This window comes from Bufo bufo, chromosome 6 (genome assembly GCF_905171765.1).
Source record: "Bufo bufo chromosome 6, aBufBuf1.1, whole genome shotgun sequence".
Taxonomy (NCBI): domain Eukaryota; kingdom Metazoa; phylum Chordata; class Amphibia; order Anura; family Bufonidae; genus Bufo; species Bufo bufo.
Genome location: NC_053394.1, coordinates 218,821,824 through 218,966,002, shown reverse-complemented (window position 1 = coordinate 218,966,002; position 144,179 = coordinate 218,821,824). Strand labels below are relative to the sequence as shown.

The 144,179-nt window shown below is 44.3% G+C and overlaps 1 protein-coding gene and 1 pseudogene across 2 annotated transcripts; both read right to left on the bottom strand.

Moving 5' to 3' along the window:
• Positions 1–31,678: 31,678 nt before the first annotated feature.
• CSGALNACT2 (chondroitin sulfate N-acetylgalactosaminyltransferase 2) lies at positions 31,679–131,093 on the bottom strand. 2 transcript variants are annotated; one of them, XM_040436036.1, is made up of 9 exons: positions 130,975–131,093; positions 80,298–80,440; positions 66,566–67,496; positions 64,576–64,792; positions 42,860–42,961; positions 41,876–42,054; positions 37,296–37,390; positions 36,053–36,134; positions 31,679–32,154 (listed from the first exon to the last, which is right to left on the bottom strand). In XM_040436036.1, the coding sequence occupies exons 3-9, from the start codon at positions 67,215–67,217 to the stop codon at positions 31,862–31,864; spliced, it is 1,620 nt and encodes a 539-aa protein (XP_040291970.1). In that variant the 5' UTR covers positions 67,218–67,496; positions 80,298–80,440; positions 130,975–131,093; the 3' UTR covers positions 31,679–31,861. The 2 variants fall into 2 exon arrangements, with proteins under 2 accessions (XP_040291970.1, XP_040291971.1); XM_040436037.1 differs by lacking the exon at positions 80,298–80,440 and having other exon boundaries at positions 130,975–131,080.
• Positions 56,277–56,405, bottom strand: LOC121006578 (annotated as a pseudogene).
• Positions 131,094–144,179: the final 13,086 nt, after the last annotated feature.

The following is a 144,179-nucleotide window of genomic DNA, read 5'->3' as shown; positions in this document are numbered from 1 at the left end:
TTTAGTATGCCGGGGCCAGAATGACGTCATATTCCGGCATCACAGAGGGCGCACAAGGGAGGAGTGGGGAGCTGCTAGAACAGCCTGCCTTGCCGCTCGCCTCCTCTCCGGTAATTTACTGCCATATTTCAGAAGGACCTCCACCTCCTGGCCCCCCTGTAATGGCGCTGGGGGCGGCTCAAGAGCCGCTCGCCCAGGGCTGCAGCTCCAGTCAGGGGGAGCCCACCAGGGCGCCCCCAGCAGGCCAGCGCCCTAGGCGAACACCTAGTTCGCCTATATGGTTGCACAGGCCCTGTGAACACCTAATGTACCTCCATCCACAGAATCCAAAGTTCTTTGCTGTCAGGTGAATGCCTATTGGCTAATTTTTGGGGCCTGTACTGACCTACAGTTACATATTTATCCTGTGACCGCCTAATGTACCTCCAGCCACAGAATCCAAAGTTCTTTGCTGTCAGGTGAATGCCTATAGCATTATTTTTGGGGCCTGTACTGGCCAACAGTTACATTTTTATCCTGTGAACGCCTAATGCACCTCCAGCCACAGAATACAAAGTTCTTTGCTGTCAGGTAAATGCAAATTAGCTAATTTTTGGGGCCTGCACTGGCCGACAGTTAAATTTTTATCCTGTGACCGCCTAATGTACCTCCAGCCACAGAATCCAAAGTTATTTGCTGTCAGGTGAATGCCTATTGCCTAATTTTTGGGGCCTGTACTGGCTGACAGTTACATATTTAAGCCTCATGCACACGTCCGTGAGATACCGGTCTGGATTCCTGCTGAGTGCAGGAGCGCACGGCGTCATTGGTTGTGTATTACTGTACCGCAGCGGCGGCACGAAGCGCACAGCGTCATAGCAACCAATGACGCTGTGCGCTCCTGAACTCAGCAGGAATCCAGGCCGGTATCTCACGGTCCGTGTTCCACGGACGTGTGCATGAGGCTTTATCCTGTGACCGCCTAATGTACCTCCAGCCACAGAATCCAAAGTTCTTTGCTGTCAGGTGAACGCCTTTTGGCTAATTTTTGGGGCCTGTACTGGCCGACAGTTACATATTTACCTGCAACCACCTAATGTACCTCTAGCCACAGAATCCAAAGTTGTTTGCTTTCAGGTGAATGCCTATTGACTTACTATTGGGGTCTACATAATCACACCCTTCTCTCACTCCTCTGCCTCTCATTATGGTGGCGTATGAACCGCATTCGCCATAAGGACCTTCTAATGTCACAGGCTCATGTGACTGTGCCCTCCATCGCGTACTGTGCTCCTCACCCCATACTGTGCCCCCTTATGCCCTGCATTGTGCCCTCTTACCACATCCTGTGCAGTGCCCCTAGTCATTCCCTGTACTGTGCCCTCTTATACTCTTTTATCCGGTCACGGTATGGCGGTGTTATCCGGTCAATGTATGGCGGTGGTATCCAATATCTGGATGGCCATAACTGTATCCCTTTCCCTGCCCACGCCATCCTTTTTTAGACCTGGCATGAGCAGGAAAAATATGCAGATTGCGGTACTAAGGATCTTTGCGCCACAATCTGAAATAAGCCTAACATAGACGTATTTCTATATAATAAATGACCACCTAATTGCATTATCTTTCGGGGGTAAGGCTTATATCTTTATATTATATAGAGTCTAGTGTATTATACTGTGCCCTGTATTTCCCAGTAGAAAATGATCCTTGGGAAACACAGTCCTCATCCCTGACCACCAGGACCAGTTAGCACTCTGTCAGTACATGGCGACTTCCCCTCTCCGCCACGCTGCTCCGAAAAACATGGAGTGCTGCACATTTGTATACATCAAACCGATAGGAAATAAAAAAATTTCTAGGCTCCAGCAGGGCACATTTTTGAGAGTTTCCCTTTAAGACGCATAAAAATGGCCCCTGATTAAAATACATATTTTTTGTGGGAATTTTTGCCAATGATCCCCTCTGGTATGTCACTGTCCATGTTGTGGGACTATTTGTGTACTTCTAGTAAGTGTTTGCTGGCTGCAAATATCAGCTAAAGGTTTTTCAGGTTTGCCTGCCATTAAAGTAAATGGGGCCCGCCGCGAACTTGCGGTTCACAGACATTTGATCGCGTTCGTGCGATCACGAACCATCCCGGCCGATGTTCGTCCATCACTACCCATAAATGCTCGATTGGTGATAAATCTGGTGATCAGTCAGGCCGGGTAAGTGCGACAATCTGGCGGAGACGATATTCCTGGCAAACTCTTGCTGACAAACTTTGTGGCCTCTTTGAAGAGCTTCAGCACCTGACAGGTGTCTTGGATGAGCTGCAACAATTTATTACTTTTAATGCCTGTTAGGGCTAGATTACACCTATTGATCCTGTACCTACCAATAGCTAAAACATAACTTTTAATTGGTACTGCTGCTAATACTTGAATAAGTGACTAACTAAACTAAATGGTTAAAACTTCCAGCGCCCGCTGGCCTTTCAATATCAGTTTCAAGTGCACTGTCAGGAAGTCACCTGACCAGGGTTGTATGCTACTGTGTGATTCCACACTAGTGTCTAACTGGCTGCGCGCTGCCAGTGTAACTTGTGGACACTGTGTGACTACTGAACACAGTAGTAAGAGGCTTCAGCGGTATGCTGAAGCCTCTAATCTTAACTCAGCATACCGCTGAAGCCTCTTACTACTGTGTTCAGTAGTCACACAGTGTCCACAAGTTACACTGGCAGCGCGCAGCCAGTTAGACACTAGTGTGGAATCACACAGTAGCATACAACCCTGGTCAGGTGACTTCCTGACAGTGCACTTGAAACTGATATTGAAAGGCCAGCGGGCGCTGGAAGTTTTAACCATTTAGTTTAGTTAGTCACTTATTCAAGTATTAGCAGCAGTACCAATTAAAAGTTATGTTTTAGCTATTGGTAGGTACAGGATCAATAGGTGTAATCTAGCCCTAACAGGCATTAAAAGTAATAAATTGTTGCACAATACACCTTATCCTTGTACTTAAAGGGAAAGTTTAGTTATTGGATGAGCTGCCACTTCCTGACCTCGAAGTCGAAGCAACACATGCTCCCTGCTGCTGAGGCTGTCTAGTGCATTACAAAATCATTCACGGCTTTCTGCTGCTCGTACAGACGCTCAATCATGTGCAATATTGAATTCCAGAGACTTGGCATGCTGTGGATTAAGCAGTGTAGTACAGGCCATTCTGTCGCCACAGGTCCATAAGAGTGTTCCTTGCCAAATAAGAGTGGCTGAAGTGCTTGGACTTTGCCAGCACCTTGCGCAAGCCCGTGTACTTATTTAGAATGTGCTGCAACACTAGGTTGATAACATGCGTCATGCAGGGAGCATGTGTTATTTGGCCAAGGTTCAGGGTGGCCAGGCTGTTGCACCCATTGTCGCTGACCACCTTGCCCAGTTGAAGTTGGCGGGTTGATCACCAGCCAGCGGGATGTTTGCTGCTTGAAGTACTTGAGCAACTGCTCGCAGGTGCGGCTACTCTCTACCAGGCCGATCAGCTCTAACACAGCGTGGCAATGCTTGACCTGACAGATGTGATAGGAAGGAGGGGTAGTGCGAGTAACCTGGTGCCCAGCTGCTGTTGAGAGTGGGAACTTGTGCATGGAGAAGGATAATAAGTGCTTGGTGTGAGAGCCAGGCCGACACAATCGTGATGGGGTCAAAAGGACTAGCTGCTGCCGGAAAAAAACATTGACCCAGTGGGCTGTGAAAGACATGTACTGTGCCTGCCCGTAAGAGCTGCTCCAAAAGTGAAAGAATTCTTTGGCGCTACAAGGAGAAGGAACAAGAGGAACGCTTGACCCCTGGCTCAACAGACTCTGAAGTCACCTCCACATGATCCTGTTGCAACTGAGAGGAGGAGTGGCCCATCCTATCCATAATCTCTTTCTCTTCAACTACTGTATAATGATGCTTCTTTCCAAAGCCAGCAGAGACAATTGCGGCCTACTACTACTTCAGGCCGGATAGTTGGTGCTGTTGCTACCCACATTCTGTCTCTGGGTCTTTCATTTGTAACCCTTCCATAGCACATTTTTGGGCCTCTCAGATATTGTGCACTAACTTGGGTATTGGTGTAGTAAACACGTATATATGCTGCTAGTTTGAACATAATCAATGGCTCCTCCCAAAAAATTCATTAAAAACATGTGAATATAAGGAAATAAATTTGGGCATAATTTATATATACAGTACAGACCAAAAGTTTGGACACACCTTCTCATTCAAAGAGTTTTCTTTATTTTCATGACTATGAAAATTGTAGATTCACACTGAAGGCATCAAAACTATGAATGAACACATGTGGAATTATATACATAACAAACAAGTGTGAAACAACTGAAAATTTGTCATATTCTAGGTTCTTCAAAGTAGCCACCTTTTGCTTTGATTACTGCTTTGCACACTCTTGGCATTCTCTTGATGAGCTTTAAGAGGTAGTCCCCTGAAATGGTTTTCACTTCACAGGTGTGCCCTGTCAGGTTTAATAAGTGGGATTTCTTGCCTTATAGATGGGGTTGGGACCATCAGTTGCGTTGAGGAGAAGTCAGGTGGATACACAGCTGAGAGTCCTACTGAATAGACTGTTAGAATTTGTATTATGGCAAGAAAAAAGCAGCTAAGTAAAGAAAAACGAGTGGCCATCATTACTTTAAGAAATGAAGGTCAGTTAGTCAGCCGAAAAATTGGGAAAACTTTGAAAGTAAGGGCTATTTGACCATGAAGGAGAGTGATGGGGTGCAGCGCCAGATAACCTGGCCTCCACAGTCACGGGACCTGAACCCAATCGAGATGGTTTGGGGTGAGCTGGACCGCAGAGTGAAGGCAAAAGGGCCAACAAGTGCTAAGCATCTCTGGGAACTCCTTCAAGACTGTTGGAAGACCATTTCAGGGGACTACCTCTTGAAGCTCATCAAAAGACTGCCAAGAGTGTGCAAAGCAGTAATCAAAGCAAAAGGTGGCTACTTTGAAGAACCTAGAATATGACATATTTTCAGTTGTTTCACACTTGTTTGTTATGTATATAATTCCACATGTGTTAATTCATAGTTTTGATGCCTTCATAGTCATGAAAATAAAGAAAACTCTTTGAATGAGAAGGTGTGTCCAAACTTTTGGTCTGTACTGTGTATATATATATATATATATATATATATATATTGGACACAGAGAGAAGGACCTCAAATTCAGGGTCATAGACCATATTCCCCCTCTTAAAAGAGGAGGCAATAGGGAATTATTATTGAAGCGGCGGGAAATAGTGTGTATCCATAGATTATGTACACTGAAACCGGATGGCCTGAATAGTGAATGCAGATGAGATTTATGTGGATAGGAAGTGCAGTCGACTTGATGAGCATGGGGGATCTTACTCGTTTAGTCTGATGTGGGTAATGTACAACAGTGCTTGCTCTGACGTTACTGATTTGAATTTTTCTATCTTTTATAGAACCTTTGGATATATCTTCGGCCTTTTGTCTTCTATTAGTAGATAGTGTCGGAAGTGGCCCTGGAAGTCCGCGAGTGCGGTTGAATCCATCGTACGAAGAAGAGATGGACAACAGTGGGCACATCTGAGAGAGTGGTGTACATTGTATGATATCTATTTGGATGAACACAAGTGATTCTGACACTTACAGTCGTGGCAATTATAGTGCTGTGTGACTGGTCATAGCAATTGCTGTGATGGTCAGCGTGAACACTACAGAGGCAGGAGGAGCCTTATGACTCCACCCGTGTTGATACCATGACAGGTTCTGATATGGAAGAAAGGGTTAACCCCCACCCGTAACCACCAACTAAGTGTGTGAGTAAAAGTGGGGATTGTGGGGGAGCGGTACTGGCCCTCTGACTGTCCACTGGTGACGCGGAGGACAGCTGTTTGGTCCGAGTGTTGAGCAGGGTGACCATGGTGGTTGTCCCTGACAGCACAGTACGCACCCACACGTATCCCTGGAGCGCATGGCGGTATCCGAGAAGACAATGTATAGATCCGCTTTTGCGATCTCTTAGATAAGCCCACTGATGTTATACTTGGAATGTGTGTTTACATTCCCTGTTGCTATGACGAATAGTACGCCCCCTCCGCTGCTGGTTGTATGGGACCGAGTCACATGGCCCGCCCCCTCCTTGCCTGGTGATACGTGCGCTGCGTTCCATGTCACTACGCTGCGTTCCAGGGAGCGTGTGAACGAGGTGACACAGCACGAGCCGGGAGGACGGGGCGGACTGTCGGATTCGGCTCATGCGCACATGGGGACGCCAGACACTCGTGGCTACACTGAGCCACCAATGGTACGCACTACTATTTTAATACACTAATAGGATACGGCTGTATCCAGTTATCTTACAAATATGGTCTTTTAACCATTTATGTATATGCACTAAGCACTTTTGTAGCACATAATTGTATAGACTCTTGGATCCGCCGCGGTGGACAGGAGAGGATATATGTATACTTATGATGCACCTTATTTGTATTGGATGTAAGGATTTTACATAAATATAGAATTGTACACAGATATGGAATCTTTTGTATGTTCTATTGATCTATTGTAAAGATTGTCATGTGATTGAGCACCATTTTCACATCATGTGTTTTCACTAATTATACCATGTGATCTGATTGCACTGATTTGTTGGTATAAATACCCTGCTATTGCACTGTTGTATAGCTTGACAAAGGCCTCATTGAGAAGGCCGAAACGTTGCTGGGGAATTAAAGTTTGGGGTCTTCACCCTTTCACGTCAATCTGGAAGTGCTGCCTCGTTCTTTGGAAAATACACTGCTCAAAAAAATAAAGGGAACACTTAAACAACACAATGTAACTCCAAGTCAATCACACTTCTGTGAAATCAAATTGTCCACTTAGGAAGCAACACTGAGTGACAATCAATTTCACATGCTGTTGTGCAAATGGGATAGACAACAGGTGGAAATTATAGGCAATTAGCAAGACACCCCCAATAAAGGAGTGGTTCTGCAGGTGGTGACCACAGGCCCCTTCTCAGTTCCTATGCTTCCTGGCTGATGTTTTGGTCACTTTTGAATGCTGCCGATGCTTTCACTCTAGTGGTAGCATGAGACGGAGTCTACAACCCACACAAGTGGCTCAGGTAGTGCAGCTTATCCAGGATGGCACATCAATGCGAGCTGTGGCAAGAAGGTTTGCTGTGTCTGTCAGCGTAGTGTCCAGAGCATGGAGGCGCTACCAGGAGACAGGCCAGTACATCAGGAGACGTGGAGGAGGCCGTAGGAGGGCAACAACCCAGCAGCAGGACCGCTACCTCCTCCTTTGTGCAAGGAGGAACAGGAGGAGCACTGCCAGAGCCCTGCAAAATGACCTCCAGCAGGCCACAAATGTGCATGTGTCTGCTCAAACGGTCAGAAACAGACTCCATGAGGGTGATATGAGGGCCTGACGTCCACAGGTGGGGTTGAGCTTACAGCCCAACACCGTGCAGGACGTTTGGCATTTGCCAGAGAACACCAAGATTGGCAAATTCGCCACTGGCACCCTGTGCTCTTCACAGATGAAAGCAGGTTCACACTGAGCACATGTGACAGACGTGATAGAGTCTGGAGACGCCGTGGAGAACATTCTGCTGCCTGAAACATCCTCCAGCATGACCGGTTTGGCATTAGGTCAGTAATGGTGTGGGGTGGCATTTCTTTGGAGGGCCGCACAGCCCACCATGTGCTCGCCAGAGGTAGCCTGACTGCCATTAGGTACCGAGATGAGATCCTCAGACCCCTTGTGAGACCATATGCTGATGCGGTTGGCCGTGGGTTCCTCCTAATGCAAGACAATGCTAGACCTCATGTGGCTGGAGTGTGTCAGCAGTTCCTGCAAGACGAAGGCATTGATGCTATGGACTGGCCCGCCCGTTCCCCAGACCTGAATCCAATTGAGCACATCTGGGACATCATGTCTCGCTCTATCCACCAACGTCACGTTGCACCCCAGACTGTCCAGGAGTTGGCAGATGCTTTAGTCCAGTCCAGGTATAGGGGGGAGATCCCTCAGGAGACCGTCCGCCACCTCATCAGGAGCATGCACAGGCGTTGTAGGGAGGTCATACAGGCACGTGGAGGCCACACACACTACTGAGCCTCATTTTGACTTGTTTTAAGGACATTACATCAAAGTTGGATCAGCCTGTAGTGTGTTTTTCCACTTAAATTTTGAGTGTGACTCCAAATCCAAACCTCCATGGGTTGAAAAATTAGATTTAGCTTTTTTAATTTTTGTGTGATTTTGTTGTCAGCACATTCAACTATGTAAAGAACAAAGTATTTCAGAAGAATATTTAATTAACTCAGATCTAGGATGTGTTATTTTTGTGTTCCCTTTATTTTTTTGAGCAGTGTATATATACGTTGGAGGAGTAGTCTGTCTCCTGGAGGAGTTGCACCCAGTTCACATCATCTGACTGTGCTGCTGCGGTATTTGCGCGCACACATTATAATTATATATATATATATATATATATATACTGCTAGTTTGAATATAATCAGTCCCCAATAAAAATTTAAAAAATTGGAAACTAGTGATGAGCGGAGCGCTGGATATTAGGGTTCGACCGAACTGAGTTTTGAAGTTCGGTTTGGATCCTGAACTTGACCCGAACACCGAACCCCATTGAAGTTAATAGGGACCCGAACTTTGGGGCACTAAAATGGCTGTAAAAAAGTCATAGAAAGGGCTAAAAGGCTGCAAAAGGATCCAAAATTGGGGTAAGAGCAGTACAATTGCTCTGCAAACACATGTGGATAGGAAAATGACTTAAAATAACACCTAATACATAAAAAAAATATAATAATACTCTTGAACCAGGAGGTGGCAGAGGTCCAAGTGGAGTAAGAATTTGAGGAGTCTGTGGACGTGGTGGTGTAGGTGTTTTTTTTTTTTTAGGTGTGAATTCTCTGTGTGACTTTTAGCAATTTTTTGGGTGCGGCAGGTATACTTCTCTACTCTGCCAATATAAGACATAATAATCTTGAGCCAGGGCGCAGAGGTCCGCGTGGTGGAAGAGGCGAACATGGCGGTTCAGGCGGAGGAGGCAGATGTGGTGCAGGCGAAAGAGGTGGAGGAGGTGGAGTCTTGTAGGCGGAGAAGGTCAGCAACCTTTTTTTTAAAATTATTAGTATTATTATTTTTATGCACTGGAGTAAAACAATGGCTGGGTGCGGCTGGTATACTGCTCTACTCTGCCAATATAAGACATAATATTCTTCCTCCATCTCCGCCTCGTGTTTTCACTGAGCCCCCGCTGTCAGGTAGGAACTCCATCAGTAGCACATCTTCCGATCATGCTCCAGTGACAGAAGTAAGGATGGCACGCGGACCTTGTAGCGGGGATCCAGTAGGGTGGCCACCCAGTAATCATCACTGGTGAGAATGAGGGCAACTCGGCGGTCATTGCTGAGGCACTGCAGCATGCAGTCGCTCATGTGTGCCAGGCTGCCCAGAGGCAACAACAAACTGTCCTCGGTGGGAGGTGTATCGTCTGTGTCCTCTATATCCCCCAGCCATGTTCCAGTGATGCCTGTGAGCTTATTTGGGTGCCACCCTGCTGTGAACAAGGATCCTCCTCCTCCAAAACTGTTCCCTGGCTGGACAGTTGTGTAGCTGGTCGGTGTTGGTGGAGGAACCCAACCTCTGAGCAACCTGTGGACGACTGGCCTGATAACCGTGGAAATGATCCCTGTTCCTCCTCCTCTTCCTCCTGTCCCACATCTTCATCCATCAGCACCCGAACTGTTTTATCAAGGAGACATAGAAGTAGGATAGTAACACTATGATGGCGTCATCACCACTAGCCATGTTGGTGGAGTACTCAAAATAGCGCAACACAACATATATGTCCCGCATAGAGGCCCACTCGTTGGTGGTGAAGTGGTGCTGTTCCACAGAGAGACTTATCTGTGCGTGCTGCAGCTGAAAATTCCATTGTGGGTACGTCCCATATGAGGCAAAGAGCGGGAAGGCAGAAGTTACGCTGCAGCGCAGACAGGCGAGCAGCAGCAGGGTGAGAATGCTGAAAGAACGCACAGCCGGCCTTCACTTTATGCAGCAGCTCTGACATATCGGGATAGTTTTTCAGGAAACTCTGCACCACCAAGTTCAGCACATGCGCCAGACAAGGGATGTGTGAAAAAACTGGCTAGGCCCAGAGGTTTTTTACGAGATTTCGCCCGCTGCTGCACACCACCAGGCCGGGCTTGAAGCTCAGCGGCACCAACCATGGTCTGTTCTTCCATGCCCGCCCACAGCTCCTGCGCTGTGTGGGGTTTTTCCCCCAAACATATGAGTTTCAGAATAGCATGCTGTCGTTTTCCTCTGGCTGTGCTGAAGTTGGTGGTGTTGCGCCGACGTGATAAGAACTCAAGGAGGCAGTACAGGAGGAGGAAGTGGAGTAGGAGGCACTGAGAAACGTCCAGCAATCCTCGGTGGGGGACGGGGCGGTAGGACATGCGCCAAACCGCATTCCGCCTCAGGCCCAACCACCACTACATTTACCCAGTGGGCAGTTAGGGAGATATAACATTCCTGCCCATGCTTACTGATCCACGTATTGGTGGACCTTGCCACTGATTGTGTTGCGCAGCACACAACTGATTTTTTCCACCACTTCTTCATGCGGGGCAGGGATAGTCTGCCTTGAAAAGTAGTGGCGGCTAGGAACCACGTACGATGGGACAGCTGCCGCCATTACATTTTTAAAACTGTCCGTCTCTACTAGACGGAATGGCAGCATTTCAAAGGCCAGCAATTTTGAAATGCTGGCATTTAGGGCCGAGGCTCGCCGGTGGGTACTTCCTCTTTATCTTCAGTGTTTGGGGGAAGGACAGCTGAACACTTCGATTGGACAGTGTAGAGAAGCTCGATGACGGTGGTGTTGCTGTGACATCCACTCTTTGAATGGTGGAAGGTGCCCCTATCGCTCCAGAGGGGGAGGCAGAGGCTGAGACAACAGCCAAAGAGGATGCAGGAGGAGACTCAGATATTTTGTGGTTCTTCATGTGTCTACTCCACTACACCTCGTGTTTTGCAGTTAGATGCCGGGTCATTGACGTGGTGCTCAAGTTTAGAACATTTATGTCTTGCTTCAGGCTCTGATTGCATAGCGTGCAAACCACCCATGTCCTGCCATCAGCACACTGCCTGAATAACTGCCACGCCAGGGAACTCCATTGCGCTGCCTTTGCTGTGCTATGTCTCTTGGCGCTTTGGGCAGTAGCAGGCGTACTGGATGGGGGCCAGCCGCTCTGCTTTTGCACCCTGCTCCCTCTTTTGCTGTGCGTCTGGCAATTCGTGACCCTCACCTCTTCCTCCGAACTGCCCATGTCACTGGCACGACCTGGATGCCATGTGCGGTCTAGAACCTCTTCATCCTCCACATCATCTTCTACTCACTCCTCACCCCTGCCCTCCTGGCCGACATAGAAAGCCGCAGCAGTTGACACCTGTGTTTCGTCATCGTCGTGAAAGACTGATGCCCGTGGGCTGCTGGTTCCAACTCTGTGCTTTCTGCAGTGGACCGAGTGGAAGACAAGGAAGGAACTGGAGGCCATCCAATCTACTACCGCCTCCCCATTCTTAGAGTGGTATTCCGGCTTATAAAATGACGCAGAACGTCCTGTCGTCTGCGTGCACTAGAGGAAGGTGTTTCAGTTGGGCGCGTAGCTGGCACAGATCAACACCGTCCTCTCCCTGCAGCAGGAGCTCCACCACAACCAACACCACCATGACCACATACCTTGCTCTCCTTATTTTGTTACGGTCACCCACAAAACTGGCTGACAGACGAACAATTGTACACTGCTCAAAAAAATAAAGGGAACACAAAAATAACACATCCTAGATCTGAATTAATTAAATATTCTTCTGAAATACTTTGTTCTTTACATAGTTGAATGTGCTGACAACAAAATCACACAAAAATAATAATATGGAAATCAAATTTTTTAACCCATGGAGGTCTGGATTTGTAGTCACCCTCAAAATTAAAGTGGAAAAACACACTACAGGCTGATCCAACTTTGATGTAATGTCCTTAAAACAAGTCAAAATGAGGCTCAGTAGTGTGTGTGGCCTCCACGTGCCTGTATGACCTCCCTACAACGCCTGTGCATGCTCCTGATGAGGTGGCGGACGGTCTCCTGAGGGATCTCCTCCCAGACCTGGACTAAAGCATCTGCCAACTCCTGGACAGTCTGTGGTGCAACGTGACGTTGGTGGATAGAGCGAGATGTGATGTCCCAGATTTGCTCAATTGGATTCAGGTCTGGGGAAAGGGCGGGCCAGTCCATAGCATCAATGCCTTCGTCTTGCAGGAACTGCTGACACACTCCAGCCACATGAGGTCTAGCATTGTCTTGCATTAGGAGGAACCCAGGGCCAACCGCACCAGCATCTGGTCTCACAAGGGGTCTGAGGATCTCATCTCGGTACCTAATGGCTGTCAGGCTACCTCTGGCGAGCACATGGTGGGCTGTGCGGCCCTCCAAAGAAATGCCATCCCACACCATTACTGACCCAATGCCAAACCGGTCATGCTGGAGGATGTTGCAGGCAGCAGAACGTTCTCCATGGCGTCTCCAGACTCTGTCACGTCTGTCACATGTGCTCAGTGTGAACCTGCTTTCATCTGTGAAGAGCACAGGGCGCCAGTGGCGAATTTGCCAATCTTGGTTTTCTGGCAAATGCCAAATGTCCTGCACGGTGTTGGGCTGTAAGCACAACCCCCACCTGTGGACGTCGGGCCCTCATATCACCCTCATGGAGTCTGTTTCTGACCATTTGAGCAGACACATGCACATTTGTGGCCTGCTGGAGGTCATTTTGCAGGGCTCTGGCAGTGCTCCTCCTGTTCCTCCTTGCACAAAGGCAGAGGTAGCGGTCCCACTGCTGGGTTGTTGGCCTCCTCCACGTCTCCTGATGTACTGGCCTGTCTCCTGGTAGCGCCTCCATGCTCTGGACACTACGCTGACAGACACAGCAAACCTTCTTGCCACAGCTTGCATTGATGTGCCATCCTGCATAATCTGCACTACCTGAGCCACTTGTGTGGGTTGTAGACTCCATCTCATGCTACCACTAGAGTGAAAGCACCGCCAGCATTCAAAAGTGACCAAAACATCAGCCAGGAAGCATAGTAACTGAGAAGTGGTCAGGTCACCACCTGCAGAACCACTCCTTTATTGGGGGTGCCTTGCTAATTGCCTATAATTTCCACCTGTTGTCTATCCCATTTGCACAACAGCATGTGAAATTGATTGTCACTCAGTGTTGCTTCCTAAGTGGACAGTTTGATTTCACAGAAGTGTGATTGACTTGGAGTTACATTGTGTTGTTTAAGTGTTCCCTTTATTTTTTTGAGCAGTGTATATCTGTGTCACAAATGCAACCGAGGTATTTAGCATAAAAAACTAAATTGTTATTTCTCGCCGTGATTAACTATTATATTTCCCTGTGAGGGTGGCAAGTATATATTTTTTTCACTACAAAAAATAGGTAGGTCTTACCGACCCCATTACCAGGTTGATTACTATATTTCCCTCTGACAGTGGCAAGTAAAGTTTTTTTTCCACAACAAAAAATAACTTTAGGTCGTGAGACCTACCTATTTTTTTTTCCCAAGTATTAAAACACAAGAAAAACAATATAAATGTGGTATTGCTGTAATCCTACTGACCCGGAGAATGAAGCTGACATGTCAGTTTTACCACAAAGGGACAGCTTTTAAAAGGCAGAATTGCCTTTTTTTTTTTTTTTTCAATTCCACCCAATGGGGGTTATCCAGTATCTACAACAGCCCCTACCATGGGAGTATACTTGCGCCGTTCCTGGTCCCGTGCTGCTACTCCCTATACACGGATGAAAACATCTGGTGTCGGGGGAAGAAGCAGCCAATGACCACATACCTTGCTCTCCTTATTTTGTTACGGTCACCTGGGACTGAAGGGGTTTTCCTGTTTGCATCACATCTTTTAAAATAAATATTCATGAAGGTAGCTGTAATGTATTTATTTTACCTTTATTATTCCTAACTTCTGTTCTGGTCTGTATCCACATTACCATGACGCTCTTTCTTATTTCTTGTGATGTTATGTCCATGGGCGTGTCAGTGATAGGGGAGTGTCTGTGTAACTAGCTGGTGGGAGGAGCAACTAACTGGATGTTGTTAGGGCAGTGCTGTAGTTTGATTAGATAAATCCATAGGAAGTGCCACATACAGGATGGACACAAACCAGAGGGATTTGTTAGAAGGTCTGAACTGAAAAAGAAAAGGCATGCGGAATATGTATGTGAGGTAAGAACTATATGAGCATCTCTTTAAAAACTATAGTAATCCCAACAAACCACTTTAGGGTAACCATACACATAGTGTGCAATTAGTGAGATCAGAGTAAAACTGCACTAAAATCCGCAAGAATCACATGCGGATTTGGGTGTGGAAATTCTTTTTGGTAACAGACACCCATGTGCAGGTAGCCCTAAAGGGGTTGCTTGAGAAAGACTCTTTGAAGTCGAAATGTTGCTTATTTGGTGAAAAAAATCTCCATACTATTGAAGACACTAATTGCTGCGGTCATCAATCTAAGCCTAATAGGCACCACTTCTTGGTCTGTACAGATCAATTTATCGCAGTTATATATATTCTAAACCTGCTTGTAATATTAATAGAGTTGTGCTCAAAATAATAGCAGTCAGACATCACTAACCTGATCAAATCACAGTTTTTGGTAGAAATGATATTTCTACATGGCAAATAATTTACTAGCAGGTGTAGTAGAGTAATAGAAACCCAACAGTCATGACATGCATGCTGCTGATTCTCTGTAATTCAATCACTTATTGAAAGGGGCATGTTCAAAATAATAGCAGTGTGGAGTTCCATGAGTGAGGTCATTCATTCTTTGAAAAACAGGTGGCAATTATTGCCCTTATTTAAGGAAGGAAGGCAGCAAATGTTGTTCATGCTGGTTACAGTGCATTTCTCTGAAATTCTGAGGAAAATAGGTAGTTCCAGACATTGTTCAGAAGAACAGCGTACCTTGATTAAAAAGTTGATTGGAGAGGGGAAAACATATAATGAAGTGCAGAAAATGATAGGCTGCTCAACTAAAATGATCACAAATGTTTTAAAATGGCAATCAAAACGTGAAAGATGTGGAAGAAAGAGAAAAACTACCATTCGAATGGATAGAAGAATAGCCAAAATGGCAAGGACTCAGCCAACAATCAGCTCCCGGAAGATCAAAGAATGTCTAAAGTTACCTGTGAGTACTGTTACAATTAGAAGACGCCTATGTGAAGCCAAGCTATCTGCAAGAAGCCCCCGCAAAGTCCCACTGTTGAAAAAAAGACATGTGCTGAAGAGGTTACAATTTGCCAAAGAGAATATTGACTGGCTAAAGAGACATTTTGTGGACTGATGAAAGTAAGATTGTTCTTTTTGGGTCTAGTGCCCGGAGACAGTTTGTCAGATGACTCCCAAACACTGAATTCAAGCCACAGAACACTGTGAAGACAGTGAAGCATGGTGGCGCAAGCAATCATGATATGGGGATGTTTCTCATACTAAGGTGTTGGGCCTATTTATCGCATACCAGGGATCATGGATCAGTTTGAATACTTCAGAATACTTGAAGAGGTCATGCTGCCTTAGGCCGAGTTCACACGAGCGTGTCCGGATAAGGTCCGGATGCGTTGCGGCAAACCCGCGCGAGTAGGTACCCAGATGCAGTCAGTTTTGACTGCGATTGCGTTCCGTTGTTCAGTTTTTATTGCGCGGGTGCAATGCGTTTTGCACGCGCGTGATAAAAAACTGACTATGGTACCCAGACCCGAGCTTCTTCACAGAAGTTCAGGTTTGGGTTCGGTGTTGTTGTAGATGTTATTATTTTCCCATATAACATGGTTATAAAGGGAAAATAATAGCATTCTTTAATACAGAATGCTTAGTAGGTGGTTAATTGAGGGTTAAAAAATAATTAACTCACCTTCTCCTCTTGATCGCGTAGCTGCCGGTCTCTTCTTACTTCTTTAATCATGAACTGCCGGCTAAAGGACCTGTGGTGACATCAGATCACATGGTCCATCACCACGGTGATGGATCATGTGATTGGACCATGTGATCTGACGTCACCACAGGTCCTTTAGCCGGCAGCTCATGATTAAAGAAGTAAGAAGAGACCGGCAGCTATGCGATCAAGAGGAGAAGGTGAGTTAATTATTTTTTAACCCTCAATTGACCACCTACTAAGCATTCTGAAATAAAGAATGCTATTATTTTCCCTTATAACCATGTTATAAGGGAAAATAATACAGTGAATAGACTGTCATCTTAGCAACCATGCGTGAAAATCGCACACGCATCCGCACTTCCTTGCGGATGCTTGCGATTTTCACTCAGCCCCAGTCACTTCTGTGGGGCCTGCGTTGCGTGATAAACGCACAATATAGAGCATGCTGCGATTTTCACGCAACGCATAAGTGATGCGTGAAAATCACAGCTCACGTGCACAGCCCCATAGAAATGAATGGGTCCAGATTCAGTGCGGGTGCAATGCGTTCACCTCCCGCATTGCACCCCCACGGAAATTTCGCCCGTGTGAACTCAGCCTTATGCTGAAGAGGAAATGCCCTTGAAATGGATGTTCCAACAAGACAACGAACCCAAACACACCAGTAAATGTGCAACATCTTTGTTCCAGACCAACAAGATTGATGTTATGTAGTGGCCAGCCCAATCCTTAGATCTTAATCCAATAGAAAACCTGCGGTGTGACATCAAAAATGCAGTTTCTGAGGCAAAACCAAGAAATAGAGAACTGTGGAATGTAGTCCAATCATCCTGGGCTGGAATACCTGTTCACAGGTGCCAGAAGTTGGTTGACTCCATGCAACACAGATGTACAGCAGTTCTCAGAAACAACGGTTATACAACTAAAATATTAGTTACGGGATTCACAGGAAAGCAAAATCTTCAAACATTTTTCAGTTTATATAGTGAATGTTTGAGTTTGTAAAGAAGAATACAAACACTGCTATTTTTTTTTGAACAGTCTAATTTTCACTTATCTTCAATTTTTTTTTAGAGGAACAACACAAATTTTAGATATTTTTCTTCATGTTTTGATTTACATAGTAACATAGTACAGTCGTGGCCAAAAGTTTTGAGAATTAGATAAATATTGGAAATTGGAAAAGTTGCTGCTTAAGTTATTATAATAGCAATTTGCATATACTCCAGAATGTTATGAAGAGTGATCAGATGAATTGCATAGTCCTTTGCCATAAAAAATTAACTTAATCCCAAAAAAAAACTTTCCACTGCATTTCATTGCTGTCATTAACCACCTCAGCCCCCAGTGCTTAAACACCCTGAAAGACCAGGCCACTTTTTACACTTCTGACCTACACTACTTTCACCATTTATTGCTCGGTCATGCAACTTACCACCCAAATGAATTTTACCTCCTTTTCTTCTCACTAATAGAGCTTTCATTTGGTGGTATTTCATTGCTGCTGACATTTTTACTTTTTTTGTTATTAATCGAAATTTAACGATTTTTTTGCAAAAAAATGACATTTTTCACTTTCAGTTGTAAAATTTTGCAAAAAAAACGACATCCATATAGAAATTTTGCTCTAAATTTATAGTTCTACATGTCTTTGATAAAAAAAAAAATGTTTGGGTAGAAAAAAAATGGTTTGGGTAAAAGTTATAGCGTTTACAAACTATGGTACAAAAATGTGAATTTCCGCTTTTTGCAGCAGCTCTGACTTTCTGAGCACCTGTCATGTTTCCTGAGGTTCTACAATGCCCAGACAGTACAAACACCCCACAAATGACCCCATTTCTGAAAGTACACACCCTAAGGTATTCGCTGATGGGCATAGTGAGTTCATAGAACTTTTTATTTTTTGTCACAAGTTAGCGGAAAATGATGATTTTTTTTTTTTTTTTTTTTTTCTTACAAAGTCTCATATTCCACTAACTTGTGACAAAAAATAAAAAGTTCTATGAACTCACTATGCCCATCAGCGAATACCTTGGGGTCTCTTCTTTCCAAAATGGGGTCACTTGTGGGGTAGTTATACTGCCCTGGCATTCTAGGGGCCCAAATGTGTGGTAAGGAGTTTGAAATCAAATTCAGTAAAAAATGACAAGTGAAATCCGAAAGGTGCTCTTTGGAATATGGGCCCCTTTGCCCACCTAGGCTGCAAAAAAGTGTCACACATCTGGTATCCCCGTACTCAGGAGAAGTTGAGGAATGTGTTTTGGGGTGTCTTTTTACATATACCCATGCTGGGTGAGATAAATATCTTGGTCAAATGACAACTTTGTATAAAAAAATGGGAAAAGTTGTCTTTTGCCAAGATATTTCTCTCACCCAGCATGGGTATATATAAAATGACACCCCAAAACACATTCCCCACCTTCTCCTGAGTACGGAGATACCAGATGTGTGACACTTTTTTGCAGCCTAGGTGGGCAAAGGGGCCCACATTCCAAAGAGCACCTTTCGGATTTCACAGGTCATTTTTTACTGAATTTGATTTCAAACTCCTTACCACACATTTGGGCCCCTAGAATGCCAGGGCAGTATAACTACCCCACAAGTGACCCCATTTTGGAAAGAAGACACCCCAAGGTATTCCGTGAGGGGCATGGCGAGTTCCTAGAATTTTTTATTTTTTGTCACAAGTTAGTGGAAAATGATTATTTTTTTTTTTTTTTTTCATACAAAGTCTCATATTCCACTAACTTGTGACAAAAAATAAAAACTTCCATGAACTCACTATGCCCATCAGCGAATACCTTGGGGTCTCTTCTTTCCAAAATGGGGTCACTTGTGGGGTAGTTATACTGCCCTGGCATTCTAGGGGCCCAAATGTGTGGTAAGGAGTTTGAAATCAAATTCTGTAAAAATTGACCTGTGAAATCCGAAAGGTGCTCTTTGGCATATGGGCCCCTTTGCCCACCTAGGCTGCAAAAAAGTGTCACACATCTGGTATCTCTGTATTCAGGAGAAGTTGAGGAATGTGTTTTGGGGTGTCTTTTTACATATACCCATGCTGGGTGAGATAAATATCTTGGTCAAATGCCAACTTTGTATAAAAAAATGGGAAAAGTTGTCGTTTGCCAAGATATTTCTCTCACCCAGCATGGGTATATATAAAATGACACCCCAAAACACATTCCCCACCTTCTCCTGAGTACGGAGATACCAGATGTGTGACACTTTTTTGCAGCCTAGGTGGGCAAAGGGGCCCATATTCCAAAGAGCACCTTTCGGATTTCACTTGTCATTTTTTACAGAATTTGATTTCAAACTCCTTACCACACATTTGGGCCCCTAGAATGCCAGGGCAGTATAACTACCCCACAAGTGACCCCATTTTGGAAAGAAGAGACCCCAAGGTATTCGCTGATGGGCATAGTGAGTTCATGGAAGTTTTTATTTTTTGTCACAAGTTAGTGGAATATGAGACTTTGTATAAAAAAAAAAAAAAAAAAAAAAAATCAGCATTTTCCACTAACTTGTGACAAAAAATAAAAAATTCTAGGAACTCGCCATGCCCCTCACGGAATACCTTGGGGTGTCTTCTTTCCAAAATGGGGTCACTTGTGTGGTAGTTATACTGCCCTGGCATTTTCCAGGGGCCCTAATGTGTGTTAGGTAGGTAAATGACCTGTGAAATCCTAAAGGTGCTCTTTGGAATATGGGCCCCTTTGCCCACCTAGGCTGCAAAAAAGTGTCACACATGTGGTATCGCCGTATTCAGGAGAAGTTGGGGAATGTGTTTTGGGGTGTCATTTTACATATACCCTTGCTGGGTGAGAGAAATATCTTGGCAAAAGACAACTTTTCCCATTTTTTTATACAAAGTTGGCATTTGACCAAGATATTTCTCTCACCCAGCATGGGTATATGTAAAATGACACCCCAAAACACATTCCCCAACTTCTCCTGAGTACGGCGATACCACATGTGTGACACTTTTTTGCAGCCTAGATGCGCAAAGGGGCCCACATTCATTTTATGAGGGCATTTTTAGACATTTGGATACCAGACTTCTTCTCACGCTTTGGGGCCCCTAGAATGCCAGGGCAGTATAAATACCCCACATGTGACCCCATTTTGGAAAGAAGACACCCCAAGGTATTCAATGAGGGGCATGGCGAGTTCATAGAAATTTTTTTTTTTTGGCACAAGTTAGCGGAAATTGATATTTTTTATTTTTTTCTCACAAAGTCTCCCGTTCCGCTAACTTGGGACAAAAATTTCAATCTTTCATGGACTCAATATGCCCCTCACGGAATACCTGGGGGTGTCTTCTTTCCGAAATGGGGTCACATGTGGCGTATTTATACTGCCCTGGCATTCTAGGGGCCCTAAAGCGTGAGAAGAAGTCTGGAATATACATGTCTAAAAAATTTTACGCATTTGGATTCCGTGAGGGGTATGGTGAGTTCATGTGAGATTTTATTTTTTGACACAAGTTAGTGGAATATGAGACTTTGTAAGAAAAATAAATAAAAATTCCGCTAACTTGGGCCAAAAAAATGTCTGAATGGAGCCTTACAGAGGGGTGATCAATGACAGGGGGGTGATCAATGACAGGGGGGGGTGATCAATGACAGGGGGTTGATCAATGACAGGGGGGTGATCAATGACAGGGGGGGGTGATCAATGACAGGGGGTTGATCAATGACAGGGGGGTGATCAGGGAGTCTATATGGGGTGATAACCACAGTCATTGATCATGCCCCTGTAAGGCTTCATTCAGACGTCCGTATGCGTTTTGCGGATCCGATCCATCTATCAGTGCATCCGTAAAAATCATGCGGACATCTGAATGGAGCTTTACAGGGGGGTAATCAATGACAGGGGGGTGATCAGGGAGTCTATATGGGGTGATCACCACAGTCATTGATCATGCCCCTGTAAGGCTTCATTCAGACGTCCGGATGCGTTTTGCGGATCCGATCCATCTATCAGTGGATCCGTAAAAATCATGCGGACGTCTGAATGGAGCTTTACAGGGGGGTGATCAATGACAGGGGTGTAATCAATGACAGGGGGGTGATCAGGGAGTCTATATGGGGTGATCACCACAGTCATTGATCACGCCCCTGTAAGGCTTCATTCAGACGTCCGGATGCGTTTTGCGGATCCGATCCATCTATCAGTGCATCCGTAAAAATCATGCGGACATCTGAATGGAGCTTTACAGGGGGGTGATCAATGACAGGGGGGTGATCAGGGAGTCTATATGGGGTGATCACCACAGTCATTGATCACGCCCCTGTAAGGCTTCATTCAGACGTCCGGATGCGTTTTGCGGATCCGATCCATCTATCAGTGCATCCGTAAAAATCATGCGGACATCTGAATGGAGCTTTACAGGGGGGTGATCAATGACAGGGGTGTAATCAATGACAGGGGGGTGATCAGGGAGTCTATATGGGGTGATCACCACAGTCATTGATCACGCCCCTGTAAGGCTTCATTCAGACGTCCGGATGCGTTTTGCGGATCCGATCCATCTATCAGTGCATCCGTAAAAATCATGCGGACATCTGAATGGAGCTTTACAGGGGGGTGATCAATGACAGGGGGGTGATCAGGGAGTCTATATGGGGTGATAACCACAGTCATTGATCATGCCCCTGTAAGGCTTCATTCAGACGTCCGGATGCATTTTGCGGATCCGATCCATCTATCAGTGCATCCGTAAAAATCATGCGGACATCTGAATGGAGCTTTACAGGGGGGTAATCAATGACAGGGGGGTGATCAGGGAGTCTATATGGGGTGATCACCACAGTCATTGATCACGCCCCTGTAAGGCTTCATTCAGACGTCCGGATGCGTTTTGCGGATCCGATCCATCTATCAGTGCATCCGTAAAAATCATGCGGACATCTGAATGGAGCTTTACAGGGGGGTGATCAATGACAGGGGTGTAATCAATGACAGGGGGGTGATCAGGGAGTCTATATGGGGTGATCACCACAGTCATTGATCACGCCCCTGTAAGGCTTCATTCAGACGTCCGGATGCGTTTTGCGGATCCGATCCATCTATCAGTGCATCCGTAAAAATCATGCGGACATCTGAATGGAGCTTTACAGGGGGGTGATCAATGACAGGGGGGTGATCAGGGAGTCTATATGGGGTGATAACCACAGTCATTGATCATGCCCCTGTAAGGCTTCATTCAGACGTCCGGATGCATTTTGCGGATCCGATCCATCTATCAGTGCATCCGTAAAAATCATGCGGACATCTGAATGGAGCTTTACAGGGGGGTAATCAATGACAGGGGGGTAATCAATGACAGGGGGGTGATCAGGGAGTCTATATGGGGTGATCACCACAGTCATTGATCACGCCCCTGTAAGGCTTCATTCAGACGCCCGTATGCGTTTTGCAGATCCGATCCATCCATCAGTGGATCCGTAAAAATCATGCGGACATCTGAATGGAGCTTTACAGGGGGTTGATCAATGACAGGGGTGTAATCAATGACAGGGGGGTGATCAGGGAGTCTATATGGGGTGATCAGGGGCTAATAAGGGGTTAATAAGTGACGGGGGGGGGGTGTAGTGTAGTGTAGTGGTGCTTGGTGGGACTTTACTGAGCTACCTGTGTCCTCTGGTGGTCGATCCAAACAAAGGGGACCACCAGAGGACCAGGTAGCAGGTATATTAGACGCTGTTATCAAAACAGCGTCTAATATACCTGTTAGGGGTTAAAAAAAAACACATCTCCAGCCTGCCAGCGAACGATCGCCGCTGGCAGGCTGGAGATCAACTCTCTTACCTTCCGTTCCTGTGAGCGCGCGCGCCTGTGTGCGCGCGTTCACAGGAAATCTCGCGTCTCGCGAGAGGACGCACCGGCGCGTCCACCCAGAAGAGCAGGGCCGCCGCAAAGACGCAATCCTGCGTACGGCGGTCCTGAGGTGGTTAAAGGACCTGCTGAGATCATTTCAGTAATCGTCTTGTTAACTCAGGTGAGAATGTTGACGAGTACAAGGCTGGAGATCATTATGTCAGGCTGATTGGGTTAAAATGGCAGACTTGACATGTTAAAAGGAGGGTGATGCTTGAAATCATTGTTCTTCCATTGTTAACCATGGTGACCTGCAAAGAAACGCGTGCAGCCATCATTGCGTTGCATAAAAATGGCTTCACAGGCAAGGATATTGTGGCTACTAAGATTGCACCTCAATCAACAATTTATAGGATCATCAAGAACTTCAAGGAAAGAGGTTCAATTCTTGTTTAGAAGGCTTCAGGGCGTCCAAGAAAGTCCAGCAAGCGCCAGGATCGTCTCCTAAAGAGGATTCAGCTGCGGGATCGGAGTGCCACCAGTGCAGAGCTTGCTCAGGAATGGCAGCAGGCAGGTGTGAGCGCATCTGCACGCACTGTGAGGCAAAGACTTTTGGAAGATGGCCTGGTGTCAAGAAGGGCAGCAAAGAAGCCACTTCTCTCCAAAAAAAACCATCAGGGACAGATTGATCTTCTGCAGAAAGTATGGTGAATGGACTGCTGAGGACTGGGGCAAAGTCATATTCTCCATTGAAGCCTCTTTCCGATTGTTTGGGGCATCTGGAAAAAGGCTTGTCCGGAGAAGAAAAGGTGAGCGCTACCATCAGTCCTGTGTCATACCAACAGTAAAGCATCCTGAGACCATTCATGTGTGGGGTTGCTTCTCATCCAAGGGAGTGGGCTCACTCACAATTTTGCCCAAAAACACAGCCATGAATAAAGAATGGTACCAAAACACCCTCCAACAGCAACTTCTTCCAACAATCCAACAACAGTTTGGTGAAGAACAATGCATTTTCCAGCACGATGGAGCACCGTGCCATAAGGCAAAAGTGATAACTAAGTGGCTCAGGGACCAAAACGTTGACATTTTGGGTCCATGGCCTGGAAACTTCCCAGATCTTAATCCCATTGAGAACTTGTGGTCAATCCTCAAGAGGCGGGTGGACAAACAAAAACCCACTAATTCTGACAAACTCCAAGAAGTGATTATGAAAGAATGGGTTGCTATCAGTCAGGAATTGGCCCAGAAGTCTATTGAGAGCATGCCCAGTCGAATTGCAGAGGTCCTGAAAAAGAAGGGCCAACACTGCAAATACTGACTCTTTGCATAAATGTCATGTAATTGTCGATAAAAGCCTTTGAAACGTATGAAGTGCGTGTAATTATATTTCACTACATCACAGAAACAACTGAAACAAAGATCTAAAAGCAGTTTAGCAGCAAACTTTGTGAAAACTAATATTTGTGTCATTCTCAAAACTTTTGGCCACGACTGTACATAAGGCCGAAAAAAGATATTTGTCCATCCAGTTCGGCCTGTCATCCTGCAAGTTGATCCAGAAGAAGGCAAAAAAAAAAAACTGTGAGGTAGAAGCCAATTTTCCTCACTTTAGGGAATAAAAAATTCCTTCCCGACTCCAATCAGGCAATCAGAATAACTCCCTGGATCAACGACCCCTCTCTAGTAGCTATATCCTGTAATATTATTACACTCCAGAAATACATCCAGGCCCCTCTTGAATTCCTTTATTGTACTCACCATCACCACCTCCTCAGGCAGAGCGTTCCATAGTCTCACTGCTCTTACCGTAAAGAATCCTTTTCTATGTTTGTGTACAAACCTTCTTTCCTCCAAACGCAGAGGATGTCCCCTCGTCACAGTCACAGTCCTGGGGATAAATAGATGATGGGATAGATCTCTGTACTGACCCCTGATATATTTATACATAGTAATTAGATCTCCCCTGATAATCTTTCAGGGTACTGTAGTTGCCCCATTCCAGTTATTACTTTAGTTGCCCTCCTCTGGACCCTCTCCAGCTCTGCTATGTCTGCCTTGTTCACTGGAGCCCAGAACTGTACACAGTACTCCATGTGCGGTCTGACTAGGGATTTGTAAAGTGGTAGGACTATGTTCTTATCACGGGCATCTATGCCCCTTTTGATGTAACCCATTATCTTATTGGCCTTGGCAGCAGCTGCCTGACACTGTTTTTTGCAGCTTAGTTTGCTGTTTATTAAAATTCCTAGATCCTTTTCCATATCAGTGTTACCGAGTGTTTTACCATTTAGTATGTACGGGTGACTTGCATTATTCCTTCCCATGTGCATAACTTTACATTTGTCAGTGTTAAACCTCATCTGCCACTTATCTGCCCAAGCCTGCAATCTATCCAGATCCCTCTGTATTAGTATACTGTCCTCTTCAGTGTTAATTACTTTACACAGTTTAGTGTCATCTGCGAAAATTGTTATTTTACTATGCAAGCCTTCTACAAGATCATTAATAAATATATCGAAGAGAATAGGGCCCAATACTGACCCCTGAGGTACTCCACTAGTGACAGTGACACAATCTGAGTATGTACCGTTAATAACCACCCTCTGTTTTCTATCATTGAGCCAGTTACTTACCCACTTACAGACGTTTTCTCCCAGTCCGAGCATTCTCATTTTATATACTAACCTTTTATGTGGTACAGTGTCAAATGCTTTGGAGAAGTCCAGATACACGACATCCATTGATTCGCCACTGTCAAGTCTAGAACTTACCTACTCATAGAAACTGATTAAATTAGTTTGACATGACCGATCCCTCATGAAGCCATGCTGATATGGCGTTATTTGCTTATTTCCGTTAAGATGCTCTAAGATAGCATCTCTCAGAAAACCTTCAAACAGTTTACCCACAACAGATGTTAAACTTACCGGCCTATAGTTTCCAGGCTGTTTTTGGACCCTTTTTGAATATTGGCACCACATTTGCCATGCGCCAATCCTATGGGACATTCCCTGTCAGTATAGAGTCTGCAAATATCAGAAATAAGGGTCTGGCTATGACATTACTCAATTCCCTTATGATACGGGGGTGTATGCCATCCGGTCCTGTCGATTTGTCTATTTTAATCTTTTTAAGTCGCTGTTGTACTTCTTCCTGGGTCAGACAGGACACTTTTAATGGGGAATTTATTTCAACATTCAGCATTTCATCTGACAGTTTATTTTCATTTTCCTCAGAGAATACACTGGAGAAAAAAATATTTAACAGCTTTGCTTTCTCCTCGTCGCTCTCTGCGACTCCCCCCTCATTACTCTTTAAAGGGCCGACACCTTCAGATTTATACTTTTTAACATTTATATAATTGAACATTTTAGGGTTAGTTTTACTCTCTTTGGCAATTAATCTCTCAGTCTCTAGTTTGGCTGCTTTTATTTGTTTTTTACATGTTCTATTTTTTTCCTTATAGTTTTTCAGTACTTCCGTGCTACCCTCCTGTTTTAGTGTTTTATATGCTTTCTTTTTGTCATTTATTGCTTTTTTTACAGTTCTGTTTATCCACATTGGTTTCTTTTTGTTCCTTAACCTTTTATTCCCATACGGTATGTACCTCTCACAATGAGCTTTTAGGATGCTTTTAAAGATATCCCATTTTGTGGCTGTATTTTTATTTGTGAGGACTTTGTCCCAGTTAGTTAGGCCTATGGCCTCTCTTAGTTGGCTAAATTTAGCTTTTTTGAAGTTTGGTATTTTTGTTCCTCCCTGTAGAAACGCTCTTTTGAATGATAATTGGAAGGTTATTACTTTATGGTCACTATTTCCCATGTTTCCCCCAACCTGCACGTCTGTTGTTCTGTCAGGTCTATTGGTTAATACTAAGTCCAGTATGGCCGTCCCTCTAGTCGGGTCCTGAACCAGTTGGGAGAGGTAATTGTCTGGTTATTGCCAAGAACCTGTTTCCTTTATGAGATATACAAGTTTCAGTTTCCCAGTCTATAACTGGGTAGTTGAAGTCCCCCATAATAACCACCTCATTATGATTTGCCGCCTTGTCTATCTCATTTAGTAGTAGATTTTCTGTGGACTCTGGTATATTAGGTGGTTTATAGTAAACTCCTATTAGTAATTTATTGTTGTTTTTAGCTCCATGTATCTCTACCCACAGTGACTCCACATGTTCATGTCCCTCACTTATATCTTCACGGAGTGTGGGCTTTAGACAGTTGATTTGGAATAAAATGTGTAGTGTTCCCAATGCATTTGTGTGTATGGAAATAAAAGCTATTAGAAGGACTTTGAGCTTTATTCACTTTTCTAAACACACTGCTATTATTTTTAACACAACTGTATATCACCTTTATGTATACGTAAAACAGGATCAACCATTCACAATTGGTGATTTTATTCTATAACTCATTGGCTATACTGAGTGTTTAATTACTTGCAACTACAAAAGTATTCAGATCCAGGTGTTGGATTGAAAAAAAAAGTTGAACTTTTTTGTGGGACAATCCATTTAAAAAAGTGTTGTCTTACTTCAGGAAATAGGATTTATCCTGTAGACAACATTAATACAAGACACTTGCTAATGTATTGTTAAAAGTCCATATTGCCTCCTTTGCTGGCTAGATTCATTTTTCCATCCCTTTATACACTGGTTATTTCCATGGTTATGACCACCCATCCAGCAGTGGTGGTGGTCATACTTGCGCACTATAGGAAAAAGCGCCGTCCTCTGTGGTGGCCGGGACCCTGGGCGCACGCATAGGCAGCAGTTCCCGTCATGACCACCTTGCGTCTGCGCTGCAGCAGTAGCTCTAACCCCTGGAAACAAGCAGTGTAGAAAAGATTTGTGAAATAATATGCACTATGACAGTAATACTATATCATGTGTATGGAAAAGGCACAGCTTTGTCCAAGTAAAGCTTTACAGCGTGGCACAGGTGCTTCATTTCACACATTATTACAGGGCACTAACATTGTCGGGCTGGTAATGTACCATTACACAGAACTCGAGTACAACCATGTAGCACATGTAGTCTCATCAAGTCACAAGGAGAAGGTGAAAGTGAAACTCTTAGCAGCAGCTCTCCACCCTGACCAATAGAAGATATATGGCTAATATGCCCAAATACCAAGAGTAACGACACACAGTCAATAGCAAAAAATAATTTTATTTCATGTACTCGTGGCGACACAGAAAAGTCTAGTCTTGTCTGCAGAGATTCTACAACCATCTACTAAAAAGCACAAGCTCTTTGGTAAACGTGAATCTGTCCTGTGGTTACTGAATTCCAGAAAGGGTGTTGAGAACAGTTAGTCCAAGACAATTAAAAATACAAAACAATACTTCAGTCCAGTCCTCATTTCTTACCTTTAACTTAATATTAGAACATAGATACCAGATTCTCCCTTGATAACTGTGCCAGTCTATGTGTAGTAGAAGATTGTAAAAGATCCATCTATAGTAATCTAAGGTGCAGATGGACCTCCTCTTATGTAAAGTGTACCGCTTCTTTACAGCAATTTGCTAGCAAATCACTCCCATGTCTTATTTTGCATAAGTGAACCTGAGAAGTTGGTATAACACTGATGTTTTATCAAAACTACACAGAACATACAGATGTAGCAGAGCTGACGTCTCAGAATGATTCCTCTGATACTTCAGGTAAACCTTGCAAACTTATGATGCAATATAAATGCAGAAAACAGTTGAAAAACCAATTCAGCTCAGCTATATCTGTGTGAACGTAGCCTATAGGAAACTCGCTATAAGCATGCTTTCATTCTGTGCCCTGCAATGCTCACTACAACAGGGCAGGGTAGTTTAGAAAATACAAAGGCTAAACAACAGAAAATACAATGTTATACAATATAGGATCAGTCAGAGTAGCCAGGATTAGCCACCCTTTGTCCACTGATTATCCAGCACTATCAGTTAAACTACTCTTAGACTGGCTGGGACATCTATCCAGCATGTGTGCCTGCCCCCCTCATCCTCATATAGTGGAATAGTGACTACACCCCTGTGTTCAAAATAGTCACCCATAATAGTTGGCACTTTTTTACTTTTTCTCCCCTGGATACTAATGAATGTACCGCAGAGTTATAGCAGAACGCCAAAAGGATTTTGTTTTAAAAATGTAATTTCTCTTTGAACATTTCACAGTTTGATTCAAAAGACATAATAGTAATACATTGCTCCGCTGTTTTTGTACCAGTTTTATTGTTTTGCTGTCATGAGTGCACTCACAATTCAAGCTGCCCTGTCACTAGGATTAACCTTATTAAACCTGACATACTGGCTGCTACGGCTCATCATGCTACTTAAAATACTTTTCTTTTGTCTGTACGATAAACAGCTGCAGAGAAATATGCGTTTTTTAGCCATATACAAATGAGAAGTTTGAGCACCAGGAGGGGGGACTAAATCCTGTGAGCACTGCTTTGCACACTCCCCCTTTCCCTTGACCGACAGGGATAGATATCAGCATGCTGAGGACAGAGCTGTGTCCTAGCAGCTACATATCATATACTCTATGTACTATAGCTTCACCACACTGAGATCTGCTCAGAAAGCCAATATACACATTACTGCTTTATTCACAAGCAGAATATATGATTATGAAGATAACATCATATGTGTCAGCCTATAAGATTAGAAAAAAATCCATCTCTATGTGGTAATCCTATAGCTTTGTGATAAGTGTTTGGTTTTGCATGTAGAGATCCCAAGTCTGAATCCTGGGAAAGACTTCCAGTAATTTTTCTTCAGATATCTTTTTCTTCCACATTTAACCCATAATAAAAGTCTATATCCTCATCATATTGAGAATAATACTGTTTTTAGGCTTTAAAAGCTAATAAAATATTGTTGGTTTCTTTATAATAATATATTGTGTCTGTGAATAAAACAGTAATACTTTTCAGGTTTCTAAGCAAAAATATACAGTAGTAAGGCTTTTTTATTGTTATTATATGGTTATGTATTATTTATTGTAGTACAGCCTTTTATTGTGGGTTAAATGGGAAGAGAAAAAAAATGAAACAGAAAAAAAAAGTCTCTCCTAAGATTCAAACCTGGGATCTCTACGTGCAAAACCATATACTTACCACAAAACTATAACATTACCACATGGAGATGCATGTTTTTTTTCTATGCTTATAAGCGAACACATATTACTGGTGTCTTTATAATCATATATTGTGCTTGTGAATAAAGCAGTAATGTGAACATAGAGTATATGATATGTAGATGCCCTCAGCATGCTGATGTCTAGCCCTGTCAATCAAGGGGAGGGGCAGTGTGCAGAGCAGTGCTCAAAGGATTTACCCCCGCCTCCTGGTGCTCAAACCTCTCATTTGCATATAAATAAAAACACAGATTTCTCTGCAGTTGTTTAGCATTCAGACAAAAGAAAGGTATAATTTTAATCCGCATGATGAGCCCTACCAGCAGGATTTCTGGTTTAATAAGGTTTTTCCTGGTGATAGAGCCGCTTTCAATGCTCTCTGGTGCCCATCAGAATCTTGAATCTAGCTTTACTTGGATAAAGAAGATTCGAAGGCCTCATGCACACAACTTTGTGTCTTGTGGTCCAGAAACCGCACAACTGCAAACTACAGATACTGGCAATGTGAGCCCTGCACTTTCCCGTTCTAAACATTTCTCCTTATTGTATAAATGCCTATTCTTGCCAGCAAAACAAGAATAGGACACGTTCTATATATATTTTTTTGTGTGACAGACACACCACCACACAGATGCGGATAGCATATGGATGAGATCCATATGCTGTCCAAATTTTTTGCGGTCCCATAGAAATTAATGGATCTGCGAGCGTTCCGCAAAAAAGCGGATTGGACACAGACTGAAAATATGATCGTGTGAAAATTTAGATTACACTTACCGGTAATCGGTTTTCTTTGAGCCTATGACAGCACCCCTGGAGAGACTGCCTCCTCCGGACAGGAAACGGGTCAACTCCCACCATCCCCAGTCCTTTTAAAAAAAAACTAAGGAACATAACCTAATAAAACCTTCCAGTCTATCCAACTTTCTTATAATAAATTGACATTTTTATTTATTTTCTCCAGGGCTGCTGTCATAGGCGAAGGGGAAAGAGGCCTTAAGTGCTATAAGTGAAACATCTACAAACTAACGTAATGTTGTGTACATTATACTGTAAAATAATAATAGGGAATAATCTAGCACCTTACTCTGCATTCATTTTCAAGCTTGCACCAAAAACAAACTCAAAACTCATTGGTTTCTGACAAACTTCTTCATTTGATTGCATGGCCATTATTATATTTATAGGATATGAGTCATAGACGCAGCAGTCATCAAGGGCATTTAGACCTTTACTGTGCTTGTTTGTGTGACTTACCAATGTGCACAAGGGTGCAGTTGCCGCACACAGTATCCTGGGTACCTTGTGCTAAGGGTATATGCAGCATGTTACAGCAAAATAATCTAAATAAATAGTTGTGCAGGGCGATATGATGGGTGTCTACAGACACACGTTAAACATACATGCACACATACTGTATATACAGTCCTTGCTAACATTTCATTGTAATGCACGCTCTGAAGTATTAAGGCAAGCGGGAGCTGTATGCTGCCAGGCCTCAAAGTACCTTTTTCTGCTCTGATTTAAGGTTGGCTTATTGTCCATTGCTGATAAAGATGATACGTCTTCATATTCATTTTGACAGTGTTAAATATTAACGATAGTACAGGGCAGACAGAAAGACATAGTAGGTGGGAACTGTATTGCTAAAGATAATCCCTGCTCTGATTGTTATTTATTTCTCCAAAACGGTCTAACTAGTATAGTAATGAATAGTCTTACGCTCAGATGGCACTGCCATGCCTAAATTGATTTAAACTGGTTAAGCCCTGCACGTGTCCCACCTCCATAAACATATGGTCCAATTTTTTATAGCAGCCTGCAATTTAAGCTGAATTGTTGTCATCCATGTAAAATAGAATGGCTCAAGCCTCCGATTCATTATTTGTCCTGAAGGCCTGCTTGTGCAAATGGGCCTCAATTTCCTCCCGGAAAACCAGCATGCCAAGGTGAGGGTGGGATGCCTCATTCATAGCCTTGGACTGAATGCACATACGATATTGTTCCGGGGTCAATTCATCCACGCAATGCTTCTCATGCCACAAATGGAACAGGCCAGGTACTGGAGTTCGGATTACAACCAGATCCCCATGCAGGTACTTCCTGTAAAGGTGAACATCCTCTCCTCCCCATCCTCTGACCTCCAAGTCAAAACCACCTGCAAAAGGACAATATAGATAAATCAGCATAGTTAACATACCTCCCAACAGCAACGGCGCACCCAACAAATGGGTTTCACAATAAGCCACACCTCTCACCCCATCCAATGGCACCCCCATCAGTAGGATGATCTTAGACCCTGCTCACTTTGTAATATGCCCCCAGCATTATGTCTCCTTAGTGCCCAGATGCAGTATGACACACCTCACACTGTATTATTCCCCCTTAGTGCCCCCATAAAGTACTATGCTAAAAATGGTGGATGTGACGCACAGAAGTAACTGCTGACCACAAAGAGGTGCACTCAGTCAAGTGGACTCACCCTGTCCACTCAAACATATAACTGAGTAAAACAAAGATAACTGGGCACTCTCTAGATACTTGAACCATATGTAGTTTATTAGCATATAAAATCAATAGATATAGTGGCAATAAACGGTAGTACTATCAAATGTTATTATAAATGACTAACAAACATAACCTAAATCCACAACATGCAGTAAAAAATACCTAAAATCAATGGGATACGATTCTAAAATTCGAGGAATAAAATTGGAAAAAATAGAAAAATCGATCCACACATAAAATAGTCAGTAGTTGCAAATCGTATAAATAGTTTGTATAATTATTCGTATGGGAAAAGCCTCGAATATGTTGGTGGCGATAAAGCAATGTTCTAAATCTACACCCAATTCGATGCGTTGGCAGTGGTGTCCGAAAATTCTAATGTCTCAATACACCATAAGAAAACAGAACAAAGCGTGAACCAGCGGCGTCCCACTGGGATGTTGGCAATCAAAGTTTGAATAAAGCCGGATTAAAATCGAACGGTCTTACCGTCTCACTTGTTGGTTCGACAAAGTTCCTTTGTATAATGGTCATATGAGTATATAGAACAGTAGTATACCAGCAGTATTCGTCCTAAATTCGCACACTGGTAATTGTTTGGCACGTGTAGTCAGACCTTCACCACGGAATCAGGTCTTACAAATTGCTTGTCGAATATACCATTCGTGTGGCGGACGATCTCTCTTTGCGAAAATCCGGTACAATCCTCCAGCTTCCCAAGTGGTTCCAGAGTTTGGGGTCCTGTCTAGGCTAGACGCGTTTCGGGGTGTCAAACTGAGGATTGTACCGGATTTTCGCAAAGAGATGGTCCGCCACACAATGGTCTATTCGACAAGCAATTTGTAAGACCTGATTCCATGGTGAAGGTCTGACTACACGTGCCAAACAATTACCAGTGTGCGAATTTAGGACAAATACTGCTGGTATACTACTGGTCTATATACTCATATGACCATTATACAAAAGGAACTTTGTCGAACCAACAAGTGAGACGGTAAGACCGTTCGATTTTAATCCGGCTTTATTCAAACTTTGATTGCCAACATTCCAGTGGGACGCCGCTGGTTCACGCAAGTAGCGGGACGCCGCTTTGTTCTATTTTCTTATGGTGTATTGAGACATTAGAATTTTCGGACACCACTGCATCGAATTGGGTGTAGATTTAGGACATTGCTTTATCGCCACCAACATATTCGAGACTTTTCCCATACGAATAATTATACGAACTATTTATACGATTTGCAACTACTGACGATTTTATGTGTGGATCGATTTTTCCATTTTTTCCAATTTTATTCCTCGAATTTTAGAATCGTATCCCATTGATTTTAGGTATTTTTTACTGCATGTTGTGGATTTAGGTTATGTTTGTTAGTCATTTATAATAACATTTGATAGTACTACCGTTTATTGCCACTTTTTGAACTATATCTATTGATTTTATATGCTAATAAACTTCATATGGTTCAAGTATCTAGAGAGTGCCCAGTTATCTTTGTTTTACTCAAAGTACTATGCCCCATAGTCCCTCCAGTTTAATATTCAACTTAGCCCCAGTCCCACATTGAAAATAGCTCACCACTCCGGTCTGTGCTGTAACATCGCCAAGCACCATGCCACTGACAGAAGTGGTCACAGAGTTATGGTGCAGAAGAGAGCTGACACTCTCTGCTTCACCAATGTGTTCAGCTGTATCTGTGTCCTGAGCACCAAGACAAGCATGAGCAGTTACCACAGTTCCATTGACCAGTATCCAGACAAAGGTGGCACCTTCATTACACACTCTTGTCTCTGCCCAGACAGTTGCCAGCTGCTTAGCAGAAATATATTTAGTGCCATGGCACCCATTAAATGTACTGCCATTGACATCCAGCCATCATCTCCGTTTGCGGTGTTGTCGTGATTGAGACACCTGGACTGCTCCGCACTGCAACTGTATCATCTTTAGTGATAATTCCAGGTTCTGTTTAGGATCTGCTGACTGAAGCTTTAGAGTGTGGAGGCCTCATGGTGAGCGCTTCAATCCTGCCTTTGCTGTAGAGCGACACTCTGCCCCAACTGCTGGGGTGATGATCTGAGGAGTCCGCGCATATGACAGTTGTTCACCCGAGGTAGCAATACGAGGGAAACTTACAGCTCAGTGATATGTGCTGCATCCAAAATGTGTTGCCTCTCATGACAGGGCTTCCAACTGGCATTTTCAGCAGGATAATGCTCACCCAGACACAACAAGGACTTCTCAGGAATGTCTCCTCTAGACTACAACCCTTCCTTGGCCTGCCCAGTCACCAGATTTATCGCTAATGGAGCATTTATGGGACCAACTGGGATGCCAGCTTTGACAATCTATGAGTGTAGGATCTACAGGACCATCTGCAATATCTGTGGGCAAATATGCCGCAAGATACCACACAGAATCTGTATAACATGCTCAACCGTGTCTCATCTTATATCCAGACTAGAGGTGGCACAACAGGGTACTAAAAGCTGCTTTCAATAAAACTGTTTACCCAAATAAACTTATCCTTTTGTTCTTATAGTGTAATCTCTTACATATATCATAATTGCATTAAGTTTCACTCAATTCCAACAACTATTTCTTGATGCATTATTTTTTTTGTTTGTCAACTAGTGTATTTTTCATGTCACTTGACAAGGTGCGTTATTTTGTGGGAAAGGGGCACAACGTAGGCCAACCTATAGGTGGTGTAAAGTCTAAAACTGCACCAAATGTATCATGCAGCACCAACTATTGTGATAAATCAAGTTCATCTATAGACCTTTTAGACTAAGTTTATAATGTATTTTATTGCAGCAACTGACAGTGAGGAATCGCCTTTCCACCAGGTAAATTGTTAAAGAGTCACTGTATTTTGAGTAAACTTTTGCTATGTCATAGGAAAAAGTTTTGATTGGTTGGGGTCTGAACACAGAGACCCCTACCATTCTCTAGAACGAGGGAAGAGAAGCGCTTGCTTAGCACATTCTCTCTTTGCTGCAGGACAGGAAGCAAGACTCAATAGAAAGTCTATGGGCCAGTCTAGCTCACATCTCATGCAGTGAGGAAAGAGCACATTATGTGCCTGCTTCACTCCCCTCATTCTAGAGAAATTGGCGGGGGTCTCAGCAATCAGACCCCAACCAATCAAAACTTTTGATATGTCCTTACACAAGGGCCCTTTAACTATTGACCTGGTGGAAAGCCGATAACTCATGCTAGTTGCTGTCTATTGAACCAAATGTGTGCCACGTCAATTTCACCTTTTTCTAATTAACCTGACTGCCCTGGATATCTACACAAGCCATAATGAAAGTGTAACTGCCCCTGCACATTACAAAAAAAACTATGACAGTTGCACTTCAATCATTACAAGATTCTTTTTTATGGTTTAGATCACAATACTGCAAATAAGGATACAGTGAATACAATAAAGGAATAAAGCTAAAACTAATGATCAATAAACAACAAATCTACTTTGCTCACACCACTAAAGGAAGGTGAAATAAGAAATCAAAAATAGAATAAATTACTGGATGTCACCACTCACCAATTGTCAGAAAATCTGATTTGTACTGACAAGTCATTCCAAACCCAAAATCTCTCCAAAATCCAGAGTCTTTCTTATGAACCTTTAAGATAAAAAAAGAAAAGGAGTTTAAAAAAAGAAGAAAAATCTTGAATTTTCACTACAGAACTTTGCAAGACATACCATTTTACGTGGGTTTATCTGCTATTTTTTGAGGACACCACAATGGGGCACATGTACCATTAGCTGTTCTAAGAACAGCTCCTGCCCCACAGAACATTTATTGGTGTATCGGCATAAACCTATTCAAACTGCTTATCTGATAGTGAGGAGTAAGGGTTAATCTAAAAAGTAACTTTTATTTCATGAGATTAAAAATTCAAATGGACGACATAAACCATAAGGGCCAGATTTATCACTTGATTATACCAGTTTTCTGGGATGAAAAAGTCAAACTGCGTTGGTGACTTTTGCAACGACAACATTTTTTTGTGCAGGTGTCATCAGTCTTTCCTGAAAAGGGGGTGTGGTGGGGGCTGGGCGGCATCCTCAATATTTACCATCTTCTACTCCTCTTTTCAGTTCTGGCGCACAGACTACGGATGCTGCGGCTAATTTATGACGAGACATGCTCCTGGTTATAAATCAGGCACAGCATCCTGCCCGCTGTACACCACTGGGCTGTGATAAATCTGGCCCTAAATGTCGGGGGATAGGTACTGTCATATCAACCACATGGGGTTCCTATTACACAATATAGACAACTGGCTAGGGGGTCAATCCGCTGCAAACTATACCCTCCCACCTGCAAAGTGAAGCACCCGCCCTGTGAAGGGCGGCCCCAGTCGGTACTCAAACCTAATCCCTAACCTGACTGTTACACCCTGCACTCATCTCCACTATATTAGCCCCTACTCCCTACTATCAGATAAGCTAGTACAGCTGTGCCCCAGAGCCTCACATTTTTACACAAAATCTGTTGTTAATTTTCAATTATTATTTTTTTAAACAAATCCTCTGCCCAATATATTATACATAATTTATGCTAAAAAACTGGCAATAATTCTGCCATAGACAGCTGGCATAGATTTCAGTTCCTGGTACACTGACAGTACAAGGTGCACCTTTTAATTCTTACTCCAATAGACTTTTTATTACATTTTTATTACTAGCGTTTGAAATAAGTCTTTAGTAAACGTGTCCCAGACTAGCTGCCAGTAAAGTGAATATTCCTTATTGTATGAACAAAAACAATGGCACTTACCAGTTGCTGCTCCACAGGAGGTGGCACCTCTAGATTGGCGTACACAATGGCAGGATTGTAAAGGCTAAACACAACAGGGTAGAACACCTTCTTACCTACAATATTAAGGTAAAAAGAGGCTATCAAATATTAATAGACAAAACAAAGCATCTCTTATGGAATCAGAAGCACTTATAAATGTATGCTAAAGGTCACAGGCTCCAAGAAAGCGTGTACAAAACTTTCAACATTACAGTGCCACCTAAATACTTTAAATGACAGCTTCTAAGGCCATGTGTAGACACAGTGGAATTGCTGCAGATCTGCCCCAGAATCTGCAGCAGACTACAGTGGTGGCCAAAAGTTTTGAGAATTACATAAAATATTGGAAATTGGAAAAGTTGCTGCTTAAGTTTTTATAAATAGCAATTTGCATATACTCCAGAATGTTATGAAGAGTGATCAGATGAATTGCATAGTCCTTCTTTGCCATGAAAATTGACGAGCACAAGGCTGGAGATCATTATGTCAGGCTGATTGGGTTAAAATGGCAGACTTGACATGTTAAAAGGAGGGTGATGCTTGAAATCATTGTTCTTCCATTGTTAACCATGGTGACCTGCAAAGAAACGCGTGCAGCCATCATTGCGTTGCATAAAAATGGCTTCACAGGCAAGGATATTGTGGCTACTAAGATTGCACCTCAATCAACAATTTATAGGATCATCAAGAACTTCAAGGAAAGAGGTTCAATTCTTGTTGAGAAGGCTTCAGGGCGTCCAAGAAAGACCAGCAAGCGCCAGGATCGTCTGCTAAAGAGGATTCAGCTGCGGGATCGGAGTGCCACCAGTGCAGAGCTTGCTCAGGAATGGCAGCAGGCAGGTGTGAGCGCATATGCACGCACAGTGAGGCGAAGACTTTTGGAAGATGGCCTGGTGTCAAGAAGGGCATCAAAGAAGCCACTTCTCTCCAAAAAAAAACATCAGGGACAGATTGATCTTCTGCAGAAAGTATGGTGAATGGACTGCTGAGGACTGGGGCAAAGTCATATTCTCAGATGAAGCCTCTTTCCGATTGTTTGGGGCATCTGGAAAAAGGCTTGTCCGGAGAAGAAAAGGTGAGCGCTACCATCAGTCCTGTGTCATGCCAACAGTAAAGCATCCTGAGACCATTCATGTGTGGGGTTGCTTCTCATCCAAGGGAGTGGGCTCACTCACAATTTTGCCCAAAAACACAGCCATGAATAAAGAATGGTACCAAAACACCCTCCAACAGCAACTTCTTCCAACAATCCAACAACAGTTTGGTGAAGAACAATGCATTTTCCAGCACGATGGAGCACTGTGCCATAAGGCAAAAGTGATAACTAAGTGGCTCGGGGACCAAAACGTTGACATTTTGGGTCCATGGCCTGGAAACTCCCCAGATCTTAATCCCATTGAGAACTTGTGGTCAATCCTCAAGAGGCGGGTGGACAAACAAAAACCCACTGATTCTGACAAACTCCAAGAAGTGATTATGAAAGAATGGGTTGCTATCAGTCAGGAATTGGCCCAGAAGTTGATTGAGAGCATGCCCAGTCGAATTGCAGAGGTCCTCAAAAAGAAGGGCCAACACTGCAAAAACTGACACTTTGCATAAATGTCATGTAATTGTCGATAAAATCCTTTGAAACGTATGAAGTGCGTGTAATTATATTTCACTACATCACAGAAACAACTAAAACAAAGATCTAAAAGCAGTTTAGCAGCAAACTTTGTGAAAACTAATATTTGTGTCATTCTCAAAACTTTTGGCCACGACTGTACGCTGGTGTAAGGCTCCAGCCGGCAGATCTCTTTGCATAATGGCATTGCCGGAAGCTTGAAAGTCTCCATCCGGCCCCATTAACCATAATGGGGACTGGCGGAGATCTAGATGATTCTCAGCATATTTGACGAAAACCGCTGTGAACTAGTTTTAGATGTCAGCGAATGCTGTGGATTTCAGAATTGTCACTATGCTCTATTGTGCCAGGTTTGCTTTTGGGGTTAGAGGGATTTTCCAAGATTCATATTACCTATAACGGCCCCTTCACATACAAATTTGTTCTGGCATGTTTTCCTCAGAAGGTAGTTAAAGGGTTTATTATATCCTGTGTCCAGCAGTTAGTCACCTCCCCAGGCTCTAACACTGTCCCTGCAGACTGTGGCAGTTTTCTGGATCCACAATCTTAGGCTACTTTCACACTAGCGTTCGGGTGTCCGCTCGAGCGCTCCGTTTGAAGGGGCTCACGAGCGGCCCCGAACGCATCCGTCTGGCCCCAATGCATTCTCAGTGGAGGCAGATCCACTGAGAATGCATCCGCCTGCCAGCGCTCAGCCTCCGCTCCGCTCAGTAAGCGGACACCCGAACGCTGCTTGCAGCGTTTGGGTGTCCGCCTGGCCGTGCGGAGGCGAGCGGATCCGTCCAGACTTACAATGTAAGGCTACTTTCACACTAGCGGTCGGGTGTCCGCTCGTGCGCACCGTTTGAAGGGGCTCACGAGCGGCCCCGAACGCATCCGTCTGGCCCCAATGCATTCTCAGTGGAGGCGGATCCACTGAGAATGCATCCGCCTGCCAGCGTTCAGCCTCCGCTCCGCTCAGTGAGCGGACACCTGAACGCTGCTTGCAGCGTTCGGGTGTCCGCCTGGCCGTGCGGAGGCGAGAGGATCCGTCCAGACTTATAATGGAAGTCAATGGGGACGGATCCGCTTGAAGATGACACTATATGGCTCAATCTTCAAGCGGATCCGTTCCCCATTGACTTTCAATGTAAAGTCTGAACGGATCCGCTCAGACAACTTTCACACTTAGAAAATTTTCTAAGTTTTAATGCAGACGCATCCGTTCTGAACGGATGCAAACGTCTGCATTATCGGAGCAGATCCGTCTGATGAAACATCAGACAGATCCGCTCCGAACGCTAGTGTGAAAGTAGCCTTATCCAATATCAGATCGTGGGGTTCTGACTCTCTGCACCCGGCGATCAGCTGTTTGAAGAAGCTACAGCGCTTGTGCAAATGCCACGACCTCTTCCTTGTTTACACTGCATGCCGTCTACTTCGTAGAGGCTGTGCAGAGTATCGCAGCTTTTCCCATTCACATGAATGGGATGAAACTGCAGACCACTGCACAGCAGAAAGAGGCCATCAATACTGTGAACCTGAAAAACTGTTTCAACTAAATGTTATTAGCGGTTATGAACTGATCAGACTTTTAGTGAAGGGCAAGGATATCATAAGCACCGCCACACAGTTATCTTTAAGGTCAAGCATGAGAACCCAATGGTTCAACTGATCTGTCTAATGGAATGGTAATGCATGTCTCTATATACACACTGCAGAAGTGGATTGGGTTCATGTGGTCCAGTTTCAGGTAGAGGTCGGAAGATTGTCAAGCACTGGATATTTTATAGAATCCATGATATATCTTCGTTCCTTTCCATGACAAAGGTAAAGAGGACAGATCACATAATCTAGGTGGACATCTTGCCATTTTAGGAAATGTTGCAAAATGGTACTGTCAGATTACATAATGGTCTCAGTTATTTGGAGAACTGCATTACCACTATGATCTTGGTGCTCCTGAAAGGATTGCATGTAGAAATTTAAAAATATAATATTTAACTTTTTACATGTACAACTAGCTTTGTACTTCACTTTTTCCTGAGTAACTCCCATCACGATTGATGACTAATGGGCCACTGGGTTGTCCAAGTTATTTTTATGTTCCTAACTAAGCAAATGTAAGTGGTTTTAAATTCACTTTCATCTACAGTGGCCCTGTTCTCCTAGTTGACCTGTGATGTCAGCTTCTTTCCCTGCTCTGATGATGTTCCGTGCACAAGCCTGAGGGAATAGATCTGCCTCTGTGCACGTAACATCACTGTGAACCCTGTGCTTGTTGGAGTGACAAGCCAAGCCCCATGTACTGCCCAATCTGCTGACTGAGCTGTCTGCCCTGTGTTTCCCCTCCCACTGGATTTAACCCCTTCTACCATCAGCAGCACAGACTCAGGGTTGAAGGCTCTGCCTCAGGAACTGAGCAGCTGCAGGGTTTCCTCTTCTCCAGGCACTGAGGAGATAAATGCTGTGCACAGGATCTTCCCTCCCTCCTCACCCTGCAAACACAGAGCTGAAAAAGCAAAAATACTATTCTGCTGGCAATGAGGAAGTGTCTGCAGAGCATTGCACAAGAACAGCTAGGGAGAAGATCCTGTGCGTATCAGCAATGTCATTGTACTGTACAGCTGGGACTTGCAGTTCCACAAATACAACATGAGTATCCATGAGACACACTGCAGACAGGGCAGCACTTTTATTTACTCCCTTTGCAGTCCAGGGAGAAGGGGAATGGCAGTCTTTGTTGGCACTTAGAGATTGTTGTTACACAGCCCCGCTACTGCATGTCAACAAAGGGGCCAGAACAGAACTGGGGAAATGAGTAAATAGATTTTTTTTTTTGCCTAAAACTTGTTTAACTTATGTATATATTGGTGACCATCAGATTTACAGTGCTTTATTTTGTTATTTAAACTTGGACAACCCCTTTAATTTCAAACACAATCTCCATACTCACCAGCCTCTGCATTTAGGCGGCACGTGTCCAGAAAGCCAGGTGTGAAGTATATGTCAACATCACAGAAGAAAAGCAGAACATCACCCTTATCCCAGGCTCGAGCTCCGACTTCTAATCCACGTCCTCTGCTGAACTCCTCCTTCAGTGGGATCAGGGTATAATTATGGAACTTTGTTTCACTGTAGCAGCAGAGAACAACCTATCATTATTACCTATCTTTAGTACATTACAATAACACAGCTCATTCAGCTGATATAGACTGTGGCTCCTAAAAGTTAATTCCACCCAAAAAATATAACTTTCCTTATATTTCTTATGTTTTCTAAGCATAGAAGCAAACTTCTTATTTGCATTTTGTGGATTCTGGGACATCTTCTGGCCTACTCATGACAACTTTATACACTATAGAATAATTTAAAAAAATCTCCTTTTGGCACTTGTGATGTCCAGCAGAGGTCTCAATTCTTTTTACAGATGCCTTTGTGCAAAGCATGACCTTATCAGAAGATTCACCATGACGAGGTAAGTGAAATTCTGTTGTGTTATAGACTGCTCCAGAACTGGGCAGTTTTCCTTTCTTTCTTAACGCTAATATATCACTACGCTCTTAGTACTAGAATAATGCATTTAAATTGTTTCTGAAACAGCTTCACTTCAAGACAGGGAATGAGCTGCAATACCAGACATGGCCCATTGAAGTTATGCAGTTACTGAAAAAAAACGAAATCCTGTTTAACAGTTAAACAATGTAATATGACATAAATAAGGGATAAGCATCTGGCACTCTGGATGTTCACTTATAGTTTCACCACAGATGATCTTGATCTAGGGTAAGTCAGCGCTGCTACCTTCTTGATCTACTGCAGAATCAACCACTACACGCTACTGTATTTATGGCTGCAGGACTGTCTATATACGGGTAACCAAGGACAAACTGCATTGCATTATACAACATACGTTTTTCATCCCAGCTTTAAACCTCACCTTTCTATATTCTTAAGAATATCTCGCACCTCTGACAGTCCTTTTTCACCAAAGTAGACCACAGTCAGGTAAGTCCTTTTATCTTGTTGAATGCAGACATCTCTAGAACAGAAAAGTATGTTTATAATATACAGCAAAATATACGCTGCAAAGAAAATCTGAAATATGGGGACCAATCTTCTATTTAGTTGGTCCAACCACTTCAGACACAGACAAAGGGAACAGGAAATCTAATTAGAAACAATATAAAGAGTTCATGTACAGTGGCCTTGAAAGTATTCATAACTAGTGATGAGCGAATCGACTTTGGATGGTACATCTTAAGTCTATTCACAAAAAACTTTGTTGGAATACTGTACGGAGTTCCTGCTCCATACAGTATTAGAATGTATTGGCTCCAATGAGCCGAAGTTATTGCTTCGGGAATTAAAAATCTTGGTACCGAACTCTGGTTCGGTTCCAAGGTACCTCTAGGAACTGAACCAGAGTTCGGTACAAAGGTTTTTTACAGTAATAATTTATTCCCGAAGATATTACGCAAAGTCTCGCGCGACTTTGCATAGTAATAACTTTGGCTCATCAGAGCCAATACATTCTTATACTGTACCGAGCAGGAACTCTGTACAGAAGTTTTTTGCAAATCGACTTCGGATGTACAATCTGAAGTGAAGTCAATTCTCTCATCCCTATTAATACCCCTTGAACTTTTACACATTTTTTTCCACGTTAGGCTACTTTCACACCTGCGTTAGGTGCGGATCCGTCTGGTATCTGCACAGACGAATCCGCACCTATAATGCAAACGCTTAGATCCGTTCAGAACAGATCCGTTTTTGTTCATGATAATGCAAACGGATCCATTTTGACTTTACATTTAAAGTCAATGGGGGACGGATCCGTTTGAAAATTGAGCCATACTGTGTCAACTTCAAACGGATCCGTCCCCATTGACTTACATTATAAGTCTGGACGGATCCGTTTGCCTCCGCACGGCCAGGCGGACACCCGAACGCTGCAAGCTGCGTTCAGGTGTCCGCCTGCTGAGCAGAGCGGAGGACAAACGGTGCCAGACTGATGCATTCTGAGCGGATCCGCATCCACTCAGAATGCATTAGGGCTGGACGGATCCTTTCGGGGCCGCTTGTGAGAGCCTTCAAACGGAGCTCACAAGCGGAGCCCCGAACGCTAGTGTGAAAGTAGCCTTACTCTCACAAACTTAAAATGTATTTTATTGGATTTTTATCTGATGATCTGATGTAGCAAGTATGCGTGAAGTGAAAAGAAAATCATACATTTATATACATAATAAATAAAAATCTGGAAAGTGTGACATGCTGTCAGTTTAGGTGGAAGGCCATGTCTGGGTAGGTCTGCAGTTGTGCCATACTCTTCCATTTCCGGGTGATAAATTGAACAGTGCTCTATGAGAATTATATATATATATATATAAATAATATTTTTTTTCCACCTAACCCTGCTTTACACTTCTTCACAACTTTATCCCTGACCTGTCTGGTGTGGTTTTCTCTAACAAACCTGTGAGGCTTTTACAGAACAGCGTAGTTAGGCTCCATTCAGACGTCCGTAGTGCATTGCGGATCCGCAAATTGCGAATCTGCAATACAACCGGCCGGCACCCTTATAGAAATGCCTATTCTTGCTCGCAATTTACAAGAATAGGACGTGCGTTATTTTCTTGCAGAGCTGCGGACCTGAAGAAGATCAGGGCCGCGCCCCGGAAATGCAGATGCAGAGATTTTTATTTATAATTATTTTTTAAAACCATGGATTATTTTATTTTTACCTCAAACATACTTGCTACTTTGTGTTGGTCTATCACATAAAATCCCAATAAAATAAATGTATGTTTGTGGTTGTAATGTTAAAAATGTAGAAAAGCTCAAGGGGCATGAATACTTTTTCAAGGCACTGTAGTCATACAATCTGTATCAGAAGCTTACACAGAACTCATAAGGCTCCTTAGCAAAACGTATATATGGGCCCCACCCTGTTTCCCAGTAAACATGCGTCAAACATTCTTAGGCAACATGGAATTCAAAGAGTAAATCACCAGATTTGACAAATGTAAAATTTTATCAAGTGAAATAAATTTTAATAATTTTTTTTTTATTATAATAAAAAAAAAAGTCACCCTCCACCTCACTCATTTGATCTGACTCCTGTGTTCGAAAAAGTAAAAACAGGAGATATATATATGTATGTGTATGTATTAGTGCTAGTTTTGAACACCATATTTCTCCATGCATTTACATTACACAATTGCTATCAATACACTGATAACTCTCACCACTCCTACCACTTTCTTAGTGGCAGGATTAAGTTCTCAATATACTTACCTTTCTGAAGTTGTGTTGATTGGCTTTCCAGGAACCCAGTCACGTGACACTCCTCTTCCGCATATCCAGCTTACGTCATGTCCTTTGCCAGGTTTCCAGCCTGGGCTATGGACAGGACGTCACTTCTGCTGTGGATAGGGCCAGAACTTTTTCTCTCTGAAACCACCTCATCTGCGCATACGCCACATGAAGCTCAAGCTTGGTAGGCCCCACTGAGGGGCTTTCAAGATGTTTAATGCAATATGCTATGATGCTTTTTACCTATGCAAGTACAATAAATGTTCATGTGAACACTACCTGCTAGACAGTACTTCACTATTAGGCCTCCTGCACACAAACTTTATTTTTTCATTCATTTCAATGGTTCCGCCAAAAAAAACAAAAACGGAATGTACTCCGTATGCAAATCATGTTCCGTGACTCCATTAAAAGGCAATGGGTCAGCAAAAAAAACTGAACACATACGGAAATGCATCCGCATGTCTTCCATATCCGTTCTGTTTTTGTGGAACCATCTATTGAAAATGTTATGCCCAGCCCAATATTTTCTATGTAATTACTGTATACTGTTTATGCCATATGGAAAAACGGAACCAAAACTAAAACGCAACGGAAACAAAAAACGGATCCGGAAAAAACGGCCTGCAAAACACAAAAAAAAAGCCATACGGTCGTGTGCAGGAGGTCTTAGGTTCATGTTTTTTCTGCCTTTTGTCAAGAGATTTTAGGTTGATCATGTTTCTCCAAAGGTAGAGCTTCCCCTAAAAACCAGAAGCGGAGATTGGTGGCACAAAGAAGTGAGATTGCACTACATGCAGGCGTGACAACTTAGGCTACTTTCACACTTGCGTTCGGAGCGGATCCGTCTGGTGTCTGCACAGACGGATCCGCTCCTATAATGCAGACGTTGGGATCTGTTCAGAACGGATACGTCTGCATTATCTTTCAGAAAAAATTCTAAGTCTGAAAGTTAGTCAGACGGATCCGTCCAGACTTTACATTGAAAGTCAATGGGGGACGGATCCGTTTGAAATTGCACCATATTGTGTCAACTTCAAACGGATCCGTCCCCATTGACTTACATTGTAAGTCTGGACGGATCCGTTTGGCTCCGCACGGCCAGGCGGACACTCGAACGCTGCAAGCTGCGTTCAGGTGTCCGCCTGCTGAGAGGATCCGCATCCACTCAGAATGCATTGGGGCTGGACGGATGCATTCGGGGCCGCTTGTGAGACCCTTCAAACGGAGCTCACAAGCGGAACCCCGAACGCAAGTGTGAAAGTAGCCTTAGACATGCACATGAGAAACTGACCCTCCAAATGTGGGGTTTATGGTCTTATATGCAGGAGGAGTGTAACTCCATTATTGTGAAAATAAATATTTGCAGTTTGTTTTGCAACAAATATGGCTTTACTTTTTTCTTAACTATTGTTTAACCAAATAGAGAGAGGCCATTTCAAACGGCCCTGAAAATGTGACAACTGTAATAGTCAGGGCTTTGCTGGGTATAGCAGCAGGGTCACAAGACCTGACACCAGGATCAATGGAGGTGCCTCTATTATACACACAGCCTTTATATGAATTGAGTGTAAATTGTAGAGGTTCCTTAAAAGGTCAATGTATTTTCAACCAAATTTTCATAAATTGATAGTATAGGTAAAGTATCTTTACAATGTTTTTTTTCTTCCTCAGCAACTGATTCCTTAGCCCTGTTCTACAGGCTTCTAGGGTTGCTGTAAAAGGTGTAGTGGCAGTCATTATGGGGTTACAAATTAATATGGAAATATCTAAGAGCGATGGCAGGTCCGTCACCAGGTTCTTGCTCTCTCTGTAGTTACAGCAATATGGGTCTGCCTCTGGAAATGTTTAGCCATGGAAACTCACCACGAGCAAAGTACACTGTCAAAGTTCTCCAGTAATTTATCATCTTTCAGCATGTCACAGTTTAACAGAAGAATCTTGGTTACAAGAAATAAAAAAAAGAATAGGAATTTCAGAATGGCCTCTATGCCATGTTCCATCCAACCATGTTCCAAAATCTAATGGTGAAGAGTCCTATGAAGAAAGTTTGTTATCTCATAGGTGTAAATTTGTACAGTCACCAGTGGTCACTGAAGGTCATACACCAGCAGGTTAAACCGACATCAAATCAACATGTGACCCGAGCCATCTGCCAGCGTTTTTCCTTTCATTTTCACACAGTATGACCATTACTGAAGGTGTCAGACAGGGAAAAAAGCAAAACGAGATCATGCACAAGGCCCAACTGGGTTCAATATTAATAGAAACATCTTCAAAATGACTGTCCTATTGAGGACTCCAACCAGGTGCACTAGGTCTGTTGTGCCATACTAAGGTAGACCACACGAACAGTGCAGAGCGGCCCATTTTTCACTCTTAATAGGAGCATTATAGACCATCTTCTTATTTCAACTAGGAACATTATAGGGCTTTGCTGGTATTCCTGACTGCAGACCTGACCATCTTCTTACTCCCAAATTGGAGTGTTATAGGGCTTTGTAGTTGTGCCATACTAGTAAAGGCAACACACTGAATGCATTTCGGACCATCTTCTCACTCAACTAGGAGCATTATTGGACTTTGCTGATATGCCAGGCTTACTGAAGACCTGACCATCTTCTCAATCCCAACTACCAGTATTAAATAGCTTTGCTAGGGCTCCAGAATTAGAGCAGACCAGCCCAAGTTCTCTCTCCCAACTAGGAGCATTATAAGCCTTTGCTGCAGTGCCAAACAGTGTTCAAGCCAAGCAAGCATAGACACAAAAGCATATTAGCCAAGCAGGCATAAACGCAAAATCATAACAGCCAAGCAGGCAAACAAGCCAGAAACAAATCAGCCAAGTAGGCCTGCAGCCAGCCAGAAGCATCTCTTGTTACCAAAACATGCACAAAAGCTGCAAGCCAACCAGGTTCAGAGGTGGCCATCGAACAAGGCTCGGGGTGAGCACCATCCACATCAAACCAAACAAAAAAATCATGAAAGGTCCCTCACCAAATCCCCTCTCCCCTTCTTCTAACACATCTGTCAGACATCTGACATTTGAATGGTCCTCCATCTCTATGCTGAGATCCGCACGTTAATGCCCATCATGAGTTGCAAAAAAAACTGAGATTGTCAGGCGCTCTTCATTTGGGGGGAATTTGGACAAAAAATTATTGCAAAAAGACGCCCAATGGACATTCCGTTTACAGACCATATGACCTAAGGGTCTAAATGAACACATTTTATTTGTATGCTTTATTGGTTGAACATTTGTTTTTGTTGATTAATTGTACAATTTACTCTGACACAAATTTTTAGTCCGGCCGTAAGCCGGTATAAATGCCGGAGAGCAGCCAGATCAGTGCCAGATCCCATTATAGTGAATGGGGAGAGGTGGCTGTGCCGGATATGGTGAACCCTGGTAGCCTGTTCTTCCGCAGGAACAGACTGCTGGAGTTCACAGTGCAGATGTGAACCCAGCCTTATAGTTCATGTGGGTTATATCTATTGTGATGCTATAGAATATCTAGCTTCACTCATGTGCTTCAAGATCTGCATATCCTCGCTTCTATGCTTCCCTGTTTTGGCCTTAGGCTACTTTCACACTTGCGTTTGGTGCGAGTCAGTCATGGATCTGCACAAACGCATCCGTTCAGATAATACAACCGTCTGGATCCGCTCAGAACGGATCCGTTTGTATTATCTGTAACATAGCCAAAACTGATCCGTCTTGAACACCATTGAAAGTCAATGGAGGACGGATCCGTTTTCTATTGTGCCAGATTGTGTCATAGAAAACCGATCCGTCCCCATTGACTTACATTGTGTGTCAGGACGGATCCGTTTGGCTCAGTTTCGCCAGATGGACACCAAAACGCTGCAAGCAGCGTTTTGGTGTACGCCTCCAAAGCGGAATGGAGGCAAACTGATGCATTCTGAGCGGATCCTTATCCATTCAGAATGCATCAGGGCAAAACTGATCCGTTTTGGACTGATTGTGAGATCCCTGAAAGGATCTCACAAACGGAAACCAAGACGTCAGTGTGAAAGTAGCCTTACTGACCAAGCGTTTTTCTTCCTTTTTTCATCGTCGCCTATCAACAGCTATAACTTTTTTATGTTTCCATCTATACAGGTGTATGGAGGGCTTGTTTTTTGTGGGACAAGTTGTAGTTTTATTTGTGCCGTTTTGGGGCACACAACTTTCTGATTAACTTACTAACTCTTTCTGGAAGGGAGATGGGAAAAATAGCAATACTGCCACTGATTTTTTACATTATAAATTTTACGGCGTTCATTTTTCGGTATAAATAACAATCTTAAGTCTCTGGGTCAGAACGATTACATATCTTTAAATGTTTTACTACTTTTGTGCACTAAACCCCCCCCCCCTTTTTTTTTAAAGGAAGAAAATCTTAGCATCGCCGCTTCCCAAGATTTTTGCGGGACGACTTGTAGTTTTCATTGGTATAATTTTGGAGTAAATGATGCTTTTTGATCGCTTGTTACAAGTTTTTTCGGTGGCAACTAAGAATAAATTAGCAATTCAGAATTTTTTTTACGGCGTTCATCATAGGGGATAATTTATATATTTAAATATATATATTTATGCAGTTCGGGTAGTTAGGGACGCATTGATACCAGACATATGGGGGAGATAATTTTTTTCATTGAAAAGCATATTTTCAATGGGAAAAAAAGCATTTGTTTGTTTTTTACAGGATTTTTTTTTATATAATAAACGTGTTTTTTGTTTACCACTTAATAGCCCCACAAGGGGACTATAACACACAACATTTTGATTGATTTTAAAATTAAATGCACTATCCCTATAATGCAGTGATGGAGAACCTTTTACAGAGTGCCCAAACTGCAACCCAAAACCAACTTATTTATCGCAAAGTGCCAACACGGCAATTTAACCTGAACACTACAGTCAAGTATAGTATACATCTTCCATGAAATGTATCATTTAGCTATAATAGCCTGCCTACATTCAATGCGCTGTTCAGAGTGCGCCCTGTGCTGATGAATGGCAGGAAAAGACAAGGCATATTGGTACACCACAGACTTTTTCCAGGGTGCAGGTGCCCACAGAGAGAGCTCCGAGTGCCACCTCTGACACCTGTGCCATAGGTTCGCCACCACTGGTATAGTGCATTGCCTTTTGACGTCAGTGTAAGTGTTGAGCAAACTGTGTTTCAAGTTTGGCGTACAAGGTTCGGGTTATCTAAGAATTCCGTTAAGGATTTCTCTACCACGGACCATAAGTTATAGTCCGTTGTAACGGAATCCATAACGGAATTCTTAGATAACCCGAACCTTGTACGCCAAACTTGAAACACGAAGTTCGCTCATCCCTAGTCAGTGCTATACTGACATTGACCAGCAGGCTGAACCAGTGAGGCACAGCCTGCTGGAAAATACTCAAGGCTGGCTTGGGGTCTATATCACAACCCAGCCAGCCTTTACATGCATCGGGGTGCCGATAAGAGACAGAGGGAGTCCGCTCCATCTGTCAGTGTTTAACATGCAGCCATGGCCAGCGGCATGTAGAGGCACCATTGCCAGCGGCATGTAGACAGTTAAACAGTCCGGATCGGCACCCCTGCTGGTCCGGGCAGTTATAGCGGGAGCGCTGCTTTCATGTGAGAGCTGACCTTTCGATCTCCGTTGCATGGCGGACTAGTGCTGCGCTAAGACCAGGCTGCAGTAAAAGCGGTGGCCCAGCCAAAGGCCCCTTAGTGACCGCTGTGAAAAGGCATATGGGTGGTCACTAAGGGGCTAAAGCTGAGTTTTCAAAAAAAGTTTTCATAATGGCTGTGCTTTGTAGAATCATCTTGTGCACAAGTTCTATTTTTTTTTGTAGTGCGGAGACACAGACAGAAACACCATGGAAGCACTCTAGTGCTTCCATGGGGTTTCGATCCGTGCTTCCGTTCCGCATTTCCGTGATTGCTGACCCATTCAATTGAATGGGTCCGCATCCGGGCGGAGTGCACACGGGCCGATGCCCGTGTATTGCGGACCCGCTGTATGTGGGCCACAATACGGCTACGGGCACACAACGGCCGTCTGCAAGAGGCCTTAAAGGGATTCTGTCACCAGTTTTTTACCCCCCCATTTAAAAATATGGTTATGTTCATGGAGCACTAGCGATTCCTAATGTGGTCTTATAACCGAAATCTGTAGGCTCATTTTGTCTAAAAAACGTTATAACTAACCTGTCATTCATCTCACAAAGGTGCCCAAGGGGATGCTCATGTCTTCCAGATGCCGCCCGCACCCGCCGCCGTTAGTGCCCAGCTCCTCCTTTGCTGTCATCAGCGCCGCCTCAGAATCCTTTGCTACGCCTCCGGCTCTCCCTCACTCCCCCCTCCTTCTTCAACATCCCGCGCGTGCGCACAGGCCTGTGCCTGATGCGCACTTCTCCGTTCGGCTTCATGGAGCGAAGTGCGCATGCGCCGGCACTTCGCTCAACCTCCCGATGACCTGAACACTGGCGCCAGCCTGTCAGAGGCCTGTGCGCACGCAGGATGTTAGAGAAGGAGGGGGGAGTGAGGGAGAGCCGGAGGCGTAGCAAAGGATTCTGAGGCGGCGCTGATGACAGCAAAGGAGGAGCTGGGCACGAACAGCGGCGGGTGCGGGCGGCATCTGGAAGACATGAGCATCCCCTTGGGCACCTTTGTGAGATGAATGACAGGTTAGTTATAACGTTTTTTAGACAAAACGAGCCTACAGATTTCGGTTATAAGACCACATTAGGAATCGCTAGTGCTCCATGAACATAACCATATTTTTAAATGGGGGGGTAAAAAACTGGTGACAGAATCCCTTTAAGGAACAGTTATGTTTGGGCTGCACAGCTACCGTAGTTGCATTTCACTCAGAGGCCGGGGGCGTGTCCCTTTTGTGAAATCTGCCAGCACTGTTCTGTTGTAATGAGGGATAAATCACACTTACAGAAAGGCATGAGGCTCCCGTGATGTTCACAAGTAGTGTAGAAGCAGCTGTTTTATCAGGCTCTGGAGCTCAGCTAGCTCTGACACAACCACTTTTTCTCCATTACCAGTGACGGATCTTGCCTGACAACAGACAGTGGACTGCAACTTAGGTGGAAGTGAGACCCCTAGTGGCCATGAATTTACAGCTTTTTTTTCAGGCGGATGCAGGCATTTTTTGGGCTAGTTACACCATTCTCTATTAAATGAAGTGAAATTGTGTGACAGCACAGTGATTCTTTAAATTCCTGCGTTGACTTCTGGCGTTTTCACAGCATTATGTTGAGCCACCAGTAATACAAGAACAGCACGCCTGGTAGGAATGTGACAGTGCCCTATACACCTCCCTCTCCAGGATTGGCTGGTGCATAGGTTTGGCTTGGATTAGGAGTGGGGCCTTCGCTTCAAATATGCTCAGTTCTGGCAGCCGCTTCACGGCCATACTAACGCCAGATACACTGCCACACATGATCCAAGGTGGTCAGTGTGCTAAATGCTCTGAATAGAATTATATCGCTCTTGTCAGCTCCTGATGAAACACGCTATGTAGAAACACATTGAGCCTTATGAGCAAGCGCGATGAGCAGCAGTTTAAAGCATGTTCCACCACCTGCACCCCTAATGTATTGCTGGTCAGACTAGCAAAGTAGGAGTTGTTAGTGCGATGTACATTGCACAGAATTGGATGGTGCCTTACTAGATGTATTCTGACATATAGAGACATATTCCTGACCCGTCATGTGAGCGATGACAGGGTGTACCAGCCGCCTGTACACTATGCAGCTTCTACACCGGAATTCCACCAAACGCACCAATTCAGTGAACGGGCTGTGTTGGTTCAACTGCTGATCCAGGCATCTTGGATCAGTGTAGGATCCACTGGTCAATATCGCTGATGACTTAGCATCCTGGGGCAGACTTGGTGGATGTAAAAAAAAAAAAAGTTTCTACCCCCACTTTTTGTTTTCACTACTCCTTAATCACAATTCATTTATTTACTCCATTGGTGATTATAGGTAGTAATGGGAAACAATATTAAAGGCGTTGCAGCCACAGTAAACTTGTGTTCTTTCCTGCCTAGTTCATCTAGCATTTTCGGGTGTTACCCACTATTATTTTAATGATTAATACTAGGGACGAGTGAATCGACGTCCACAATGGATAAATTTGATTCGATGCAATGCCGGATTTACTTGCGCTTCACGGTAGTGAATCGATTTAACCTGAAATAGGGTATAAAAGAACAAAAAAATAAATAAAATAAAAAAAATACTTACCTGCTCCATTTGCTTGTGATGGGTCACCCACCACCATCTTGCGCCAAAATCCTGTGCGCGGCAGGTGTGATGACGTTATCTCGGGCCGTGTGAAATTTCCCGTCAGACCTTGAAGTAAGATGGCGGCATCGCAAGCAAATGGATCAGGTCTGTGACATTTTTGTTTTTCTACGTCTAAATTTATAGATCTATACCAATATCTCTTCACTGAAGAACGAAATTGTGGGTGCATTACATGCCATATGCATTTCCTGGGCTACATATAAGGGACTATTTTGTATTCAGAAGAGGAAAGGGTTAACAAGAGCGAATTGTAATGCTTTTTTAGGAGATGCACGTGCATGATTAGCCACAGAAAGGGAAGAAAGCCCTCCAGAGGGAAAAAAAGTTTTACATTTTTTAGGATAACCCCATTAACGTAACCTGACCAACCAGCCTGACTGGAAATGGCCAAACAGCAGATGCCACAAACCTGTTTGTGTGCGCCTGGCTGAAGACATGTTCCTTCAGTGAACACATCATGAGACACCAAGTGATGGGCAAACTCATTTTCAACACTAAGACAAAAAGGATGTTCTAGAAGTCGCCTGCTTTTTATACAACAGGAAGAAAAATATAATGGCCCTGATTTATCATACCATCACTCCAGAATTCAGTCTTCAAAAGGTCACAAGATTCTACTTTTGTGACCTTTTGCATTTTTACACAACTCATTCCAGTTTTGAAATATGGGTGGGAAAGTGGGAGTGGTTAGCTAGGTTTAGGAGTTTCACTCCAGATTACCAAAAGATTTAGAAAAAGTTGCAATCTCACTCCCGTAAGAGGGTGGAGTGGGAAAACCAACAGAGACTCGAGCAAAACCGACCAACTATTCCCCTCATGATAAATTCCCCCAATATGTGTATTCAGTTTTAGATGCAGCTTTGGCCAAAACCAGAAATAGAGTCATATTTACAGTAGCAAACTTCAAATAGAGGCTGACCACCTATGGGTCGTGAAGCCCAGGGCTGAATGTCCCTGTTCCACCCCTACAGTTACAGGCAAAGCCTAACCAGTAGTAAGTTAATCCTGTTCGCTACTTTAGTCCCGTATCTCCTCTGCAACCTGGCGGTCTTTATGTCTCTCAGGTCATCGGTTTATCACTGCTGTTGTCAAACTTGTCACAAGATTTAGAAGGCCAATATACGGAGAAAGCACTTATTGGCCAGTCAAGTCTTCGGACATGTCTGGCCTACCCCAGTAGGCACTGCTGCTCTGACTTCTAGTTTTTGAGCTGCCACAAACTCACGTGCAGGCTTGAAGACATCAAACACTCCATCTCTCTGCTCCAGCCAAAAGTGATGTTGATTTACAGGACCAGGTAGGATGACGTGAACACTGCCTGGACCTATCAACATGAGGAGGGCGTGGCCAGAGGAGGTAGAACGGAGCCTCTACGAGTAGAGGCAACACCCCCATTGCTACTAAAGGCTAATTTGCATAAAACTGAAGATCATTTTTCACAAAAACAGAGGCACATAGAAAGAAGGGACAAGCACTGTTAGCTTCAGCTGACATTAGCACATGTCTAAAGTCAGCCAGTTTAATAACAATGTTCCTGATGACAGAAGCCCTTTAAAAAGGAATAATCAGATTTACACGGCAATTTGCATATTTTTACCCAGAAATGCATTGTCTAGCCTACAATAGGCATTGCATATATCAACTGGTCTTCATAATAGAAACCGTACCCACCCAGAGGTTCCCCCTAAGGCATTGCTACTAGAAATGTTCTCATCTGCTTTTTTCTGATTAAGGGCTTTTGGCCTGAAATAACTAGTTGCAGATGTGAGGCTGGCTTACCTATTTTTCTAGCTTTGCTTCAAAAACCTGCTTAAAAGGGCAGGAAAGCATCTCTGCCAATCCACTGTGTGAAAATAATTCTGCCATGATCTCCTTACTGTTTACCAACTTGCTGAGCAGAAGCAAGTAAGCATAGTTATAGCTCTCAGCTGTTTCAATGGGACAGCTCCTACCAATTCACCTGAGGATTCAGCAGTTTAGCAAAGACAGACAACACCTTCAGTAACTTTATTTCACCATTTTAGATCTTTAGAACTTTAGACAAAATAACCTTCAACTGAAAGTGAGACAAGAGAATTACAACATCCTACAAATTTACACCTCTCTCAATGAAACATGCAAGCTAGTTCTCTCACCACCCCCCCCCCCCCCACCTGTGCATCAAAATTGTGCAGCGTGCCACAGAAAAAGTGCGGAGCACTAGCCTCCTTAAACCATTCCCGGTCCTTCCGGGAGAGAAGGCTCCCGCAAGGAACCAGGACAAGTGAAGTGGCTAACCCTTAGCCAAAGCAGAGCATATGCCAAACTATGCTCCGGCTTCCACCTGGCTGCCACCCCAGGGGGAGGGGGTGAGGAACCTGATGGCCACACACCCCCTTCCCCCAGACCTCAGGGGGTAGCCCGCCCATAAGGGCGCCGCAACCGTGAAAAGTCCTAGTGACAAAGAAACGTAAACAGTGAACACACAAAAAAAAAAAAAAAGTGAATGTGTGCCAAAATTCCTCATCTTACGCCAGCAGATGCGGAGCCAACGATAGGCTAGTGTGCTCAAAATGTGTGAAAGTGAAGTGCATGCAATTCTGCAGTCACTCTGTGGACTCCCACTCCCAGTGAGTTTAGGAACCCCAGGGTCACCTCAGGCTTTCAAGCACACATCAGCCTATGGCCTCAATCCGGCAGCCCCTGGTCACCTACCATATGGCATTAATGGCCAAAGGCGTACACCATAGGAACAACTGTTTTTTTTTTACTCCACTCAACATCCTAGAGGCCTGGACTAAATCTCCTGAATGAATAAGAACAAATACTACACTTGATCTTAGCCAAAAGGCTAAGAAGCTAGTTCTCTTTCTAGAAGGACAAGAGAATCAGAATGTCTCAAGATAGACTTGTCTTACTTGGCTGACTCTTTGGGGTGCTCTTTATCATTATGGAGAAGAAAAAAAATAAGCATGATTATTATTGATATTATTTAGGCCTGCACGATATATCACTAAAGCAATCGTATCGCGATAATCGACGATTGCTATATAGCAATTTGGCCGACCCAAAAATGCTGCGATTACCTACAATGATACACTGCTGCCGCGATGCCGCACAGCGTGGTCGGCAGGTGTACAAACAGAGGGAGGAGGGGCCGGGGGCCGGCGTCTGGATTAGGAATAACAGCGGGGACCGGTGCAGTCTCTGTATTCTAATGCACCGGCCCCGCTCACTGTTGTATAATCTTATCTAACCTGTAGGCATTGTTATAATAATCATGTGTAATCCGGCTGTATTACTTACAGCTAAATTCCGTAGCAGAGAGGAGGGAGGTGGCAGGCCGGGAGGACGGCGCGTCACTCACTACGTCATGCACCTTTATTTTTCTCCTCAAAAACCTAGTGCGTCTTATGGGCACGGTATATTACCTTATATTGCTGCTGCTGACTATGGTGTTCTTTAAAAAGTTCCTGTTTGTTCAGTGTTCGGAAAAATCTTATTTTAATGAACACATGTTCTTATATCTATTCTATTTCATTTATCTGTTCTGTGCAGTGCTATTAAGAAAATGGCAAGTTCTGTATTTTGTACTTTTGCAGTAATGCAAATATGTTATTTACTTTAGTAAAAGGTTTTATTTTGAAAAACACTGTGCATTTCAGTTCTTGAGTTGAGCATAACTACATCTCAGCATTATCAGTAATCATCTCCGGTAAGTGAAATTTAACACTCCAAAAGATATAGCCATCAAATCAAAATGATAGCATGGCATTCATGAGATTATATTGGGAGCACAGCTGTAATAGACGCCTACTCAAAGGTAATTCTGAACTGGGCCGTTTAACCCCCACCCCCCATATGATGCAGCCTATAGTGAAAGAAAGACAGAGGGAGGGGGCTCCCTCTGTCAGCCTACTGACACCCTGCAAAGAAATCGCGGGACAATGGTTTACTATAGTAGCCAAGACCTAATATAAGACCACTCTACAAACTACAGTCTTGCTATTAGGTGTTGGGGAATCCAATAGAAAGTAGTACTTTTCTCTGAAAAATAGAACAGGTTGGCACCGTATGTGATGAGCAGTGGGACATATCAGGCATACATGGCCTACTTGGTTCTTTTCACCCATTATAAATTCATACCATTATATATTCCTTTAGTATTAAAGGGGTTTTCCGGGATTTTTATCTGGAAAGGTCTGGACAGGTCATCAGTATCTTTCCGGTGGGGGTCTGACACCTGGGACCTCTGCAGCTTTCTCTCCGCTTGCCAAGCACAGCGCCCCCACATTGTATAGCGACTGTGCTTGGCATCACAGAAAACCCTTTTAAAACTATTAGTAGATATTTACAGACAGTGTTTCGAATAAGCTATTGCCAGGAAATATATATAGCATGTGTTTTCACAGATATTACCAGTGACAAACCAACAGAGGAAATTACACACAAGGGTTCAGCTTTCATAACTACAAAGTTTTATCAAACTGTGAACTGCCAGAAAAACCTTATTAAGGGCAAGATGTTTAAAGGAACACTAACAAAGCACTGTGTACATAACAAATAAAGTAATGATGACTAAAAACAACACAAACATACCTACCTGAAGTAAATTCTAAACTGAAAACCTTAAACATTTTCTTGGGAGATTGGACCCCACTTCCTTATGACAGTCTCACTAAGAATTATATATGGCTGCAGGAAGCCTACACATGACAAACCAGCAAAAAAACTAAACTGTCTGTCTTGCAGGGTCTAGACCACTGTCAGGGGGAAGGCCAATACCCAAACTGATCCAACCTCCCCCTAAAAATAGCCTAAAACGCACTATTTCAATCTCCATACGTTTGAGTGAACAGATGCATAGTCTATGGTTGCAGAGGATGATTGAACTACAGCATAAGTACATATTGTGCAAATGACAACTATATCAATACATGTCATAGAAAGTTTCAATTCATATATTTGTACAAAAAAAGAGCAAGGATTTAACAAGGTAAAAAAATCTCATTTTATTAAATATAAATCACATGAATATTACAGGTGAGACTCAAAAGGGACAGAACATGGAGACTGGGCCACAAGAGGGCTCTGCAATGTGGAGAATCACAATGGGGGATAATGTGACTATATACAGTCGTGGCCAAAAGTTTTGAGAATGACACAAATATTAGTTTTCACAAAGTTTGCTGCTAAACTGCTTTTAGATCTTTGTTTCAGTTGTTTCTGTGATGTAGTGAAATATAATTACACGCACTTCATACGTTTCAAAGGCTTTTATCGACAATTACATGACATTTATGCAAAGAGTCAGTATTTGCAGTGTTGGCCCTTCTTTTTCAGGACCTCTGCAATTCGACTGGGCATGCTCTCAATCAACTTCTGGGCCAATTCCTGACTGATAGCAACCCATTCTTTCATAATCACTTCTTGGAGTTTGTCAGAATTAGTGGGTTTTTGTTTGTCCACCCGCCTCTTGAGGATTGACCACAAGTTCTCAATGGGATTAAGATCTGGGGAGTTTCCAGGCCATGGACCCAAAATGTCAACGTTTTGGTCCCCGAGCCACTTAGTTATCACTTTTGCCTTATGGCACGGTGCTCCATCGTGCTGGAAAATGCATTGTTCTTCACCAAACTGTTGTTGGATTGTTGGAAGAAGTTGCTGTTGGAGGGTGTTTTGGTACCATTCTTTATTCATGGCTGTGTTTTTGGGCAAAATTGTGAGTGAGCCCACTCCCTTGGATGAGAAGCAACCCCACACATGAATGGTGTCAGGATGCTTTACTGTTGGCATGACACAGGACTGATGGTAGCGCTCACCTTTTCTTCTCCGGACAAGCCTTTATCCAGATGCCCCAAACAATCGGAAAGAGGCTTCATCGGAGAATATGACTTTGCCCCAGTCCTCAGCAGTCCATTCACCACACTTTCTGCAGAAGATCAATCTGTTCCTGATGTTTTTTATCGAGAGAAGTGGCTTCTTTGCTGCCCTTCTTGACACCAGGCCATCTTCCAAAAGTCTTCGCCTCACTGTGCGTGCATATGCGCTCACACCTGCCTGCTGCCATTCCTGAGCAAGCTCTGCACTGGTGGCACTCCGATCCCGCAGCTGAATCCTCTTTAGGAGACCATCCTGGCGCTTGCTGTACTTTCTTGGATGCCCTGAAGCCTTCTTAACAAGAATTGAACCTCTTTTCTTGAAGTTCTTGATGATCCTATAAATTGTTGATTGAGGTGCAATCTTGGTAGCCACAATATCCTTGCCTGTGAAGCCATTTTTATGCAACACAATGATGGCTGCACGCGTTTCTTTGCAGGTCACCATGGTTAACAAAGGAAGAACAATGATTTCAAGCATCACCCTCCTTTTAACATGTCAAGTCTGCCATTTTAACCCAATCAGCCTGACATAATGATCTCCAGCCTTGTGCTCGTCAACATTCTCACCTGAGTTAACAAGACGATTACTGAAATGATCTCAGCAGGTCCTTTAACCACCTCCGGACCGCCTAACGCAGGATCGCGTTCCGGAGGTGGCAGCTCTGCGCAGAGTCACGCATATATGCGTCATCTCGCGATGGCCGAGATTTCCTGTGAACGCGCGCACACAGGCGCGCGCGCTCACAGGAACGGAAGGTAAGAGAGTTGATCTCCACCCTGCCAGCGGCGATCGTTCGCTGGCAGGCTGGAGATGTGTTTTTTTTAACCCCTAACAGGTATATTAGACGCTGTTTTGATAACAGCGTCTAATATACCTGCTACCTGGTCCTCTGGTGGTCCCCTTTGTTTGGATCGACCACCAGAGGATACAGGTAGCTCAGTAAAGTAGCACCAAGCACCACTACACTACACTCCCCCCCCCCGTCACTTATTAACCCCTTATTAGCCCCTGATCACCCCATATAGACTCCCTGATCACCCCCCTGTCATTGATTACCCCCCTGTCATTGATTAACCCCCTGTAAAGCTCCATTCAGACGTCCGCATGATTTTTACGGATCCACTGATAGATGGATCGGATCCGCAAAACGCATCCGGACGTCTGAATGAAGCCTTACACTGGCGTAATCAATGACTGTGGTGATCACCCCATATAGACTCCCTGATCACCCCCCTGTCATTGATTACCCCCCTGTAAAGCTCCATTCAGACGTCCGCATGATTTTTACGGATCCACTGATAGATGGATCGGATCCGCAAAACGCATCCGGACGTCTGAATGAAGCCTTACAGGGGCATGATCAATGACTGTGGTTATCACCCCATATAGACTCCCTGATCACCCCCCTGTCATTGATCACCCCCCCCCTGTCATTGATTACCCCCCTGTAAAGCTCCATTCAGATGTCCGCATGATTTTTACGGATCCACTGATAGATGGATCGGATCCGCAAAACGCATACGGACGTCTGAATGAAGCCTTACAGGGGCGTGATCAATGACTGTGGTGATCACCCCATATAGACTCCCTGATCACCCCCCTGGTCATTGATCACCCCCCCTGTCATTGATCACTCTCTGTAAGGCTCCATTCAGACATTTTTTTGGCCCAAGTTAGCGGAATTATAATTTTTTTTTTCTTACAAAGTCTCATATTCCACTAACTTGTGTCAAAAAATAAAATCTCACATGAACTCACCATACCCCTCACGGAATCCAAATGCGTTAAATTTTTTAGACATTTATATTCCAGACTTCTTCTCACGCTTTAGGGCCCCTAGAATGCCAGGGCAGTATAAATACCCCACATGTGACCCCATTTCGGAAAGAAGACACCCCCAGGTATTCCGTGAGGGGCATATTGAGTCCATGAAAGATTGAAATTTTTGTCCCAAGTTAGCGGAACGGGAGACTTTGTGAGAAAAAAATTAAAAATATCAATTTCCGCTAACTTGTGCCAAAAAAAAAAAAATTCTATGAACTCGCCATGCCCCTCATTGAATACCTTGGGGTGTCTTCTTTCCAAAATGGGGTCACATGTGGGGTATTTATACTGCCCTGGCATTCTAAGGGCCCCAAAGCGTGAGAAGAAGTCTGGTATCCAAATGTCTAAAAATGCCCTCCTAAAAGGAATTTGGGCACCTTTGCGCATCTAGGCTGCAAAAAAGTGTCACACATCTGGTATCGCCGTACTCAGGAGAAGTTGGGGAATGTGTTTTGGGGTGTCATTTTACATATACCCAGGCTGGGTGAGATAAATATCTTGGTCAAATGCCAACTTTGTATAAAAAAAAAAAAATGGGAAAAGTTGTCTTTTGCCAAGATATTTCTCTCACCCAGCATGGGTATATGTAAAATGACACCCCAAAACACATTCCCCAACTTCTCCTGAATACGGTGATGCCACATGTGTGACACTTTTTTGCAGCCTAGGTGGGCAAAGGGGCCCATATTCCAAAGAGCACCTTTAGGATTTCACAGGTCATTTACCTACTTACCACACATTAGGGCCCCTGGAAAATGCCAGGGCAGTATAACTACCCCACAAGTGACCCCATTTTGGAAAGAAGACACCCCAAGGTATTCCGTGAGGGGCATGGCGAGTTCCTAGAATTTTTTATTTTTTGTCACAAGTTAGTGGAAAATGCTGATTTTTTATTTATTTTTTTCATACAAAGTCTCATATTCCACTAACTTGTGACAAAAAATAAAAACTTCCATGAACTCACTATGCCCATCAGCGAATACCTTGGGGTCTCTTCTTTCCAAAATGGGGTCACTTGTGGGGTAGTTATACTGCCCTGGCATTCTAGGGGCCCAAATGTGTGGTAAGGAGTTTGAAATCAAATTCTGTAAAAAATGACCTGTGAAATCCGAAAAGTGCTCTTTGGAATATGGGCCCCTTTGCCCACCTAGGCTGCAAAAAAGTGTCACACATCTGGTATCTCCGTACTCAGGAGAAGTTGGGGAATGTGTTTTGGGGTGTCATTTTACATATACCCATGCTGGGTGAGAGAAATATCTTGGCAAAAGACAACTTTTCCCATTTTTTTATACAAAGTTGGCATTTGACCAAGATATTTATCTCACCCAGCATGGGTATATGTAAAAAGACACCCCAAAACACATTCCTCAACTTCTCCTGAATACAGAGATACCAGATGTGTGACACTTTTTTGCAGCCTAGGTGGGCAAAGGGGCCCATATTCCAAAGAGCACCTTTCGGATTTCACTCGTCATTTTTTACAGAATTTGATTTCAAACTCCTTACCACACATTTGGGCCCCTAGAATGCCAGGGCAGTATAACTACCCCACAAGTGACCCCATTTTGGAAAGAAGAGACCCCAAGGTATTCGCTGATGGGCATAGTGAGTTCATAGAACTTTTTATTTTTTGTCACAAGTTAGTGGAATATGAGACTTTGTAAGAAAAAAAAAAAAAAAAAAAAAATAATCATTTTCCGCTAACTTGTGACAAAAAATAAAAAGTTCTATGAACTCACTATGCCCATCAGCGAATACCTTAGGGTGTGTACTTTCCTAAATGGGGTCATTTGTGGAGTGTTTGTACTGTCTGGGCATTGTAGAACCTCAGGAAACATGACAGGTGCTCAGAAAGTCAGAGCTGCTTCAAAAAGCGGAAATTCACATTTTTGTACCATAGTTTGTAAACGCTATAACTTTTACCCAAACCATTTTTTTTTACCCAAACATTTTTTTTTTATCAAAGACATGTAGAACAATAAATTTAGAGCAAAAGTTATATATGGATGTAGTTTTTTTTGCAAAATTTTACAACTGAAAGTGAAAAATGTCATTTTTTTGCAAGAAAATTGTTAAATTTCGATTAATAACAAAAAAAGTAAAAATGTCAGCAGCAATGAAATACCACCAAATGAAAGCTCTATTAGTGAGAAGAAAAGGAGGTAAAATTCATTTGGGTGGTAAGTTGCATGACCGAGCAATAAATGGTGAAAGTAGTGTAGGTCAGAAGTGTAAAAAGTGGCCTGGTCTTTCAGGGTGTTTAAGCACTGGGGGCTGAAGTGGTTAATGACAGCAATGACATGCAGTGGAAAGTTTTTTTGGGGATTAAGTTAATTTTCATTGCAAAGAAGGACTATGCAATTCATCTGATCACTCTTCATAACATTCTGGAGTATATGCAAATTGCTATTATTATAACTTAAGCAGCAACTTTTCCAATTTCCAATATTTATCTAATTCTCAAAACTTTTGGCCACGACTGTACAGCAGGTAACAGACAATTAACAGAAGCTGTGAATATTGGAGTAGTTGCGGGTGCAATTGCTGTCCCCTAGTGTTGAACAACTACCTAGCTCTAATTCACAGCGTCCAAGCAATGGATGCTGTAGGGTATAATTGGACAGTGCAATACTACTCATAAAGATGGCATATAACAATAACTGTAAATCACTAGTCCCACCCTAATCCAGATACCATGTTACCTACCCATGTTGCTGCTGAAAAATGGTAGTATTGCACTGTCCAATTATACCCTACAGCATCCATTGCTTGGACGCTGTGAATAAGAGCTAGGTAGTTGTTCAACACTAGGGGACAGCAATTGCACCCGCAACTACTCCAATATTCACAGCTTCTGTTAATTGTCTGTTACCTGCTGTATATGGTCACATTATCCTCCATTGTGATTCTCCACATTGCAGAGCCCTCTTGTGGCCCAATCTCCATGTTCTGTCCCTTTTGAGTCTCACCTGTAATATTCATGTGATTTATATTTAATAAAATGAGATTTTTTTACCTTGTTAAATCCTTGCTCTTTTTTTGTACAAGTTGCAGTAAGTTGGGGAGTGAGGTTCGGTTTTTGGGTTATTGTAGGCTCTATCAATTCATATATTTGTATAAACAAGGCATTCTGATGCGCAAATGTGACATTTATACAAAGATAGGTAGTGCTACATAGTTGCCTCAGTGACCTGTATTAGTCTACCAGGCCTACAGGCTTGTCCTTTTATAAGACAAGGAGAGTATTAGGGGGAAGTTTTTAAGTATTTGCATTACTAATTAAACATTTATTTTTATTTTTATAAAATGTTCCTTAAAGTTCTTACTTGTAGTTCTCTATGAACTGTGCAAAGGCTTCTGTTCTGCCAGACAATGGGACAATAATGTTCACAATAGTCCTGGAAATGTCCTGCGTTTCCACTTTGACTTTCATGAGTGGGCCAAAGGGTCGGAATAAAGTGATGTGATGGTAGCTCCTAGATTCGGCTTTTTTGTAGAACAGCTCATAATGAGATCCTTTATCCCTTTCAGTTCGATAATAACCTAATAATAATAATAATAATAATAGAAAGAAAAAAATTCAACATTTGTTTAAAATTCTATTAATTCTGCATCAACTGGACCTTGTAGGTGCTAGGAAATATTCTGGCTCATCAACGAGGTCATAAAATAGTTTATTACACTCCTTTGTAAGGGTAAAGGAAAAACTGCACTGATGCCTCTAATAGACCCCAACACAGTCTAAGCGAATAGTGTGGGTGGGCGCAGCTCACCTCCTAGAACTTACCACCCCACTTCATCCTGATGTATCAGCTTGGAAGAAAGATGGGACAATACAGGCTAGATACGAGTTGTAATCAGACCTGAACATCATCCAGGATGTATGTTCCAGCATACATAGGATTATTCTCAACTGAGGTTTGAATAAACTCATTATGGAAGAGGGAAAAATGACTCCTATAACGCTATACCCCTTCATATAGTCATCTGTAGGAGAATAACTGTCAGCCCTGAGCCACGGTTCCAACTGGCTTAGAGAGAACCCTGACATATGCTAAACTTGCAGATATATTTGATTCTGGTCACAAAAGAATGTAAGGTTAAAGCGGTTGTCTCACTTTAACAAATAGCATTTATCATGTAAAAGAAGTTAATACAAGGCACTTACTAATGTATTGTGATTGTCCATATTGCTTCCTTCATTTTTCCATCATTCATTTTGCTTGTACAATATAGGAAAAAGCACTAGCCTATGCTCGCTACCATGGTTCCGGCCGGTGTTTTTTTCCTATAGCATGCAAGCATGATCACCGCTGATGGATTACAGGGTGGTCGTAACCATGGATACGAGAACTGTATAATGTGATGGAAAAATGAATCAAGCCAGCAAAGGAGGCAATATGGACAATCACAATACATTAGTAAGTGCCTGGTATTAACTTTCTCTACCTGATAAATGCCATCGAGACAACCCCTTTAAGGGGGAAATCACCAGCACTGAACCATACCGCACTGCCTTAGCAATTAAAAGCCAACTGCCATCAGCCAAGTGATTTTTCCTTGGAAAAGCTTTGGCGCAGCTGACACAGGGACTCTGCAAGTAAACCTGGTCCAACCATGGGGAAGTTTGTAAGGAGAGAACCCGATCTTGCATGGTATTGTATACGCTGCTAGGATAGCTCATATACTTCATGCATGCAGTATATATATATAAACATATGAACACTATAGTATGACTTCCTCCGTGTAATAAGCCATTGTTATATTCAGAAACTCAGAACTCCTTTTCTGGGCCAAAGGTATCCTACTGCAGTCATATCCTCTGCTCAGCGGTCTGCTACGCTGGGCTTCCGATTCCCTGCACTAGGAGAGACCTGGATCAATCTGTTGTCCACATTGTCGGCATGAACATCAGCAGCCCGAATCCCTGCATAGGCTACAGGAGAGTCTATCTACTGAGCAACGGTTGGTGCTTACAAGTCTATAGCTGAGGTCAGCTGCTTGCAGCAGACCTGGCCCTTTCTCCCTGTCTACTGGTCTGGTTATGGACCAAGGCATTGCCAGCTGGACTAGCACCTCTGCGCTGGTAGGAGGACAGGAAGGGCAAACTGTTGTAGCAGGTCCATACAGTTAGCAATACTCTGCAGTGTGCAGACACAATATAAGGAGAAGTAGCAAGGGGACGTTTGTTTTTTCACAGCAATTCCTCGCCTCTTCCGGTCCTGCTCCTTGCATACAACCCCAACATAATCCAATTGATTTACTTGAAAACATTCTCCTTCTCAAGATAGTGATGCATAAAAGAACTGAACATACCTTCCACAAAGTCAGATTCACTGAATAAAACTTTTTCCGATCCTCTGTTCTCTTGTTCTTCATCGTCCTCAGGATTATTTATGACTTCCAGGCCAGCCTCTATAACTTCAACCAATTCATCTCTCCTGTCCTTTCTAATGGGCTTTTCCTCTGGGTGGCGTGTTAGCCCCATCTCAAGCTGGTAAACCTTCATGGAATTAAAACTTTCAAAGGGCACAACTGCATATTCACTGGGAAGTTTAGCACCCACAACGACTTCTGCCTTATCAATCTGTGAATGTAAAAACTCAAGGAGGTCATTAGGGGGTTGCTCTTTGGTACCTTGGTGCCCAGCACCATTGCCAGCAGATTGTTTTTTCTCATGTGCCAATCTCAGCTTCTCACTCATTTCCTGAAGTTCCTGCTTGAGTTGGGCAATCTGTCTTTTTAGGCTTGTTGCTCGACTTTTGTAGTGCTCCTCCTGTTCCTGAAGAAGAGCCTGGTAGTACTCCTTGCTATAGATCTCTCCAGCAATCCCAGGAAGAGAGCCATTTCCCTCAGGAGTAGGGGCACATTCTAATAGATATGTGAGAAGCATTAAGCTGAAAACCAAGGCAAGTCCTACAAATAACCATCGGGTTCTGCCTTGGAGATACACCCCTCTCCTGGGCATTCTCTTGAAAATCTGTATTTTTCTTGTGCATGAAGACGATTTAGATAATCATTCAAAAAAGTTTGTTCTTTCTGTCTAAACTTTCTTGTCTCACATCACTAAAACAAAAATAACCTCTCATCAAGACAGGACCACATGTCTGTTCAGTCTGCCATCTCCATGAAAACCAGGGATATAAACCGCAACTTGCTGAAGAACAGGTCAAAAACTGTACAATGTTGATTCAGGGGATATTAATGCTCCAGCCTATCTGAATGTTAAGGGGTCATTTTCTTGAACCTGAAAGAGAAAAGGTGTCAAAATTAAAGTGCACACTATCCTAATTCATTTATTATATAAAAGATGGATATGCATTCAAAATATGAATGTTAAATTCAGATTAGTGCTTAATTAAATCACAAAAAAGTCACTAAAAACAAGTTCTTATTTCACTTCAGCAAATGGCATTATCCTGTAGAGAAACTTAATATAAGGCACTTACTAATGAATTGTAATTGTCCATATTGCCTCCTTTGCCGTCTTGATTCCTTGTTCCATCACAGTATACACTGCATGTATCCAGGGGTTAGGACTACCCTGCAATCCAGCAGCAGTGGCCGTACTTGCATACTATAGGAAAAATTGCAGGCCTATGCACAGTACTACAGTCTGTTACCAGAGAGGCCAGCGCTGCTGGATTTCAGGGTAGTCATAATCTAGGAAACGAGCAGTGTATACTGTGATGGAAAAATGGATCGAGCAAGCAAAAGGAGGCAATGAAGACTATAAACAGTCACAATACATTAATATGTGCCTTGTATTAAGTTTTTCTACATGATAAATGCCATTTGCTGAAATGAGAAAACTTTTAAGTCAAGAACACCATTCAAATACACAATCATCATGGAATGCAGGCAGACATAAAAGTTATACGAGAAATCATTTTTGTGAGTTGAACATATCGAAAGGGTTATCCAATTCTTTGTAACTGATGACTTATACTCTGGATCGGTCATCAGTATCCGATCAATGGGGGTACAACACTTGGGACCCCCTCCGATCAGCTGTTTAAGAAGTCCCTGGAGCTTACATTCATGGTGCTAAGCTGTGCTGAGGCCACGTGACTGATGGTCATGACGTTTGTGGCCTAGGATAAGCAGTGAGAAGGCTGCAGTGCTCACATGAAAAAAAAATTTAAAAAAAATATTTTTTATTTAAGACTTGTGGATTTTGCTGTGGATCCACAGGTAATCCACGGGGAAACTCAATGGGAAAAATCTACAACAAACCAACCTTTCCTCAGCAGAAACTGACATGTGGTTTTCAAAATCCGCATTGCAGGTCTGTTTACCTAGAAAATATCTCCAACGTGTAGATGAGATTTTTAAAGCCTATGTACACCTTCAAGGACAATTTTTGTTATGAAGGCATTTTACTCATTTTGGGCTAAACCTCATTTTTTCAATTGGTCTTTATTAACAATATTGAGCCGTTCTGTCACAAAGGGTTAACAGTTTTTCGAGCTGTGTAGATGGCACGCTCACTTTGTGCAGGTCATCTAATAACCCCAATCTGTAAATTACTAAAAGGTCATAAACACTTATTTAAGCCACGTTCTTATCAGTAAGATAAGAATTGAGCTATAATGACTGTTTATAAGAGAGCAGAGGGAAAATACAGATCCTGCTAGTAGATAATGATCTGAATAATGAGTAAAATAATAAAATAAAAAATTGCCACCAAAGGTGTACATACGCTGTGGATTTGCCACATTCAAAACCGCTCCTAATACACAACTTGTACATGTGGACTAATCCTTTCTATTGCAGAAAATTCCCAACTAGAACACCAATCACTTAGACCATATACGATCGTAAATGTAAAGAGTGAAGTGAAATAGAAAACTTTTTTTTTTTGCCAGTAAAAATAGATCTTTCATTTTAATGACATATTATGTTACGGATTTTTAGTCTTTCCCCAAATGATATTTACAGCAACTGTCCAGAATATAAAGTCTATAAGCCCAAAAGATCTCAACATGTTCCTAAGACTAGTCTTGCCATAAATAGGACACCCTTAAAAAGTAGAAATGATATTGTTACACCACACGCTCCAAAGCTACATTCGGGCCATTTTACTCGCTGTCTCCACAGATGCCTGGGCTGGCACTAGAACGGCACTTCCTGAAAATCATAGGCAGACAAGCAATACTCAAATGTATGAAAACCCTACGGAAGAAAAATTCACTTCACTAGAAGTCCAGAAAAAGAAAGGCACAACATTTGTAATACGTATTGAAGTGTCTGAACAGTGTTTAGTAAAGACTGTGCAAATCTAAACTAATTTGTGAGTAAATCATTAGGGTTTATTGCCTCATTTACAGAGGTTATTAATTTTGATACAATAGAAACATAGGGGGGAATTTATCATCCCCATGCCACTTTTCTGGTGTAAAAAAGTCGCAAACCAAGTATTTGAAACATTTTAATGCCAATGTCAAAATATGTCTTAAGTGCCATTTTTATGCTGCCCTTACCACTTTCCGAAAAGGGGGCGCAGCGAGGTCGGGGAGGGAGCGGGGCCAGCGGCCAGGCACACTTATCTTCATTTACGCTAGTTTTCTAGAGTAAATGAAGACTGAGAAATCTTCAATGAACCTCAGAGCTGCTGTAGATTTCTGTTTAGGTGCGCAGACTGCGCTTAATTTATGATGAGGCCTGTGTAGGGGATATCATATAAGCTAGTCTATGATAAATTACCTCTATATTTGCTTTCTTTTGGAACCTACAACAGTGAACAAAAGACAGTTAGGGGCAAAAAAGCCTGTTTTTAAATTATAATTTTTTTTTACTGGTGTCTTTCTGAGAAACAGACATAAAAAATTGCCCCCTTTAATTGTATGGGGGCTGTCAGTCCGTGAAAACTTACATATAGGATATGTCATTTATTGACGTCCTTTATTCAGCGGCTGTCAAAAAAGCAACCATGTGAATAACCCCATAAACTTCCGTTGTTCTTAAGAGATGTGTGACGACCATTACAAAAAATAGCAGTCACGTGTCCCTTTTTCGTGTGAATGTAGCCTTAAAAGCATAACACTACTTTTCCCAGAATGTAAACTAAAGGCATGAAGGCAAACTGGTGTAAAGCATAACTGTCTTAGTTGCCCTTAGTTACACCTACAGTGCCTACACCTACAGTTGCAAAAGTATTCACCCCCCCCCCTTGACTTTTTTGGGATTTTGTTACATTACAGCCTTAAGTTCAATGTTTTGTTAATCTGAATTTTATGTGATGGATCAGAACACAATAGTCTAAGTTAGTGAAGTGAAATGAGAAAAATATATAAATAGAATAAATAGAAAACAGAAAATTGGCATGTGCGCATGTATTCACCCCCTTTGTTAGGAAGCCCATACAAAAGCTCCGATGCAACCAATTACCTTCAGAAGTCACATAATTAGTGAAATGATGTCCACCTGTGTGCAATCTAAGTGTCACATGATCTGTCATTACATATACACACCTTTTTTTGAAAGGCCCCAGAGGCTGCAACACCTAAGCAAGAGGCATCACTAACCAAACACTGCCATGAAGACCAAGGAACTCTCCAAACAAGTAAGGGACAATGTTGAGAAGTACAAATCAGGGTTAGGTTATAAAAAAAATATCAAAAGCACCATCAAATCTATCATAACCAAATAGGAAAGAACATGGCACAAGAGCAAACCTGCCAAGAGACGGCCACCCACCAAAAAACTTACAGACCGGGCAAGGAGGGCATTAATCAGAGAGGCAGCACAGAGACCTACGTTAACCCTGGAGGAGCTGCAGAGTTCCAAAGCAGAGACTGGAGCCATACGCTCCATAGAGTTGGGCTTTATGGCAGAGTGGTCAGAAGAAAGCCATTACTTTCAGCTAAAATCAAAAAGGCACATTTTGAATTTGCGAAAAAAGGCATGTGGGAGACTCCCAAAATGTATGGAGGAAGGTGCTCTGGTCTGATTAGACTAAAATGTAACTTTTCGGCCAAAGAAAACGCTATGTCTGCCGCAAACCCAACACATCACATCACCCAAAGAACACCATCCCCACTGTGAAACATGGTGGTGGCAGCATCATGCTGTGGGGATGTTTTTTAGCAGCCGGGACTGAGAAACTGCTCAGAGTTGAGGTAAAGATGGATGGTGTTAAATACAGGGATATTCTTCAGCAAAACCTGTACACTGTGTTAGTGATTTGAGGCTAGGACGGAGGTTCACCTTCCAGCAGGACAATGACCCCAAACACACTTCTAAAGCAACACTTGAGTGGTTTAAGGGGAAACATGAAAATGTGTTGAAATGGCCTAGTCAAAGCCCAGATCTCAATCCAATAGAAAATCTATGGTCAGACTTAAAGATTGCTGTTCACAAGCGCAAACCATCCAACTTGAAGGAGCTGAAGCAGTTTTGCTAGGAGGAATGGGCAAAAATCCCAGTGGTAAGATGTGGCAAGCTCATAAAGACTTATTTAGGGTCCATTCACACGTCCGTTGTATCTTTCCTGATCTGTTCCGTTTTTTGCGGAACAGATCTGGACCAGATCTGGACCAGATCTGGACCCATTCATTTTCAATGGATCCTGAAAAAAAATCGGACAGCTCAATGTCAGATTTTTTTTTTCAGGACCCATTGAAAATGAATGGGTCCAGATCTGTTCCGCAAAAAACTGAACAGATCAGGAAAGAAACAACGGACGTGTGAATGGACCCTTAAAGTGACTTGGAGCTGTGATTGCTGCAAAAGTACAAAGTATTGGGGAGGGGGGGGGGGGGAACAGTTATGCACATTGACTTTTTCTGTCAGAGGGCATGTCGGGATCTTTTTTTGATCCCTATGTTGTGCTGTATATTTGAGTATAATGCAGACACATCAAGTGTTAGCCATTGGTATGTATCTTTACATTCAAAGCCTTTCAAGAGGTTAATTAAAGTAGTGAAGTCCTTAAGGTAGGAGTAAAGGTTTAGAACGTGTTTTTGCAGTAATATGTGAATGTAGTGGGAGAGGTTACAGATGGGAGAGGAGATAAATGTCATAACTACATACGGCAGCAATCACAATTTAGTCCGAAATGTCTTATCCCAACACTGGCACATCCTATAGAAAGATCCAATACTAGGAAGGATCCTGCCAGCCAGGGACACAATTAACCTTAGACGAGCAAAAACCGTTAAAAATCTCCTCGCACAAAGTAGACTCAAGACAACAGACAAAGAAACAAACAACGGACCATACATCACTTAAAATGAAACCTGGGAGCTTCAAATGTCACCAACCAAGATGTACATGTTGTCACACTTTGTGCGAATCCATCACCTTTCAGAACAAACGTAGTGGTGAATCTTTTGGGATCAAAGACCATCTTGACTGTGCCTCTAATAATTTTATCTATTTATTGGAGTGCCCATGTGGTCCCCAGTATGTGGGCTGCTGCACCATCCAGCCCCTACGGAACAGGCTGAACAAACATAGGTCTAATGTGAAGAAGAAGAAGTTTTGACTACATAGTGTTTCCCGCCATGCCGCCGATCATCACGAAGACTCCTTTCAAGATCATACCCATTGAAAAAAATCCCAAACTCTCACCGTAACAAATCTCAGATTATAAAACGACGGGAGATGTTCTGGATTTTTAAACTCAATACCCTGAATCCATATGGCCTAAACAAAGTCTTTGAGTTCAATCTATTAAACGGACAATGTGTATTCACATTTCTCTCACATAGTTGCGTATATTGCTAATTTCATTTCATTCATAATGCCACCTGAGATACTTTGACGTGGTGCGCGGGCTCCGGTATGTCGTTCATATAAGGATATATTGGCTAAAGTCTCTTAACATCAGTGTGAGGGTTTAGTCAGATTTTGTTGATTGCATCCACCACCGTAGTGCACCTATTAGTGTAAAAGTTTATTTCATTAGCGTAATGGTACAACAAGCCTTCTGACTGCCCTTTGGTGCCTGAAAGATTACCATAATAATAAAAATGTTGATATCTGGGGAACTTTGCTACGTACAAAGATGACTAAGCCATTGATCAGATATGCCTACTTTAATAAGTTTGATCATGCTGACAGAGGTTCAAAAAAGTAAAATGCGTTAGACATTCACAGTTATTCCCTTTCATGGCAGCTACAGGTGCAGTACTGAGCTTTAATGGAAGAAGACCTCTGCTCTACATAGTTGTCAATAACCTTCTGCCCTTCCTAGTCACATACTATCTGTCTCGATCTACAGGGGTAACAACTACTCCAAAAAGTATTCACATAGCCTGGAGAAATTTTAAGGGCATTGTCATTTGATATTCAAGCTTCATTTTTTTAGACATTCAACAGAGAAATAAAATATTCCTATATACACTGTGGTCACAATGATTAGGCAAGTTGCATTTACAAATAAACATTTCTGACGTTTAAATATTTTTTTATAAAAAATAAAATCTGTGATCAATACAGTCTCTCCCTTTCCTGTAACAGTCATAATCCTTCCATCCATGGAGTCTGTCAGTTTCTTAATCTGTTGACTATCAACTTTTTGTGCAGCAACAATCACAGCCTGCCAGACACTAATCAGAGAGGTGTACTGTTTCCCTTCACCGTTTAAGAAGGGCCCGCAAGTTCGCAATAGTGTTTAGGTCAGGAAGGGGGCCCCATGTCATTATTCTTTCATGTTTAAGGCCTTTACTGGCTAGCCATGCAGTGGAGAACTTCGATGCATACAATACAGTATTGTCCTGCATAAAAATCACGGTTTTCTTGAAAAATGATGACTTTTTCCTGTACCACTCCTTTAAGAAAGTGTCTTCTGAAAACTGGCAGTAGGTTTGGGAGTGGATTTTGAGTCAATTTTCAACACGAAAAGGTCCAACTAGCTCATCTTTAATAATACCAGCCCATCTTGCTGGAGTCTGAGTCAAAGTGGAGCTCTGTGCCATTACGGATCCAGCCATGGGCCCATCCATCTGGTCCATCAAGGGTCATTCTCCTGTCATCAGTCTATAAAGCCTCAGAAAAATCAGTCTTCAGATATTTCTTTGCCCAGTGTTGACATTTTAACTTATGTGTCTTGTTCAGTGGTGGTCAGATTTCAGGCTTCCTCACCTTGGCCTGGTCTCTGAGCACTGAACACCTTGTACTACCGGACACCCCAGGGAGGTCGGAATATGACAGCACTGGAGAATAAAGGGTTCCTGGTGGATTCACCCATCATTCTTCTCAAATCATTGGCAGTTAATTTGCGTCTTTTTTTTCTCAACACGTTTCTTGCGACCCTGTTGACTATTTGCAACAAAACATTTGATGGTTCTGTGATCACTCCCCAATATCTTAGAAATTTCAAGCGTGCTGCAGCCCTCTGAATCTCTTAACAATTTTCAACTTTTCAGAATCAGTAAAATCTCATTTTGGCTCATTTTGCCAGAGGAAAACAATAATTATGCACACCTTTTAATATAAGGTCTTGATTTCCTTAGGCCACATTCTCCTCATTACACAAATTCACATCACGTGATAGGCTTCAACCCAATAAGGATTCGGGTTTATAGAGCTTGGAGTTGGAAAAGGTGCATACAAATGAAGGCACGGTCAAAATCCTCCCTTGTCTAATAGTTGTGCACACAGTGTAATTGTAGCCTACACTCGACCTCACCTCATTGTACAGTAAGGCTCTGTACATTTGCAATACGGCTCCATGCAGAATTGGATTCCATTGCCCATTGTTTGGAACAGGCATTACTGATCGCACAGCATAATACGGCCGTGTGCATGATAAAAGCAGCACTGGATATAGTGTAGGGCAGGGGTGGGGAACCTCCGGCCCGAGGGCCGTATGCGGCCCACGGTATCATTTCATGTGGCCCCCGGCCCCCTGCCAGAACATAATGTGAAAATGCTTATGACCCCTTCCATTATGGAAGCTGTCATTAGCATACGGGAGGCACAGGAAGGTGAGAACAGCACTGCACTGGCTGTCCTCACCTTCCCTGGTCTTCTTTCAGCCCCACACTGTGTCCTGACACATCCAGCGTCAGGACGCAGTGCACGTAGACGTGCACTATGACCTGACGCTGTGCGGTGTGAGGTGACAATATAGTGCGGCAGGAAGAAGAACAGGGAGGGTAAGTGAATCTGCCAAGAGGCAGCGCCGTACGGAGCTGGAGAGGTAAGTTTATTTGTTTATCTTAAATACAGTATCTGATCTGATGTCTGATTGGGGCTGATCTGAGGCTAAAGGAGGGTGGGGAGGGTCTGATGGGGGTCTGATCTGAGGCTTGGGAGGGTCTGATCTGAGGCTGGGGGTGTCTGATCTGAGGCTGGGGTTTGATAGGGGTCTGATCTGAGACTAGGGGGGCTGATGGGGGCTGATCTGAGGCTGGGGAGGGTCTGATGGGGGCTGATCTGAGGCTAGGGAGGGTATTATGAAGGTCTGATCTGAGGCTGGGGGGTCTTATAGGGGCTGATCTGACCCTGGGGGGTCTGATGGGGGCTGATCTGAGGCTGGGCGTCTGATCCGGGTCTGGTCTGAGGCTGGGGGTCTGATGGGAGTCTGATCTGAAGCTAGGAAGGGTCTGATTGGGGTCTAATCTGAGGCTTAGAGGTCTGATGGGAGTCTGATCTGAGGCTGATGTAGGCCTGGGGGGTCTGATAGGAGGCTGATTTCAGGCTGATGGAGGTGGGGGCAGATATTTTGCTGAGAAAGGGACAAAAGGCAGGGACAGTTGCGAAGAAAGAGGCAGGGAGAGTGAAAGCTGGGTGAACCCCTCTCTGGACCCCCTGGGTTTAGCTTCCTGCCATTAATGTCAAATAAGTAACATTCTGAACTTAAAAATTAGACTGCTATGTGTGGTCAATATGGCGCCTGTATTGTATGTAATATACTGTATATATATAGTGCAGGCGCTATTTTGTGCTGCAAAAATACAGCCCTCTAGATTATTTTAATTGAAGTGCAATTTCTGTAACTTATCCCTAAGTCAATTATATGTTTGACCAAATACAGCAGTAAAAAATTTTTATTGAGAATTTTGTATGGCCCCCGAATGATGTTACAAATATCCAAATGGCCCTTGGCAGCAAAATGGTTCCCCACCGCTGGTGTAGGGCATGCCAAATTAGACACTTTATTATGTTATGCCCTGTATCAGTATCTGGGACACAGCAAAGAAGCAACGATTCTAGTACAGATCAGCATCACCGCCATGCCAGATACGGCTGCACTTGTTTCATATAGAGATCTCATGCATGGATGCAGGATCAGAAATAAGTTGAATTGACAAGACAGATGCCTGATTATTGCCAAATTAAGCCCGGCGGTAAACAATAACTTTAATAAAACCAGTTTCCCATTGTAATTATTCATTATAGAATCCTTCGGTGCTTGCTTACATATGCCTGTCATATAAACAGTTTAGAATAAACCAATACTGCAACCACCCACCTGGGCGAGGGCTCCTAACCAAGTGTCAAGTTCTAAAGGTTAAGGACAATGTTGCACTTTGCAATTTTTTTTTATTGTTCTTTTGCTTATTAAGTGGAAGATTAAAGGGAATCTGTCAGCAGCGACCTCTCTATCCAGTTGTTTGCATAGACACATAGCTGTGATTCACCCGATTTGTTGATCGGAGGCTCCGTTCCCGAGTTGCGATACTTTTTCTTAATATGCAAACTAGGCATTTGGTGCAAAGAGGGCATCACCATGGCTCTAGCTGCACCGAAGCTCCGCTGCTTTCTGTGACCAGTCCCTCCCTGGCTGCTTTCCCACAGCCTGGCTCTGTCAATCAAAGCAGCCAAGGAAGGACTGGCCACAGAAAGGAGTGGAGGTTTGGTGCAACAAGAGCAACAAATCCCGAAACGGCTAATATGCATATTAAGAAAAAATATCAACACTAAGGAATGGAGCCTCCGAGCGTTTTAATCAGGTGATCCTCAGCTATGTGTCTATGCAAACATTTTGATAGGGAGATTGCTGCTGATTGCAAGCAGCTTTGTGCAACTCCTTTATCTGCTTTTCACATCTTGGTGTTAGAGATGGCAGCAGGGAGGGGAGGAGGACGTACACGGCACACGAGAAAATCTTCAGGGGGGGGGGGGGGGGGAGATTACACAAGCTGTACTCTCTCAGAATAGATGGGGAGACAAGTATACACAGTGATCTACAGGTAGAGAAGGCGAATCAAACCTCTTTGTAGAGCGAGCGGCGAGAACCCGGCAGACTGTAGGGGAAATAACACTCCTCAGCCACCGCAACTGTGAATGCAAGGAAGAAATCATCCCTCTTGAGATGCAGAAGTCAGTGCATGAATGCGGTTGTGCCAATATACGAGAGCACTTCCTGAGCATACAGTTTAGGAGGGATTCGAAAGAAAAAAAAAATAGACGTGCTCCATTTAATTTATATGGCCACTTACCTACTGCATGTCTGCTATGCCTTCCCAAGGGCTGCGTCTGCTATTGCCGCTAAGTGGGACTATATTATAATACCAGATACAGCCCATGGCAGATACCGCCCTGTTTCTAGGGAAAAAAAAAATTCAAATAAAAAAAAATAGAAAACACATAGTTGAGCTTTCCAAATAGATACTTACCTAGATGAGTCACATGTTTTAACCCCTCAATTTTAATTAATTTAACCCTTGCAGCTTGGTTTCCACCACAGATTATAGCTGATCATTGGAGAATACAGCACTAGACCCCTTAAAATCAACTTATTGTCTAGGAGCTGAAAAACGAGGAGACACGTGTCTTGCAATAGACATACTGTAGTGTATGCCACACGTCAAACCAAGAAAGCAAAAAAGCACATTTAGGTGCAAATAAACAGCTGTTCATATAAGGTTGGAAATATCTCAGATAGGCAGCCTTTTCCAAATATGCTTCATTTGATCAGATACACTGACATTTTAATAAATTATTTCCCTAGATACAAATGCAGTCACCGAAAGCGATACTACTACCATGGCAGAAATGTTAATGTACGCCGATTTTATATAAATTATAAATCATGGTGGTCATTGTTTTTCCTAGGGAGTGGGGCTCATTTTTTGTTCTGAGGTATCCTATATATTCATAAGATAAAGAACCATATTAGATTTTGTATAAATACGCACAAGAAACTCCTCCTAATAAGTGAAGAATATAAGACTAAACTATATAAATAAAAAAAACTAAAAAAATTAATTAATTAAAAAACAGCACCACCCCTGTCCATAGGTTGTGTGTGGTATTACAGCTGTGTCCCATTGACTGTAATGGATTACAGCCTCAATACCAGACACAACCCATGGACAGGGGTGGTGCTGTTTTTTGGAAGAAAGCAGCAGTGTATTCAATGTAGGAAAAAGTCCTTTTTTGCATATATGCCGCCTAAAAACTGAGTTTACAACATTTCGCACACCCACCACTTTTTGTACTCAAGCCTTGTACGCCTACAGCCGCTAATAGTGACGAGCAGAATGCAGCATGGACATTAAATGGTTAATAAGCGCTTTCCACCAGTCAGACAGTTTGTGACTCAGCATTCACATGTCATCCTCTTTTCCTAGTATGAAGGAATGGATACACATACGTGGCCAGGGTTGTCTAGCATAAAAGTGAGTAGCACCATCTGGTCCCAATTACTGGCCTCATTTAATAGCACAAGGGAAGGGGTGGGAGTCTGGAGAAAGCCCCGGCCGGAACCCACAGAAGCGAGAGATGGATTCCTCCTCCCCATAGCAGAAGATGACACGGCCTGTCTGGAGTGGTCACATTCCAGGAGACATGCCGGCTGGTATAGAAATGCTAGTTTAACCTATTCAGCTAGCTTGCACAAAATACTGGTCTCATTTTTGGGGACTCCGGTGCTGCTTTCCATGTTTCATGCCAAGTGTTAAAGTAAAACCATACATAACTATGTGCTCCCCAGACATCTATTTCCGTAATACGGCCCCCATAGGCTACAATGGAACTATACTGTACCAGAATCCAGAATGCAATCTATGGTTATGGTCCGAAAGCTGCCATGCACATACTCTGCTTTGTATGGGGGCATAAAGGGGCACTTACAGGAGTGTAAGGCGTCTTGCTTTCGTATGGGAACATGCAGTTTTTCTTTCTGTCATATTCCATACAAACTGACAGGGTGGTTCTCAAATGCTATATGCCATCATCTCCTTGATGCATTGCTTCTAGAGGACGATCTCGCTCTCACGAGGCACAGAACTCCTTGTACGGCCCTAGGCATGAAGTCTAAATGTGATTAGTCACGCTGTTAATGCCACATTGTGGGTCACACACACAGATAACACATGGTACCTTGTTTGCAAGTGCTCAGGGTGGTGTTTACTGCTCCAAGTGCCCAGCACCCCCGTCCCCGGCATTACTCGGAAAAAACCTCTATCGCAGTTAGCCTGCCCAGTATTCATGTAATGTACCTATCCTCAGTATGCGCTTGTGAACACCAGCATCAGCTCTTGCATGCGCCGCACAATACCCACTGTGGGCCACCTTATGTGCACGCGCCGCTTATTGTAGAGTCAGCACATTTCCAGTAAAAGTATTAAAACCTAAAAAAAATTAAAAAAAGTTATATGCATTTGGTATCGCACAGAACCAGATTAAAAAGCTACAACTTCTCCCACATAAAAACAAGCCCTCATATTACAGCATTGATGGAATAATAGAAACGTGATAGTTCTTGGAATGCAACAATAAAAATGCTTTTTCACTAAGGCCCAAAACAGGCTGTACTACACCAACAGATTATCTGACCAAGATTTGTCCAATCAGATCAAGTTGGTATGTATAACAAAAGATCTGTGTGTGATTGGCCATTTGACCAATGATTGGTGAGAAAATCTGTCAGATAATCTGTTGGCGTAACACAGCCCTAAGGGGTTAACCCACTGAAAACCAAGTGGATTGCACATTTGCCTTTAACTAGCAGATAACTTGTCCAACCCATAAAAACAGAAGCTCTGACTCCAAGTCTCATAGCCAGTCCTCTCTTCCCACACTGCTGCTCCTTAACATCATAGCTCTGGATGTACTAAAAGAATGTAACAAGATGGGATTCATCACTGACCTCCGATATAAGAACATCAAGTATCCGCAGGTGGCACCCCCAATTAAGTCCGTCACATTTACCTTCATTTGCTTTCTGGAGCACATGAGAAGACAGCCCTCGCTGGATCTCGCAGCAGCGGCTTCTGTTTCTGTAATTCAGCTCTAAAGTAAAAAGTCAGAAAAGTGCTGCGTGAAGCACATAGACCATGACCACAGAGACCAATGCTGGGGAAAGATTTAACCCATTTCACTACACATGCAAGCAGGATGGCTCAGTGGATAGCACCGGTTGCTTGAAGACCTGGGGTCCTAGGTGCAACTTCAACCAAGGACAACATCTGCTTGGAGTTTGTATGTTCTCCCCGTTTTTGCGTGGGTTTCCTCTGGGTACCCCAGTTTCCAGAGGTGTGAGCCCCACTGTGGAGAACAAGCATAGATGGTGTCTGTAAAGCGTGTGGAATATGTAAATAAAAATGTTGGGTCTCCATATGACGGAGGTTGTATCCAACATTACTACAGCAGCCATAAAAACGAGAGGACCCATACTGTGCCTCCAATTACAATCTACTGTTGGATTATGTGTGAATTCGACTCCTCTGTGCCTACCTTGACAAGGGGCATGGGTTATTGCAAAAGTAGTGTGGCCTCACAGGGGGCATAGCCTAGGGCAATTTTTAGCACCAAAATTGCACCACAACTGTTATGTAAAATCCTGACTCAAACTAAACCAATATTTGGTATAATTAGACAAAAATCTACATTCTTGCTACACATTTATTATCCAACCTGAGCCAATGTAATAAATATGGTGCAGGTCTAGATAGCCTGTTTATGTTTCCGCAATCTAAAGAATTAGTTAACCCTTCCCGATATCTGCCATACATGTATGGCGCTCTGATCTGGCTTGTGCAGAAACTGACAGTCGGGCTCCTGATGCATCCGCTAACATCGGTGAAAACACCGGCTGACCGCGGCATATACAGGGTTTGTGGAGGGAGGGGGCTGCCTCTCCGACCCCATCGAGTCACCAGGACTCGGGAACAGGGGCCCGATGGCTGGCATGGCAGCTCTGTGCCTTCCACAGGCATCAGGCAATACAGGATGTATTGAAATGCATTTTAGAGGGGATCAGACCCCTAAAAGTTAATATACCAGTGGGACAAAAATAAAAAGTAAAAAAAGAGCCCTTTCCCTTCATCAAGGCATATACAATAAAAAAATTCAAAAAATAAATACACATAGGTATCGCCACATCTGTAATGACCGGCTCTATAAAAATAACACATGATCTACCCAGTCAGATGAATACTGTAAAAAAGTTAAAAAAAGCTATTTTTTGTCAACTTGTCTTACAAAAAGCATAAGACCAAAAAGTACTATGTACCCCAAAATTGTACCCATGAAAACTTCAACTAATCCTGAAAAAAACTGAGCCCCCACACAAGACAAAATCGGCAGAAAAATAAATGGCTCTCAGAAAATGGCGACACAAAAACAGGATTTTTTTTTTTTTACTAACAATACTTTGTATAAAAGTGGCAAAACATTAAAAAGTATATAAAACTGGTATCCCTGTAATCGTACTGACCAGCAGAATAAAGGTAACATATCATGTGTTCGCCACAACAACAAAACCTGAAAAGCAATGGCAGAGTTGCCTCCTTTTCTTTCTCCTGCTTCCCAAAAAGCGATCAAAAAGTCGTATGTACCCCAAAATAGAACCAATGATAAAGTTCTGCTGAGAGAAAAATAAAATGTATGGTTGTCAGAAAATGGCTGTACTGGTCTCCAGAGGCTGATCAATAGCAACATAGCGCCTGAAAACCATCCCACCAAACTCTGCCCTCCTAAAACTAAAATGGTGCTCATTATCTTCTGATCCCTGTCGTTTGTCCAAACAGCAATTTATACTTTGTATAAAAGTGGCAAAACATTAAAAAGTATATAAAACTGGTATCCCTGTAATCGTACTGACCAGCAGAATAAAGGTAACATATCATGTGTTCGCCACAACAACAAAACCCGAAAAGCAATGGCAGAGTTGCCTCCTTTTCTTTCTCCTGCTTCCCAAAAAGCGATCAAAAAGTCGTATGTACCCCAAAATAGAACCAATGATAAAGTTCTGCTGAGAGAAAAATAAAATGTATGGTTGTCAGAAAATGGCTGTACTGGTCTCCAGAGGCTGATCAATAGCAACATAGCGCCTGAAAACCATCCCACCAAACTCTGCCCTCCTAAAACCAAAATGGTGCTCATTATCTTCTGATCCCTGTCGTTTGTCCAAACAGCAATTTATGACCACGTATGGGGTGCTGCAATATTCAGGAGAAAATAATTACCTAAATTTGGGGTTCTTTTTCTCCTATTACACCACATGAAAATGAAAAATGGGGAGCTTATGTAACATTTTATTGATTTAACCACCTCAGCTCCCCTAGCTTAAACCCCCTTAATGACCAGACCACTTTTTACACTTCTGCACTACACTACTTTCACGGTTTATTGCTCGGTCATACAACTTAGGCTACTTTCACACCTGCGTTAGGTGCAGATCCGTCTGGTATCTGCACAGACGGATCCGCACCTATAATGCAAACGCTTAGATCCGTTCAGAACGGATCCGTTTGCATTACCATAAACAAAAAAAAAAAAAAAAAAAATTTTTTTTTTGTTGTTGTTCATGATAATGCAAACGGATCCGTTTTGAATTTACATTGAAAGTCAATGGGGGACGGATCCGTTTGAAAATTGAGCCATACTGTGTCATCTTCAAACCGATCCGTCCCCATTGACTTACATTATAAGTCTGGACGGATCCGTTTGCCTCCGCACGGCCAGGCGGACACCCGAACGCTGCAAGCTGCGTTCAGGGGTCCGCCTGCTGAGCGGAGCGGAGGACAAACTGAGCCAGACTGATGCATTCTGAGCGGATCCGCATCCACTCAGAATGCATTAGGGCTGGACGGATCCGTTCGGGGCCGCTTGTGAGAGCCTTCAAACGGAACTCACAAGCGGAGCCCCGAACGCTAGTGTGAAAGTAGCCTAACAAACCAAATGAATTTTACCTCCTTTTCTCCTCACAAATACAGCTTTCTTTTGGTGGTATTTGATTGCTGCTAAGATTTTTTGTTTTTCCGATATTAATCAAAATAGACCGCAATTTTCAAAAAAAAATGTGTATTTTTAACCACCTCAGCCCCCCTAGCTTAAACACCCTTAATGACCAGGCCACTTTTTACACTTCTGCACTACTCTACTTTCACCATTTATTGCTCGGTCATGCAACTTACCACCCAAATGAATTTTACCTCCTTTTCTTCTCACTAATAGAGCTTTCATTTGGTGGTATTTCATTGCTGCTAACATTTTTACTTTTTTTCTTATTAATCGAAATTTTAACGATTTTTTTGCAAAAAAATGACATTTTTCACTTTCAGATGTAAAAATTTTCAAATAAAACTATGGTACAAAAATGTGAATTTCCGCTTTTTGAAGCAGCTCTGACTTTCTGAGCACCTGTCATGTTTCCTGAGGTTCTACAATGCCCAGACAGTACAAACACCCCACAAATGACCCCATTTCGGAAAGTAGACACCCTAAGGTATTCGCTGATGGGCATAGTGAGTTCATAGAACTTTTTATTTTTTGTCACAAGTTAGCGGAAAATGATGATTTTTTCTTTTTTTTTTCTTACAAAGTCTCATATTCCACTAACTTGTGACAAAAAATAAAAACTTGCATGAAATCACTATGCCCATCACGAAATACCTTGGGGTGTCTTCTTTCCAAAAGGGGGTCACTTGTGGGGTAGTTATTAGGGATCGACCGATATTGATTTTTTAGGGCCGATACCGATAATTTGTGAACTTTCATGCCGATAGCCGATAATTTATACCGATATTCTGGGAATTTTCATTTTTGAGAAGAAAAAAAAAATTTCCTACACAAATCTGCTGAAAATTTATATGTTTATTGTTAACGTGTATTTATATTTTGTTTTGTAAATCTTTTTCATTTATACTTAATATTTATTTTACTAACTTTTAGCCCCCTTAGGGACTAGAACCCTTGTCCCTTTCACCCTGATAGATCTCTATCAGGGTGAATAGGAGCTCGCACTGTCCCTGCTGCTCTGTGCTCTGTGCACACAGCAGCATGGAGCTGAACATGGCAGCCAGGGCTTCAATAGCGTCCTGGCTGCCATGGTAACCAATCGGAGCCCCAGGATTACACAGCTGGGGCTCCGATCGGAGGAGCAGGGGAGAGGGGATCCTGTGGCCACTGCCACCAATGATTAATACTGGGGGGGGGCGCACTGCGCCACCAATGTTTTTACTATTGGGATGGGGGTGGTGGGCGCACTGCGCCACCAATGATTAATACTGGGGGGCTTGGGGGGGCGCACTGCGCCATCAATGAAGATAAGTCTTTCATTAATTCATATACAGGAGGCGGGAGCTGGCTGCAGAATCACATAGCCGGCCCCCGACCTCTATGAGCGGTAGCTGCGATCCGCGGCACCTAAGGGGTTAACTACCGCGGACCGCAGCTACCGCTCATAGAGGTCGGGAGCCGGCTATGTGATTCTGCAGCCAGCTCCCGCCTCCTGTATATGAATTAATGAAAGGCTTATCTTCATTGGTGGAGCGGTGGCCACAGCCCCTGCCCTCCTCTTATCTTCTCTCCTCTCATTGGCGGCAGCGGCATCACAGGGGGAGGAGACACTGATTCCTTCTCCACTGTGCTGCTGAGGGAACACGGAGAGCGCTGAGAGCAGCGAGTTCTGTGTTCCCAATACGTTATCGGTATATCGGCAAAATAGATGCCGATAACGTTCAAAATCCTGAATATCGGCCGATAATATCGGTAAAACCGATAATCGGTCGATCCCTAGTAGTTATACTACCCTGGCATTTTAGGGGCCCAAATGCGTGCGAAGTAGTTTGAAATCAAAATCTGTAAAAAATGGCCAGTGAAATCCGAAAGGTGCTCTTTGGAATATGGGCCCCTATGCCCACCTAGGCTGCAAAAAAGTGTCACACATGTGATATCACCGTACTCAGGAGAAGTTGGGGAATGTGTTTTGGGGTGTCATTTTACATATACCCATGCTGGGTGAGAGAAATATCTTGGCAAAAGACAACTTTTCCCATTTTTTTTATACAAAGTTGGCATTTGACCAAGATATTTATCTCACCCAGCATGGGTATATGTAAAATGACACCCCAAAACACATTGCCCAACTTCTCCTGAGTACGGCAATACCACATGTGTGACACTTTTTTGCAGCCTAGGTGGGCAAAGGGGCGCACATTCCAAAGAGCACCTTTAGGATTTCACAGGTCATTTTTTACACATTTTGATTTCAAACTACTTACCACACATTAGGGCCCCTAAATTGCCAGGGCATTATAACTACCCCACAAGTGACCCCATTTTGGAAAGAAGACACCCCAAGGTATTCCGTGAGGGGCATGGCGAGTTCCTAGAATTTTTTATTTTTTGTCACAAATTAGTGGAATATGAGACTTTGTAAGAAAAAAAAAAAAATAATAATCATCATTTTCCGCTAAACTTGTGACAAAAAAAAAATTCGAGGAACTCGCCATGCCCCTCACGGAATACCTTGGGGTGTCTTCTTTCCAAAATGGGGTCACTTGTGGGGTATTTATACTGCCCTGGTATTTTAGGGGCCCTAAAACGTGAGAAGTAGATTAGAATCCAAAAGGTGTAAAAAATGCCCTGTGAAATCCTAAAAGTATTCATTGGAATTTGGGCCCCTTTGCGCACCTACGCTGCAAAAAAAAGTGTCGCACATGTGGTATCGCCGTACTCAGGAAAAGTAGGGCAATGTGTTTTGGGGTGTATTTTTACATATACCCATGCTGGGTGAGAGAAATACAGTTGCAGGAAAAAGTATGTGAACCCTTTGGAATGATATGGATTTCTACACAAATTGGTCATAAAATGTGATCTGATCTTCATCTAAGTCACAATAGACAATCACAGTCTGCTTAAGCTAATAACACACAAAGAATTAAATGTTACCATGTTTTTATTGAACACACCATGTAAACATTCACAGTGTAGGTGGAAAAAGTATGTGAACCCTTGGATTTAATAACTGGTTGAACCTCCTTTGGCAGCAATAACTTCAACCAAACGTTTCCTGTAGTTGCAGATCACACGCGCACAACGGTCAGGAGTAATTCTTGACCATTTCTCTTTACAGAACTGTTTCAGTTCAGCAATATTCTTGGAATGTCTAGTGTGAATCCCTTTCTTGAGGTCATGCCACAGCATCTCAATCGGGTTGAGGTCAGGACTCTGACTGGGCCACTCCAGAAGGCGTATTTTCTTCTGTTTAAGCCATTCTGTTGTTGATTTACTTCTATGCTTTGGGTCGTTGTCCTGTTGCAACACCCATATTCTGTTGAGCTTTAGCTGGTGGACAGATGGCCTTAAGTTCTCCTGCAAAATGTCTTGATAAACTTGGGAATTCATTTTTCCTTTGATGATAGCAATCCGTCCAGGCCCTGACGCAGCAACGCAGGCTCAAACTATGATGCCCCCACCATCATATTTCACAGTTGGGATGAAGTTTTGATGTTGGTGTGCTGTGCCTCTTTTTCTCCACACATAGTGTTGTGTGTTTCTTCCAAACAACTCAACTTTGGTTTTATCTGTCCACAGAATATTTTGCCAGTACTGCTAGGGAACATCCAGGTGCTCTTGTGCAAACTGTAAACGTGCAGCAATGTTTTTTTTGGACAGCAGTGGCTTCCTCTGTGGTATCCTCCCATGAAATCCATTCCTGTTTAGTATTTTACGTATCGTAGATTCACTAACAGGAATGTTAGCATATGCCAGAGACTTTTGTAAGTCTTTAGCTGACATTCTAGGATTCTTCTTCACCTCATTGAGCAGTCTGCGCTGTGCTCTTGCAGTCATCTTTACAGGACGGCCACTCCTAGGAAGAGTAGCAGCAGTGCTGAACTTTCTCTATATATAGACAATTTGTCTTATAGTGGAATGATGAACAGCAAGGCTTTTGGAGATACTTTTTTGACCCTTTCCAGCTTTATACAAGTCAACAATTCTTAATCGTAGGTCTTCTGAGAGCTCTTTTGTGCGAGGTATCATTCACATCAGGCAATGCTTCTTGTGAAAAGAAAACCCAGAACTGGTGTGTGTTTTTTATAGGGCAGGGCAGCTGTAACCAACATCTCCAATCTCATCTCATTGATTGGACTCCAGTTGGCTGACACCTCACTCCAATTAGCTTTTGTAGAGGTCATTAGTCTAGGGGTTCACATACTTTTTCCACCTGCACTGTGAATGTTTACATGGTGGGTTCAATAAAAACATGGTAACATTTAATTCTTTGTGTGTTATTAGTTTAAGCAGACTGTGATTGTCTATTGTTGTGACTTAGATGAAGATTAGATCACATTTTATGACCAATTTATGCAGAAATCCATATAATTCCAAAGGGTTCACATACTTTTTCTTGCAACTGTATCTCTGTAAATGACAACTTTTCCCATTTTTTTATACAAAGTTGTCAATTTACAGAGATATTTCTCTCACCCAGCATGGGTATATGTAAAAAGACACCCCAAAACACATTGCCCTACTTCTCCCGAGTACGGCGATACCACACGTGTGACACTTTTTTTCAGCCAAGATGCGCAAAGGGGCCGAAAGTCCAACGAGTACCTTTTAGGAGGGCATTTTTAGGCATTTGGATTCCAGACTTCTTCTCACGCTTTAAGGCCCCTAAAATGCCAGGGCAGTATAAATACCCCACATGTGACCCCATTTTGGAAAGAAGACACCCCAAGGTATTCCGTGAGGGGCATGGCGAGTTCATAGAAGATTTTTTTTTTGGGCACAAGTTAGCAGAAATAGATTTTTTATATTTTTTTCTCACAAAGTCTCCCTTTCCACTAACTTGTGACAAAAAGTTCAATCTTTCATGGACTCAATATGCCCCTCAGCGAATACCTTGGGGTGTCTTCTTTCCAAAATGGGGTCATTTGTGGGGTGTTTGTACTGCCCTGGCATTTGAGGGTCTCCGCAATCATTACATGTATGGCCAGCATTAGGAGTTTCTGCTATTCTCCTTAGGCCTCATTCACACGACCGTTGTTTGGGTCCGCATCCGAGCTGCCATTTTGGCGGCTCGGATGCGGATCCATTCATTTCAGTGGGGCCGCAAAAGATGCGGACAGCAGTCTGTGTGCTGTCCGCATCCGTGGCTCCGTTCCGCGGCCCCGCTAAAAAAATATAAACATGTCCTATTCTTGTCCGCGCTTTGCGGATAAGAAAAGGCATTTATATTGCCGGCGCCCATTCCGTTCTGCAAATTGCGGACGTCAACACGGGTGCCTTCCGTTTTTTGCGCATCCGCGGTTTGCGGACCGCAAAAAACGTCACGGTCGTGTGCATGAGGCCTTATATTGAGATTTTTTTTTTTCGTTCAGCCTCTCTGAAAGAAAAAATGAACAGCACAGATTTCTTAATTCGCATCGATCAATGTGGATGAAAAAATCTCTGCCAAAAAATGTGCAAAAAAAAACTGCGATCGCTAATAAAGATCCAAAAAGCTCAAAAGTTATCTTTATAGCGCCGCAGCGATTTTACGCTGTTTTTGCAGTGATCAGAAAAAATACATTTCTGTCACTGCGGTGGGGCGGACTGAACGCAATTGTGAGCACAAGATCAGGCCTGATCGGGCGAACACTGCGTTTTTTGTAGAGCCTAAGGTGACCCTAATGTACTGATATACTGTAGATCTGATTGCGATCAGTCTTGATCACTTCCAAATACTATATAGTACTAGTGCTGATTAGCGACAGCGATGACGCTAATCAGCGACTAATCAGTGACTGCGGTGCGGTGGGCGCTAACTACCTAACAAGTGGCTAACTAACTGGCGGTGATAAGGGACCCTTAGGCCCCATTCACACATCCGCAATTCTGTTCCGCATTTTGCAGAACGAATTTGCGGACCTATTCATTTCTATGGGGACAGACTTTGTACCGCTCGGATCCGGAATTGCGGATCTGCACTTCCGGGTCCGCACTTCTATATTTTTGCGGAACGGAACATGTCCTATTCTTGTCCGCAATTGCGGACAAGAAAAGGCATTTTCTATATAGTTCTGGCAATGTGCGGATCCGCAAAATGTGGAAAGCACATTGCCGGTGTCCGTGTTTTGCGGATCCGCAAAACACATACGGACGTCTGAATGGAGCCTTACAGGGGGGTGATCAATGACAGGGGGGTGATCAGGCAGTCTATATGGGGTGATCAGGGGTTAATAAGTGACAGGGGGGAGGGTGTAGTGTAGTGTGGTGCTACTTACAGAGCTGCCTGTGTCCTCCACCAGAGGACCAGGTAGCAGGTATATTAGACGCTGTTAACAAAACAGCGTCTAATATACCTTTTTGGGGTTAAAAAACAAAAATCACATCTACAGCCTGCCAGCGAATGATCGCCGCTGGCAGGCTGTAGATCAACTTTCTTACCTCGCGCTCCTGTGGAGCGGGCGTTCACAGGAAATCTCGCGTCTCGCGAGTTGACGCGTAGATGCGTCGACGAGGAATAACCCGTCCGCCCGCAGGACGCATCCCTGCGTTAGGCGGTTGGGAGGTGGTTAAAGGGGTTATCAGAGTTATGTTTTTTTTCTTTCTATGTTCCTAACTGGGCAAATGTAACAGTTTTCCAATTAACTCACTTTATCTCCAGTGGCTGGTTTCTCAGATTTCACTGAGGGTCACATGACCTGTGATGTCAGCTTCTCTCCCTGATCTGATAAAGTTTGTTTACAAGGCTGTAAAGAGACGTCACTGTGCTGGCCACGCCCCCCTTCACTGCAGTCTGCTCTCTCTCTCCTAAGATTCTTAACCCCCTCAGCTGCACATACTGGCTAGCTGCAGCAGTAACAATTTTGGGCACAGGATCTGACAGACTAGAGAGAGCATTGCACAAGAAGGTAGGGGGAAGATCCTGTGTGTATTAGCAGTGTCATTATACAGGTGGGACTTTTAGTTCTACACATACAACATGCTGCAGAGTCTCCCAGCAGGCAGACATGTCACTCAGGGCAGCTCTTGTATCCACTCCCTTAGCAGTGTCATTATACAGGTGGGACTTACAAGTTGCTGTTGATTCTCCCAGCAATCAGGGCAGCTCTTGTATCCACTCCCTTAGCAGTGCAGCGGGATGGGCAGAGAGTGTTTTTATTGCATGTAAACAAAGGGCCATAAAAGAACCAGGGAAATGAGGAAATATATATATATATATATATATATATATATATATATATATTTTTTTTTTTTTTTATTGAATAAAACTTGCTTAGCTTAGTTATATATTGCTGCCCATCAGATTATCAGTGCTATATTTTTTTTTTCATACCTCACAACCCCTTTAAGGACCCTTTCACACGGGCGAGTATTCCGCGCGGATGCGATGCGTGAGTTGAACGCATTGCACCCGCACTGAATCCCGACCCATTTATTTCTATGGGGCTGTGCACATAAGCAGTGATTTTCACGCATCACTTGTGCGTTGAGTGAAAATCGCAGCATGCTCCTCTTTGTGCGTTTTTCACGTAACGCAGGCCCCATAGAAATGAAGGGGTTGCGTGAAAATCGCAAGCATCCGCAAGCAAGTGCGATTTTCACGCACGGTTGCTAGGAGACGATCGGGATGGAGACCCGATCATTATTATTTTCCCTTGTAACATGGTTATAAGGGAAAATAATAGCACTCTGAATACAGAATGCATAGTAAAATAGGGCTGGAGGGGTTAAAAATAAATAAATAATTTAACTCACCTTAGTCCACTTGATCGCGCAGCCTGGCTTCTCGTCTGTCTCCTTTGCTGAACAGGCCCTGTGGTGAGCATTCATTGCAGGAACAGGACCTGTGGTGACGTCACTCCAGTCATCACATGGTCCATCACATGATCTTTTACCATGGTGATGGATCATGTGATGACCGGAGTGACATCACCACAGGTCCTGTTCCTGCAATGAATGCTCACCACAGGTCCTGTTCAGCAAAGAAGACAGAAGAGATGCCGGGCTGCGCGATCAAGTGGACTAAGGTGAGTTAAATAATTTTTTATTTTTTTAACCCCTCCAGCGCTATTTTACTATGCATTCTGTATTCAGAATGCTATTATTTTCCCTTATAACCATGTTATAAGGGGAAATAATACACTCTACAGAACACCGATCCCAAGCCCGAACTTCTGTGAAGAAGTTCGTGTTTGGGTACCAAACATGCGCGATTTTTCTCACGCGAGTGCAAAACGCATTACAATGTTTTGCACTCACGCAGAAAAATCATGTGTGTTCCCGCAACGCACCCGCACATTTTCCCGCAACACCCGTCTGAAAGAGGCCTAAGTGTTTCTAAATTCTATGGAACGCTTGAGGGGTCAAAGTGGTCAATAAATTCCTTGAGGGTATAGTTTCCAAATGGGGTCACTTTTTTAGGGTTTCTACCTTAGTGTGCCTTCAAATGTGACAAATCTGCTGCCCAAAAACCATATGGCGCTCCTGTGTCCTGAAGAGGTTAAAGGGGTTTTCCAATCTCAGAAATGCTGATAGGAAAATAGAAAAGTTAAGACCCTAAAAAAAAAATAAAAAAATCGGCAAAGTGTAGATGAGATTTGGGTCATCTCATACACTTTGTTGGTACTGCACTACGCTGCGGTTTATCTATGTGTGGAAAAAAACGTGTGTATTCTGCAACGTGTGCAGGGAACATAAAGGAGTGTTTCAGTGACAAAAGAGTAGGCAGCAGGGTCACAATGGCTTAAAAATATAAAGAAGAGATAAAGACGTCCACCAAATCCCCACCAATGCCATTCTGGTGCCCTTTCAGCCAATCACTGGTTTGGTATCTAGTTAGGGGGGTACTGCATGGCATAGACTCACACAGAATATATTTTACATACAATCTGCTGATGGCAGGGAAATGTTAAAAGATTAGATGCGAATTCCTGGTAACTAGAAAGCTCAGTGGTGGGGACCAGTTACTGCTCAGGTATAGTTATCGGCCCAGCCTCCCTCTCCTAGTCTCCCTGTAATCCCTTTCCTCTGCAGCCACGTTCTAGTGCACTGGCAAGAGTGCAGAGTTCCCACTGAGCTTCCTTCAGTGCCTCCCATCACCTGCGCTGGTGAGCGGAGAAAGGGGCTCCTGGAAAATCTCTGCAGCTCCTACGGCCTCTGTTACTTATATACTTTTTATCAGGACAGCAATTGTTTGTGTTATATTGATGAACATTGGACAGATAGGGGCCAGTGGAAGCCTATGAAGACACTTGCCATATACGTCAGAAGCTTTCCTGTTAAGAAGCCAGCCACTAAAAATTTCAACACGTTCCCTTTCAGCTGAAGCCTACACCTGGGTACCAGATGTGCCTTTGGTTCCCGCAGCACTGCAAACACATCTCACACCAACAAACAGAAAGACTCCGCTCGCTGCTGGGAACAAGGCTTTAACCAACGACGGAGCCCAACATCATTATTGCCAGCCTCATTGGGGCATTCACAATTACACATTAGGTGGTAGTGCCCAATCTGTAGCTACAACTACCGGCATGTACTGACAGCCTGAAGCAGCCAGGGCATGCTGTGACTTCTTGATCAGACCTTATACCATTTTCCTTAGCATATTAGCAGAATGCTTGAGTAACAATATATATATATATATGAGTATTACACTCACCGGTAATCCGGTTTCCTGGAAGTCTCCATGACAGCACAAACTGAGATTGCCTTCCTCTGATAGGACAGGAAAAAGCACACAGAGAGGTTAAAACCCCACCCCCACCCCTCATCGCCAGTGTATTATAACAGGACTAGGACAAGGGGTAGAACATAAAGCTAGCCAAATAGTCTATTGACAGAGAAAAAAACAAGGGCGGGACAAAGTTGTGCTGTCATGGAGACTTCCAGGAAACCGGATTACCGGTGAGTGTAATACTCATTTCCCCAGTCGTCTCCATGACAGCACAAACTGAGAACTAACAAAGTAACTTAGGGGGGGACTACAGCACCTAGGACTTTACGTCCAAAGGCCAAGTCCTCGTCAGCAAACACATCCACCCTATAATGCTTGGTGAAGGTGTGGGCCCTCTTCCAGGTAGCTGCCCTGCAGATCTGTTCTAACGAAGCAGAGGCTCTCTCAGCCCAAGAAGTGGAGACCGATCTAACCGAGTGGGCTCTAAGGGATGTAGGAGCCTCCTTGCCAGAAGCTCTATAGGCCTCAGAAATGGTGCATCTAATCCAGCGGGATATAGAGCTCTTAGCTGCCTTCTTACCCTTATTTGGACCTGCAAATTGGATAAATAAATTTTTATCGATACGCCATTCCTCCGTGGCGTGCAAATAATGAAGAACTGAACGCCTAACGTCTAAATTGTGGAATCTAGATTCCTGCTCGTCTTTAGGATTAGGAAAAAAAGACGGGATAACTATATCTTGCGACCTATGAAAGGAGGAGACCACCTTAGGGAGAAAACAGGGGTCTAATTTGAAAATGAGCTTCTCGTCTAGCACCTTGAGGAAGGGTTCCTGTATGGACAGGGCCTGGAGCTCGCAAACCCTCCTTGCGGAGGATATGGCCACTAGGAAGATGGTTTTCAGAGTGAGCCACTTAATAGATAGGGAGAGCAGAGGCTCAAACGGAACATCTGACAGCCCTAAAAGGACAGTGTTGAGGTTCCATGGTGCGACCATATTCCTGACTCTGGGTTTTAGTCGATCTGCCGCTTTCAGGAATCTTGCTACCCAGGGGACCTCAGAGGCTGGTATTATAGAGGGCCCCCAAGGCAGACACCTGAACTCGCAATGTGTTAGGAGCAAGACCCAAATCCAGCCCATCCTGGAGGAATTCCAGGATAAGCGGGATATTAGGGGTGGACTGGTTGAACCTGACTCCTCCCCAGGAGGCGAACTTCCTCCAAACCTTGAGGTACGCTTTGGAGGTGTTAGACTTCCTACTGAGTAAGAGGGTCTTAACTACTCTCTCAGAGAGCCCTAGCCCTAGCAAGAGGGATTGCTCAGAATCCAAGCGGACAGCTTGAGGAGGTTGGTATTGGGGTGCGGTATGGGACCCTGGGTTAGAAGACCCTCCTCCGGCCGGAAACGAATGGGATCTTCCGGGCTGAGGGACCTGAGGATCCCGAACCAGCTTCTCCTGGGCCAGAATGGGACCACCAGAATCAGTCTGCACCTTTCGGACTGAAACTTTTGGAGCACTCTTGGGATTACTGGTATCGGGGGAAAAGCGTAGACAAGGCCAGTCGTCCAGCTCTGGGTAAAAGCGTCTATTGCCACACATGGGTCTCTCCGATTGAGGGAGAAGAAATTCTGAATCTTGCGATTCTTTGCTGATGCGAACAGGTCTAGGATGGGATTCCCCCAACGGTCCCGAATTTGTTGGAAAGCGATCTGGGACAAAGACCACTCGCCTGGATCCAGACTTTGCCGACTGAGGTAATCCGCCTGGAGATTCAGGGATCCCTTTAGATGTACTGCCGCAAGGGATTGTAGATTCTTTTCTGCCCAAAGGAAGATTCGGTCTGAGAGCCTCTGGAGATGACCGTGTCTTGTTCCTCCTTGGTGCTGGATAAAAGCCACCGCTGTAGAATTGTCCGAATGGACCAGAACGTGGCGATTTTTGGCCTGTATTTGGATGGACCTGAGGCCTTCCCACACCGCACGGAGCTCTCTGTAGTTGGAGGACATCTCTCTCTGGTCCTCGGACCAAATCCCCTGGAAAGTCTCCGAAGCCGTGAGGGCCCCCCAGCCCCAAGAGCTGGCGTCCGTCGTGAGGGAAAACACACTTTCCTGCCTCCATGGAACTCCCGATTCCAGGGTCTTTGCCTTGAGCCACCAGCCCAGTGAAGCCTTTACCTCCCGGGACACTGACAGCCCCTGGTCCAGGGATGATCGATACCCATTCCATTGCTTTAGAACCAGCTTCTGTAAAGGCCTCGTATGGAACTGGGCCCAGGCTACCGCGGGGATGCAGGAGGTGAGATGGCCCAGCATTTCCATGCCCTGCCTTATTGAGCAACGGGACTGTTTGGTGAAGTGGAGGACCCTTGACCTCAGCTTCTGTACCTTTAGCGGAGGGAGAAAAGATTTTTGAAGAACTGAATCCAAGAGAATACCCAGGAATACCTTCCGATGGTCTGGGAACATGTCGGACTTCTCCCGGTTGATCAACCAGCCCAAGTTCTGGAGGCGCGAGAGAACCACCTGGATGTGTCTGTGAAGGAGATCTGAGGATTCTGCTACTATTAGCAGGTCGTCTAGGTAAGGGACGATTATTATCCCCTCCTTGCTTAGGGAGGCTACGACCTCCGCCATCACTTTGGTGAATATGCGGGGTGCCGATGATATGCCGAACGGGAGGCACTTGAACTGAAAGTGGCAAAGTGTCCCGCCTTGCTCCACCGCGAACCTCAGATATCTTCTGGAACGGACCTGTATTGGGATGTGGAAGTATGCGTCGGAGAGGTCTATTGTAGCCATCATAGACCCTCTCTTGATGAGCTTCACCGCTGACTTGACTGTCTCCATCCTGAACTTGTGGTAGGTGATGTGTTTGTTCAGGGGTTTCAAATTTATGATGGTCCGAAAATTGCCATTCGATTTCCGGACCAGGAATAAGGGGGAATAGTGACCCTTCCCCAAATCTCTGGCGGGTACCTTTTCTACTGCCCCCAGGCGTAATAAGTTTCTTACGCCCTCGGATAAGGGAGACTCGAGGCCCCTGGTGAGCTTGGTCAGGACGAACCTCTGCGGAGGAAGGGAATCCAGTTCTATAGTGTAGCCATGTTCTACGATGCCTAATATATATGGATCCGTGATGGTTTGCTCCCAAACCCCTAGAAAGGAGCTGAGCCTTCCTCCGACCGGGATGATGTCATTGTTTTGATGAAGAGGGAGAGGGATCTCCCCTGTTGGGATTAAGAAAAAAACCTTTTCCTCTCCCGCCTCTCGTAAATCCGCGACCCTCGCGGCTCCTCCTATCGGCCCTGGGATCCTGCTGGGGCCTCCGAAAAAACTGTCTCCTGGACTTGGATTTGTCCTCTGGAAAGCCCTTCTTACGGTCCGTGGCATTCTCAAGGATTTTGTCCAGGTCGGACCCGAACACGTACTGACCGTGAAAGGGTAGGGATATCAGCCTGTTTTTCGATACGGAGTCGCCCGACCAGGCTTTAAGCCATAGTACCCGTCTGGTGGTATTGGACAGAACCGCCGTGCGGGCAGAAAGCCTAACCGATTCTGCAGCGGCATCGGCAAGGAAGAAAGTAGCCTTCTTCAGAAGAGGAATACTATCCAGGATCTCCTCCCGAGGGGCCTTATTCGCTAAATGGTGCTCTAGTTGTTCAAGCCACACCGCGAGTGTACGAGCCACACACGTCGCTGCTACCCCCGGTTTTAGGAGAGCTGCTGTAGCTTCCCAGGTTCTCTTGAGCAGACTCTCGGCTTTCCTATCTAGGGGGTCCTTGAGCTGCGCTGCGTCCTCAAACGGAAGGACCGTACGTTTCGCTACCTTAGCGACGGGAGCATCCACCCTGGGAATGGTCTCCCAGTCGGCACAGTCCGCTTCGTCGAAGGGGTATCGCCTTTTGAGGCCCCGTGGGATAAAGGAACCCTTCTCTGGCTTCTCCCATTCTGCCCGTATCATCTTCTGGATATTGTCCGGGACCGGGAACACTGATTTGTGCCTCTCCCCTAAACCCCCGAAAATCTCCTCCTGGACTGACTTGGACCTCTTAGGGACCTCCATCTTAATAGTAGCCCTGATGGTTCGGATAAATTCTTCTATATCCTCTGGGTTAAAGAGGAATCTCCTGTACTCACTACTTTCCTCCAATTCCTGAGATCTAGCCGAAGTCCCCGCATCTGACAAAACAGAGTCGGCCGAGTCCAGATCACTCCCGGAGTAGTCCAGGCCTCTGGAGGAGGGTGGTCTGTGGCCCTGACAGGGCTGGGGTATAGGGGAGGCAGGGGGGTCCCTAGCGGCCAACGCTGATTGGACCTCCGTTCTGACCAGAGTCTTGATCTCCTCCATAAAACTAGAGGACTCTGCCTTCACCACGGTAGAGGTGCAGTCCTTACACAGTAACTTGGACCCTGAGGAAGGAAGGCGCTTAGAACAGACGCCGCACTTCCTGGGTTTGGATTTAACAGAGGAGGTAGACTCCTTTTCTCCCTGCAACACACAAGGGAGGAAAGGGTCAGCCACTGCAGGGAAAATATGCAATAAGAAAAGGTGCCAGCAGGCTACTCACACCGCCCAGAGTGGTAGGGGGCTCAGGACCCGAGCCAGTGGTGGTAGGGGCGCTCATCCTCTCAGCTCCCGTCCACTTACGATGCTGTCAGCAGGTAGGGTGAATCGTAGAGGCCTCAGAGCGGTCCGAATCGGTGTCCCTTTTGAATTTGGCGCCGGCTGCGGCCTCCGTGACGTCACGACGCTGGCCACGCCTCCCGGCGTCCGACGTCATCACCTGGCGACTGGAGGGAAGCGCGTCATAGCGTCGCTCCAGCCGCCCTACCGCACTGCTTCAAGCCCGCCTGGGCCGCCGCAGAGGGAATTTCGCCGGGGTCACCATGAATGAGGGTGACCCGGGCATAGACCGCACCTGGAGGAGGGAAGAGCCGGACCCCGGAACCGACCTCCGGTCTAACGGATGACCCCCTGCCGTAGCAGGGCGAGAAGAAAAAAGGTAAAAACCGAAGAAAAAAAAAAAAAAAAAGGACTAGGGAACCCAGAAGAGCTCCCAGCACCTCTCTGGCATTCCTTCCTTGTCAGGACAGGAAAAAACACTGGCGATGAGGGGGTGGGGGTGGGGTTTTAACCTCTCTGTGTGCTTTTTCCTGTCCTATCAGAGGAAGGCAATCTCAGTTTGTGCTGTCATGGAGACGACTGGGGAAATATATATATATATATATATATATATATATATATATATATATATAATTACTTATTTCATACGTCTGCAGCGTAGTGTCTTTTCATGCCCAGAGCCACATAACCATCTTATATTGAAATATGTGCAATATTCAGAACTGCTTATATGATTACGGCAGTTACTAAAACATGAAGAAAATCTATATGTTCAGCTACATACAGGGAGTGCAGAATTATTAGGCAAGTTGTATTTTTGAGGATTAAATTTTATTATTGAACAACAACCATGTTCTTAATGAACCCCAAAAAAACTCATTAATATCAAAGCTGAATATTTTTGGAAGTAGTTCTTAGTTTGTTTTTAGTTTTAGCTATTTTAGGGGGATATCTGTGTGTGCAGGTGACTATTACTGCGCATAATTATTAGGCAACTTAACAAAAAACAAATATATACCCATTTCAATTATTTATTTTTACCAGTGAAACCAATAACATCTCAACATTCACAAATATACATTTCTAAAATTCAAAAACAAAACAAAAACAAATCAGTGACCAATATAGCCACCTTTCTTTGCAAGGACACTCAAAAGCCTGCCATCCATGGATTCTGTCAGTGTTTTGATCTGTTCACCATCAACATTGCGTGCAGCAGCAACCACAGCCTCCCAGACACTGTTCAGAGAGGTGTACTGTTTTCCCTCCTTGTAAATCTCACATTTGATGATGGACCACAGGTTCTCAATGGGGTTCAGATCAGGTGAACAAGGAGGCCATGTCATTAGATTTTCTTCTTTTATACCCTTTCTTGCCAGCCACGCTGTGGAGTACTTGGACGCGTATGATGGAGCATTGTCCTGCATGAAAATCATGTTTTTCTTGAAGGATGCAGACTTCTTCCTGTACCACTGCTTGAAGAAGGTGTCTTCCAGAAACTGGCAGTAGGACTGGGAGTTGAGCTTGACTCCATCCTCAACCCGAAAAGGCCCCACAAGCTCATCTTTGATGATACCAGCCCAAACCAGTACTCCACCTCCACCTTGCTGGCGTCTGAGTCGCACTGGAGCTTACTGCCCTTTACCAATCCAGCCACGGGCCCATCAAGACTCACTCTCATTTCATCAGTCCATAAAACCTTAGAAAAATCAGTCTTGAGATATTTCTTGGCCCAGTCTTGACGTTTCAGCTTGTGTGTCTTGTTCAGTGGTAGTCGTCTTTCAGCCTTTCTTACCTTGGCCATGTCTCTGAGTATTGCACACCTTGTGCTTTTGGGCACTCCAGTGATGTTGCAGCTCTGAAATATGGCCAAACTGGTGGCAAGTGGCATCTTAGCAGCTGCACGCTTGACTTTTCTCAGTTCATGGGCAGTTATTTTGCGCCTTGGTTTTTCCACACGCTTCTTGCGACCCTGTTGACTATTTTGAATGAAACGCTTGATTGTTCGATGATCACGCTTCAGAAGCTTTGCAATTTTAAGTGTGCTGCATCCCTCTGCAAGATATCTCACTATTTTTGACTTTTCTGAGCCTGTCAAGTCCTTCTTTTGACCCATTTTGCCAAAGGAAAGGAAGTTGCCTAATAATTATGCACACCTGATATAGGGTGTTGATGTCATTAGAACACACCCCTTCTCATTACAGAGATGCACATCACCTAATATGCTTAATTGGTAGTAGGCTTTCGAGCCTATACAGCTTGGAGTAAGACAACATGCATAAAGAGGATGATGTGGTCAAAATACTCATTTGCCTAATAATTCTGCACTCCCTGTACACATCAGGTTAGATGTACACCAATGGGCCGAGAAGTTTTCCAGCACATGCCCCATAGAATTCCACTCACCCCATGGAGGTCTAGTGCATTCTTTAGGCCTCAGTCACAAAAGGTGCTTTGGCGTGTATATATATTGTGGGGTTTCGCTCTGGTAGATAGGGCAAGCGGACGCAGAACAGAGGCAAAATACAAGTTCTTAATTAAAACTTCAGTGTTTATTGACACTTGCGGCAGTTGCATAAAATAACACGCCACTTTGCAGTTGCCTTAAAGGGGTTGTCCGGGTTCAGAGCTGAACCCGGACATATCCTTATTTTCACCCAGGCAGCCCCCCCTGAGGCTAGCATCGGAGCATCTCATGCTCAGATGCGCTCCCTTGCCCTGTGCTAAATCGCGCAGGGCATGGGCTCTTTTGTTTTCAATAACACACGGCCTGGTGGAAACTTCCGCCCGGCAGTGTGTTCGGTGACGTCACCGTCTCTGATGGGCTGGCTTTAGCGCTGCCCTAGCCGTTTTACTGGCTAGGGCAGCGCTAAATCCCGCCCATCAGTGCCGTCACGTGGTTCCTGGCAGCCCCATGGAGAGCCCCGCTACGTCACCGGAACTCCTAAAAGTGCCTTTGCCCTGAGAGCATCGGAGCATGAACTGCTCCGATGCTCATGTCAGGGGGGCTGCCGGGGGAGAAATGGAAGTATGTCCGGGTTCAGCTCTGAACCCGGACAACCCCTTTAATGGCTGCGTGAAGTCAGAGGAATGCGAGAGTACGTCTGCATGGGGTGTGGATCCAAAATACACATGCTACTCATCTGCCTCTGATTTCACTCTATACATTGAGTAGGGTGAAATCTGCTGTGGAAATTCACAGCATAAATTGACAAGATGCAGATTTAAAATCTGCACCACACGTCAAGTTATCTGCAGATTCGGTGGCGGATTTCACTCTTTGCAAGGCAATAGAAAATCCAATGCAAATCCACAGCAAAATCCATGCTGACTTTCCACACCAAACTACATCCCATGTGGATGTACCCATCCAGGCACAGAAGAGTGGTGGTGTGGAACACCAGGTGCATCCTCTTAGCACCCATCCAGCCTTCATCAATGTGCCCCATTGTTCCAGCCCTAAAGCCTTGTAGAACTTACGGTAGTTTAAACAGAAGGTATTGTCAAGAAGTCCACAGGGAGGTTTCAGATCATGGCCTGAGCGGACACTCTGCTGACAGATAATGCCACCTCTGTTCTCCACGGTCTGCACCGCACCTGTGACACTTGGCATTGACTTCTAGATCCCAGAAGAGTCTGTGAAACGTCCTGCCAACAAAAGGATGCGAATGCTAATCTACCGAGTGACCGAGATGCCGGCTGTGGTAGCATATTCATACGAAACACAAACAGCACTTCAGTGTCGGGTAGGAATTCCTCTCTTCACTGCTCTTTCAATTTCAAAACCTCAGAAAATTGAAGTAATACTTTTTTAAAAACCTAACAGGTACTTGACACATGCCTTAGTAAAGATGTGTAACTTCTCATCCTGCTGCCATTCTATTCAATGGGCCTGTGAGAATAAAGGAACCGTACCAGATGCAAAACCGTTTTCATGTTTGCATCCACAAAAAGGACATTTCCACAGGGTGCAGGAACGCGCAGACGCTCTCTTAGGCCTCATGCACACGGCAGTTGTTGTGTTCCGTTTTCCGTGATTTTCTGCGGACCCATTGACTTTCAATGGGTCTGTTGAAAACTCGCATAATGCACCGTTTGTCATCTGCGTCCGTGATCCGTGTTTCCAGTCAGTCAAAAAAATATGACCTGTCCTATTTTTTTCACGGACGTTACGCAGACCCATTCAAGTCAATGGGTCCGTGAAAGAACACGGAGGCACACAAGATTGTCATCTGCGTCCGCTTTTTTCCTATCATTTGCAAGGCAAACTTGACTTTCACTTTTCATGTCTGGTGATCCTCCAAAAATCAAGGAAGACACACGGAAACGGATCACGGAACAACAGAACAGCTTTTTGCGGACCACAAAAAAATACTGTCGTGTGCATGAGGCCTTAGGATGTGAACTTAGTTTACTGGATGAAGTGTGAATATGGAGTCTCTGATAATTTGGAATCCATTGGTTCTGATAAAATTATCCTGACCTATGTATAAAGGGCTCATGCACATGGCCATTGCGTGTTTTGCGGTCCGCAAATTACGGATCCGCATAACACAGAAGGGAAGGGCCGACCGTTAATAGAATAGTCCTATACTTGTCTGTAATGCGAATAACAATAATAATAATAAATAAAAGCTATGGAAAAAAAAAAATCTGACCCCTATAACTTTTATTTATGTCTACTCAGCAGTGTAAGGGTACTTTCACACTTGCGGCAGGACGGATCCGACAGGCTGTACAACCTGTCGGAAACGTCCTTCTGCTATTTCGCCGTGCCGCCACTTCGTCCCCATTGACTATAATGGGGAAGGGGGCAGAGCTCCGGCGCAGTACGGCAGTTCGCGGTGAGAGGCCGCCGGACTAAAAAGTCGGACATGCAGGACTTTTAGTGCACAGCGAAAGGCCGCCGGACTACCGTGCTGCGCCGGAGCTCCGCCCCCGTCCCCATTATAGTCAATGGGGACGGAGCGGCGGTCCTGCGGCACGGCGAAAAAGCGGAAGGACAAATCCGACAGGGTGAACAGCCTGTCGGATCCGTCCTGCCGCAAGTGTGAAAGTACCCTAAAGATGAGCAAATCGACATCAGATGAAACATCCAAAGTCGATTCGTATAAAACTTCGTTCTAATACTGTACGGAGCAGGAGCTCCATCAGTATTAGAATGTATTGGCTCCGATGAGCCGAATTTGTTGCCGAAGTGGTACCTTGGAACCGAATCAGGATATAGTTATTTACAGTACAAATTAATTTATGAAGTTATTACACGAAGTCTCGCGATACTTTGCGAAGCGATAACTTCAGCTCATCTGAACCAATATATTCTAATACTGTACAGAGCTCCTGCACCGTACAGTATTAGAACAAAGTTTTATGCAAATCAACTTCGGATGTTTCAGACGAAGTTGATTCACTCATCCCTAGTAATTGATACCAATTTGTAGTATATGTTTTTTTGATAAAAATTATCTTTTTTTTTTTTTTGAGGGGGGGGGGGGTGTAGCAACGAAAAAATGTTGGATCAGCCATTTTGAAAATGTTTTCCCATTACTGTGTTCACCGCACAAAATATAAATATTTTTACATTGATAGTTTGAGTGTTTTGGGGATGCTAATGATTGTTATTTTTTATTTTATTTTTAATAAGAGTAGGGGAGCTAATTTGAATTCTTATTTATTTATTTATTTTTTTTAAACATGCTGACATTGGTCCCACCAAAGGAATTAATGCTGGGGGCCCACCTTACATGGGTCTCACAAATTTAATAAGAAACTAATACTGTCCATATAACACCATAATACCAGTATGTACTGTATATAAAAGTTCTGTCAAAGAGGTTGTGCAGCGCTAGTATATTGATGAACTATCCTCAGCATACAGTCATGTGAAAAAATTAGGACACCCTTTGAAAGCATGTGGTTTTTTGTAACATTTTTAATAAATGGTTATTTCATCTCCGTTTCAACAATACAGAGAGATTAAAGTAATCCGACTAAACAAAGAAAACTGAAGAAAAGTCTTTTCAAGATCTTCTGTAAATGTCATTCTACAAAAATGCCTATTCTAACTGAGGAAAAAGATAGGACACCCTTGCCCCTAATAGCGAGTGTTACCTCCTTTGGCTGAAATAACTGCAGTGAGACGGTTCTTGTAGCCATCTACCAGTCTTCGACATCGGTCTGAGGAAATTTTACCCCACTCCTCAATGCAGAACTTTTTCAGCTGTGAGATGTTTGAGGGGTTTCTTGCACGTACAGCCCTTTTCAAGTCACCCCACAGCATCTCAATGGGATTCAAATCTGGACTTTGACTTGGCCATTCCAGGACTCTCCATTTCTTCTTTTTCAGCCAATCTTTGGTTGATTTACTAGTATGTTTTGGGTCATTGTCATGTTGCATGGTCCAGTTCCGCTTCAGCTTTAATTTTCTAACTGATGGTCTCACATGTTCTTCAAGCACCTTCTGATACACAGTAGAATTCATCGTGGATTCTATGATGGTGAGCTGACCAGGTCCTGCTGCAGCAAAGCAGCCCCAAACCATGACACTTCCACCTCCATGCTTCACAGTTGGTATGAGGTTCTTTTCTTGGAATGCTGTGTTTGGTTTACGCCAAACATGTCCTCTGCTGTTGTGTCCAAATAATTCAATTTTGGACTCATCTGTCCAAAGAACATTATTCCAGAAGTCCTGGTCTTTGTCAACTTTATCGCTGGCAAATGTCAGTCTGGCCTCGATGTTTCTCTTGGAAAGCAAAGGTTTCCTCCTTGCACACCTCCCATGCAAGTTAAACTTGTACAGTCTCTTTCTGATTGTAGAGGCATGTACTTGAACATCAACAGTAGCCAGAGCCTGCTGTAGTTCTCGAGATGACACTTTAGGGTTTTTGGATACCTCTTTTAGCATCTTGCGGTCTGCTCTTGGGGTGAACTTGCTGGGGCGACCAGTCCTGGGCATGTTGGCAGTTGTTTTGAAAGCCCTCCACTTGTAGACTATCTTCCGGACAGTGGAATGGCTGATTTCAAAATCTTTTGAGATCTTTTTAAATCCCTTCCCAGACTCATAGGCTGCTACAATCTTTTTTCTGAAGTCCTCTGACAGCTCTTTTGCTCTCACCATGGTGCTCACTCTCACTTCAACAGTCAGGAGCACACCAAACTAAATGTCTGAGGTTTAAATAGGGCAAGCCTCATTCAACATGCAGAGTAACGATCTACTAATTATGTGCACCTGGTGTGATATACCTGTGTGAAATCTGAGCCAATTTAAGAGGGAATACATGTGAGGGTGTCCTATCTTTTTCCTCAGTTAGAATAGGCATTTTTGTAGAATGACATTTACAGAAGATCTTGAAAAGACTTTTCTTCAGTTTTCTTTGTTTAGTTGGATTACTTTAATCTCTCTGTATTGTTGAAACGGAGATGAAATAACCATTTATTAAAAATGTTACAAAAAACCACATGCTTTCAAAGGGTGTCCTAATTTTTTCACATGACTGTAAGTCATCAGAATGACATCGGTGGGGGTCTAACTCTTGGCTGTTTGAAAAGGGCATGGCGCAACTAAATGGGAGGAGCAGTTCTGGTTACACTACATCGCCGATATGGTCTCTAGACGGCAGTTAAGCAGTGAAAAGGACGCAGCACTCGCATGATAGATGGGAGTCCTGGGACAAAGACCCGTGCTAATCTGATATAGACAAATTGGAAATTGCAGTCCCCAATGCACGGAACAGCCAACGACCGTGTGCATGAGCCCTAAGTCATGAATATACACTGCTCAAAAAAAATAAAGGGAACACTTAAACAACACAATGTAACTCCAAGTCAATCACACTTCTGTGAAATCAAACTGTCCACTTAGGAAGCAACACTGAGTGACAAACAATTTCACATGCTGTTGTGCAAATGGGATAGACAACAGGTGGAAATTATAGGCAATTAGCAAGACACCCACAATAAAGAAGTGGTTCTGCAGGTGGTGACCACAGACCCCTTCTCAGTTCCTATGCTTCCTGGCTGATGTTTTGGTCACTTTTGAATGCTGGCGGTGCTATCACTCTAGTGGTAGCATGAGACGGAGTCTACAACCCACACAAGTGGCTCAGGTAGTGCAGCTTATCTAGGATGGCACATCAATGCGAGCTGTGGCAAGAAGGTTTGCTGTGTCTGTCAGCGTAGTGTCCAGAGCATGGAGGCGCTACCAGGAGACAGGCCAGTACATCAGGAGACGTGGAGGAAGCCGTAGGAGGGCAACAACCCAGCAGCAGGACCGCTACATCCGCCTTTGTGCAAGGAGGAACAGGAGGAGCACTGACGGAGCCCTGCAAAATGACCTCCAGCAGGCCACAAATATGCGTGCATGTGTCTGCTCAAACGGTCAGAAACAGACTCCATGATGGCCCGACGTCCACAGGTGGGTGTTGTGCTTACAGCCCAACACCGTGCAGGACGTTTGGCATTTGCCAGAGAACACCAAGATTGGCAAATTCGCCACAGGCGCCCTGTGCTCTTCACAGATGAAAGCAGGTTCACACTGAGCACATGTGACAGACGTGACAGAGTCTGGAGACGCCGTGGAGAACGTTCTGCTGCCTGCAACATCCTCCAGCATGACCGTTTGGCATTGGGTGGGGTGGCATTTCTTTGGAGGGCTGCACAGCCCTCCATGTGCTCGCCAGAGGTAGCCTGACTGCCATTAGGTACCGAGATGAGATCTTCAGACCCCTTGTGAGACCATATGCTGGTGCGGTTGGCCATAGGTTCCTCCTAATGCAAGACTATGTTAGACCTCATGTGGCTGGAGTGTGTCAGCAGTTCCTGCAAGACGAAGGCATTGATGCTATGGACTGGCCCGCCCGTTCCCCAGACCTGAATCCAATTGAGCACATCTGGGACATCATGTCTCGCTCTATCCACCAACGTCACGTTGCACCACAGACTGTCCAGGAGTTGGCAGATGCTTTAGTCCAGGTCTGGGAGGAGATCCCTCAGGAGACCGTCCGCCACCTCATCAGGAGCATGCACAGGCGTTGTAGGGAGGCCATACAGGCACGTGGAGGCCACACACACTACTGAGCCTCATTTTGACTTGTTTTAAGGACATTACATCAAAGTTGGATCAGCCTGTAGTGTGTTTTTCCACTTTAATTTTGAGTGTGACTCCAAATCCAAACCTCCATGGGTGGAAAAATTTGATTTCCATTTTTAATTTTTGTTTGATTTTGTTGTCAGCACATTCAACTATGTAAAGAACAAAGTATTTCAGAAGAATATTTAATTTATTCAGATCTAGGATGTGTTATTTTTGTGTTCCCTTTATTTTTTTGAGCAGTGTACTAGCACTGCACAACCCTTTAATATCATTTATGGGTTCCATTTAACATACAAGCCCAGGATGTATACACTGTACGAATACCTCAGAAGGATACCATACAGTGAAGCCTAAGGCCTCATGCACACGACCGTATTTTTTTGCGGTCCGCAAAACGGGGTTCCGTTTTTCTGTGATCCGTGATCGTTTTTTCATCCGTGGGTCTTCCTTGATTTTTGGAGGATCCACGGACATGAAAAAAAAGTCGTTTTGGTGTCCGCCTGGCCGTGCAGAGCCAAACGGATCCGTCCTGAATTACAATGCAAGTCAATGGGGACGGATCCGTTTGACGTTGACACAATATGGTGCAATTTCAAACGGATCCGTCCCCCATTGACTTTCAATGTAAAGTCAGGAGTTAATATACCATAGGATCGGAGTTTTCTCCAATCCGATGGTATATTTTAACTTGAAGCGTCCCCATCACCATGGGAACGCCTCTATGTTCGAATATACCGTCGGATTTGAGTTACATCGTGAAACTCAAATCCGACAGTATATTCTAACACAGAGGCGTTCCCATGGTGATGGGGACGCTTCAGGTTAGAATATACTAAAAGAACTGTGTACATGACTGCCCCCTGCTGCCTGGCAGGTGCTGCCAGGCAGCACGGGGCAGCCCCCCCCCCCCCGTAGTTAACACATTGGTGGCCAGTGCGGCCGCCCCCCCCCCCTCCCTCCCCTGTAGTTAACTCGTTGGTGGCCAGTGGGCCTTCTCCCCTCCCTCCCCCTCCTAATTAAAATCTCCCCCCTATCATTGGTGGCAGCGGAGTGTACCGATCGGAGTCCCAGTTTAATCGCTGGGGCTCCGATCGGTAACCATGGCAACCAGGATACTACTGCAGTCCCGGTTGCCATGGTTACTTAGCAATTTGTAGAACCATTATACTTACCTGCGAGCTGCGATCTCTGCGTCCGGCCGGGAGCTCCTCCTACTGGTAAGTGACATGACCTGTCACTTACCAGTAGGAGGAGCTCCCGGCCGGACGCAGAGATCGCAGCTCGCAGGTAAGTATAATGGTTCTACAAATTGCTAAGTAACCATGGCAACCGGGACTGCAGTAGCGTCCTGGTTGCCATGGTTACCGATCGGAGCCCCAGCGATTAAACTGGGACTCCGATCGGTACACTCCGCTGCCACCAATGATAGGAGGGGAGATTTTAATTAGGAGGGGGAGGGAGGGGAGAAGGCCCACTGGCCACCAACGAGTTAACTACAGGGGAGGGAGGGGGGGGGGCCCACTGGCCACCGAGTTAACTACAGGGGAGGGAGGGGGGCCGGCTGCACTGGCCACCAATGAGTTAACTACAGGGGAGGGAGGGGGGCCCACTGGCCACCAATGTGTTAACTACGGGGGAGGGCTGCCCCCTGCTGCCTGGCAGCAGGGGGCAGTCATGTACACAGTTCTTTTAGTATATTCTAACCTGAAGCGTCCCCATCACCATGGGGACGCCTGTGTGTTAGAATATACTGTCGGTTCTGAGTTTTCATGAAGTGAAAACTCAGCTATGAAAAAGCTTTTATGCAGACGGATCTTCGGATCCGTCTGTATAAAAAGTAACCTACGGCCACGGATCATGGACACGGATGCAAATCTTGTGTGCATCCGTGTTCTTTCACGGACCCATTGACTTGAATGGGTCCGTGAACCGTTGGCCGTGAAAAAAATAGGACAGGTCTTATTTTTTTCACGGCCAGGAAACACGGATCACGGATGCGGCTGCAAAACGGTGCATTTTCCGATTTTTTCCACGGACCCATTGAAAGTCAATGGGTCCGCGAAAAAAAACGGAAAACGGCACAACAGGCAAGGGGTGCACACAACGGTCGTGTGCAGGAGGCCTAAAGAGGTTTTCTGGACCTTCAGCATTGATGACTTACGCTCAGGTTAGGTCATCAATATCTAATGGTTGGGGGTCCGACTCCCAGCACCCTGGTCAATCAGCCATTTGAAAGGACCACAGCACTCAGTGCTGCAGAAACGCCATGGAAATGGACGTGACATCAGAAGCTGACCAGCGGTGGCGATGGAAGTCAGACCCTCACTGAACATATATTGATGACTGATCATGATAACAGGTTTGCAGTACTGAATTCCAGGAAAACTTCTTATATATAAAACATATATACGTTTTACTGGATATAGATGTATGGAATACTGATGTTTTCTAGACGGACTGAGGCCAAAAGCAGAGTCTTTTGGCTCTGGCTAATGTAGCCCTATGGACACGTTTACCATGAATGTTGGCAGCTTTCCAGTAGTATGTGCTTGTGATACGAACCCAACCTATATAATAAAATGTGCGCTCACGCATAAGTATACATCATAACATATGTAGAAGATAAATACATATTAGACACACACATTATGCATACAGTATATACCCGGTTTTATTTTTTCACTTTATAAGACAAATTTTTTCACCCTAAATGGCCGTGCGTCTAATCATCAGGATAGGCAGTATGGGCCCTTACCAACAACCAATCAGCTGTTGGTGTTAGCTCCTGGTATTGGAAATAACTGTGGACGCAGAAGATTGTGTCCACCATGTATTGGCTGTGTCAGATGAAGAGAAGGCGAGAGCAAAAAGCCTACTGCTTCCAGCTCCAGCAGCTGGCACCAACGGCTGATCCGTGGATATCCTTAAGACAGGTCACCAATATCTCTAAGCCCTGAAAAACTCCTTTAGAGGGAGAAATGAAACGTGTGGATTTACCCTAAATTTTTTTATACTTTATTACATGTCACATTACATGTTACTGGTCACTTCTGTATCAGGACAACCACAGCAGACAGGCTCTGACTTTCTAGTCGCCTGGTACAGCACATGGATTAAAGTGGGAGGTTAGGTTTCTACACTCAGTATGAGCTCTTCGAAGTGTTGTGTACATAGGCTTCCCTGCTACAATGAGGTCTAGACAGACGGCACAAGGAGACTTCTGTTATGTCTCAGGATTCTCCAGAAGAAATAGGATTGTGAAAGCAGAGTAGCGCTTTAATGGACACCGATGGGGTAGCAGAAAATAAAAATATCATGGCCCATATTACTACTGCACTGCTGAAATCTTTCACCAGTGGACAGGAATAATAGGGATACAAATCTAAAAAGCAAGATCAGTAAGAAGAGCGAAGAGACTGAGGAATTCAATGTCACATAGGAAACACAGGGACTTGTTTTTTCAGTCTAGTCACTTGAAGAGGCAATTGGGCTTTTTTTTCCCGACATTGAATCCCGTTTGCCCTTCTGTATTTTACCAGTCACTATTCTGATAGCAGCATAATATCTGCAAAGTAACTCCAGTCCCTGCCATTGGAGTGGAGGCCTCAAAAGTAGTGCAAATGGAAAGTGGAACAGTGGCCCATAGCAACCAAACCCCCTTCTAAAATTTCTAAATGCCTCTGCCTTCCGAGAGCTGGGATGTGATCATTTACAACAGGAATGGTAAAATATACACTACGAGAAAAAAAAAAAAAAAAAAAAAAAAAAAGGAATACCTGGAAAACTTAATGCAATTTGTTGGCGGCTGTGCTTGAGAGATCCATCGCCCCATCCAGTCTCAGATCTTGTGATCGACCTGACCAGGGGAGCTGCTGGACACCCTGAAGAGCAGGTTCTGTAGCACGGACAGTGTGTGGGCAGGTGTTATCTTGTTAGAACAATACATACGAGTCAAAAAAAGGCAGTAGAACTGGTTCCACAATGTCCTGGACTAAACGAAGGCTGATCAACGTTCCCTCCAGAAATACCAAACAGGAGCGGTCAGAGAAGCTATTGACGCCCCACTCCAAAACAGCTAGGGAGGAATTTATCATGAGGGGAATACTTGAAGTCAGTTTTACTTGAGTCTGCGTTGGCGTACTTTATGCCACATTTATCAAATGTCACACGTTTGATAAATTAGTTTCATCCTAAAAGGGGGTATTCAACCCCTATAATAACCCCACTCCCCAGTGCCCGCGTCGCTCCTGATGCCCGCACAGCTGCTGCTGCATCTCCCCCGTCCCATGGAACAAAACTAGGGTTGCTTCGATACCAAAATTTTGATTTGGTTTCAATACCATAAAAAAGTATTGCGATACTCGATACCACGCAAAAAAAAAGCAGAGTGCATTCTCCATTTTATGGAATGTCCGGCCCATTTTGTGGGGGAATAAGGCGACCAAAAAAAAAAAAAAAAAGGCGAATCATGCAGTTTTTTTTTTTTTCTGTCACGGTGTTCACCACATAGGAGATTTTTTTTATATTTTAATAGTTTGGACTTTTTGGATGTGGCAATATGTGATATGTTTATTTATTTATGGTTTATATATTTTATATGTAAAATTGGGAAAGGGGGTGATTTATACTTAACATTCAGGTGTTTTTTTTTTAACTGTTTATTTAAAGGGTTTCTGTCACCCCATTAAACCGTTTTTTTTTTTTTTTTTTTCTTTACTAATAATCCCTATAGTGCGATCTCATGATACATAAGCAAATTAATCATTTTGGTTCAGTAGAATTTGCTAAAAATCGATTTTTAAAATATGCTAATTACCTTGCTACCAGCAAGTAGGGCGGCTACTTGCTGGTAGCAGCCGCATCCTCCGATGGTAATGACGCCCCCTCGGCATGCTGATTGACAGGGCCAGGGAAGGGAATCGTTCTCTGCTGGCGCTGTTAGAATTTGAAATCTCGCGCCTGCGCCGTACCTGTCTTCAATCGGCGCAGGCGCACTGAGAGGCAGCCGCTCTCTCGACCGCTCCATCCTCAATGCGCCTGCGTCGATGACGTCATCAAGTACACCTGGAAGAGATTTATTATTAATAATCGTTGGTGTTAATAACTGTCATTTTTATAAAATTATTTATTCCCATTTCGTTGGTGGTTTTTGTGGCAGCATGCTTATTATGTACATACTTAGGCCTCTTTCACACTTGCGTTGTCCGGATCCGGCGTGTACTCCACTTGCCGGAATTACACTCCGGATCCGGAAAAACGCAAGTGTACTGAAAGCATTTGAAGACGGAACCGTCTTCCAAATGCGTTCAGTGTTACTATGGCACCCAGGACGCTATTAAAGTCCTGGTTGCCATAGTAGTAGTGGGGAGCGGGGGAGCAGTATACTTACAGTCCGTGCGGCTCCCGGGGCGCTCCAGAATGACGTCAGAGCGCCCCATGCGCATGGATGACGTGATCCATGTGATCACATGATCCATGCGCTTGGGGCGCCCTGACGTCACTCTGGAGCGCCCGGGGAGCCGCACAGACGGTAAGTATACTGCTCCCCCGCTCCCCGCTACACTTTACCATGGCTGCCAGGACTTTAGCGTCCCGGCAGCCATGGTAACCACTCTGAAAAAGCTAAATGTCGGCTCCGGCAATGCGCCGAAACGACGTTTAGCTTAAGGCCGGATCCGGATCAATGCCTTTCAATGGGCATTAATTCCGGATCCGGCCTTGCGGCAAGTGTTCCGGATTTTTGGCCGGAGCAAAAAGCGCAGCATGCTGCGGTATTTTCTCCGGCCAAAAAACGTTCCGTTCCGGAACTGAAGACATCCTGATGCATCCTGAACGGATTTCTCTCCATTCAGAATGCATTAGGATAATCCTGATCAGGATTCTTCCGGCATAGAGCCCCGACGACGGAACTCTATGCCGGAACACAACAACGCAGGTGTGAAAGAGCCCTTACCTGATTCGAGCATCCAGCGACGTCACCAGACTCTCCGCCTCCTTCCAGCGATGCCGGCGTCTTCTCTTCCGGGTGTACTTGATGACGTCATCGACGCAGGCGCATTGAGGATGGAGCGGTCGAGAGAGCGGCCGCCTCTCAGTGCGCCTGCGCCGATTGAAGACAGGTACGGCGCAGGCGCGAGATTTCAAATTCAAACAGCGCCAGCAGAGAACGATTCCCTTCCCTGGCCCTGTCAATCAGCATGCCGAGGGGGCGTCATTACCATCGGAGGATGCGGCTGCTACCAGCAAGTAGCCGCCCTACTTGCTGGTAGCAAGGTAATTAGCATATTTTAAAAATCGATTTTTAGCAAATTCTACTGAACCAAAATGATTAATTTGCTTATGTATCATGAGATCGCACTATAGGGATTATTAGTAAAGAAAAAAAAAAAAAAAAACGGTTTAATGGGGTGACAGAAACCCTTTAAAGGGTTTCTATCACTTCGTTTCACATAATTGGCTGTCAGACACTAGCGATCCGCTAGTGTCTGCTCTGCCAAACCATCCTAATATAATTGCTTTTGGGGCAGCCGTTTTGCAAAAAAAAGAACTTTTATTAATATGCTAATGAGCCTCTAGGTGCTATGGGGGCGTCATTAGCACCTAGAGGCTCCGTCTACCTTCACAAACTGCCGCCGCCCAGCGCGTCCCTCCAGCCTGCCCATCTCCTCCTGAATGCGATCCTCCCTGTGAGCGCCTGTATTCGGCGCATGCGCAGTGAATGTCTGACCGCTTCCCTGCTCAGACATCTCCACTGCGCCTGTTCCTCGGAGCACTATGACGTCATCGCCCGGGCGCAGTGGAGATGTCTGAGCAGGGGAGCGGTCAGACATTCACTGCGCATGCGCCGAATACAGGCGCTCACAGGGAGGATCGCATTCAGGAGGAGATGGGCAGGCTGGAGGGACGCGCTGGGCGGCGGCAGTTTGTGAAGGTAGACTGAGCCTCTAGCTGCTAATGACGCCCCCATAGCACCTAGAGGCTCATTAGCATATTAATAAAAGTTCTTTTTTTTGCAAAACGGCTGCCCCAAAAGCAATTATATTAGGATGGTTTGGCAGAGCAGACACTAGCGGATCGCTAGTGTCTGACAGCTAATTATGTGAAACGAAGTGATAGAAACCCTTTAATAACTATTAGCCCCCTTAGGGGCTAGAACCTGGGATCTTTTGATCCCTTGTCCTATTCCCCCTAATAGAGCTCTATCAGGGTGAATAGGACTTCACACTCTCCCTGCTGCCCTGTGCACAGTACACACAGCAGCAGGGAGATTATCATGGCAGCCAGGGCTTCAGTAGTGTCCCGACTGCCATGGTAACCGATCGGAGCCCCAGGATTACACTGCTGGGGCTCCGATCAGAAGCTGACAATGCCACCAATAAGCAGGAGGGGAGGGGACTCTGTGGCCACTGCCACCAATTATTTTAATAGGGGTTGAGGGGGGGCACACTGCGCCACCAATGATTTTAATACTGGTGAGGGGGGGTGCACTGCGCCACCAATTATTTAATACTGGGGAAGAGGGATGTGGGGGGGGGGGGGGGGGGGGGGAGGGCGCACTGCGCCACCAATAATAATTAACGTTTAATACAGGAGGCTGGGTGCGGGCAGCAGAATCACATAGCCGGCACCCAGCCTCTATGACAGGAAGCTGCGATCAGTGGCAGTTAACCCCCGCTGATCGCAGCTTCCTTTCAAAAAGGCTGGGCGACAGCTATGTGATTCTGCACCCAGCCTCCTGTATTTGTATTAAAGGGCTTCTGTCACCCCACTAAAGCGATTATATATTTTTTTGGCTACTTATATTCCTTATACTGCGATATATCAATATACAGGGTGGGCCATTTATATGGATACACCTTAATAAAATGGGAATGGTTGGTGATATTAACTTCCTGTTTGTGGCACATTAGTATATGTGAGGGAGGAAACTTTTCAAGATGGGTGGTGACCATGACGGCCATTTTGAAGTCGGCCATTTTGAATCCAACTTTTGTTTTTTCAATAGGAAGAGGGTCATGTGACACATCAAACTTATTGGGAATTTCACAAGAAAAACAATGGTGTGCTTGGTTTTTAACGTAACTTTCTTCTTTCATGAGTTATTTACAAGTTTCTGACCATTTATAAAATATGCTCAATGTGCTGCCCATTGTGTTGGATTGTCAATGCAACCCTCTTCTCCCACTCTTCACACACTGATAGCAACACCGCAAGAGAAATGCTAGCACAGGCTTCCAGTATCCGTAGTTTCAGGTGCTGCACATCTCGTATCTTCACAGCATAGACAATTGCCTTCAGATGACCCAAAAGATAAAAGTCTAAGGGGGTCAGATCGGGAGACCTTGGGGGCCATTCAACTGGCCCACGACGACCAATCCACTTTCCAGGAAACTGTTCATCTAGGAATGCTCGGACCTGACACCCATAATGTGGTGGTGCACCACCTTGCTGGAAAAACTCAGGGAATGTGCCAGCTTCAGTGCATAAAGAGGGAAACACATCATCATGTAGCAATTTTGCATATCCAGTGGCCTTGAGGTTTCCATTGATGAAGAATGGCTCCACTATCTTTGAACCCCATATACCACACCATACCATCAATTTTTTTGTTCCAACAGTCTTGGAGGGATCTATCCAATGTGGGTTAGTGTCAGACCAATAGCAGTGGTTTTGTTTGTTAACTTCACCATTCACATAAAAGTTTGCCTCATCACTGAACAAAATCTTCTGCGTGAACTGGGGGTCCTGTTCCAATTTTTGTTTTGCCCATTCTGCAAATTCAGTGCGCTGATCTGGGTCATCCTCATTGAGATGCTGCAGTAGCTGGAGTTTGTAAGGGTGCCATTTGTGAGTAGCTAATATCCGCCGAAGGGATGTTTGACTAATGCCACTCTCCAGTGACATGCGGCGAGTGCTACGCTGTGGGCTCTTGCTGAATAAAGCTAGGACAGCCACTGATGTTTCTTCATTCATTTTGGCAAATCCAACACTGAACCAGTTTCACGAAACGTAGCAAGCAGTTTGCTAACTGTAGCATGGGAGGTGGGTGGTCTCGTAGGGTGTCTTGCATTGAAATCTGCTGCAATGACCCGGTTACTGCGTTCACCAGACATCAACACAATTTCTATCCGCCCCTCACGTGTTAACCTCGGCGACATGTCAATGGCTGTAAACAAAGAGAAACTTGTAAATAACTCATGAAAGAATAAAGTTACGTTAAAACCAAGCTCACCATTGTTTTTCGTGTGAAATTCCCAATAAGTTTGATGTGTCACATGACCCTCTTCCTATTGAAAAAACAAAAGTTGGATTCAAAATGGCCGACTTTAAAATGGCCGCCATGGTCACCACCCATCTTGAAAAGTTTCCCCCCTCACATATACTAATGTGCCACAAACAGGAAGTTAATATCACCAACCATTCCCATTTTATTAAGGCTGCGCTTTTTTGCGACTTTTTTAAATAGTCCCAATAGTAAATCTGTCTAGAGATTCATTTACATAAGAAAACACGCCCACTTTCAGAAAACTGGCGAGCATAGTGCAGAGCAGAAAAAAGTCGCAAATTTGTGCGCAGTTTTAGCGTTTGGGACTTTTTCACTCCATTATTCTGACCTGAGCTAATGATAAATCTGGCCCCGTGTGTCTACACAATGCATGATGGTAATAGGCGCTCTCCAGCCCTCCTCTGAACTCTGATGCCACTAAAAATGGACATGTGAACTAGGCCTTAGCTTGGCAAAAGGAGAGACCATGTCACAGAAGTCATGGAGGTATTCTGATGGCGCCATTTACCCTTCTCTTATAATGTACCAGATGTACCGGCAAATAGGTAAGGCTACTTTCACACTCGCGTTTGGTGCGGATCCGTCATGGATCTGGACAGACGAATCCGTTCAGATAATACAACCGAATGCATCCGTTCAGAACGGATACGTTTGTATCATCTTTAACATAGCCAAAACTGATCCGTCTTGGACACCATTGAAAGTCAATGGAGGACGGATCCGTTTTCTAGATTGCCAGATTGCGTCATAAAAAACGGATCCGTCCCTATTGACTTACATTGTGTGTCAGAACGAATCCGTTTGGCTCAGTTTCGTCAGACACCAAAACGCTGTGAGAGCCCTGAACGGCTTTCACAAACGGAAAGCCAAAACGCCAATGTGAAAGTAGCCTAACAATTGTGACCAAGCACATACATTAGTCATTTTTCCAGAGGAAAATGTCAGTGAGGTGTGGACACGCGGCCTAACCTCAGTTATGAGTCACTTCATTTCTAGACAATGAGGCGACTGTCAGCTGAAATAACACCAAAAAGTCATTCTGAAGCTAAATTAGTAAATACTTGTTTTTCAAAATTACACCTTAAACTTGGCCCGAGGAAGCTTCAGGTATGCCTGCGCAAGCAGTTGTGACACTGAGGGCTCAGACAGCAAACATAATTAGAAAGAAAAGCGTGGTACACACTACCCACATTAAGAGTGCATTAGACAGTACGATTTAACACGCGATTGTCGGAAAGCGTTCCCTCCCAGCAATCGTCTGCTCGACCAGCGGAGGAGACCGGTGCTATTGCTTAAGGCTCCATTCACACGTCCGTGGTGTGTTGCGGACACGCAAATTGCGGATCCGCAACACACCCGCCTGACACCCCTATAGAAATGCCTATTCTTGTCCACAAGCTGCGGACAAGAATAAGACATGTTCTATCGTTTGCGGAGCTGCGGACGCAAAAATCGGGGCCGTGCTTTGCAAAATTACGGAACGAATGCGGACCCATTTGCGGACGTGTGAATGGAGCCTAATGCAGTGATCTCCTCCACAGTGTGGGGGGAGCGATCGTTATACCATCGCTCTTCCTTAGGCCTCATGCACATGACCGTATTTTGTTTCCGTGTCCGATCCGTTTTTTTTGCGGATAGGATGCGGACCCATTCATTTCAATGGATCCGCAAAAAACACGGACAGCACACCGTGTGCTGTCCGCATCAGTATGTCCGTTCCGTTGCTCCGCAAAAAAAATAGTGCATGTCCTATTTTTTTTGAGTTTGCGGACAAGGATAGGCATTAGTACAATGGGTCCGCAAAAAAATCTGATCCGCAAAAAAAAAAAAAAATACTAATGCCATACGGAACGTCATCCGTTTTTTTTGCGGACCGCAAAACACATACGGTCGTGTGCATGTAGCCTTATACTGAATCATTGTTTGATTAGACACCACGATCTGCCGCCTGCAAACAAAAAATGTTTAACCTGTCAAAAGATTTGAATGTCTGCTTCATCGGGCAATCATTGGCAGTATTACACTGCCAGATGATCACTAACAAGCATTACCACAAACGCTCGTTAGCGATCATCTGCTCAAAAATCAGCAGATGTAATACAGGCTTTTAGACATGGGCTGTTAATGCTGGGTTCACACCAGAGCGTACTGAACGTACGCCCTGTATGCGCGATTGTACGGGTGTTTACAATCGCGCCGCGGAGACAAGCGAACGCCCTTTGTCGCACGTTCCCGGAAGTCTATGTACGGGAACGCGCGACACTACGCACCAAAGAAGCTCCTGAACTTCTTGGGGCGTCGGGCGTTTTACAGCGCGATCGCACGCGCTGTAAAACGCCCAGGTGAGAACCATGCCGATAGGGAAGCATTGATTTCTCCTTGTTGAGCGTTTTACAGCGCGTAGGAACGCGCTGTAAAACGCTCAGGTCTGAACCGGCTGTTAAGAGAAAGTGGGAATGTGTCATCAGAAAAAGGACCAATTCTTTAAAATTTGGTTTTTGTGATAAACATATTAAATAATTTTTGATGATGTTATTTTAAAATTTCCCTGGTTATTATCTATCTTTAAAAAAAGCCCGCTAAGGCTATGGACACATAGGGCATAGGAACAGAATGCCAAAACTGCCATATCTCAGACAGATCCCATTCACTGTAATGGTATCTGCCAGGTGTCACTTTCCATTGGCAGGAGTACAATAACAGCTATCACCTAAGTATAGATAACAGAGGATCCACCATTCACAATATGACAATGATTTCTGCACAGTCCGAGCCTGCCTAGAAAACTCTCTAATTAGGTTACCTGTACACTGCACAAATTTGTATGTAGAAAATCTGTATGAAAAATGCAACAAAAAAAACACTATTGCTGTTTTTTGGCGCAGATTTTCAATTTTAACTTTTTTTTAAAAACCCCATTACATTAGCTGTGGAGCCGCACAAACAATTCACGTTGTGTGGATTTCAAAAGCTGCACCGCAGATCAATTGTCATTCAGATCTGCGGCCGTTTGCAACAGCCGTCAATCAGTTCCCTCCAGACCGTTGTGTCTATTGTCCATGGTGGCTGTTGAAAAGTATCTGTCTAGATGCCATTAAGAACAGGTCAGGCAAGATGGCTGCCCTTATAACTATGTTCAAGAAATAGAACAAAAAAATTAATAAATACAAATAAAAAAAACCTACAAAGCAAGTGCCGTATTTTTCGCCCTATAAGACGCACTTTCCCCCCCCCCCCCAAAGTGGGGGGGGGGGATGTCCCTGCGTCTTATGGGCTGAATACTAATGAGCGCTTCCATTATGGAAGCGCTCATTAGTACCGGAGGACCAGAAAGCGGTGAAGGCTCTGTACTCACCGCTTTCTGGTCCCTGGCTGTTGGCTGTGCTGTGGCTGCGCACAGCGTGAGGGCGCATCGTGACCTCACGCTGTGTGCCTCAGTTCACAGCATAGCTGGCAGCAAGAAGAGCAAGAGGAGCGGCGATGTCCGGAGCAGGAGAGGTAAGTGGATTTTTTTATTTTATCTGATCTGAGGCTGGGGGCTGCATACATGAGGCTGGGGGGCTACAGGCTGCATACATGAGGCTATGGGGCTGCATACATGAGTCATCCATTGCTCCGTTCCATGGCCCCGCAAAAAGAATAGAACATGTCCTATTCTTTTCCGTTTCGCGGACAAGAATAGGCATTTCTACAATGGGTCGCCCGTTCCGTTCTGCAAATTGCAGAAGGCACACGGGCGGCTTCCGTTTTTTGCGGATCCGCGATTTGCAGCCCGCAAAAAGCGGCACGGTCTTATGCATGAGGCCTTAATATGGCCTTTGAACATAATTTTTCAAGTAAAATCATATAAACCCCTTTTTTGTCATTTTGGTGTTTTTTCCCGATTAAATCGATGAATTTATCGACAACTAATCGATTATTGAAATTATCGTTAGCTGCAGCCCTACAATATTTCATCATAGTGCAGGGAAGACTATTCATTTCAAGGGTTTTCAGGTAATTGTGCTCATTTTACCTATGCCCTGTACCTGCATTGTCTATGGAAAGAATCATACATTCTTCCTGTGGATGACGCACTGTTATGGAGGGGGATCTGTGGATGACGCACTGTTATGGAGGGGGATCTGTGGATGACGCACTGTTATGGAGGGGGATCTGTGGATGACGCACTATTATGGAGGGAATCTGTGGATGATGCACTGGCACTATATCTTTTGCTATATTGTGTCATCCAAAGATCTCCCCCATAACAGTGCCATCCACAGATCCCTCTCCCCATAACAGCCCCGGCCCCGCCGCTCACAGCAGTAGACCATTCCTTAACCGGCAGTAACTTTTACTTCAACTTTAAATCAGCGCATCTTTATTACCTGACAATGAAGCTCCAGTAACAGCCAGAGCGGGCAGCGGCATAACGTCACTCACTCACTCACGTGACGTACCTGCTTCGCCCACTTCATGAATGAATATGCCGCCACCCGCTCTCCCTGGAGCTTCATTGTCAGGTAATAAAGATGCGCTGATCTAAAGTTGAAGTAAAAGTTACTGCCGGTTAAGGACCCGCAGGCATAGCACCTGACCGCCCGCTTCCACCCACATTGACAACGAACCCCATTATCAAATATTATCGATAACTTGGGTTAATCGTTGTAGCCCTAAAATAGTGCAGAAATTCCACTAATAAATACCACTATGGTTTGCAATCCCTCACCTCCCCCATATCCTTCTCTCCAAAGAGAGCTATAGACATGGAGTTCTATGAATTTCGGAGTGAATGAATTACTGTATTGAGAGGTGTCTGTGCAGCTTCAGGCTCCATTCACACGTCCGCAATTTTGTTCTGCATTTTGCGGAACGGAATTGGGGACCCATTCATTTCTATGGGGCCACGCGATGTGCTATCCGGATCCGGAAACGCAGATCCGAACTTCCAGGTCCACAATTCCGTTCCGGAAAAAAAAAAGAACATGTCCTATTCTTGTCCGCAATTGCGTACAAGATTAGGCATTTTCTATTAAGTGCCTGGCGATGTGCGGTCCGCAAAATGCGGAATGCATATTGGCGGTGTCAGTGTTTTGTGGAACCACTGAACACATATGGATGTGTGAATGGACCCTCACTATGAGAAGGTAGATATCCGCAGCATAAATTAGAAACTATGTATATAAAATCTGTGCCGCAGGTCGATTAACATCGCAACATGTGGATGAGATTTCATAAGGCCTCATGCACATGACCATATATAATTTTGTGGTTCGCAAAAAATGGATCCAGAAAAAAAATACGGATGGAGTCAGTGTGCATTCCGTATTTTGCGGAACGGAACAGCCGGCCCCCAATAGAGCAGCCCTATACTTGTCCGTAATGTGGACAATAATAGGACATGTTCTATTTATTTGCAGAATGGACATACAGAAACGGAATGCACACGGAGTAACTTCCATTTTTTTGAGGACCCATTCAAATGAATGGTTCAGCATATAGTCCAAAAATAAATAAATAAAAAAACACGGAGCGGACACGGAAAAAAAAATACGTTCGTGTGCATGAGCCCTAAAACTGTAAAACGCTGCAGATTTGCCACATGCAAGTCTCTAATGGCAAATCCGCAATGTTTATCCTAACATTTCCATCAGGCTACATGCACACGACCGTATGTGTTTTGCGGTCCCCAAATTGCAGATCCGCAAAAAAAATTAAAAACGGATGACATCCGTATGCAAACCATTTTTTTTGCGGATCCATTGTAACAATGTCTAAAATGGACAAGAATAGGACATGTTCTACTTTTTTGCGGGGCTACGGAACGGACCAACTGATGCGGACAGCACATGGTTTAATAGTTTTTTTTCTTCTTTCTCGTAACACGTCAAACATTTTTTTCTTTTTGGTGCCGTTTTTCAACTCCTTAGAGATGCCATCTGGAAAAGCACTGGGAAAAGTGGCATGCCTACAGAATGTTGCGCTTTGGGAAATAACTCTTTGTGCTGCGCTTTATAATGCGCTATAGACTTTAAAGTAACATTTGGCCACATTTAAAACAAAAGAACAAAAAATAAAATAAACACTCAACACAGCAGAAAATTAAAAGATAAAAACTGCACAGAAAAGCAAAAAAAAAAGTGCGTGAAACTGCCCTTTGTTTTATTAAGAGAGACCATTTTACCTTTTGCTGATGTCCAAAACAGAATAATTTGTAATTGGCGTTCCACAGCACGTCGACAGTGCAAGACGTTTTTATAGCTCAGTGGTATCAGTCCCTGAATAGAATGCAATCACACAGTACAAACTGACAAGGGAGTAACTGAACTGAAGCATCACTCATCCTGATGCAACGTCTAGTGAGAAAGATTCTGAATCAATTCCTGGAGTGACATTTCTGTACCTGATTTTCGATCCATAAAAAAACGTTAGCTTCCTTGTGCCTTCTGTTTTTTCTTCTTCTGATGCCCATGAAGAGAAATGACTATTCTGATTTGCAGACATAGGTCAGATAGGTTCTCTCTCTTGTGTATACTTTCATGTGAATGAAGGGCCGAGAATTGCACATATTATCGCTAATGAGGGTTCATAGTAACGCTCGTTGATCGGGTAACCTGATAGTTTGTGCACCGCAAAAATGATCATTTACTGGCAGCAGATCGTTCTGTGTAAACACAATCCCCTGCTGGCAAGATTGCACCAGACTATCTGCTGTAATATCGTCCCGCGTAAAGGGACCTTAAAGGGGTATTCCCATCACATACAATGGGGGCATATCGCTAGGATATGCCCCCATTGTCTGATATGTACAGGTCCCACCTCTGGGACCCGCATCTACAAGAAGAACGGATCGGGGAGAGGTGTGCCTGGAGGACCCCGGGAAACCTGGCTCTCAGGTGCGGCACCTGAGGGGTTAATTGTGCTGATCAGAGCCCCCTGTAAGAGATCGGGTGCTGCCAGGCAGCAGGGGGCAGTCATGTACACAGTTCTTAGTATATTCTAACTTGAAGCGTCCCCATCACCATGGGAACGCCTCTGTGTTAGAATATACTGTCGGATTTGAGTTTTCACAAAGTGAAAACTCAGCTCTGAAAAAGCTTTTATGCAGACGGATCTGCGATCCGTCTGTGTGAAAGTAGCCTATGGCCACGGATCACGGACGCGGATGCCAATCTTGTGTGCATCAGTGTTTTTTCACGGACCCATTGACTTGAATGGGTCCGTGAACCGTTGTCCGTCAAAAAAATAGGACAGGTCATATTTTTTTGACGGGCAGGAAACACGGATCATGGCCGCGGATGAACAACGGTGCATTTTGCGAGTTTTCAACGGACCCATTGAAAGTCAATGGGTCCGCAGAAAATCACGGAAAAACGGCCACGGATGCACACAACGGTCGTGTGCATGAGGCCTAACGCAGTGGATTCCACACACGGGATTAGCTCATGTGAAAGAGCCCTAGTTCGCTGTTTGCAGGCAGTTGATCGTGCCATCTAAACACACTCTGTTGCCGGCAAATAATGATTCTATATGGGACGTAGGGTTGTCTCGAGTATCGAAATTTAGATACTTTTATACCAGTATCTGTTCGGTACCGGGATTTAGATTTTTTTCGATACTGAGCTGCGCAGTCTAGCATCACAGAACATGAGCGCGCTGCTGTTAGAGCATGCCATGTTCCCTCAGCAGCACAGGGGAGAAGGAGTCAGTCTCCCATTCCCCCATGTGCCGCGCTGCCAATGAGGAGAGAGAGGGGCGGAGGACGGGAGGGCACACTGCGCCACCAATGATAATGATGTGGTACCCAGACCCGAACTTCTTCACTGAAGTTCGGGTTTGGGTTTGGTGTTGTGTATATGTTATTATTTTCCCTTGTAACATGGTTATAAGGTAAAATAATAGCATTCTTAATACAGAATGCTTACTAAAATGTTGCTTGAGGGGTTAAAAAAAAAATTCACCTCATCGCGCGATTACGTCATTAAAAGGTCCTTTTGCGGGTCCTCAAAGAAGAAAAAAGAAGACGATGCCGGCTGCGCGATCAAGTGGATGAGGCGAGATATATATATATATATATATATTTTTTTTTTTTTTTAACCCCTTAAGCAAAATTTTACTAAGCATTCTGTATTAGGAATGCTATTATTTTCCCTTATAACCATTTTATAAGGGAAAATAATACAGTAAATCAATTTACTAACATCATCTTAGCAACCATGCGTAAAAGTCGCATTGCATCCGCACTTGCTTGCGGATGCTTGCGATTTTCACGCAGCCCCATTAATTTCTATGGGGCCTGCGTTGCGGGAAAAACGCAGAATATAGAACATGCTGCGATTTTCACGCAACGCACAAGTGATGCGTGAAAATTACCGCTGATTTGCACAGCCCCATAGAAATGAATGGGTCCAGATTCAGTGTGGGTGCAATGCGTTCACCTCACACATTGCACTTGCGAGGAATTCTCACCTCTGTGAAAGGGGCCTTAGGCCCCTTTCACACGAGCAAGTTTTCCGCTCGGGTGCAATGCGTGACATGAACGCATAGCACCCGCACTGAATCCTGACCCATTCATTTCAATGGGTCTGTGTACATAAGCGTTGTTTTTCACGCATCAGTTCTGCGTTGCGTGAAAATCGCAGCATGTTCTATATTCTGCGTTTTTCACGCAGCCCTGGCCCCATAGAAGTGAATGGGGCTGCGTGAAAAACGCATTGCATCCGCAAGCAAGTGCGGGTGCGATGCGTTTTTCACTGATGGTTGCTAGGAGATGTTGTTTGTAAACCTTCCGTTTTTTATCACGCGCGTGAAAAACGCATTGCACCCGCGGAAAAAAACGGAACTGAACGCAGTCGCAGACAAAACTGACTGAACTTGCTTGCAAAATAGTGCGAGTTTCACTGAACTCACCCCGAACGCATCCGGACCTAATCCGTCACGCTCGTGTGAAAGGGGCCTTAGAGTGAATAGGATAAGGATTAAAGAGTAAAAAAAAAGAGGAAATGGGATAAAAAGTAAAAAAAATAAATAAAAAAAATCACCCCTTTCCCAATTTTACATATAAAATAAATAAATAAATAAACATATAAAACATATTGCTACGTCCGAAAAGTCCAAACTATTAAGGCTGAGTTCACATCAGCGTTCAGTCTTTCTGTTCTCCTGCTCCGTTATAGGAGCAGGAAAACGGAAAGGACGGATTCGGTTTATAACTGAGCCGAACGGAGCCTACGGACCTCATAGACCCCCATAGACTATAATGGGGTCCGTTAGGTTTCCGCTCAGAAGATGATTTTGGAGCGGAGACAAAAGTTGTGCATGCAGGACTTTTGTCTCCGCTCCAAAATCATCTTCTGAGCGGAAACCTAACGGACCCCATTATAGTCTATGGGGGTCTATGAGGTCCGTAGGCTCCGTTCGGTTCAGTTATGTGCAGAATCCGTCCTTTCCGTTCTCCTGCTCCTATAACGGAGCAGGATAATGGAAAGGCTGAAAGCTGATGTGAACTAAGCCTAAAATATAAAAAAAATCTCCTATGTGGTGCACGCCGTAAAAGAAAAACTGCGTGATTCGCCATTTTTTTTTGTCACCTTGTCCTCCAAAAATATATGTATCTGTTCGATTATGGGCCGGACGTTCCATAAAATGGGGAACACACGCAGCTTTTTTGGGCGTTTTATTTTGGTATCGAAACAGACGAGTGATGGCATTAGCGATCGCTCCTCCCCATCCTTACCGACAATCGCCTGGTGAATTGTCCTGTGTTGGGCCTCTTTCACACGGGCGTGTGCCCCGTGGTCGTGCTGCGGCCCGCAAAATGCGGCCCCCAATGCACGAGCACAGTCCGTGGGGCAGCCGCAGCGGATCACGGACCCATTCACTTGAATGGGTCCGCGATCCGGCCGTTCCGCAAAAAGATAGGACATGTTCTATCTTTTTTGCGGAACGGAAGTACAGGACGGAACCCCACCGTAGCACTTCGTAGTGCTTCCGTAGGGTTCCGTTCCGCACCATTCCGCATCTCTGGATTTGCGGAACCTTTGAAGTGAACGGGTCGCATCCGTGATGTGGAATGCCCACGGAAGGGCACCCGTGTATTGCGTATCCGAAAATGCGGTCCGCAATACGGCAACGGGGCACATGCCCGTGTGAAAGAGGCCTTACCGGCAATCGTCAGCTTGTCAGTGGAGGAGACCATTGCATTTACATACATCAATCTACTCCACAGTATGGGAGGGGGGGGGGGGGGGGGGAGCGATCGCTAATGCCATCACATTGTTTGCCGACAGTAAAGCATGTTTAGACGGCACGATTGGCGCTTCGCTCATTCATCGGGTAATCGGCTGCACCTTTACAACGCCTGCAGGTCATCTGAGAAGTGGCAGCAGCCCTTGGCACTAGGGCTGGGCGATTCATCTAATTCATTTGCCTTTGAGGCGTCTGGCGATTCTGTTTTTTTGGACAGAATTGTCAAATCGATACGGTCAGTTACCTGGCCTAGGTGTAGTAACCCCTGCACTGCCAGTTGTATATATGGAGAGAGAGAAAATAGCCCCTGCACGGCCAGTCTATGCAGTCCTGGTGTTTTTATTCAGTTTAACAAAATTAAGAAAATTGAGATACAAATCGAAAATCATCCAAAGGGTTCCATCGCAGCTACGTGAACAATTATAGACTATAAGGACTCTCCTGTGAAATACATATGTTAATGGATACACCGACACGCTAAACAAAGTAAAATGTCCCGTCATTAGATACACCGTGGACATGACGCGCTGTCACCTATGGACTGCAGCGCTGTGCAGTATAGTACATGGAAACATCCGGCACCGATACCGGACCTACACAGGACATAAAGGGGCAGAATGTTGTGCAAATGACCAACCCAATTTAGTAGATCCGCATACAATCGGCAGGGATCTATTCACCTGCACCCATACACCCACACTGTCCGTCGGTGAATGACGAGACCAGCGCACATGCACCCCTTACCAGCTCAATACCTTCTCAGGCATGTCCGACAGTCACTCATCTCCATCGAAAAGCCTTGATGCAAGAAAAACTGCTCAATTGTCTAAGACACACCAAATTTACAGCCATTATATGCACGGTGTGCTGTGTGACACCACCCTGCCAAATCCTGCAATCACTCAACGATTAAGGGCTCGTTCACACAAACGATTTTTGCGTTCCGTATACGGAACTATTCATTTCAATGGTTCAGCAAAAAATAAAAAAACAGAATGTACTCAGTATGCATTCCGTTTCCGTATTTCCGTTGTTCCGCTCAAAGATAGAACATGTCCTATTATTGCCCGCAAATCACGTTCAGTGGCTCCATTCCAGTCAATGTACAAAGTTGTCATTTTACAGAGATATTTCTCTCACCCAACATGGGTATATGTAAAAATACACCACAAAACACATTGCCCTACTTCTCCTGAGTACGGCGATACCACATGTGTGACCTTTTTTTGCAGCCTAGGTGCGCAAAGGGGCCCACATTCCAATGAGTATTTTTAGGATTTCACAGGGCCTTTTTTACGCATTTGGATTCCAAACTACTTCTCACACTTTAGGGCCCCTGGAATGCCAGGGCAGTATAAATACCCCACAAGTGACCCCATTTTGGAAAGAAGACACCCCAAGGTATTCCGTGAGGGGCATGGGGAGTTCCTAGAAGATTATTTTTTTGGCAAAAGGGCTCTTTCACACTTGTGTTGTCCGGATCCTTCGTGTACTCCATTTGCCGGAATTACACGCCTTCTCCGGAAAAACGCATAATTTTTTCTTTCCGGATGCATCTTTCCGGCTTTTTTGGTAAGAGACTAATCCGGAAATCCTGAAGCCAACATTAACGTTTTTTTTCTGGATCCGTCGGACGGATCAGGTATGGGGACGGATCCGTACGACGGATCCGGAAAAAAAAAGTTGATGTTGGCTTCAGAATTTCCGGATCAGTCACTTTTCGTGCCAGCCAAGTCCTTCCTACTTCCTGGCGCAGGCGCAACTTCCGGATCCGTCGTTGCGTCGTAACAACTGAAGATGTTAGGACGGATCCGGAATAATACATTTCAATGGGCTATTATTCCGGATCCGTCGATGCGGCAAGTGTTTAGGAATTTTGACCGGAGCAAAAAGCGCAGCATGCTGCGGTATTTTCTCCGGCCGAAAAAACGTTCCGGTCCAGAACTGAAGACATCCTGATGCATCCTGAACGGATTTCTCTCCATTCAGAATGCATGGGGATAATCCTGATCAGGATTTTTCCGGCATAGAGCCCCGACGACAGAACTCTATGCCGGAAAACAAAAGCGCAAGTGTGAAAGAGCCCTTAGCGGAAAATGTTGTTTTTTTTTCTCTAAGGCCACTTTCACACTTGCGGCAGGATGGATCCGACAGGCTGTTCACCATGTCCTGCAAGTCCGACTTTTTAGTCCGGCGGCTTTCGCCGTACACCGCCGTAGCTCCGCCCCGTCCATTATAGTCCAGTGGCACGGCGAAATAGCGGAAGGACGGATCCGACATGGTGAACAGCCTGTCGGATCCGTCCTGCCGCAAGTGTGAAAGTACCCTTACAAAGTCTCATATTCCACTAACTTGTGACAAAAAATAAAATTTTACATGAACTCGCCATGCCCCTCACGAAATACCTTGGGGTGTCTTCTTTCCAAAATGGGGTCACATGTGGGGTATTTATACTGCCCTGGCATTTTAGGGGCCCTAAAGCGTGAGAAGAAGTCTGGAATATAAATGAGGGGGTATGGTGAGTTCATGTGAGATTTTATTTTTTGTCACAAGTTAATGGAATATGAGACTTTGTAAGAAAAAACAAAAAAAAAAAAAAAAAAAAAAAAAAAAAACAATTTCCGCTAACTTGTGCCAAAAAAAAAAATCTTCTATGAACTCGCCATGCCCCTCAAAAGTGATCTTTATAGCGCCGCAGCGATTTTACAGTGTTTTTGCAGTGATCAGAAAAAAAATAATATTCTGTCACTGCGGTGGGCCGGACTGAACGCAAGTATGCGCACAAGATCAGGCCTGATCGGGCGAACACTGCGTTTTTTGTAGAGCCTATAGAACATGTCCTATTCTTGTCCGCAATTGCGGACAAGAAAAGGCATTTTCTATATAGTTCTGGCAATGTGCGGATCCGCAAAATGCGGAAAGCACATTACCGGTGTCCGTGTTTTGTGGATCCCTGGATCCGCAAAACACATACGAACGTCTGAATGGAGCCTTACAGGGGGGTGATCAGGGAGTCTATATGATAAGGGGTTAATAAGTGACAGGGGGGGTGGTGTAGTGTGGTGCTTGGTGCTACTTACAGAGCTGCCTGTGTCCTCTGGTGGTCGATCCAAGCAAAAGGGACCACCAGAGGACCAGGTATATCAGACGCTGTTAACAAAACAGCGTCTGATATACCTTTCAGGGGTTAAAAAAAATAAAAATAAAAAAATAAAAAATAATAAAATCGCCGCTGGCATTACCTTCCGATCCTGTGAACGCGCGCTCCTGTGTGCGCGCGCATTCACAGGAAATCTCGCGTCTCTCGAGATGATGCGCTGATGCGTCCAGGAGGAATAACCCGGCCGCCTGCAGGACGCATCCCTGCGTTAGGCGGTCGGGAGGTGGTTAAGATAATCGCTAGCAAGCAATCGTACAAACTATCGTTAGAAATGATCTGGCAGTGTAATACTGCCGCCGATTACCCAATTACCAACAAAATCATTTGCTGGCAGCAGATCGTGCTGTGTAATCACAATCTGCTGCTGGCAAACAGCGATCAGTATGGGGAAGAGCTATGGCATTAGCGATCGCTTGTCCCCATACTGTGGAGGAGATCGCTACGTATATAGCAGCGGTCTCCACCTCCAGTGAGCAGGCGTTGGAAGGAAAGAACACTTCCCACCAGACAATCGCATGCATAATCTGCAGGTGTAATACAGGGTGGCCCACGAAAAAGTAGCCACCTCCAATATCTCCAAATCAAACCACCTAATAGTAAATCAGTCTAGTTGTCCATAGGGCACTGGTGGAAAAGAGGACATCACACCTAGGTGGATTCAGCAGCAAGACATGTATGAATAGACATAGTGGGCTACATCCACTCCCCCCTAACGGTACGGCCACATGGAGGGCAAAACCAGAAATTAATTAGTGGGATCTGCCCTTTCTACTTTCTCTCCTTTTATGATCCTGATTTTGGCTTCAAAAACTGCATCTGGAAACCGTACAGTGTGACCGGGGCCTAAAAGACTCCCTATGTAAAGCAAGAGACACACCTGAAAGAACTGCACTATGCACCTGCAAGGAGGGTTTCAGGAGTACCCCTTTATATTTCAGACGGGGTACGAGAGGTCTCTCCTCCGATGCCGCATGCACCTGGTCACATAGGATAACAGAAGGTGATACCCGTCTTCTGAAGGCATAGTCTGATACAAATCACAGTGAGGAAGACTCTCAACTGTACGCAAAAAAATGCATTATTAAATAGTGACACTGAGGTTTCAGAAGTGTAACATTCAGCCCAAACACCATATGTTCAAGGGATTTCTGCCAGAAAACACTAAGAAGTCTGCAGCTCTCCCTCCAGCGCCATCAAAGCACCTACCACCTGTATAGAAGAGCTCGGGAGGTCTGCTTATACAGTATATATATATATATATATATATACACACCTCCTAATCATTCTGATGGCTGTACAGTATACTGCACTGTATAATAGACACCTACTGTGCATGTGACCAGATATCATTCCTACACTACTACATCCACAGCAGGTAAGTGGTACCTACATGCACTGATATTGGATAAACCGAAGCAATTCACTTCATTTTGACCAGGATGAGAAATCTGCAAATGTTTCCCGAGCTACAGAACCCCCAGAGAAGAGAAGGAAGGTGGCGTGTAGAAGAGTAAGAAGCCAGGACACCGGCCATTACCTGGGCGCAGGCTTCACCTCCTCCTCAGCAGGGAGCCGGCATCAGGCTGTGCACACACTGCGCTCCGCTACATGCTGCAGCCAGTGCACAAAGCAACAGCAGGACTGCCGACACTTCCTGTCACCGAGGAAATGAGCCTGAGGAGGAGGAGGAGATTCCTCAGGACAGCCCATACATTCTACTGTACGGCTGGAGACAGCCCAGACCCTCTGTTACACAGTGAGAGACAGCCCAGACCCTCTGTTATACAGAGACAGCCCATACATTCTACTGTACAGCTAGAGACAGCCCAGACACCCTCTATTATACAGTGAGAGACAGCCCAGACCCTCTATTACACAGTGAGAGACAGCCTGTACATTCTACTGTACAGCTAGAGACAGCCCAGACCCTTTATTATACAGTGAGAGACAGCCCAGACCCGCTATTATACAGAGACAGCCCATACATTCTGTACGGCTAGAGACAGCCCAGGCCCTCTATTATACAGAGAGAGACAGCCCAGACCCTCTGTTATACAGAGACAGCCCATACATTCTACTGTACGGCTAGAGACAGCCCAGGCACCCTCTATTATACAGTGAGAGACAGCCCAAACCCTCTATTATACAGTGAGAGACAGCCCAGACCCTCTATTATACATAGACAGCCCATACATTCTACTGTACAGCTAGAGACAGCCCAGACCCTCTGTTATACAGAGAGAGACAGCCCAAACCCTCTATTATACAGTGAGAGACAGCCCAGACCCTCTATTATACAGAGACAGCCCATACATTCTACTGTACAGCTAGAGACAGCCCAGGCACCCTCTATTATACAGTGAGAGACAGCCCAGACCCTCTATTATACAGTGAGAGACAGCCCAGACCCTCTATTATACAGAGACAGCCCATACATTCTACTGTACGGCTAGAGACAGCCCAGACCCTCTATTATACAGTGAGAGACAGCCCAGACCCTCTATTACACAGTGAGAGACAGCCCAGACCCTCTGTTATACAGAGACAGCCCATACATTCTACTGTACAGCTAGAGACAGCCCAGGCACCCTCTGTTATACAGTGAGAGACAGCGCAGACCCTCTATTATACAGAGAGAGACCATACATTCTACTGTACGGCTGGAGACTGCCCAGACCCTCTATTATACAGAGAGAGACCATACATTCTACTGTACGTCTGGAGACAGCCCAGACCCTCTATTATACAGTGAGAGTCAGCCCAGACCCACTAGTATACAGAGACAGTCCATACATTCTACTGTACAGCTAGAGACAGCCCAGACACCCTCTATTATACAAAGAGAGCCCATACATTCTACTGTACGGCTAGAGACAGCCCAGACCCTCTATTATACAGTGAGAGACAGCCCAGACCCTCTATTATACAGAGAGAGACCATACATTCTACTGTACATCTAGAGACAGCCGAGACCCTCTATTATACAGAGAGAGCCCATACATTCTACTGTACAGCTAGAGACAGCCCAGACCCTCTATTACACAGTCAGAGACAGCCCAGACCCTCTATTATACAGAGAGAGCCCATACATTCTACTGTACAGCTAGAGACAGCCCAGGCCCTCTATTACACAGTCAGAGACAGCCCAGACACTCTATTATACAGAGACAGCCCATACATTCTACTGTACAGCTAGAGACAGCCCAGACACCCTCTATTATACAGAGAGAGCCCATACATTCTACTGTACGGCTAGAGACAGCCCAGACCCTCTATTATATAGAGAGAGACAGCCCAGACCCTCTGTTATACAGAGATAGCCCATACATTCTACTGTTCAGCTAGAGACAGCCCAGACCCTCTGTTATACAGAGACAGCCCATACATTCTACTGTACGGCTGGAGACAGCGCAGACCCTCTATTATACAGAGAGAGACCATACATTCTACTGTACGTCTGGAGACAGCGCAGACCCTCTATTATACAGAGAGAGACCATACATTCTACTGTACGGCTGGAGACAGCGCAGACCCTCTATTATACAGAGAGAGACCATACATTCTACTGTACGTCTGGAGACAGCCCAGACCCTCTATTATGCAGTGAGAGTCAGCCCAGACCCACTATTATACAGAGACAGTCCATACATTCTACTGTACAGCTAGAGACAGCCCAGACACCCTCTATTATACAGAGAGAGCCCATACATTCTACTGTACAGCTAGAGACAGCCCAGACCCTCTATTATACAGTGAGAGACAGCCCAGACAACTTCTATTATACAGAGAGAGACCATACATTCTACTGTACAGCTAGAGACAGCCCAGACCCTCTATTATACAGAGAGAGACCATACATTCTACTGTACAGCTAGAGACAGCCCAGACCCTCTATTACACAGTCAGAGACAGCCCAGACACTCTATTATACAGAGAGCCCATACATTCTACTGTACAGCTAGAGACAGCCCAGACCCTCTATTATACAGTGAGAGCCCATACATTCTACTGTACGGCTAGAGACAGCTCAAACACCCTCTATTATACAGAGAGAGCCCATACATTCTACTGTACGGCTAGAGACAGCCCAGACCCTCTATTATACAGTGAGAGACAGCCCAGATCCTCTATTATATAGAAAGAGCCCATACATTCTAATGTGCGGCTAGAGACAGCCCAGACACGCTCTATTACACAGTCAGAAACAGCCCAGACACTATTATACAGAGAGACCCCATATATTCTACTGTACAGCTAGAGACAGCCCAGACCCTCTATTACACAGTGAGAGACAGCCCAGACCCTCTATTACACAGTCAGAGACAGCTCAGACACTCTATTATACAGAGACAGCCCATACATTCTACTGTACAGCTAGAGACACCCCAGACCCTCTATTATACAGTCAGAGACAGCCCATACATACTAATGTGTTGCTAGAGACAGCCCAGACCCTCTATTATACAGAGACAGCCCTTAAATTCTATTGTGCTGCTAAAGACAGCCCGGATCCTCTATTACACAGTCAGAGACAGCCCATACATTCTAATGTGCGGCTAGAGAGAGCCCAGACCCTCTATTACACAGTCAGAGACAGCCCATACATTCTAATGTGCGGCTAGAGACAGCCCAGACCCTCTATTATACAGTCAGAGACAGCCCTTACATTCTATTGTGCTGCTAGAGACAGCCCAGACCCTCTATTATACAGTTAGAGACAGCCCATACATTTTAATCTGCGGCTAGAGACAGCCCAGACCCTCTATTATACAGAGACAGCCCTTACATTCTATTGTGCTGCTAGAGACAGCCCAGACCGTCTATTGCACAGTCAGAGACAGCTAATACATTCTACTGTACGGCTAGAGACAGCCCAGACAGTCTATTACACAGTCAGAGACAGCCCATACATTCTACTGTACGGCTAGAACCTAGACCCTCTATTATACAGTTAGAGACAGCCCATACATTCTACTGTACGGCTAGAGCCCAGACCCTCTATTATACAGTCAGAGACAGTCCATACATTGTACTGTACGGCTAGAGACAGCCCAGACTGTCTATTACACAGTCAGAAACAGCCAATACATTCTACTGTACGGCTAGAGACAGCCCAGACCGTCTATTACACAGTCAGAGACAGCCGAGACCCTCTATTATACAGAGACAGCCCATACATTCTACTGTACGGCTAGAGCCCAGACTTCTATTATACAGTCAGAGACAGCCCATACATTCTACTGTACGGCTAGAGACAGCCGAGACCATCTATTATACAGAGACAGCCCATACATTCTACTGTACGGCTAGAGACAGCCCAGACCCTCTATTATACAGTCAGAGACAGCCCATACATTCTACTGTACGGCTAGAGACAGCCCAGACCATCTATTACACAGTCAGAGACAGACAATACATTCTACTGTACAGCTAGAGACAGCCCAGTCCCTCTATTACACAGTCAGAGACAGCCCTGACCCTCTATTATACAGAGACAGCCCATACATTTTACTGTACGGCTAGAGACAGTTCAGACCCTCTATTATACAGAGACAGCCCATACAATCTACTGTACGGCTAGAGACAGCCCAGACCCTCTATTACACAGTCAGAGACAGCCCATACATAGGGTTGAGCGAACCCGAACTGTAAAGTACCGAATTTTAGGATTTTTGGACCCCGGACCCAAACTTTTCAGTAAAAGTTCAGGTCCGAGTTCGGTGTTCGGGGATTTAAACTCGGCCTGGACGATCCAGGTGACATACAACGCTAAAGTTGGCCTGGACGATCCAGGTGACATACAACATTAAAACTCGGCCTGGACGATCCAGGTGACATACAACGTTAAAGTTGGCCTGGATGATCTAGGTGACATACAACATTAAACTCGGCCTGGACGATCCAGGTGACATACAACGTTAAAGTTGGCCTGGACAATCCAAGTGACATACAACGTTAAAGTTGGCCTGGACGATCCAGGTGACATACAACGTTAAAGTTGGCCTGGACGATCCAGATGACATACAACGTTAAAGTTGGCCTGGACGATCCAGATGACATGACATTAAACACGGCCTGGACGATCCAGGTGACATACAACGTTAAACTCGGCCTGGACGATCCAGGTGACATACAACGTTAAAGTTGGCCTGGACAATCCAGGTGATGACATTAAACACGGCCTGGACGATCCAGGTGACGTACAACATTGAACTTGGCCTGAGTGGTCCAGGCGACAGATAGTTTAAGTACGCGGTATTTGTGGTAACTGAACTGAACTGATCGCGCGCCGCTGACGAATCTTCCCAGCCAAACTAGCGTTTGGAAACAGGGAGCCTGCCACACGCAATTTTGGACCCCTGACACCTGGTGGCAGTGTGAATCCCTGCCTCCATGCCGTGAAACAATTCTGACCTGCAGGGACCAAATAACTTTTTGATTAATATATGTAAATACGCACACCAAAAATTGCCCCTGACACAGGCTGGAAGCTGGGCTGCCGCTGCTTGGCGTAAGGCCGGCAACAATGCCCACTGCTTCCCACCTGTGCCGCCTCTGCTATATAGCGTCTCTGCTGGGGCAATGATTTTATTATCCCCCTTTTTTTTTTTTTTTAACTGGGGTGGATATGTCCGAGTGGGATGTGGCGCGCTCATGGCCGCTGCAGGGAGTGAAAGGGGGACACCCGTGCCTGCGACCCTGCTAGGATTGGGATGTGCGGTCCCCAAGTGCGAGCCTGGAGTGGACGGACGTGTGTGGGAGGTGTTGCGATCGGTGCTCGGCTGGAGGTGCCTGAGGAGGGCGGGCGGAAGTGGATGCGTTCCACCTTGAACCGCAGAACCTTCGTGGAGGAGTGCTACTGCCCGTAGCCGTGAGTAGGCGGGAGCTCATGCTCCAAGAACTTACGTGTAACCGAACGACCTCTCTTGATATCGTGGCGCTGTGTAGCGAATCGCACTTAAACAAACCGACGTGAGGCTGGAAAAAACAGACGTGCAGCTTGCTTGGCAGCTAGATGTGGCTCCTCCTACAAAGTAAGTGAGACACACCACTGGAGGGAAGGGATTAACAGGTATATATAGGGTACTGACGCCCTGCCCACAAATACAGGCTGACATCAGCCTTAATACTTGTACAATGCACAGGTCACAGAGCATCTCCCATAGAAGTCAATGAGGTTCCCTCCTGATCATTGTGTCTATGGACCATGGGGCTGCCGTAAAGCAATTTTTGAATGCTTTGTAAATGCTGTTAAGAACAGCTCAGGCAAGATAGCCGATGGAAGAGCATGTGCTTTTTATAAATTACATAAATAATAGATAATGTGTTACATCTCATACACTTAAGTATATTATGTGTCCTCGCTTGTAGACTAGTGTTTGTTATTAGTACATGTAGTTTGGGTTATTCGGTGTTGTATTGTGCTGGATATAGTGGTCACTGGTTTATGTAAAGGGATTATATACTGTATTTATGGCATTGGTATACACTATTACTATAATTTTGTGATTGTTGAATTCTCTTAAGCCTGTATTACATTGCACAATCTGGTAGGCGATTGTTATGAGCTTGACTCTGGTGCTGTATTTATGCATTAACTTTGAACTGGTGCCTTATATGTGTATCTTGGTTCTGGTACTGTATATGGATATGGTGCTATGTTTATGCAATGAAATTCACCGGCAGTAAAGGGCTCAGCTCACCTGCACTCACTTGGGGAGGCACGGATCAGCCTGGAACCAGGCACTGATTATAATCCAAAACAAGGAGAGACGTCTAGTTTGCAATAAAAAAGTGATAGCCTTTATTCTTTAAAGCAATAAAATATCCAATGACACAGTATAGACACACAGCGTTAGCGTCTACACGTTTGGGATCTTAAAGTGTGACCCTTACTCATGTAATGAGATTGGTATGTTACCGCTACTATGGTATCTTATATAGATTAGCCATGCCCTATTATGTAGACAAATAAATAATGTTATCTGGTATGGAAGTAATGGACAACAGCAGCGGTGCCCTTAAGGGAGTAGGTTCAGTCTCCTAAATAGCTAAGAACAGAAGGTGCGGGAACCGCGCTCTAAATGAACAATAAATGTCAGTAATGAACTCCTGCAAATGTATGAAACTCATCCAGTTACCATAGATAAAATTCGCTGAACCCTATTGTTCATACGGAGATGGTACAAATTCTCCTAATACTGGTCCATAGATAATGTAGTGAGTCTCAAACACCTTTAACCAAGCTCCGAACCCAAATAGAGGAAGCAGATACGTATTGATCTCAAACACCTCGTGCTGGTCCACAGATCTCGTGCTGGGTGTCCAACCACTGAATCCAACCACCGGACCTTCAAAAGGAATAAGACAAATGGTGCAATACCCTCGGTATCTTCAACGGTGAGGAATTTATTGTACTTACAATTAATAAGTTACAAACTTGCACATAGAAATGCCTGACCCGGGTTTCGCTGTTCGCTTCTTCAGGGGCTGCGGTATACAAACCGCTACAAACCGCGAGTAGAAGTAACCTTCCACCCCGGAACTGAAACGGACTTCCGTAATCAGTAACATGTCAATCAAAATGTCAAATGTCAAACATAAAATGTGCATTAAAACAAACATATAATATCACATAAAAACACAATAACATCTAAGTATAATATAAATACACACGTATGAATTGTTTAAAAACATATATGTATAAAAATATAAAAATATAAAATGAACAATTAAAAATGTAGATATAAAACAGAAAAGGTATCAAACAGATCAAGCCATACAGACTGCTTTTATATCCCACTCAATGTTTAATCCTCGTGGCTGCAAGGCATCCATCTCAAATATCCACTGCGCTTCTTTCTTATTGATTTGTGTGGCGGGATTGCCTCCTCGCCAATATTGTTTAACCATTTCTATACCGCAAAATTTCAAACCACTGGGGTCTTTTTGATGAACTCTCTTAAAATGGGCAGAGACACTGTGCGTCTCCAAACCCTTTTTTATATTTCTAATATGTTCTGCCACCCGTACTTTCAACTTCCTTAGAGTCCTACCTATATATTGGAGCCCACAAGGACACTCCAACATATAGATGACTCCCTTAGTCTCACAAGAGATATTTTCCTTAATCTTTAAAACTGTTGCTTTAGAGGTGGACACAATCTCTTTTATTTTTGATTTTTTCTTCTCCTGCCTGGAGCGATTTTTGCAACAGGGGCAAAAACCGCACCATGTGAAATTCGCACCCAGTTTCGCCAACCTCTTTATGGCGTATTGGGAGCATTTCACCATCTCCCCTGCCCTATAGAGAGATACCGATGTTGGCAGTCTTCGGTTTTGGAAGAGATATATTGATGACTGCATCGGCATCTGGTATGGCACTGAAGAGGGATTACTGGATTTTATTTTAGGTTTAAATTCCAACGAATGGAATATAAAATTCACTGCAGATATTAGTAAAACTGTCATCCATTTTCTTGATCTCGAGATCAGATTGGAACAAAGCAAAATTGTAACTAAAACATATTTTAAACCAACCGACCGCAATGGGTACATAGATAGGAGCAGTTGCCACTATAAGCCCTGGTTATGTAATGTACCGAAAGGTCAGTTAAAACGCATCAGAAGAAATTGTACCAATATTGAAGATTATGAGAATCAAAGTAGTATCATTGTAGATCGGTTCATTGAAAAGGGATATGAAAAGGAAATATTGTATGAACAAAGGGAAGAAATAAAATTAGATAAGGATAAAATAATTAATAAAAATAAGACTCTAAAGAATATACAGAAAGTATGAGGGATAAATATCATTTTGCCTTTTTTACTTCTTATTCTACTATTTGCCCCCAGATTAGAAAGATCATACAGCAGAACTGGAATGTGTTGAAAAATGACCGCATTATTGGAGATCTTATTCCAAAAAAAAAGCCTATTTTTTTTAAAAGAGCTCCCACTGTTAGGAATCGTCTTGTATACAGTTTTGTGAAGGATGTCCCTAGTACAACTAAATCCTGCAGTGTATTCACATGGTGCGGTTTTTGCCCCTGTTGCAAAAATCGCTCCAGGGAGGAGAAGAAAAAATCAAAAATAAAAGAGATTGTGTCCACCTCTAAAGCAACAGTTTTAAAGATTAAGGGAAATATCTCTTGTGAGACTAAGGGAGTCATCTATATGTTGGAGTGTCCTTGTGGGCTCCAATATATAGGTAGGACTCTAAGGAAGTTGAAAGTACGGGTGGCAGAACATATTAGAAATATAAAAAAGGGTTTGGAGACGCACAGTGTCTCTGCCCATTTTAAGAGAGTTCATCAAAAAGACCCCAGTGGTTTGAAATTTTGCAGGTATAGAAATGGTTAAACAATATTGGCGAGGAGGCAATCCCGCCACACAAATCAATAAGAAAGAAGCGCAGTGGATATTTGAGATGGATGCCTTGCAGCCACGAGGATTAAACATTGAGTGGGATATAAAAGCAGTCTGTATGGCTTGATCTGTTTGATACCTTTTCTGTTTTATATCTACATTTTTAATTGTTCATTTTATATTTTTATATTTTTATACATATATGTTTTTAAACAATTCATACGTGTGTATTTATATTATACTTAGATGTTATTGTGTTTTTATGTGATATTATATGTTTGTTTTAATGCACATTTTATGTTTGACATTTGACATTTTGATTGACATGTTACTGATTACGGAAGTCCGTTTCAGTTCCGGGGTGGAAGGTTACTTCTACTCGCGGTTTGTAGCGGTTTGTATACCGCAGCCCCTGAAGAAGCGAACAGCGAAACCCGGGTCGGGCATTTCTATGTGCAAGTTTGTAACTTATTAATTGTAAGTACAATAAATTCCTCACCGTTGAAGATACCGAGGGTATTGCACCATTTGTCTTATTCCTTTTGAAGGTCCGGTGGTTGGATTCAGTGGTTGGACACCCAGCACGAGATCTGTGGACCAGCACGAGGTGTTTGAGATCAATACGTATCTGCTTCCTCTATTTGGGTTCGGAGCTTGGTTAAAGGTGTTTGAGACTCACTACATTATCTATGGACCAGTATTAGGAGAATTTGTACCATCTCCGTATGAACAATAGGGTTCAGCGAATTTTATCTATGGTAACTGGATGAGTTTCATACTTTACCGCATTTGCAGGAGTTCATTACTGACATTTATTGTTCATTTAGAGCGCGGTTCCCGCACCTTCTGTTTTTATGCCCTATTATGTAAATCACACCAATCAAAAAAAACACTCCTATTTTTGCTGCCACCTGCTGCACGAGTATCCCCCTGTGACCGGCTCTCCCAGGTTCACCATATCTGCATTACTGCCCGATGCGGGTGCGTTGCGGGAAAATGCATAATTTTTCAGCGCGAGTGCAAAGCCTTTTAAGGCATTTTGCACGTCCGTGAGAAAAATCTGCATTTTTGGTACCCAGACCCGAACCCGGACTTCTTCACAGAAGTTCAGGTTTCGGTTGGGTGTTGTGTAGATTTTATTATTTATAAGGGAAAATAATAGCATTTTTAATACAGAATGCTAAGTAAATTAGGGATGGAGGGGTTAATTTTTATTTTATTTAAATTAAACTCAACCTCATCCACTTGTTTGCGCAGCCCGGCTCGTCTTCTTTCTTCTTTGAGGACCTGGGAGGAAAAGGACCTTTGGTGGCGTCACTACGCTCATCACATGGTCGATCACCATGGTGATGGACCATGTGATGGACCATGTGATGAGCGCAGTGACATCACCAAAGGTCCTTTTCCTCCCAGGTTCTCAAAGAAGAATAAAGAAAATGAGCCGGGCTTTGCAAACAAGTGGATGACGTGAGTTTAATGATTATTTTTTTAACCCCTCCATCCCTAATTTACTTAGCATTCTGTATTAAGAATGCAATTATTTTCCCTTATCACCATGTTATACGGGAAAATAATAAAGATCGGGTCCCCATCCCGATCGTCACCTAGCACCTTTGCGTGAAAAACGCACAATATAGAGCATGCTGCGATTTTCACGCAACGCACAGGTGATGCGTGAAAATCACCGCTCATGTGCACAGCCCCATTGGAGTGAATGGGTCCGGATTCAGTGCGGGTGCAATGCGTTCACCTCACGCATTGGACCCGCACGGAATTCTCGCCCGTGTGAAAGGGGCCTAAGGGGTAGAGAGAATCTACCTAGTCGTTGCATCCTGCAAGGAGCTAAGGCCTGTATAAGAGATAGGCCTATAATAAAGACCAGCCTACAGCCTGTAAGCAGTGCTTTGTGCAATATTGTGTGTTACGTGAAAGGGCGTAGCCTGTCTGAGAACAGTGTGTGCAGTGGTTATGACGGCAGAGATACCAAAACCTGGGAGTACCTATTACAGACAGTGCAGGTACTGTACCACTTTACTATAATGGAGTCCCCTATAGTCCCTGGTCCTGCAGCAACTGCTGCCATGTGTTTAGGAGATAATACACTTTACTATAATGGAGCCCCCTATAGTCCCTGGTCCTGCAGAAGCTGCTGCCATGTGTTTAGGAGATAATACACTTTATTATAATGGAGTCCCCTATAGTTCCTGGTCCTGCAGCAACTGCTGCCATGTGTTTAGGAGATAATACACTTTATTATAATGGAGCCCCCTATAGTACCTGGTCCTGCAGAAGCTGCCACCATGTGTTTAGAAGATGATACACTTTATTATAATGGAGTCCCCTATACTTCATGGTCCTGCAGCAATTGCTGCCATGTGTTTAGGAGATAATACACTTTATTATAATAAAGTCCTCCAAAGTTCCTGGTCCTTCAACTGCTGTCGCCATGTGTTTAGGAGATGGTACACTTTATTATAATGGAGCCCCCTATAGTTCGTGGTCCTGTAGCAGCTGCCGCCATGTGTTTAGGAGATGGTACACTTTATTATAATGAAGTCCTCTAAAGCAGTGGTCCCCAACTCCAGTCCTCAGGGCTTACCTGCCGGTCATGTTTTCAGGATTTCCTTAGTATTGGGCAGCTGATATAATTAGTGTCCATCCATCAGGATTTACCACAGGTATTCATTCTATGGGATACTCCTAAATCCTGACCGGCAAGTGGGCCCTGAGGACTGGAGTTGGAGAACCCTGGTCTAAAGTTCCTGGTCCTTCAACTGCTGTCGCCATGTGTTTAGGAGATGGTACACTTTATTATAATAGAGCCCCCTATAGTCCCTGGTCCTGTAGCAGCTGCCGCCATGTGTTTATGACAGAATACATTTTATTGTAATAAATTCCCATGTAGTTCCTGATCCTGCAGCTGCTGCCACCATGTGTTTAGGAGAAGATACACTTTATTATAAAGGAGTCCCCTATACTTCATGGTCCTGCAGCTGCCGCCATGTGTTTAGAAGATAATGTACTTTATTGTAATGAATTCCCATGTAGTTCCTGGTCCTGCAGCAGCTGCCGCCATGTGTTTAGGAGATGATAAACTTTATTATAATGGAGTCTTCTATAGCTCTATGGTCCTGTAGCAGCTGCCGCCATGTGTTTAGGAGATGATGTGCTTTATTATTTACTGGATTAGCAGCTATGACTAGTACTAAAACACTGAGCGGCAACAATCAGCCTCATCGTGGTCATTGTGTAAGGACAAATCCAGATTAAAAAAACAAACACCACAATATATCATTTTTATTAAATTTTTTATTGGAATAGCAATAAGCAACATTGTAATAAAATATTACTGGCCCTTTAATAAAATAAACAGGGATCACAGTGACTCTCAGGCCAGCACCGGTGGAGACCACAGAACTTGCTGCGGTCATTCAGACCAGTCCACCACTGCCCTGAGATGAGAGCCACCGGATCCAAAGATCCAGAGGAAGGCGAACAAACTCCCCGGAGATTTCTACCTCAGGGGGGAAAAAAATTCCTTCCTGACCCCAGATGTGGCGATCGGATAATTCCCTGGATTACATCTGTCCTGCTGCATATTGCTGTATATATGTATGTAATATAAAGCTCCGGAGAGCTGACCCTGGAAAGAAAGAGACAACCTGCTCCTCAGAGCTCACAATCTAATGTACAGTACATGCCCTGATCCTAAGAGCTTACAATCTAATATGCAATACAAGCTCTGCTCCTAATAGCTTACAGTCTAATATACAATTCATTTTCTGCTCCTCGGATCTTACAGTCTAATAGAACAATAGACATCCTGCTCCTCAGAGCTTACAATCTAATATACAGTATATGCCCTGATCCTAAGAGCTTACAATCTAATATGCAATACAAGCTCTGCTCCTAATAGCTTACAGTCTAATATACAATTCATTTTCTGCTCCTCGGATCTTACAGTCTAATAGAACAATAGAAACACTGCTCCTCAGAGCTTACAATCTTATATACAGTACATGCCCTGATCCTAAGAGCTTACAGTCTAATATGCAATACAAGGTCTGCTCCTAAGAGCTTACAATCTAATATACAACACATGTCCTGCTCCTCGGATCTTACAATCTAATACAACAATAGACATCCTGCTCCTCAGAGCTTACAATCTTATATACAGTACATGTCCTGCTCCTCAGAGCTTACAATCTAATATACAGTACATGCCCTGTTCCCCAGAGCTTACATTCTTACAGACCTGAGTGAAGAGCTAGTTCTCTGGGCTTGTTCTCTTCAAATGCTTCACACTGGATGTGGATGTGTCCTCTTCAAGCTGAAATGAACCAAGATGATTCTGGTTTAGAACTTGCATGTCAT

Bases quoted from the DNA above. Each gene is read 5' to 3' on its own strand.
- CSGALNACT2 (XM_040436036.1), bottom strand. From the start codon at position 67,217: ATGCCCAGGAGAGGGGTGTATCTCCAAGGCAGAACCCGATGGTTATTT. The intron at 64,793-66,565 runs GTATGTTCAGTT...TATTATTATTAG, and splicing joins TGAATCTGACTTTGTGGAAG to GTTATTATCGAACTGAAAGG. The intron at 37,391-41,875 runs GTGAGTATGGAG...TTAATATTGTAG, and splicing joins CCGCCTAAATGCAGAGGCTG to GTAAGAAGGTGTTCTACCCT.